At 40.8% G+C, this 144179-nt stretch overlaps 1 protein-coding gene across 11 annotated transcripts; it reads left to right on the top strand.

Annotated features, from left to right (window-relative positions):
* The first annotated feature begins 50391 nt into the window (after positions 1-50391).
* On the top strand, positions 50392-131051 carry fat1a (FAT atypical cadherin 1a). 11 transcript variants are annotated; one of them, XR_014892699.1, is made up of 32 exons: positions 52050-52444; positions 53915-57204; positions 69854-70168; positions 84083-84144; positions 89296-89625; positions 90491-90707; positions 91926-91994; positions 92574-92713; positions 101497-101772; positions 101970-102180; positions 102648-106721; positions 107315-107511; positions 107633-107786; positions 109158-109391; positions 114293-114679; positions 115604-115818; positions 117198-117335; positions 117534-117677; positions 118899-119096; positions 119704-120294; positions 121914-122136; positions 122226-122357; positions 122452-122609; positions 123309-123777; positions 124312-124465; positions 124649-124759; positions 124908-125551; positions 126278-126415; positions 126735-126797; positions 127099-127144; positions 128291-128326; positions 129483-129539. XR_014892699.1 is itself a non-coding variant. In XM_085276440.1 (30 exons), the coding sequence occupies exons 2-30, from the start codon at positions 53943-53945 to the stop codon at positions 130154-130156; spliced, it is 13953 nt and encodes a 4650-aa protein (XP_085132566.1). In that variant the 5' UTR covers positions 50392-50829; positions 53915-53942; the 3' UTR covers positions 130157-131051. The 11 variants fall into 11 exon arrangements, 6 of the variants coding, with proteins under 6 accessions (XP_085132566.1, XP_085132570.1, XP_085132565.1 ...); XR_014892698.1 differs by lacking the exon at positions 127099-127144 and adding an exon at positions 127818-127877 and having other exon boundaries at positions 129483-129501; XR_014892697.1 differs by lacking the exon at positions 127099-127144 and having other exon boundaries at positions 129483-129587.
* The last annotated feature ends 13128 nt before the right edge of the window (positions 131052-144179 follow it).

The following is a 144179-nucleotide window of genomic DNA, read 5'->3' as shown; positions in this document are numbered from 1 at the left end:
GAAAGAGCTTCTCTCTGTTCTTCTCGTGCCTGCTGTAAGGCACCTGCCTGCTCCGCAAGCCTCCCTTGTAGTTCATCAAAGCTCCTTTTCAAATCTTCTAGTTCAGACATGTTTGCCTTAACTCTATTCCTCCTCTATAACGACCCCGAGCCAATGGGTGAATCCTGTTCGTGACGCCAATTGTGAGGGGCTACTAGCCCTGCTATGTAGGGGTAGAAGGGCGCACAGGCTGCCTTGAACGACTAGCGGGTGGTGGGATCTAAGTCCGTACCCCCCTCTAGCGCGATTGACCCGGACACTTACTTCAGTAAGAATGGGGTTAGTTACCTGGCAACAGTAGGCACGAAAGGAGGACTCCAGGCCCGGACCTGCAATGATAGCAGCGCCTGCACACGGAATACTAGCACGGTCCCACTTAACTCCGTCGTCCTGTGCCTAACCAAATAACTCGGGTGCCCCTACTCCAAGGCAACCTGGGTCGGACAAAAGCATTCAACAACGACTTTTTAAACCACGTGGCTCTTTTTATTTATCTGGAGAGCCCTCAAAAAAACCAAACTTGGTTAACAATGTCCACAGGGCCCTGGAGAGCAAAGGGAAAACAGCAAGGAGCCTCTCCAGGACCAAAGAAATGAAAGAAATAAAATGAGGTAAAATAAATCAAAACAGACTGGTGAGACCCAGAGTTGGGAGTCCTCGACTCCACACAACCCACCCTAGTCACAGGAAAAACACTCACAACACAGCAGAACAGTAAAAGTTAACACAGCAAATATTCTGTCTAAAATGGTCGACACAGTCTCATCACATCATATACAATGTCCGACACACCAAAGGAACATTTTCAGTCTTTACAGTTCACTCCAGTAAATTGTCTCTGGGGTGGGACGGACAGATAGTTCTAGGGGTATGTGTCATTAACCGGAGTTGCAGTCTGTTAGGCTGTCCAGAACTTCCACAGCCGGAATAGAATGTTCATTCTCTGGTCCACATCAAAGCAAGGAAATAAAACACAGGAACTGTACCTTTGCCCCTCCTGAAATGGAGCGTAATGAACCCACGGGTAGGTGAAACTTTTACACACAGCCAGCTGAAGCAGGGTGAACAACCGGAGCGTCGTCTGGGTGGCAGGGTACTCCAAACACCGCCGACATCGGGGCCCAAGATGGCGGTCCCGCGGGCTAACGGAGCTACGGCAGTCCCCAGGCCGTGCGAAGTGAGGCCGCCCAATTCCTCTCCCGGAAACTCGCTGGTCCTTCGCCAGACAGCCAGCCGTGCTGTCTCGCTTTCTAAACGTTCTTGTCGCCAAACTCTACTGGCAACGCCGGGAAACTGAGGCCGATTGGAGGGAAGCGGCCGCTAGCCTTAGCTCTCGATTAGCCCCTCTGCTAGCGCTATCTCCGCCGACACTTCGCCCCGACGTTACACCCGTAAGGCCGCTGTAGCCGGAGTCAGAGTGCATACACGGACGGAAACCCAGCCTAGACTCGCTGCGGTACCGTATACTGTCTCGCTAACCTCCCGTTTATACTTTGTTCGGGTCTCTTCCTGACCGCGGCCCTTTCCTAGCGTCTCTTCTCATCCGGACACGTGTGCTTTTTTTTTTTGTTCCGCTCGTCTTCTCTCCCACTGCGCATGTCCGTCTTCTTCACGCTACGTCACTCCCTCTTGGCTGCTTCAGGCTGTAAACAACCCCGTGACCGTTTTCTAAGGGTTGTAAATATGTGCCCTCACACCTGCACCCCATAAATGTGTTAAAACTTGCTACTGAGCACATGAGATTACATTAGCTTATCAGGTATTTGATCACAAACCACAAGGCGAAATAAAATTTTGGGGACATGAACATTTAACTATAGTTCTTTGGTAATCCATCCAGTAGTTGAGACATTTCCTCCCAAACCACAAAACCCACTCTGCTGGTGTTGCCAGAAACTGGGAGATCATCATAATAAAATGTCCATCCTTAAAGAATCACGAGTCTGTATAAAACTGATCATCAGGCTCACTAAAACTATTTTAATTCAAAAACTGTAAAATATATTCATATATGTTGTTCCATATAGACATCAAAGGGTGTTACAATCACATCCTGCACATCCCACACAAAACTGGAGAGGCAGGTCCGGCCGTGACAGTTCTTTAAGCAGTGATCCATGATAGGCATGTAATGGTTTGCAGGTTGAGAGAGAAAGGGGGACCTTCTGGGCGCTCTGTGACCTGAACACGTCTTTCTGATAAACCATCATGGGGCACTGCTGAAAAATTCGACACAGCTGAGGGATGCTGGTGAGATGGTCTCGCTATTATCATCCATCACCAACAAGCTGTTTTGCAGTATGTATTTGTTTGACACCCATGAATTTATTCTCTGTGGATGAAAACATACACTAGTCTGCTCCACAGATATTGTGTTACAATCTCACTCGCTGTAATAACAATCATAAATGAGCCATTTCAGAAAATATAGTAAGCTTGTAGCCATATACTGTGTTCTTATAAAAACCAGCAATAACACTTGGAAATGTGTTGAGATCGAGTAAGATCAGAAAGTAATGAGCAGAAGGAAAGAAGAGGAAAAACAACCAAACTAAATGTACTCGTGTGACATTTAAACACAATTTGTGATTACATAATAAAACATAACAAGATCACCAAACTATGATGGTGTATTTCCCACAGATGTAATATTATCTACAGCTACTCTTAGTACCATTGATATTAAGTTAGACTCTTTTTCTCCAATTGATCTTTCTGAGTTAACTTCAATAATTACTTCCTCCAAACCATCAACGTGTCTTTTAGACCCCATTCCTACAAAACTGCTCAAAGAAGTCCTGCCATTAATTAATTCTTCGATCTTAAATATGATCAACCTATCTCTAATAATCGGCTATGTACCACAGGCCTTCAAGCTGGCTGTAGTTAAACCTTTACTCAAAAAGCCATCTCTAGACCCAGCAGTCTTAGCTAATTATAGGCCAATCTCCAACCTTCCTTTCATATCAAAAATCCTTGAAAGAGTAGTTGTCAAACAGCTAACAGATCATCTGCAGAGGAATGGTTTATTTGAAGAGTTTCAGTCAGGTTTCAGAGCTCAGCACAGCACAGAAACAGCTTTAGTGAAGGTTACAAATGATCTTCTTATGGCCTCTGACAGTGGACTCATCTCTGTGCTTGTCCTGCTAGACCTCAGTGCAGCGTTCGATACTGTTGATCATAATATCCTATTAGAGCGATTAGAACATGCTGTAGGTCTTACAAGTACTGCGCTGCAGTGGTTTGTATCATATCTATCTAATAGACTCCAATTCGTGCATGTAAATGGAGAGTCCTCTTCACACACTGAGGTTAATTATGGAGTTCCACAGGGTTCAGTGCTAGGACCAATTCTGTTTACATTATACATGCTTCCCTTAGGCAGTATCATTAGAAGACATAGCATACATTTTCACTGCTATGCAGATGACACCCAGCTCTATCTGTCCATGAAGCCAGATAACACACACCAATTAGTTAAACTGCAGGAATGTCTTAAAGACATAAAGACCTGGATGGCCGCTAACTTTCTGCTTCTTAATTCAGATAAAACTGAGGTTATTGTACTCGGCCCTGAAAATCTTAGAAATATGGTATCTAATCAGATTCTTACTCTGGATGGCATTACCTTGGCCTCCAGTAACGCGGTGAGGAACCTTGGAGTCATTTTTGACCAGGACATGTCCTTCAACGCACATATTAAACAAATATGTAAGACTGCTTTCTTCCATTTGCGCAACATCTCTAAAATTAGAAATATCCTGTCTCAGAGTGACGCTGAAAAACTAGTTCATGCATTTATTACTTCCAGGCTGGACTACTGTAATTCATTATTATCAGGATGTCCAAAAAACTCACTGAAAAGCCTTCAGCTAATCCAAAATGCTGCAGCAAGAGTACTGACAGGGACTAGAAAGAGAGAGCATATTTCTCCTGTTTTGGCTTCCCTTCATTGGCTTCCTGTTAAATCCAGAATTGAATTCAAAATCCTGCTCCTCACATACAAGGTCTTAAATAATCAGGCCCCATCTTATCTTAATGACCTTGTAGTACCATATCACCCTATTAGAGCGCTCCGCTCTCGCTCTGCAGGCCTACTTGTTGTTCCTAGAGTATTTAAAAGTAGAATGGGAGGGAGAGCCTTCAGTTTTCAGGCCCCTCTTCTGTGGAACCAGCTTCCAGTTTGGATTCGGGAAACAGACACTATCTCTACTTTTAAGATTAGGCTTAAAACTTTCCTTTTTTCTAAAGCATATAGTTAGGGCTGGACCAGGTGACCCTGAATCCTCCCTTTGTTATGCTGCAATAGATGTAGGCTGCCGGGGGATTCCCATGATGCATTGAGTTTTTCCTTTCCAGTCACCTTTCTCACTCACTATGTATTAATAGACCTCTCTGCATTGAATCATATCTGTTATTAACCTCTGTCTCTCTTCCACAGCATGTCTTTATCCTGTCTTCCTTCTCTCACCCCAACCGGTCGCAGCAGATGGCCGCCCCTCCCTGAGCCTGGTTCTGCCGGAGGTTTCTTCCTGTTAAAAGGGAGTTTTTCCTTCCCACTGTCGCCAAAGTGCTTGCTCATAGGGGGTCATATGATTGTTGGGTTTTTCTCTGTATCTATGAAGCGCCTTGAGGCGACTTTTGTTGTGATTTGGCGCTATATAAATAAAATTGAATTGAATTGAATTGAATATTTCCAAAAGCACTTTAAACTGAAAGTCCCTCTGATACCAGACAGCCACCGTGAGCAGTTACTTTGCAGAAAATCTTAGGAGATATTATGTTGTAAATAACTCAAGAGAAGAAAAACTGATTAAACCTGAAAATTTGCACACCTGAAGCAAAAATATCATCAAATGTCACAATGTCGCATCAAACAACAGTCTCTGTCTTTGAGGATGTTTTGCTTAAATTTTTGATTAACCATTAAAGACACACCTTTCTTTAGCTTTTTTGATTCAATATTTGCCTTGAAGCAGATGATGTATTTTACGCATCCCATAATGTTTTCCTAAATCGAACTAAACAGTTCTGGTTCCTCAAACTATTAAGACTAAAATGAAAAATATTGCTATTATCTCCTCATCCAGCAAGATACGTTTGTAGAGCGCTACCCTGAAAAATCACGATGAAATGTGGCACATACATAAAATACTTTAATACGTTACTCACTGTCGATGGGAGAAACAAGTTGTAGATAAATTGCTCGTTTGTGTAGAGTGAAAACACGTGTGCCTAATAAAGCGTCAGACATTGTCTAATACATGTGTGTTTCTGTTAATCAGACTGTAAGTTCATAATGAGAAAGAGAAAGAGAGCATGGTGAAAAAAGTGTGCCAAGCTGGATTAGATGATAAGAAACAGAGACTGTGGTTGAACTCACAACCTTCAGCTTCTGAAAGATTTAAGGAGCATGAATGAACCAAAGCCAAACAGCAACATATTAAAAACCCAAGCTTCCATGTCCCACATGAGCCAGTGGTCACTGTGCCACAGAGGGCGGCAGCTACACGATAGTGAGACACAGGCCAACCAATCCACAAATGATAGTTTCATTTAAATATCATTTGTGGATTAGTTGGCCTGTGGTTGGGAGTTGTGACGTGAGAAAACAGCCCTCTGTCATGTCTGTGAGAGAAGCACTGCACCATGAAATAGTTTGTTACTGTAGAGTGAACGAACATGTCAGTAACATTACTGTAGTCATTCCAGAATACAGCTCTATGCTGCTTGATCGTGAAAAGCATCCCATGCAGGAAGAAATGAGCAGAGACTTTAAACTACACCGCTGAAGCAGAGGTGAGGGACAACTGTCTCTCCATTCAAAGTCAGTGTCACGCTATCAACAGAACAAGTGGGATATTTCAGAAACTGTACAAAATTTCAAAAACACATTTCAAACATAGCGATTTTGATTTCCATGAATCGGACGCTCTCATGACTCAGCGAGTGACACAACTGACAGCCCCAGCCAATCGACAGCATGCAGTCTGGCAACGTCAAGTTTTAGTGCTCGCTCAGATCGCTTTGGAACCACGCCCGAGCAGGTACTATTTTAGCACCCAGTACCAGGTACTATGACCTAATGGAAAACCCTGAAAACAGTGTAGGACCCTCGTGAATCGATCCGAGCAGGTACTGGTAATGGAAACTGGCCTTAACATGTCAAAATGGCCCCTGACAATAACATACACTGGTCTAACTGATTTGCATTTAAGTCATTTTGTGCATTTTTTCCTCATGTATCTCCCACTTTGCTTTCAATTTAAGAAATGTTAGTGGTGGTGTTTTATGGCATACAAACAGAAAAAGGTGCAGATGAAAATCAGGCACAAAGGGTGAAATCTGTGTTCTGTGTTGTTCCCCAGAGCAGAACTGCTTATCTCATGCACCGAGTAACTACATAACTCTAGGGTAAAACTAATGAGACATCAAGCTAAGTCACTTTGGCTATTTTTGCAAGGTCAGAGCAACAGAGCCAATACTGAGGGGGGCCATACCTAGACGTAAGTGCAGGGATTGAGGCTGCTCAAAAAGCAAACATAACTGCTACTCTTCACTGATTGATGAATCGCTGTCATCTATCCATCCATGTAATAATGGTGATTATAGTTATTCCGGTCTGGATGTTGCTGTGTGGCTGTCTGTTGACGTACAGCGATTTTGAGATGTACTTAAAAGCTATATATTATAATTATGGCCTTGTATTGCTGTGTATCCTAAGTAAGCTAATTAGCTTTAGGCCAAAAAAAAGCCGGGACATGCCCAGGGCATATTCCAGTGATGACGTGCATTACTTATGTTTCATAATGTCTCCTGTCCTTGTACATGGACACAAAAACAGCACTCCAAAGGTCTGCCAGCCAGGATAACATGATGAATATTACATGGCTTGTAATAAGCCTTTTAGGAGTTAATTGTTCCAGGAAAAACGAATATGTCTGCTTAAATCTGAGGCTTCCAATGTCTTTTAGGATATTCAGAGCACGCACAAGCCCTTTGCTATTGTATTAATAATTATCTTACTTCACAGAGTTCTTACTGTCTCAATTTGCTGTGCAACAATGTTGACTTACTATCTCTTAAACAAAGCAAACATTAATTTTACTCTGTAAAGCTGGGGACATGTATGCTGCGGCTGATAAGTAAGCATTAATAAACAATTTTTTTTGCTTTTTTTTAAGTAACTGTTGAAGCGTACGAGCCGGGGTAACTACTTTAAATGAAAATATGTAACTAACGAGGGCTGGTGTTCATGATTTTATGAAGTGACAGTTAATGTGGATCCAAGAGAGTCCAACAAACTTACATAAAACAAGCCAACAACAGAAAGCAACTGACACAGAAAATGGAACAAATTTTTAACAGTTCAGAAGATGGCCCACTTTAACTGCAATATTTCCTCCCCAGAAGGAACATTAGATTTGTTGATATTTTATTAAACCTGACACCTCTGCAGTATTGTTACAGAGATGTACTATTTCTCCATGAAGGGTTCTCTGGGTATCAAGCATAAAAACAAACTGGAGTTGATGTGAGTCATCTGTGTTAAGTGCAATACAAATTTCTCAGAAAATGACCCACATGGGTATAAAAGAGTGGGACTGCTGCACCATGTTGGCCTACTCTCACCTCCCCTACAGAGCTCCCACTCACCAGCACTACACTTTGGGGGTCATAACACACAGGTCTTGGTGTGAGATTAACAGATGCACTACATGTCAGGGTACCTACCACAATGGTGCTTACACGGAGATGATGTACAGCTTGCAATCACCAGTTTGTTTTAAATTATTCTCATTCTGTGAACATGGATAGTAAGGACAGCTTTAAATGCACAGATCTGACACTACTCTAAAGCTTTCATTACTTCTGCATTTTTCATGATTTCATCTTAAGAAATTAGAACAAATGCTTTTGCATCAGCCTGCTAGTAACAAATTGCCTAAAGATACAGTTTAAAATTTGATTTGCCAAGTTGCATAGGTTTTCTGAAGTTGTTTGTTATGTGTAGACACAGCACTGAAATGACAACATTTTTGGCTCCTGAGAAATAAAATATGAATAAACACATCTCAGTAGCCTTTGGCGACTGTATTTTCAAATACATAAGAGAATCATCGGTGTTAGTAATCACTACTTTTGTGTCCCGGGCAATAAAAATGGTGCTTATTTAATTATGTCTCTTATTCATAGTGGGAGGTTTTCTTACTATTAAACAGCCTTCTTGCAAATATAATACCTTTCATGTATTTAGATTTTATTTATAGGGAATTCTTGGGTGAATTTTGATAACCCCTCCACTGCAGAACGCAGCCAAAAATGCATTCTTTTTGCAGTCACCTCCAGGTTAATTACACATTGAGAAGAAGCCATCTCCCCTGACTGCCACTCTCTGTACATTCTCCTGCCAAAAGCAGCTGCAGGTGGGCCAACCAATGAACAGAAACAAATCCGGCCTTTGTAGGTTACATTAATTGCATCCCACTCGAACACAACATACAAACACCAGGTGCTGCAACCAGATGGATTTGTGAATGCCGTCTCACAACCCTGACTTCACACTAAAATTCAAAAGTGCCCTCAGTCATAATCATTTGCCACTCTCTTTTTATCATGATGAATTTTCGGTTGGCCGGACACCAAGCGATTATGCTATGGTGTGGCTACTGCAGAAACAAAGGCAATTACAGCCCTATTCGGTTCTGTGGCATGCATTTGCACTAATTTGATTTTCGCTAATTATGCTTTTATAAAAAAGTTTTGTGAAGTTGTACTGCGAAATGTTTTGTTCTTTTTTTTCTTTATCTGGAAATCTACTGAACCTTGTCTGCCTCCTGTGTGTTCGACCTCCGGGTCATGTCTCATTTTTGATGTGATGCCCCCCACACTCCCATGAGCACCTCTGCTGTAAATCTTGTGCTTGGGGGGAGAGGGGTCACCATACCAGAACAGGCAGGTCTGCGGGCAGTAAGAGAGGCGTGCATGAAAAGAACTCACCGTGGAAGGTTTCTATCACTACACTGTCAGCTCTTATCGTTTCTCCCTTTGATGAGAGGAGAGTGGGGGGAGATAATGTCTGAAGGTCAGCTTTCAGCAGAGAGCGGGAGCCTGATAAGGACTGAGAGTATACGAGGTAATAGGAACCCTCCAGTACTGACTGAAAACCAATAGTCTACCCGTGTCACTCAAAGAGAAACAGAACGGCTTTTTGAAAACGCCACTAAAGAAACCTGATGTTATGATATATTTCTTAATAAGACATCGAGCGGGTCAGTGTTCATGACTCTACCATATTTCACCAGAAAATATCTTGATGATCCCCAAGACTTTTGGGAAAATACCCTGTGGACCGACAAGACAAAAGTTAAACTTTTTGCAAGGTGTGTGTCCCATCACATCTCGCATAAAAGTAACACAGCATTTCATACCAAGGAACAACATACCAACAGTGCATATGATGGATGTCCAGCCATCTGTTTGTGACCTCAGGCTGAAGCGCACTTGGGTTCTGCAGCAGGTCAATGATCCAAAACACTCCAACAAGTCCACCTTTACATTTTGTCAGAGTGGCCTCGTCAAAGTCCTGACCTGAATCTGATAGAGATGCTGTGGCATTACCTTAAAAAGGTGATCATACTTGAAAATCCTCCAACCCTGCAACATTCCTCCACAGCACATGATCTATCGTGGTACAGTACCAAGCTCAGCTTGTTATAGCCCAGCAGTCTACAAACAGTCCAACTTTTCCACCTCTCTTAGTTTCTCTGTTTTATAAGGTAAATTTGGCCAAATGACAAATCAATCCATGCAGAGGTTTTTACTTATGTCTCTTGCAATAAAACAAGCTTCTTTATTACTTATTATTAATCTCTAGCTCTCTTCCACATTATGTCTTTTGTCCTGTCTTCCTCCCCTCACCCCAACTGATCGTGACAGATGGCCGCCCCTCCCTTAGCCTGGTTCTGCTGGAGGTTTCTTCCTGTTAAACGGGAGTTTTTCCTTGCCACTGTCGCCAAAGTGCTTGTCATATAATTGTTGGGTTTTCTGTGTATGTATTATTGAAGGGTCTACCTTACAATAAAAGCACTTTGAGGTGACTGTTGTTGTGATTTGGAACTATATAAATAAAACAGATTTGCTTTTGATAGCTTTTCATTCCTTCCTTCCAAATGTATATTTCAGCCCACAAGTAGCCCCTAAAACCTGAATGGTGCCTGTTCAAGGTGATGATGGATGAAAAGTGAGATACAGCTTGGAAGGGTTTCCAGTCCATCACAGGGCTGCCAAAAAGCCAAACGTTAACTCTCACATTCATGTCACATGCTGCTGTGATTCAGATTTTGTCATTTTGCTTCTGTACAGCATCACAGTGGATTTTAAATCAAATTATCAAGATGTGATTGAAATGCAGGCGTTCGGAGTTAATTCAAGGGATATGAGAAAACTTGAGGAGCAACCCCCACTGTTTTATACATATTCCCCCATTTTCAGAGGTTCACAAGTAATTGGACAATTGACTGACAAGCAGTTTCATAACCAGGTGTTCCTTAATTATTTCATGAGAGATTAAACTGATAAAAGCCTTAGACTTCAAGTGCTGAACTTGCATTTGGTAGCTTTTCACTAAAACTCTTAATATGAGGTTCAAAGAGATCTTGATGTAAGTGAAGGAAAACCAAAGTAAAGACTTTAGGAGTGCCCGAATCAACAATCTGGTACATGCACTGGCAGCTCAGGAACCCCAAAAATCCCAAAAGGCAACAATTTTGATAAGCTAGCCATATTACTGTCAAAGTCTATGACTAACACGCATATTTATGAATAGAACAAGGTGCATACCACTGGTTACAAGCAAGAACAAGAAGACCACATTAAAATTTGCCAGGAGATATCTGAAACAGCCTGCGCAGTTCTGGAAACAGATGAAACCAAGATTAACTTGTATTAACTTGTACCAGAACGATGAGAGGAGAAAAGCATGCAGAAGCAGAGAAACAACTCATGATCCAAAGCATACCACATTATATTTCAAACATGGTGGAGGCAACGTTATGATGCAGGCATGTACAGCTGCCAGTGGAACCAGGTCACTAGTGCTTATTGATGATGTGTCTGCTGATAGAAGTAGCAGGAAGAATTCTGAAGTATACTGGGTAAATGCTGCATAACGATTGGACAGTGCAAATGGATAATGACACAAAAGTATGCATATAAATGTTATTTATACAGCACATTTAAAACCAAAGTGTTTTACAGTAAAAATAAACAAGATAAAACATAGTTCCTAATATTCCAAAATTCCACAATATACTGCAAAAACAGCCCAAGAGTTTCTTAAGGAAAAGAAATGTAATATTGTTCAATAACCAAGCCAATCGCCTGACCTCAACTCGATAGAGCAGCTTTTTAATTACTGAAGAAAACATTGAGTGTACAAAGACATACAAACAAGAAGAAACTGAAAGTGGCTGCAGTAAAAACCGAGCAGAGCATCTCAAGAAATTTATTCTGAATCCCATGAGTTCTAGACTTCGGACAGCCATTGAATACACAGGACTTTCATCCAAGTGTTAGAAGCAACTCATGTTTCAACTTACATTTCCAGTTATGCCCCTTTTTCTAATTACTTTTAGCCCTCTGAAAATGGGGGAATATATTTCAAAATATGCGTAATTCCTAAACAGGTAATGCAATACATTTATTAAAGCCCTTGATTTAGAACCAAAAGTCTGCACTTCAATCACCTCTTGATTGCTTAATTTACTCCACTGTGGTGCTGCACAGAGATAAAACGCCAAGAAGGTTTATTGTTAGGTTTAGTTTTAAGTTAGTCACGAATCGATTTTTTCTGTTAATACCCACAGAAAACATTTTTGTATCATCCTACGCCTTTGTCACTGTCAATAGTTAGGATGGACGATACCGTTACAGGTGCAGTGTATTGTCGAATAAGTAATTAAATTCCTCTCTTCTTTAAAACACGTACAGCCTACACATAATGACAAATCCACCGGAACCAATGGGTCGTTTGAAAGAAAATAAGCCACTTATTCTCTAGTTATTGTATCCATATTCAAAGATGTGGGCTGTTCTCCAGTGATAACAGATATTGGTGGAATAATATTATCTCTCCCCTTTGTATTTGAATTTAAATGTATTTGAATCACAATGGAAAGTATGAAATCCTGTTTCCAAAAGATATAAAGTGCATTTCAAAACATTCAGATTTGTGTTTGTTAGCTTCATCTAATTTATGCACGTATTTCAGTGAGTGATTGAACTTTTTTAAATGGTTGGCTTCAATTCGTCTGTCACTCACTTTTTGTATTTTCAATAACACATTTTTTTTTATCAGTCATGTCTTTTTTTTTCCTTTTACAGTGCCTCAAATTCTTTCAAGCCAAACAATTGTGAATTTAATTAAGTTCTTGTTATCATACTGCTTTTAATGTTGTCTTTGAGGTTTTGCACTATTTTTATTGGAGGAATAGCCTGCTGCGAAAGCTGATGATCACTAGGCTAAGCTTGCATAGCGTTAAACTTACCCATCAAAGCCTACTCAGTGTAAAAAGATGGGCTCTAGGGTCACTTTTAAAGCATAATAACAACTTTCTAAGAGAATCAAGCTTTAGTGTTAAGTGTATGGAGGGATATTGCATCTATAGGACAACAAAATAAATACATTGTATATTTAAAGGAAAGGTTTAGTGCACTTTCTGTTGAACTGTTTGCATTGCAGTACTTGGAAGTTCCTGGTCTCAACTCAGAATCGAGTTCAATCCAGTTCTGTCGTTCAGATCCATCCATTATCAGTGTTGACTGGTTGCTGTCCTGAACTGAGCTGCATGAGTACGAGAACAAAGGGGAAATGTTACATGCAAAATGGTGTACAGAAGTAAACAAACAGGTAGTCATTGGTTATGTGCAGAGATAATAATGAGTATAAGGATAAGGTGTAAGAGAGCCAGCCTATTCATTTATGGTCTTTTGGGAAGAAATGGCGGCTTCATATGGACGTGTGTACGGATGCAGAACAAGAGCTGTGACATAGATTGAATCCAAAATTTCAGGATGTCAAGGGCTATTTTTAGTCGCAGCTGCCAACATCACAATTCTTGTGATAAGGCACGTGAGTGACATTGACTTGACCATTCAGACTGAGGTAGCATTGCAAAAAACAAGACCTGAAGTCTTGTCTTTAAAAAAGAAAAAATCTGGGACTGTTTCACCTAGCACCATTTATGTGACTGCATCTAACACAGTCTTCAGTAAATGCATAACTTCACTCGTTTTTTATTTGTTTTCTGCTGTAAATGTTCTAAGCCTGTCTACAAAAAAGTGAACGTGGACGAGAGAAAAAGAAGCTGTCTGGAAGGGGATGTCAGCCAAATCTGCTGTAATAAAAGTCTAAACCACACAGACTGTATCTGCAAACCATTGTTCAAAAGAACACAAGACGCAATATGTAATTTCTTAACACTTACATCACTTAATCAGCTTTCAGCAAATACCGTCAAACCTTTATAGCCACTTATAAATAAAAAATACTGTTAAGTGTGAGAGATGGTGAAAAAAAAAAACTAGTTAGAAATTGCTATCTATCTACAGTTCTGGTCAAAGGTTTTCATCCACTCATCGTGGGCACGAATGTAATGGTAATTTTTGAGATTTTAATGATTTCCAGGGTGGAATTAAATGTCTCTTAGCAAGTTGCATCTCATGCTTTTGGTAGCCATCAACAAGTGTCTGGCATTATTCTGGCTGGATTTTTCAATGCTTATCTTGGCACAACTGGTAGAGTTCATTTTAAATTTGCTAGTTTTCTGCCATAAACCTAGCTTTTAAACATATTCATAAAATCCCTAAATTACCATTACGTTCATTCCATCATGACTGTATGAAAATTTCTGACCATAACTGTATCTCTGCACCAAAACTCTTCTAACAACTTTTGGCCTTCAGTCAAAGAGAATTAGAAAATATCAGCCAAACTACCAAGAGTATATTTTGTATATATAGTAGCGCTTTCTATTTTTTTAGGTGTCTACGTGCATGAACTATCTAATAAAGATCAAATATATCAAGCAATGTTAAACGCAATACTGAATTTGTGAGTGGGTACGAGGGAGTGTGGTGAACAATTCCTATTTTTTGGGGAGTTTTTTGGGTTCTGTTTTCTTATTGTTGTTTTTTAGGTATTGTTTTTGTTGGCTTGTTTGTTTGCTTATGATACAGTATAACAAGACACATCACTTATGTAAAATGTTTCTGTGGTCGCCAGCTAAGTTAGTTGAATTAAACCCAGTCACCTTTAGCTGCTGCTTGTTTGCGGTCTTTGTGCATTCAGTGTTAAATTTAATAACAAAAAATCATGCTGTGTTGAGTTGAGATCAGGTGACTGGTTTAGTTATTGAAGATTATCCCATTTATTTTCCTTGAGAAACTCTTGGGTTGCTTTTGCAGTATACTTTGGGTCAGTATTCATTTGTACTGTGAAGCACCATCAGATCAGTTATGCAGCACTGAATTTGAGGAGGGAGAATTCATCCTGCTGCTTCTATCAGACATCATATCATCAATAAACTATGGTGACCTTATTCCTCTGATAGTCATACATGCTATGACATTGCCTCCACCATGTTTGACTGATAATGTGGTATGCTTGGGATCATTGTTCACCAAGAAGATGTGCCAACATAACATATGATTGACTTAAACCTTTAAAGATGCCTTACATTATTGACACCAGCCCCCAAAATTCAGAATGTGTATGTGTATGCTTCTGTGTAGGTGTGGGCTTTAAATCCTATATGTGGACATATTTTATTCCACCCAAATAAAGTCCATACTGATGCTGCTACATGTGTTCCAGCTGTGGACAACAAAAGTGATTGCCTGCGAAGGTTACATTTAACCAACACTAAAACTTCAAAGAAAAAAGGCAGGCAGGAAACAAGCAGCTATCTGTGAGGCAGTCAGCGCAATGAGTTTCTAACTATGTAGCCAGCTTTTTTTATGAGCTGGAGTGAAAAATAGAGTAGGAAGAGGGAGGTAAAAAGCACCAGCACTTGGACAGACTGAAGGAAATAAATGAGAAAGTAGAGCAAAGAACGAAGGTACACACGAAGAAGAGAACCCGATAATGCCTTATCTCACTGCAGTCAAGGGTACTTTGACCACGAAAACACATACACTGCAAATAATCCCAGCTGGTGACTTTTAAAGTTTCAGTTCTTATCCATGAAACTTTATTTTACAGTCTATGTTATTTACATAGACATTCTTGAAACTGACCTTGCAGTTTTGGCTGTGAGCTCTGTGATGAAATTGGAATTGATTTTATCGATCTGCGGTCCATATGCATCTTGGTTTCACTCTGTTGGAGTTAATATGGACTGCGTTGCAGTTTCTGATTCAGACTGCAGAGCATTTTGCAGGTAATGATCATAATATAGATCTACTGATGAGCATGGGGCTTACAGTAAATGGCCTGTATTTGTATAGCGCTTTACTAGTCCCTAAGGACCCCAAAGTGCTTTACACAACCAGTCATCCACCCATTCACACACTGGTGATGGCAAGCTACATTGTAGCCACAGCCACCCTGGGGCGCACTGACAGAGGCGAGGCTGCCGGACACTGGCTCCACCGGGCCCTCTGACCACCACCAGTGGTCCCCAAGGACACAACGACAGAGACTGTCCAAGCCGGGGCTCAAACCAGCAACCTTCCAATTACAAGCCGAACTCCCAACTTTTGAGCCACGATCGCCCCAGTAATTGAAGACATTACCCTTTCAGTGGTTTAATATGCTGTGCAACAAAAATCTTGTTCCCCTTTTTATAAGGCGATGCTTGTAATGCGATGTGGCTTGTGCAGCAACGTTAGTCTAACAGAGAAACTTTGAAGACATTTCAGCTTGTATCCATATGTGTTATTACATAGGAGAAGCATGTTCATCATTCTCCTCGCTATTAAAAAACGCACTATTTGATCATCAGCAAGACTGACCATCTCTTCTACTTTTCTTAAAGCCTTCACCTCTTCTAAAAACAGAAGTTTGCCCAGTTTGCTGGTCTGGAGCATTCAGGTGTGTGTTAGTTAACACAACTCTACAATCTTCCCAAGAGTGGAAGCTCCAGCAAATTCATCCCAAGGTCAGGCCATGCAAAGCTCAAAGAAAGCATAAAACTGCAAGAGGAACAAACTCTAAGTGCCTCAGTTCAGTCCAGATAATACTTTCCGTGTTCGTGAGTTCGCTAGAGTCCATTCTGGTATCCTCAGGTGGGAGTGATGTAAATTTTGAATTTATCTTAGTCTAACAGGAATGTCTACTTAGCCGCCAGGTCTCCAGCTGTCTATGTCTATGTCTGCAATAGAGTATAATCTAGGCCTAGCATGTATGCGATATAGTTTTAAAAAGGCTGAATGAGTATGGCTGGTTTGGAGAAGTTGCCAGGAGACACGCAGCAACACAGCATAGATTTGCAAAGTTGTAACGTAAAAGTAAACCACAAGACTTCTTTTAGACATTCAAGACCAAACTGGAGATGTTGGCCGTAATGCACTGCACTAAATTCGGTCAAAACAAAACACAGCATATCAGCACAAACACCTCAAACCAACTGTTAACCACAGTGGTGGAGAAGTGATGATTTGGGCTTGTTTTACAGCCACAGGACCTGGCTACCTTGTAGTCATTAAGTCAAATAGGAAATCTTCTGCATATAGAAGCATTTTACGATCAAATGTCAGTTTATCTGTCCAATAGCTAAAGTTTAGCTGATACAGGGCCTTGCAACTGGACAATGACTCCAAGCACAGCAGCAGACCTGCAGCAGAATGATTGAAAAAGAAGAAAATCAAGGTGCTGCAACAGCCCAGTCAAAGTCCAAGCCTAACTGACTGAAATGATGTGAAGGAACTTTAAGAGAGCTGTGCATAAATGAATGCCTAGAAACCTCAATGAACTGAAGCAATGTTGTAAAGAAGAAAGGAACAAAATTCCTCCACAACAATGTGAGAGACTGTAAAAGTCACAAAGAAAACAATTACTTCAAGTTATTGCCCCTAAAGGTGGTTCTACAAGTCACTGAATCATGGGACGCACTTAGCTTTTCACAGGACTGCACAGAGTCCCTCTTTTTTCACAATGTGAGTCCAGGAGACATATGTATGAATGAAGGAATCACAATTGATTGTTCTCTTCACAGACCATCTATCCATCTTTAATGAGACTTAAATGAATCAGCTGTAATGAAGATCCCACTTTACTGAAGAGCCATTCTTTATCTACTTCTGTACTCCTTGAATTTAAATGAATTTACGGCCCAATATTCAGCCCAGCTAGTCTTGTACATTATTGAGGAAAACTGAGGGGGGGAATGAATGAAAAAAAGAACAAAATTTTACTCCCTAATTAAAGTCTGGTTTGTTCTGAAATCTGAGTGTTATCTATTATTAATTTTCAAAAGATCTGTAGGATTTTTATACAGTATTTTAACTGCATGTCACAGAAGAGCTTCTAAAAATAGATTTTTATTTTTTATATACATTAAAGTGAATATTTCCCATATTACCATAGCCCTCATGCCTGACTAGGTCTTTGCTTTGGTGCCCAGGAATGCTTCACAAATCAGTTGAATCTGTCTGTTCATCTGCCTGTATGCCCCTACCCAAACCGTTTGCATGTCCTCACACCCACACACTCACTTTTTTTCCATCAGCTATGAGATACCAAGATCACATATAAGAGGCTCTCTGCACCCCCTCATCCCTAATAACAGCTTGCTCTGTCTCCACTTGATTCGAGTAGTCGGTGGCTGGCAGCGAGGATATTTTCTCTCAGACTGGGCTCGTGCCAGAGAATCTTTGCGGTGGGTATACCAGGCAGCCCATTAGGTCACATATTTATTACTTATGACAGACCATGAAGAGAAGAGAGACAGAAAGAGATGAAATACTTAAAAGTTCAAATTTCAAAAGTTCAAACACAGTAAAAAAGGGAAAAAACCTCAAGCGTGCTGCATCTCTTCCCGGATAAACATTTCTGCTTTCTTACCAGGATGATCTGCGTGCGATTCAGCGACATCAAACCCAGTAAGATCAGTACAGGTCACGGCAAAGTTCTGCATCAAATGACATTTATGTTCCACATTGCACATTTTGCGCGCAGACACTCGCTTATTTATACATCCTGCGACACGCAGAGCAACATTAGCTTTTACAGGGAGCCGCGTCTCTGCCCATCTGCTGAAAACCGCTTCCAGCTGTTCAAAATACCAATGATGCAGGCAGCGAGTGTGAATTAAAAACAGTAAAGTTCTTGATCTTAAAAAATCAAGAGAAATGCTTTTTTTTAAAAATGCAAAAAGAAGTCTTCCCTAAAGCTGAGAGGATCCTCGGAGGTGGTAATCATTTTTTGAGGTTTCGTCAGTTGTAACACTATCCCATTGTTAACAGAAAAGGATTCATTTGAGCTTCTTTTAAGATGATGTTGAACTTTGGACCCGCTGCGTGCTATCAGTAGTTTACAAGGCTTCAATGGCTTCAACCCACACAACTCATTATTTTTAATTAGCCTTTCCTCTTTTGGTCATTAGAGCTGACCTTTGCCAATGCCTGTGTCAGCAACTGTTTGTGCTGCCAATAATATGACATCCATGGTTTCATAATCACAGCAGTGGCCTGTTTTGATGTAATAGGCCCAGCCTTTAACTTTTGTTATAAGATATAATGGTTCATAGTAATCTGACTGAAAACTACTGTGGACTGCTATCAGGGTAAATTTGGTTTGCCACCTATAACTTAACTTTTAATGTGTAGTCCAGGATATCCCCCAAGAGTACTTATACTAATATAAATTCTAATTTGCTCTATATGTTGCATGTTTCATGTTTTTAAAATATTAAAATGTGGTACAATGTACGTATCATTTTAACTTGTTCATCCAGCTGTCCACTCACACAAACCAAACATTACATCTACTTGTGAAGATTACATCCATGGACTACAACAATATAAACATGAATAGTAGTGATTAGAGGAATTTTGCTGTGGGTATACCAGGTATACAAGCCAAAAACTGGTTGAAGTACCATTGTTTTTAATTCCAATATATTTGGTGTCCATTACCACAAATGATATGTCAAGAGTGTCAGAGGTTGTCTGGAACAAATACGCAGCAGCAGAGATTATAGTGCAATCAGTGTAATGACAAGGTTTATTTTCCCCAAAGTTTTGTTTGGTCTGTTGTATGACATTGACTCATGCAATGGGACGATGACCCCAAGAAGAACTGTAAATCTACACTGAATAGCTGAATTAGAAAAGAGTCAAAGGTATAGGAGTAGATGTTTGAATGATAAAGCAGTACAGATAGAGGTTAGGATAAACAACCTTTGAATTTGTGAAGTTTGATTTGACCACAATAGAAAATTTGCTATGTAAGTTTGAAACATCAAAAACTTCTCAGTTGATATTTATTTTCAAAAAAAAAGAAAGAAAAATAGAGAACACAACACATAGTGAAAAATGGCATTTTGACAAATGTTTTGCTGTTCTAATTTGTCCTCAGACATGGTGCTATACAGTGGACTCGACAGCTTCCTGTCGAGCCACTTGGCCATTTGATACACCAGTGAGGAGTTCAAACATTCCTAAATGTTTATGGAGGCAGAGAGGAAATGTGAAGAACTCATTAGGTTTAAACCCAGGGCAGGGAGCAAGGGAGAGAAAAAGAAGAAAAGAACAGGAGAAAGTGGAGGAGGAATGGGGGGGCAGGGAGGGGGGACAGACTTTATAGTTTCCCTGTGACAGGAAAAAATGATCCAAGAGGGAGTGGGAATGGAGAAGCAGGCAGTGAAACTTCCTAGGGGGGAGAGAGATGATTATGGTAAATGATAGACAGCTGCAGGGGTTGGATGAGCTGAAATGATAAACGATACATAATCCGAGGCACATGAAAATCATGGGGCCAATTGATTGACAGATAGGCCAATTGGTGGCGGACGAGTGGGGAAGGCAAGCTACAAGTCATGACTAAGTCAGAGTCCATCATTACGGTTCCAGATTTATTTGTCAGAGATAAATCTGTGTGCTCAGTATGACAGACAGAGTGGGCTGTGTGCAGCTCTCAGAGTGGATAGAGATGGAGGGCACTGACTCGGAAATGTCCACACAGGAGTCTAATTCATAGGTGTAAGTGGGAATTATAGTGATAAACACTTTCCTTGGCGGCCTGTGCCTCTTTTATCAGTAAAGCGGGCCTTTAAGACACATATAATACAGCCATTTCAAATAGTGCTAAAACAAAGATTACTTGTACTAAACACAGACCTGTTTTAGAGATGAAGTGCCTTTTAAGTCATGTAATACAATAAGTGAATGTTATTACAGCCGCTGAATAAAACTAAACATATCATACTTCTAGGGATTAATGGAAGCACTTCAGGTCTGATGTTCCCGATAAAGCCTTTATTAACACAGTGACTCTAAATGTTTTTCATATTAAACTGGGCCAACAGATGCAAGGTGTGCACTTCACACTCCATTCACACGTCCCAGCGTTTTAAGCTTTTATTTTGAATCCATTCATTAAAGGTTTGCACATTAAAAAAAGAAACATTCAATTTGCAGCGGGATGCTGGGGAATTAATCACAAGCTACAGCAATGTCAGCTATATACTTACTCACCACTTTATTAGGTATGCCTGTTCAGCTGCTTGTTAACACAAATATCTAATCAGCCAATCACATGGCAGCAAACCAATTCATTTAGGCATATAGACATGGTCAAGACGATCCCTTGAAGTTCAAACTGAGCATCAGAATGGAGAAGAAAGGCGTGGTTGTTAGCATAACAATGGCTGGTCTGAGTATTTCAGAAAACTCAAAGGTCTAACCCAGTACTAGCAAGTTGTGCCTAATAGCGTTTCCAGTGAGTGTACATACACATAAACAATCCATTCATTGACAGTAGTATACTAGTGATTGTTCCAAGGATGCTTTCTTTGTCAGTATGCCTGATTACTTTGGGGTTGCTTTTTGATGTTCTTAATTTATGTATTTGGCAAGCTGGAAGTGCATTACATGCTGAATGCATCAGTGATATATTCATTAATTACATTTTACAAAATATCTTTTTCTGCCCTACAGTTATTATTGCAGCATTGCTACCATTTCAACATTAGGTTTAAGCTCACAGTGTTTGTCAGAGATCATGGTCTGATTTAAAAGTCCTCACACACAGCATGCTTATTCAAATTTAATCAAAACACAAATCTTTCCCTAACATTAACCTGGTGTGAAAGTTGTGTGCCATCCATTCCAATCACTGCCTGAAAACTCCAATTCACCTCATAAATATGAAGCTGCTTTTTGTTTAAAGGAAATGTTGCCTATGAACATTACACAGCCAGAATTTACACTGCGATCGCAGCTGTGATCAAGAGAGCAGTTTAGATATGAGTATAATTGTAATCATCAATTGTAACTGAGGCAGTGGTCATTTTATTTCTATGGTTCATTTAAACACTATTTAAAATGATTTATGCTTTTTGGTTTCGTCTCTCTAATGGGGGTTGGAATTTTTTTTTTCACATGTTGGAAATGTTTAACAGTGTGTTGCTGTGAGCTGTTAATACGGACCTTATGAAATGGATTACATGTCCAATGACAAAGTGTGCTTAAAAGGTACCTGTCGTTTACCTCTGTTTTTTCCAAGAGTAGGTCCTGGCTTCAATAGTCTGCAAATAGTGGCGCACTATTGATCAACAGATGCTCGAACACATTAACAAATGCAGTAAGGCACCAACAAAGACAGCCAAGACAAAGCAGACTGCTACTCAGTGGTTTTAAAATACTAATAACGCTTTAAAAACAGCTTTGATGTTCATAGGAATGTAGAAACAGAGCACAGGTTCATATGAGGTTCAGAAGAAAATGAAGTCTGAAGAGGCTAAAGCTCCTGCAACACTTGTTTTTTGCTTGACCGATTTTACAGATAACACTCTAATTCACATATGCGTGCTAATTATTGGCCTTATAATGCATCACCATCCAGTCATGCATTATAAAGCCAATAATTGTCCCTGGACATGAGAAATGCCCAGCAGAAAATGTGTGTGATAGTATAGTGGAATGAGGATAAGGCCTATGTGGCCCAGACGCGAACAGGGAACTGTTGGAAGGCTACTATACATGTAACCCCAGTGAAAGTGGTCACATCTAGACTAACAAACAAACAACTAGTTGCTCTGTGAGTCTATGGAATGGGAAAAACAACATCTGGGCAATCAACACCCAAGCACTGCCGGTCATCAAATACCCTGCTGGGATAATAAGCTTGCCAAAGGAGGAGATAGAAGCCACTGACTGAGGCAGAAGCACTTCAGGACAAGCTTATCATGGGTTTCACCCCAAAGCAGCAGCCTGAGACTTTATGCTATACAGAAGAAGGGAGGCCAAGGATTTGTGAGTGTTAGAACCACTGTCCAGGAAGAAACAACAAAGATCTGTGAGTACATCAGGAAGATGGCCACAACTGATCGTGTGCTTACTGAATCTCTCAGGCAGCAAAAATCCAAGAAAAACCAAGGAGCAAAAAGAGGAACTGTGCACGGCACATACCACCGGCAGATGGAAGGAGAAAAAAATCCTACCAATGGCTGGACAAAGCTGGACTGAAAAACAGCACTAATCATGGCAGCACATGAACATCAATAGACAATATCAGTAGAGACTGTGGTCTACCACACCAGGAAAGACCCAAGGTGGAGGCTGTGCAAAGATGCCCCTGAGGCAATCCAGCAGAGTGCATGATGCTAGCAAGTAGGGCATACAAGGAACACCATAGTCAAGTGGCTGGCATAGTAAACAGGAACATCAGGGCTAAATATTGCAGTATGACCAAGCTAAGATTCTTTGGGACTTCTAAATATATACGGAAAAACTGTGGTTGGAAAAGCAGAGGAAGAAGGCCATTGTATTACATGCAGCTATACCAAGTGATAGCAACAACAGAAGGAACATAAGAAGCTTAACAAATACCAAAGGCTGAGAGAGGATCTACAGAAGATGTGGAAGGTAAAGGGAACAGGGGTCGCTGTGATCCCAGCAGATCCCAGGAACGAAATCTGAGATGTCTGTCCAGAAGAGCGAAGTCCTAGGAACAGCAAAGACTTTGTGCAGAACTCTCAAGTTCCCAGGCCTCTGATAGAGGACCAGAACTTGAAGGATAAACTGTCCGCAGGATGAGTGGGGTTTTATACACAAACGATAGATAGATAGATAGATACATACATACATACATACATACATACATACATACATACATACATACATACATACATACATAGACATAAATTTAAAAAAAATGCTAAGCTCAAGGATTAACACAGTGAATAAAACTGAAAATAACTATAACTTCTTTACAAGAAAATGGGACAGAGAGCCTTTAACTTGTAATTTTTAATTAACTACCTCCTGTGAATGATGAATGTGTGTCTTGCTTTTCAACCTACGGCTTACAAAAGTTTTAATGTTGAACATATTGTGAAAACTCTGTAAGAACAAAAGAAGGATTAACAAGAAAAACATTGCTATTGTTTAATATCCTAAATATTTGTCTGCAATATAATCTTTCAATTAATCCTTATGACCTGGGATTATAAGGTGGTTATAGATCACTCCAAACCACAAAAATAAATCAATGTGCTTGCCAACTGTGCTCCAGGAAACTAATCCAGCATTGTTAGTACTTTACTCCAGAACTTAAAATAATTAAAATACTTGTTTAAAAACGTGCATATATATTAATTTTAATAAGCCTTGTTACCATAAGAATTTATATTCCTGTCCACCAACACTGGTGGTAATACAAATAAAGAGACCGGCAATGTCCTTATGTTGATAAAACCAACTACTGCTGCTCCTGCTATACTATCAGTGCTGTACTGTGGTACAGTAGTGGAAATGGGCCTTTCCTTGCTTTTTTAGGTGCTGAGTAAACCTTTAACCCTTCCCGTAGTGTGAAAGCAGCTGTGGTCACTGCTGTACAAACAAAACACCCAAAGTCATTAATCAAGCGAAGCATAGTGTAGCAGTGTGATGTCACTGATCATAAATGCGCTTCCTACTATGTTACTGGGTAACACCATAGTCATGCATAGTTAACATGCAAAAGAATAATCCATACTTGTGATGTCAGAGCATTAATTAAGCTACTGATACTGGGAAGTGTGGAATCTCTTTGAGTAAGACATCAAACATCTACACAAAAAAAAATCCATTGTACTCCTGATTTTTTTTTTTTTTTTAAAGGCTATTGCCTCTGTAAGTAATAGCCTCACCTCTTCAAATTGTCCCTGCCCAAAAGGTGAGGCCCGATTCTTATCAGAGAAGAGAAGAAACTCTAAAGCCTTTCTTACGGGTGACTTGTACTGTTATTTGATTTCTGTGGAAGACTAAATGAACTGTGAAGGTGAGGTAAGAAAAGAGAAGGATTGACACCTTTCTGACCATGGAGATGTGTTTACACTACCCCCCAGCCCCCACTCATCCAATTCCCCCTCCCCTACCTCCCCGTACATAAGTCAGCAACTGGGCAGGCCACGCAACACACACCCGAGCACGCGCACACTCCTTAGCAGATGGAGACTTCATTATTCTAGAGGAGAAGCAAGGCTTTGTTTCGAGCACAAGCACAGCAATTTCAGGCTACAGTGTAGAGCTGGCAGTCAATTTCCAACAGTAAATTAAGTCAGTACACGCCATGCAGGCTCCCTTTTGTGACATAGATGTGATCAATAGAATGCAAAATTATTATTTTATAGCGGGGGTTTTTTGTTAGTTTGTTTTGTCATTTTGGAAGAAAATGAAACATTTGCATGTGATAGAAACATATCATAGCTTTCTCTGCTTGCAGTGGTATTGTTTGCTAAAAAGAAATCACAAAACGGCTTGAAAAGCATGTGTTTGTGTATTTCCCAGCCTATCCACAGCTACACTATCACGTACAGCTGACAGTCCCTTGGCAAGTGGAGTAGCATGCAGCTCTGGGATTCTGTTGAGATGTTGTTAACTGGAAATCGGTGCCTACAAGCAAGAAACAGCAAGGAAATAGATTTGCTCCTCGTTCAGCACACCGGGATATACAGCGCTGGTGGCTGTGTGTGACCATATAGATCATATTTTAGTAGAGCCATACAGGTTCTGTTGCAGCGCCTCAGTGTAGCCAGACCTGAATTCAGACGTTCAGTATTCAGGAGCAGCTTAGAAATGCAGTGGCGCAGGTGTAAATTAGGTGTAATTATCAGTTAGTTCAGCACAACGTCAGGAATAAATTAACTACTATATAATATAAGCTTTTATCATGCAATGTAATGAGCATGGGTGCGATCAAACCTGTAATTAAGCATTAATGTGTTGTCTGTAATTCTCAAAATTAAGGGAAAAAAATCTTCAAAGTGTAGTTTGTCATTCATTTACTTTGACGTGAACAAGGAAACCTTTGGTGAGATCTAAAAAGATCTAAGCTCAAAAAGGAGAGAACTCCTCGCATTCATCACGCGCATCAGCATTGTTTACATGTTCTCACCCTCTGCATGTCGGAATCTGCACCAGCCGCCTCCACGAGCCTACAAAGGAATGAATGTGGAGGGAATAATGCATAATAATATCCCTTTCTCAGCATATTCATAATCATTCAAATACAGCCAGTCGTGGCATGGCAAGAAGAGACAAGCATATTTATGAATTACAGGCAAATTTAAACCCAAAGTGCATTAAAATACTAAACATGAAACCAAGCGTTAAAGGGATAGAGCAACAAAAAAGAAAAACAGAGCAAATTATCAAAAGCGAAGGGTTAAGAAGACAGCGAGGAGCACAAATAGATTTTATTTTTAGTTAAGATTCAAAGCTCCGTGAAGGCATCTTCATTATTTTTCCATGAACTTGGAGTAGTAAATAAAACTCCTCTTCATCTCCTTTGGTACTAAAAATGCTTATTTCAGCTTGACGTTTCGCTGGAGGCATATAAGAATATTCATTTGTTCAATTCACTTGAGATAAAAGGCAATGGGGTTGTTGACATTGCTGTAGAGCAGTTGCAAATGCAATATAAATATACTGTATGTATAGTAAGTATCATTGAAAAGCATGTGACAGTAGTTATACATCAGAGAGGAGCCCACAGGTTTTACACTCAATGACACCATACTGACCAAAATCCACCTTAAGTGAATCATACAGGGGAATGTCAATGTCTCTGTTAAACTGACTGAGATGCATAAGGGACATTTCCACATAGCGGCTGTATGACTCTGGCTCCTGTAAGTAATATAGTGGTGGTGATAAAGGCCAGAGACACCTGCCAGTAGAAACTTCCACACAACATATTTCTATCAGAGCCAAACAGCAGGAAACCTTCAGAGCTAAATGTTCCCCCTGAAAGTCTCACTTTAAGTCTGAAGTGAGGCGGTTTTTGCGCTGACGATAAGTCTGATCCATTTACCCTTGGTATATTTTTAAGATTAGATTGCCAGAGTGTGGAAGCTACGCTAAAAATAATCCTGCTTTCTAGCCCAGTGATAAAATATGAAGCTGCTTTTTACCCAGTACACAAGGAATGGTCCCTACCCTCAGTAACCCTAACTAGGTATAAGAGGGAACGCGGATTGATGGATGGATGAACAAACAAAGAACACACAGCTAAACAGATGGAGACCAGAAATAGTTATGTTGGAGTTGACAGACAGAAGGATAGATACAGGTGGATATATATGAGTGGCTGGCTGGCTGGATAGACAGATGAATAGAAGGACGGATTGATGGGCAAGTAATGGAGGCATGGATGAATAGACAGAGGAATGAAGGGACAGTTGTACAAATAGATGAATGGGTGGATGGAAGGTGAACTGATGAATGAGTTAGTGAATGGAAGGATGGACCAATATAAATGGACTGGCAGACAGATGATGGACAGATTCGTGAGAGGTGCCTGTACAGGTGAATGAATAAATTGATGCAGTAATCCAATCTCAAATATCACTGTGGCTTTTTGCAGCAGGGATGCAGTGCCACGGGTGTGTGTACTGGGTGTGTTTAGCCCTCTCGAGAACCACTGTATCTTAACAAACCTCCCTTCAGAGGCAAACAAGTGATTATGCAGCTAACTAAGCTTACAGGCAGGATGAAGAAGAAGAGTCTCTGAGGATGTGCGTCTCAACACACAGAGCAAAGCTTTTGCGGTTTCAACACGAACGACACAAATGGAAGAGGGTTTTGTTATAATAGAACAGCGTAATAAAAGCTCGCACATTTTTCTGATCACATTATTTTTAACAGATATGCTGGCGCACTTTTGTATAATACTGCCCGCTGAAGTATTTTGGATCTTCTGGGCTTTTTTTCTTATTTTTTTAAACAATTTTTGCAATGGCAATAAACAAAAAAACAACAACCGATAACTATACACCGCAGTGTTGTTATCTATTTCTTCACATTTACTAGTGCAAGATAGATGCAGTGAGCTTAATGGTTCAGTGGAAGTAGAGATTCAAAGAGGTCACCAGCAATGCCCTCTGATTGTTTTTCAACCTCCTTCGCAGCATACACATGCCAACAAGCCACGCCAGCTGCTCTCTGCCAGGACTACTCGGGGATTCTTTTGTGTGAGAGTGTGTGCGTGTGTGTATATCTATAAGTGTGTGGGCAATGTGTGTAGTTTACTACTACATTCAAGGTAAACAACTGTATTTGATCTTAGCTTGATGTTGTAATATGCAGAATCTTTCCAGAATGGGATTGGTTTTAACAGCAAAAGCCTTAAAAGTGTGTATGAGTGTGTATGTGCATAAAGAGTCTACTGTGTGTGTTGCTGAAAAGCAACAATACATAAATCTTCTCATCCTAATTGGCTCTTTTACAAAAGGAAATTGGATAGTCTTGAAAACTGTTCGCAAAAGTAGTTGTTGAAATAAATTTACTACTCATGGAAAAAAAAAAAAGTCCGTCTGAATAACTGTGGGGGTTTTTTTTTCGTTTTAATAAATTAAATGTTTCCAAGATGTGCAGCAACAAATATGTGACATATTGTTATACTAATAACAACAGCTAATAATTCCAAATGTTGCAAGGCAGCTGGCTAGTTCTGCGGATGAATAATATAAACAGACTGTCAAAGTCAACATGCATTAGGACTGTCCTTTGATGTTGTGCCCTTCAGCTGTGATTCTGTGGTCCCCGCGGCTCAGCCACAATCATAATTCATTACTTTTTTTTTTTGTAAGTTGAACATGTTTTTGATCATATGATATTTATAACTTGTGAGTTGAAAGCACTGAAAATAAATTTCACCTTGCCTCCTTTTGAGTTTAAAAAGCCAAGATGAAATAGTCCTTTTGATTTAAAAGAGAAAAACACTTTAGTAAACAAACTCTGGCTATTTAATGGCAAGATCATATTCCAATAAAATCCAGAAATAAATTGATTTTACTAAGTCAGAAGGTTTTAGTCCCCTGTGCAACAGAGTCCTCACACACTGTTTCACTGGGTGGTATATTCCTAAATTAAGCTGAAGATCAGTTTTCCACAAACAACCTACAAACACCATAAAGAACTGGTGCTGACTGGTAAGTAAGCATCTATGAATGAAAATAGTCTTCAACAAGCTTCATCTGATTTGCTAAAAAACTACTTACATGTACACTTTTTGGTCTGTTTTTAAAACTTTGTCTTTTAAGTAAAAGAATACGCTTCTTACATCTGTGCCCACAAAGCAAACTGACTGACCTGGTTGGGTTAAAAAGAGAGTGTCCTGTTTAAATGGCAGTTTTGGTCATTGCACAGGTGTCTCATGAAACAATATTTTGTATGCAAATCTGAATTTCAAATGCACATCCAAGTCTTTTTTTGGATTTAAAAAGACTGTCTTACCACAGTAATGTATTCAGAACATTGTGTAGCCTTGACAGAGATATGCAGTGTTTCACATTCTGTGCTCATAGTCTTATTGGCTTAAAGGGGACCCATTATGCTCATTCTTGGACACTACTACAGTAGCCGTGTATGATTCACAGTTCATAAAATCCTTTGTTTATCCCATCCAGGTCTTATGGAGCCGCTGACTCCAATCTCCATTTGCAAGCTCTTTTTGCTGGGGTCTCATAGATCCACCCTGCCCATCAAAAGTCCACTTTTTATTCTGATTGAATGTCTCTAATCTGGCTTCTGTAAACAGGATCTGGTGGTTGTAGGCATTAGCTGCTCTGCTTGTTCTTGATGATGTTCTAAAAGTAGATTGAAAACCTATTTAAAAACACTAAAACACAGCAACTCCAGTACATTTTCAACCTGAATGAAGGATCCTATAGGCAAAACTGGGGTGCTTGAATGTGAGTTAAGCAAATATGGCCTCATTAGCTTGTTACACTTAAATACATTTACACAATGTTGCTAATGAAATGCATTAATACAAGACAAATTTCAGAGATATGTTACCTACAGTTGACTGGCCGTTTTTAACACCTCAGTATTGCTCTTCTTATCAATGGAATATTTATTTTAGCATTAACCTAGTTAATATTGTGATCATTGATTTATTTATTTTAGGGCATTCGGAGCCTTTTTAAACTTGCATATACTGACCTTATTATTTGAAACTTGCAAAATTATGATCGAAATTAATACAGTTTTTCTTTGAAAACTGTTAGGGAGTTTTTATTGTTTTATTTGCTTATGCTTCAAAAGTTATGTTATACATATTTCACCAGACAGTTTTCTGTAGAAACAGGAAGCTGACCCTGTGACACTGACAAGAGACCAGCACAGAAATACATATCCGCAGAAGTTGACTTGCATTATATTATTCTTAGAAATTGACCCGCAACACACATACTCTGTGACACACACACACACACAGCTTGCATGCAGACAGACATCAGGACCTGCGTGACAGGAAATGTGATTATATTTGCATATTGACGATGTAACCTATAAAAATAAACGAATACTGCAGTTCGGTGTGATTTGCTCTGAGCTTTTCACCCGTGCAGCACGTTAACCTACACAAGTGTCTCATTGTTGTTTATTCACCTGACTGTTTGTTAACTGTATATCTCTGACAAAAACACAATGACAAACTACTACTGCACAATCCCATAATGGCCTTTAGCCAGAGAGCAACTCCTTGGGGAGATTAAGAATTAAGTTGCTATCAATATTCTGGCTGTGGGGTGCACTTGACAAACAAATATGATTACTGCTGCTCAGATTTAGAATCACTGTCCCACCCCTCTCATTTTTCCCATCATCCCCTGGCACCACCATCAACCCCATGCACTCAATACATATTATGTCCCTTAAGTCATAAACCACCAAGGCTAATTTAATGTCTCTGCATGGCGGTTTAAGATCAGGTCTATCAAGTCAAGTTGTAAAATAATGGCCTAAAGGAAAGTCCTGATGTGCATTCCCGTAAAAGATATGAATGTCCAGCTGATATATCTGTGGGATGTAAGATTATAGTACACGCATACACATGTAGGTAACCATGACCGGCACAATTACAGCAGCAATCAAGTGCAGTGGGGTGTAACACTGCGCTTCTCATAGTGTAATAGTGTACAGGATGCAGGATGCACCAAATGGCCAATGCTTAATTTTCTCTAATAATAACCAGCACGTGTGTGTCATAGTCCCAACCAGTCTGACTAAGCATGCATGCATGCATGCACACACATGCTCACATGCAAACACATGCACAAATACAGAACATACACTGAACAGCTGTCTTACGGTTTCACACTCCCTCCAGGCTTGTAGACTGATACATGTAAGCAGAATGTAGCCTTACTCAGAAAGCAAACACCATTATCTAGATGTGGAAAGTCTGACGTTTTCACACTCTTAACCTTAATCTTTTAATGTTTCTTTTAAGCATGATGTCAGCATCACTTTCAAGATGTATTACTAACACTGTCTAAACAATGGATATGAGGCTTGACACATTTTGTAAGAAACTGTGAGTATGTTTAGGTTAGTTTTTAGGGTTGATAAAACTAATTCTATCCTTTCATCTCACAAACCGGGTTTCACTGTGAGTTTACATTTTGGTGACAAAGAAGGATAAAATTAAAACCTTATGCTACATAAATGCTTTGCAAAAAAGAAGTGTTAAGGTTTTTTTTGGGGGGGGGGGGGGGGTTAAATTTCTGACAGAAAAGAACACAAATTAGAATTTAGCATCTTGATTTTGCTGGAAGAGAAACTCAAACCTGTCAATCAAACTAAAGTAAATCAAATCCCACATCACCACATGATGTGTGGAATCAAATTCAATCAAGCTTTACAGCACACCGAATGGATTTTTTTCCATAGATCCTTATTAATCTCCTTTAATTAAAATTTTTCTATCATGCATTTGGTTTTTTTTTACCTTTTTCTTCCATCTACTGTGTAGTCTTTTTGTGTCTGTAAGGCCAACATCCACACCAAAGGTAGGTCACTGCTGGTGAACTGTGTGAAAACTCCTTGTTTGTAGCCCATGCTTTGCTTTCCGTTTCATATCTAGGTCACTATGTAACACACTGGCATAATGCCCACGTCAAAGAACGACTGAGCAGCTGCCACAACTAAATCCAGATGCAGCCAGCTGCCTCAGAGTCGGCTTTTACTTTCCTTGCTAGCATTGACTCTAAAATGTCTCAGCTATGTGAAATGTTCTCTTATTAACTGGAAGAGCAACAAATAAAAATAAGTCAAAAGTTGATATTTTCTCGACTGAGATGTGGCCACAACAACAAATCTTTTTATGTTAAGTATTAGCACTACGCACAGCTAATGTAGCTAACATTAACTAATGTTGCTTCTTGACTACTCTCTGGGCTATTATATATATTTTTTTTTTAATACTGCTGAATTTCTAATAAAGGAGTTCTTATTAATTTAAGTTTTTGTTACTTTTGTAAGACATCAAAACAATCTTGAAAAGTGACACAAACAGGCTAAGGCTATGGTAAACTAGATACTTTAGCCTTTTAGCTAATTTTCCACTCACTGTCCCGAATTGCCAAAACCCAGTGCACTGTTGATAGTTTTTCTAATTTTTTAATAGCTTTTCACAAGCATATTATAGTTTTTCATTTCATTTTTACCAATTATAATAGATATAACTTCTCAGGCAGGCCCATATGGCGCTAAAATACTCAGTTTTAGCTCCTGTTTCAGAGCACAGACAGATGGTGATTAGATGCGGGGCTGCAATGCACAATATAACATGATATAATAATATTACTAATAGCATTAGGGATCAAGCAGGAAAAATGTGGTGTTTTGAATTCTGAAACTGTATGATTTTCTTTAATTCATCTTTTTATCTGCACCTATTCCTTCAGTATTCTTGCTAATGGTTCTGCTATTAATGATAACTAGCAAGCCCACTGAGCTGATACTGCTGTATTCTTTATAGGATAGCTTTAAAGAGCTGATCAAGGGATCAGAGCACCGAGTACACATTAGAATGAATTGATAATTAATTACGTTTGTTTGTCATTGCCATGAATGTACTTGTTGAATTTGGTAGCTGCAGCTGTGGGGGTATCCGATTTCCCCAGAGTGTCCATGTGGTGCAGCCAAGCTGAGAAAAGAGTGAGTGTCTGGTGGCTGCGGCGCAGACAGACCCGGCCTGCTGACCTTTGAGCCAGTTGCTGATTCTGCGGGTGGCGGCATGAGGCCTGTCACCTCAGGGTACAACTGCTCAGAAGTTTTGGGGGGATGAAGTTGTCATAAATCCACCAGGGGCCAGATTGGGTGGTCTGTAGGCTCAGCTAAACAGCATTTACATTTGTTTGCAGTAGAAGCTTAATGAACTGAAAGCAATGACAGGAAAAGTACAGAGCATTTTTGTTCATTAAACATAGCTGCTGCGATAGCAAATAGATTGGCAGACTAAAGTCCAGTGGCCTCCAGGGAACTCACTTGAACAAACTGCATACGTTCTCATTTCATTTTTTTCTGTCATTATCTGAAGTTCAATGAACCAATATATTTTATATCAACTCTGGATTTCATTATTAGGGGTTAGTGGTGGAAAAACAAATAACACTCAGCTGTGCAGGTTTTGGAGGTTTTGCCTTTTTCAAGCTCATTGTTTTGCTTTTAGTGCATGGTTGGGTCACAATGTTATCATCATATCCATTTTTCAGCAGCAACAGGCAGCTATTTTCAGTAAACAAGCTCCTATAAAGCCAAACTACAAGGTGGACAAGTAAGGCTGGAAGCTTGGTGCAGAAGGAGACATTAATCATATGTACAGTCATACAAATCATACAGCACACTGTGTACATCTAGAACATCTGCATTCTATCAAAGTGAAGAAAGACGGTCAGTTTGAGACCACCAAGGCAGACATTCAATATTGCAGGTTTTGCTCTATACCCTCCATAAATACCTGTTATTCGGAAAATCAATGTAGTTCATTTGTCTCGTTCTACTCTTAGAATGGTCCCAGCACCAAAATGCTACTTAGCAACTTAAGGGATCAATAGAAAATAAAAGCCTGACAAGGATTTATGGTGGAAGCACCATTTTCAGAATAAATGAGCCACAGGAAGGAAAAAAAATTAAAATGAACCGTGTGCCTTTTGTTCACAGATGTGACCAGTGTATGGGAAATATATCAGCTTCTGGTGACAATATAATTATATTGTGGCAAGCAAATAATTTATTTTTCTCATATCAGTGGAAACTCTAAGTTGTAATTTCAGATTCTTACCACTGAGATGGCTGAAGTGGTGTTTCTAATTATATGACTTTTTTATATATATATATATATATATATATATATATATATATATATATATATATATATATATACTTTAGCTGATGTAATCTTAATAAACACTGATAAGAAAAAAATCAGTTCTCAGCATCCACAGCAGTTTACGTAAAAGGCACATTACTGGTGTGGAGTACAGCAAGATTTAGTGCTACTTATTTAGGGTGAGTGGGCTACTACGGTTTATTGCTGATAGAACAGCTGATGACCTCACCTTTTAGGGTGCTATTATTTCCCACAATGGGGGCTAGTAGACAAATATGTGGCTAGAAGCCAAACCTATTAATGGTTTCTGGACATTTTAACTTTTATTGTGCATAAATACTAACCTACTGAGAGTTTTAGTGGTATATGGTTACAGTCCTTTAAAAACCTGTTAAATCAAACCCCAGGTTGCATTGATGGTCTTGATTTACAAAAAAAAAAATGTAATTCCTTGTTCTATTTGGAAGGTTTTATTGAAAGTAAAAACTTATCCAAGGAAGCTTATCTAATTCAGGGTTGCAAAAGGACGGGGAACCTACCCAGCTATCATAGAGTTAGAGTTAGAGTTGAGGTATATCCAGCACAAGTCGTTATTACGGTTTAAGTTAACGCAATAATATTCTTCTTTTCCATACTGTATGTTGCTCTTGACAGTTTAACTTTACATTAAAATATTTCTGAAGAAACAAATGGAGTTTTTATTATTCAGTATTCACTGAATAGGTTAGGTTAGTATTTCATATATATATATGAAGATGTGTCATAATTTCAGCTAATGACATATCTGCTTTGCAAAAATGGATGACCATCAGTTAGAAAGGTTATAAAAGTATGTAATCGAACTAACGTTTATGCAGGTTGTCCAACTGTCATGGCTGAGAAATGTGAACCTGAACTGTTTTATCTTAGAGGCCCTTTAAGGTGGAAAAACACAAAGAATTTGAATTAATGCTACGTCATTTATCTTCTTCAGAACTGCATTTGATGTGCAGTTATCAATTCATACTGCGTCTGCTCCTATCAAATAAAAATTAATTACCCTCCCACCATAAGTAATCTGCTGAGTTTGCGCTTCACAGTGCAAACGTGAAAATAAATAAATAAACATATCAAATTTATTGTGGCTCCGGAGGGAACCACCAGGCAAAATCTGAGAATGATTTAAGCGATGTCATTTGAGTCCGTTTAGCAATGAAAAACATCTGGGTGTGTGCAGTTGGGAATGAGTGAGATTACCAGTCCTTTATTAATGCATTTTATTAAATAGTCCCAGAGACGTGTAGCATTTAAATGTGCTGTTTTTGTATAAGGAACCCAAAGAAACATAATACCATATGGCCAAACATCGTGCCCTGATGTCATCACAGAAGCGTTCCCCTCCATTTGACTTATGGGTCACAACATCAGCATCTGCGAAATGAATAAATTTATAAATATGCTTTATGCGCAAAAGTGCGCATCATGTGACATGGCTTGGTGAATGAGACCCAGCTATGTCTGTAGTCTTTAGAAAAAACTGAAGACATTAATATGCCGGGGATGTTAAGAGGTTGAAGGCTGGAATGTATGTCTCTCTAGCCAGGGGCAGTTTTCAGGCTGGAACAAAATGATGATGATAATATTGTTCCAGGTCATCCCCGGAGTTGCGTAAAATATTTCTGTCCTATCTAATGCATTTTTGATTCTCCGGTATCAGCCATGTCCACGGGCTCGTTAGTCACTGGTGCCCGGTTTACTTTATATTGTCAGGCTGTGATGAAATGTGATGAAATGAAAGAAGGGAATATTCACTTTAATTTCACTGACTTTGAAAAGATGGAGCAATTTTCATGATTTCTTTACTGCTTATGATAAAATAGTCATATTATTCTTTATCAATATTTTACTTCCTTCTGATGATTTTCCATGCTTTTTGCAAAGAGATTAAGATTCACATGCTGCACACATTATTTTAAGATTATTATTCCTTTAGGCTGAGCACATAGACGTTATTGCATTGTGTACTAATGACCGTGTGGGTGAAATAAAATCCATTCATTAATTCTGACAGTTTAATACAACATATATAACTGCAATGATTCTGGACCGCACTACATTATGTGTGCACCCCATTATCCGAGTATAAAGATGACTTCTTGTCTCCCTCTTTTTGGTTCGGATCTCCTCAGTTTGTCTTCAGTCTCAGAGGAGTTGGGAGATAACTCGGACTGATCAAAGAATTTGAAAGAATCATTCTGTAGTCTGTGGGCCTTTAGCTCCATGGAGAGTCACAGCCTGATTGGATTTTCCACTTTCAGGAGCAATCCTATGTAATGTCACTGACACCTCACTAAAGCAACACTGTCATAGTGCGTTATCTGGTTCAATATTCTCCTATTGGCATTTTCCTGTCTGTGAAGATTGCGGAGCATACCAAGAAAATGAGACAAGTGATGGAATATTCTCCTTGTTATTTCCAGCTGGTAAGAAAGGAAGGAGAAGAAGGAGGAAAAGAAAAGTGTTTTTTAACCTTGACAGAAATACGAAGTGGCCTTTCTCTGCAGGGAACCGACTGTAACGGCATTTTGATACAGGGAACATTACTGAGAGCCATATAAAACAGTTAAATCCACAAATACAACAGCTCTTCATCAGTTATCCTCAGAGGCTAAGCATGTAGACTCACTGACTCATGGGAGAACTGCCTGTTCGGTTAGTTTGTGTATTTGTGCTTAAAGTAGAATATTATACAGTTGACTGCAGGTTCATGAGTATTTGGACAGTGGTGTAATGGCTGTAATCTTACTTTTGTATGTCTGTGGATTTTAACTTGTAACTGTAATTCAAGGGGTTTAACAAACAACTGCATGAGCTGTTTAGGAATTATAGTCATATTGCTACATAGTCCCTGTTATCAGTGGATCAAATTGGACAATTGATTGACAAGCAGTTTCGTGGCAGGTGGATTGCTCCACGACAAATTAAGCAGATAAAAGCTCTTAAGTCAGTTTGAAGTGTTGGACATGCATTGGCAGCATTTCATGGACCTCTCAATATGAGGCCCAAAGTCAAACCTATGAAAGAGATAGAAATCTCTAAGAGCAAAACACCAAAACAATAATCTAGTACATAAAAAAAAAAAATTACATTTTTTAGCACAGCAACACCAAAAGGCCAAAAAGACCACAAAAGTAAACTAAAGTGGATGATCGCAGAATTATTTCTGTGTTTAAGAAAAACTGCTTCATAACATTTAAGTCAAGGAGGTGCATATCATTTTTAAAGTTAACAATCAAGAGATGGGTTTCATCCAATTAGTAAAACCAAGCCTTAATTTTCCATAATGATCATAGCATATGCGTGTATATATTTCTGCCTTTGTTAATATATATATATATATATATATATATATATATATATATATATATATATATTCTGCATAAAGATTCTGCATAAATTTTGTATCCTTTACAGATGTGTGATGAACAATGGTTGCTAAGCAATACCTGATAATGTCCAATGATAGATAGAGAACGAGTAATTGACTGAATAGAAGCAGGCGTTTATGCTTATATTATCAGTCATAAAATTTGCTCTATTAGACATCTATATTAAGATGCTGAAATGATGTGAAAAGCACATTTAACAGCTTTATTTTTTATAATATCTTCTCAGCTTCTTGATATTACAAAGAGCAGGCTGGACTCTGGTAATTTCACAAAATGAGCATAATTTCTTATAATGTTATTTTTTTCCCCCTAAAAAAAAAGAATCACTTTTTCCAATCCTAATACGATGTCACAACAGTGCTGCATTTTGCAAAAAATCTGAAAGTGGAGCAGAGTGGTACAAAGTAAGGATAACTGATGATTTCAGTAATACATTCTATACATATAGTTGAAAGAAAAAGTTTGAAAACCCTAAGGAATTTTCCCGTCTGCCTCGATTAATCATAGTATGCAGTCTGACTTCCATCTATATACGCAACAACCTCCAGATGTTTCCTGTAGCTCTTTGTGAGACTTGAATGATGATTAGGAGAAATTGTGGACCGTTTTTTCCTACAAAACTGTATTAGCTCATCAATATTGCTGGGATGTCTTGATTGAATAGCTCTTTAGGTCATGACATTAAATCTCAATTTAAGGTCAAGGTTTAAAGCTCTTCTTCCCGTTTGCTGGTAAGAAGAGCAGTGACAATTTCACACATGCTTGGTGGAGTTAATGGACATTAAAATGTGACTTGGGTCACCAAGACTAATTGTATAGGTAATGTAAACAGTCTCTTCCAAACATTTTTTCACAGAATATTGTTTCAAAAATGCGATGGACCAATGTTTGTTTGTATGTTGTTCTGAGACCAATGGTTTCCATCATGGTATCTTCTCTTAGGACAATTCTCACAGTGAACACATGCACACAACACAAATGTTTTGCTAAGTAGAGAGATTTCTGCAGGTTTTGTGCATTTGACATGACTTTGGGTTTTTCTGTTTGTCTCTTCAAAGACTGGATGTTGTGCTCCTAGAGTGAACTCTGCAGGGTGCCAGCTCCTAGAGAGAGTAACAATACCCCTAATTTTACTACATTTGTAAACAATTTGCCATATTATGGACAAAACCCAGGCCTTTAGAAATGATTTTCAGTTTTTCTAACTTTCAGCTTCTCTATAATGCTTCACATCTGAGACAGAGTTGTGTTTCCTATTTTCAAGCATGGTGCACTTGCACAGAGCCCCACATACACGCCGAGGACAAAATTAGCAATGCTCAGACCCCTGCATATACAAAGACAGGAAGGCATGACACCTGTGGAAGTGTCCTGTGAACAAGGCATGGTTTACACCCACCTCACAGATTCATCTCTTTAACCCTCTCAGGCTCAAATTAGGTTTATGTTGCTAATGCACAAAAGAATACCTGCAGTGGTACTTCTGAGTAAAAAACTCATAAAATATGCATGTGGAGTAATCAGGTTGTTAGCTTTTAACTGTTGCAAATCTGCAACGCCTGCCTTGAGAGGGTTAATTGGCACACCTGACTCCGAGTTAAGTTTGGAAAAGTTTTTACCTCAGAGGATAGTTACTTTGTCTCGTTTGCACAGACAGTAATAACTCACCGTGTTCATTGAAGTGAAAGTGCTCAGACCACATTTTGTGGCACACATACATTATTTAAACAGTACAGAAAAACAGAAGTTACAAAGTTTCTCAAGCTGCAGATATTTTTTTTTCTTTTTAATTAATTCATGAAACTATTTTGTAATAACGGTTTCTTGTACATTTTGCAGTTTAGCTTCATTTCTCTTATTCTAATGAGACTTTGTGGACTCACAGTAGGCTACAGCTCCTGGACTCAGGAGAAACAGCACAGAACAGCCTGTTCCCAGGTGCAGTCATATCAAGGCTCACACAGGACAGCAATGTTTGAACACCCTAATCCTCAGCCTTCATTCTTCCCAAACTTCAATAGCTGCCGCTGTTGCCACTTCCCCCACAACAACTGCCTCTGTAATGTTTTGCACACAAACTCAAAGAGGGCCCCGACTGGAAGAAAAATTCGTTAGACCTTCAAAGGGGAGTCAAACCTGCTTGATGATAAAACACTGTTTTGACCTATCTCTTTGAAGAGTGTTTCAGTACATGAACTGTACCAAAATCCTGCGCACACAGACTTTGTACAAACTCTCCTGTCCATGCGCAGAAACACGCACACGGCTACATGGCCTTACATACAGAACGACAGAGAGAAGATGGATAGCAGGAGCGAGTATAGTCCATTTTGTGGGAACCCTTCAGATCAATCCAAAAAGGAAAGGGCAGGGTTCTCGCCCCATCAGAATAACAGAGTCCGTTGACCTTTTTAAATGACTGAAAGATACGCTAAGGTAAAGTAAACAGTGGTTTGCTTGCAGCATCATGGCAAGCCGTATTGATCCCGCTTCTCAGAAAAGGTCATGCACATGAGAGGTGATTGTTATTAGATAAGCAAAAAACAGACTGTGAACTTTTCAGTTTTGCACGCACAAAGACAGACAATCCATGTAATTTTGTTAGCTCGGTATTATTTCAGCGCTGGAAGTTTGTTCATGCACAGAGCTGTGTTATGTGTGGCGCAGCACTTTAGCTTGGCTTTGGTTGGACATCTGTGCTGAATCAGCAGCCGAGCCGTGTGTGGCAGGTCATTAGCTAACGAGGGCCAGTCTAATGTCTGTTAAATAGCTAATAACTGCAGTTAGAGGGAAGGCAGCCAGAAGGCTTGCCTTGGATGTACTTTCAGCAGTCTCCATGAGAACCTTTTTTAAGTCTATCATTTTTTATAGTCCCTTTGGTGATCGGGTCAGGGTTTCATAAAATAAAATAAAATAAAATAAATAGTTGAGGGGGGTCTGAAAGTTCCTTTTCAAAAAAAAAAAAAACTGTCAGCATCTTTCATCTATCTATATGGCATCTATCTACCCCCCTGCCTGCTTCTCTCTTTCATCTTGTCTTTTCTTTTCAGAAGTGGAGCTCAAAAACCATAAATAATTCATGAGTGCGAAATTGTTCAATAGACATGTTAAGGTACCCAGAGTTACGCTGTATCTTCTATTCAGCAGACGCCCTCAGGTCTTGCTCGGTCTTTGTACTAAAATGCAATTGGTGATCCTGTCTCAGGTGTATACGTCTATGCATACTTTTCAGTCATGTGACCTGCACAGTGTCCGGGACGGCAAAAAGACAGTTAAAACATATCAAACACTGGGAACTCCACATGTTGGGATTTGTGAAAAAATTCCAAGTTTGGGGACTTTCAATACACAGCTCCCACTACAGAATTTTATTTATTAAAAACTCCAAAATTCCCGCCAGAATTATATGCTTTCTTGGCAGTTCTGAACAGACTAAGCGAATGGTTCACAACTGCCTGAATAGATCTAATAAAAAAAAAACCTAGCATGCAGCAGAAGAAAGCCTCACTTCCCAGTCTGGTTAAGTGTTCTTATAATGGGAAATCAGTGTGTACAAACTCCTTGTATACAAAGCATCAAGAACTCGTATTCAATTACCTTGGGCTTCTATTACTTATTTTAACTTTAGGCGTGCTTATTATGTCAACTATTGCTCCAAAAAGAAGATAATTTGATTTCCAAGTATCTCTCTCTCTATCACACATCGGTTTGGTACTTGTCCTTATTACTAAATTTTCATTTTCAGACTTTCACTGCCAAAATGATGGCAACTGCATCCACTTGAGTGCGAAGCATCTGTTCAAAAAGATGCATTAGCTATCACAGATCCTGAGTTTTATCATGTGTTTGACATAAGACTCATTGTCACACCACATGTGAGCAGCTGTCCCCGTCAGCTGGATCTGAGCATAATCTTGATACAAGCCGTGGGAGGGCCACCGTATATCTTCATATACGATTGTGCATTTCAGCAATGTTAAGGATTTTGGTTTTCATCATCATATTATGACTCAAAGAACTTCTGCATTTGAAGAGGTCGAATTTCATTATTTTCCAGGCTTTAAAATTCTATTTGTTTTACCAACAAATCAAGAGCTTCAGATTAAAACTGGACTTTAAAAGCGACAAGTCATTTCTGCAACAGGTGTCAAAATATCAGCAAGTCTTGTATGTGAAGTCATTCTTCGAAGGACCAGAGGGTGGAAATTGATGTCTCAAAAATAACCCTGAGCACTGCAAGCAGGCACATTTTGCCCCATTATATTTAATTGAATGACAGACAGCAAAAAAAAAAAGGGCTTTCACTCACAGAGGAGCAGACAGCTGCTTCCACGGCGACAAAGACATTTATGAAAATGGATTGATTTATTCTTTGCAGGTCTTTTTATTCTTTTAAATGTTTACTACATATGGAATATTGATTTAGATGGAACGGGATGTGATAATGAGCCTCTGTGTTGGGCTTCGACTGTGCACATTTGCCTCTTCTCGATTGCTCTGTGCCGCGTGAGATCACCAAACTGCCACTAAGACAGATAGAAGCCCATCAAACATTGATGGATGCCACTCTCTGCCTCGTTCTCCACAGCTTTGCATCTCTGGTCTGGCACTGATTGTAATCTCTTGGCCTTGCAGAGGGGACTTAAACACAGAAATGTATCCCATTTAGAACAAACTGAGCAGCTGATTCATATAAAGTGTTATCCTTTTAAAGCAACCCCCCCCCCCCCCCCCCCCCACACACACACACACACACACACACACACACAGACACACAGAGGAACATATTGCCTTATTATAATAGCAGCACAGCTAGGGCTAACTCTCCGTACATATCCTAAGGGCAGAATATTTGCCACAGAAGCACTTTACAATTTTCCTCCTGTGAGTCAGTGAGGACAGGCAGAACTGATGTCAATCTCACACTGTCAGTTTCAAGCACATAATACACCGTGAGCATACATCTTTCATGTCCCCTGAATGTTTGTAATTCTGGGGAGCAGGAGAAGCGAGCATGAAATAGCATTTTGCCTCTGTGGAAATCAAAAACCAACCACAAGTTAATGTAAAAATAACTGAATAACTGTGATGGTTCGCTTAACCCTGCCCCACTTAGCTACTGCTGCCACACCTGTCTAATCCCCGATCTCGCATGCAGAATGATAACGGGAACAGATTTGCCCATGAAACATTTATCAAAAATGGCTGGTTGATTTCAGGCCAGCAGCGGGGAGAATTATTCTTTTTGGCGGGCAGATTCATGATGATTTGCTCTCTAACTCGTTCACTTCCTATCTGCATAAGCAGTGTTAAGCAGTAAGCTGAGTATCACCAGTAAGTCAAGTGAGGCGGCGGTCCCTCGTTTAGTGATGGCCACGAGCTGGAGGGCCCTTCTCTGAGTCTCTCCTTAACTCACTAACCGTACTTGGTCACTCACCAGGTGACTCCTTCAGCGCTGCTGTCTCATTAAAGTCTTGTTCAGCAGGCGTATATGCTCAATCCCAATTAGTTTCCAGCTAATCCACTTACAGCACGTCACCACATGTGCCACTGACTCACTGGCCTTCGTTGGAAAACAGCTTTTAAAGTCTGATGAGACAAAGAGACTTGAAAGACATTCAAAGCTCTTCTTTGGATGCAGGCTGCCGTTTTTGTTCTGTTCTCTGTCAAAGATGATCCCACACTGCTTCAATAATCTTGAGGTTCAAGCTCTGGGGAGGCCAATCCACAACTGATTGTGTGTTTTTTCTATCCAAGTATGCTTTTACTCCATTGGCAGTGTGTTTGGAATTATTAATGAAGTTGTTGCCACACAGATACTTCCCAAATGGTTTTACACAGTGGATCAAAGTCTGACAGTACTGACAGTACTCTATATTTATGATTTGATTAATTCTGAAAAGATCCCCAACATCACACATGACAGACCCTCCACAGTGTTTTACAGATGGCTGTACAGACTCACTGTTGTACCTCTCTCTTGATTTAATCCGGACTTACTAATGACACTTTGGAACAAAAACTTTCAAATTTGGATTCATCACTCCACCGGACCTGTTGCTGCTGATTTTCAATCCAGTTCTTGTGTAAATATGCATACCTCAGCCTTTTTCCCAGTTTCCCTTGCTTAAGAATAGTTTTTTGACAGCCAACCTTCCACTGAGACCATTTCTGATGAGGCTTGAACTGCCAGTTGATCAGGTCCAGTGTCAAGTCTGTGCTCTACAGGAGTCTTCATATTTCTTAACGACATGACTTTCAGATACTGTTTGCCACAGATCGTTTTTTAGGCCTGTCCCATTTCCTCAATGTTCTGGCTCTACGACTCCACCCTCCCATTTCTGATGAGACTTCAGCTGATGGGCTAGATGCCTCGCTCAGGTCCAGTGTCTGGTCTTTGTGGATTATTGTCTTGTTTCTTAAAGAAAGCATGGAGAACTGTTGCTCAAGGCTGGTTGAATTTAATTACACTAAAGTCTGACTCTTTGGAAGGAAAATACAAATAAATGATAAGTGGATAAATACTATTGCATTAGATTATATATAGGACAAACACAGGCTACTCCAATGTACCCTAGGAAGGTGATAATTGTTTGCTAGCTAGCTGTCTACTTTTTTTTTCATTACAATTGTAGCTGTGTTTAACAAATGCTAACACTTGCTAAGGTAACAATAGATCTTGGGTGCCGACATCACCTTCCAAAATCCCAGCAGGAGCCCGAAAGGCTTCATTCCAAACCGCATGCCACATTCCGGGCATATTTTAGGTGGATGTACCATTCCTAAAATGTCTTTCCCAACTGAATAGTTTGAAAGTGTAAAAGTGACCCACAGTTTTGGGTTATATGCAACAAGGAACTGGTGATTCACAGATTTTAGCAACAAAACCTGTAATTACACGTTTAATTTGTACCCGCTGCGAAAAAGGATACGGTCTGAACATGGTGGGTTGCCTGTTTGCCACAGATGTGATTACTCAAAATAGTGTCTGCAGGCATAGACCAGGCACAGATTTTTGGCTCTGACTGTGCCAAGGCATACACACATTATTCCAGCACTTAGTCACACAAATGTTCTCTGTTTGGTACACAAGATGGGAGAAACAAGAACGGGAGAAACTTTGGTCGTTATATTGTTAAATATGGTCCTTTTATTTGCTCCCGGTAGTGATTTGACATCCCCCAAAACGTGGGATTATAAAGCAGCATGAGGACTTTAGAGCATTTCCTAAGCTGTATAAATCTGAGACACGATATGGCTCTTATTAGATAAGCAAATGTGTATGTAAATACATAATACATGACTGCCGGTGTCTTGTGGTGCCTAAATGAGTGTAAGCAGTAAGCACTTAATGGTTTTGTTTTATTTGCAATTTTCTGTTTTATGAACACCAGCTTGTTCAAGAGAAAATGGGGGCTGAGTGACAGTAAAAGGCAGCATCATCCTCAGGGGTTCAAAGCACTCCCAATCCTCTGTATCACTGTCTGAAAGCCCTTAGCTACAAATGAACACATAACATTTGGTGTCTGTTGTTTTGAGTGGCTTGTTGACGTGTGAAACTGTCCTTGTGAAGCCGAATATTTCTGACTTGGGCATCTGCTTCTTGCTGATACATACAAACTCCCAACTTTTACAGCAATGAGAAATTATCTGGTCTCCCAGGGCAGGAGATGAGTAATGTGTGTTAACATAAAGCGGAGCCCCGCATCGTTTTAATGTGCAACAGCAACACGAAGACGGAGGTTTCTCTACCAACACGAGCCTCCATTACAAGGCCTTACTAATCCATCCATGCAAATCCATGTCCAAAATGCGCCTTTTGTGTATAATCCCGACACAATTTCTGTGGGATTAGGATTTAGCAAGGAAAGGGGGGCAAAAAAACTGACTGGTGGAATGCAGTACATCAAAAATATCAGTGAGTTGTGTTCAGTTTGTTTATCCCTCGCTGCTTTTACATGTTACACCACATCAAAGACCTGGCGCCTTGGAGGAGGACATCTGCTTCAGACGTATTTCGACCAACTTCTGTTTGTTACTGTGCGGCTTGTCTGTGTGATAAATAACGTGTGCGCCGCAGAACCCGAGTGGTGTCCTGCGTTTACAGATTATTTTACTGACTGTATCGCAAGAGTTTACCCTACTTCAGCCCCCGCTCCGCCAATTCACTGCCTTGTTTAGTACCCTTCAAAGATTTTATCTTCAAAGCCATCTGTACTATAGTCGGTCAAAAAGCACACCCAAACTCGGCCTCTCTGGAGGAGAGGAGGTGAGGGGTTTTCAATAAAAAAAAAAAAGATGTTTCTGTGCATCTAAATGCAGCTTTGTCTTCAATTCGTCACCAAACTCACTACAGCCTGTACATACTTATAGTTATAGAATATTCACAACATACTTCATACCGTGTACATTATAACATACCATAATAGACCCATTTCTGTAATATACTCACATATCTATATTATTGCTAATATATATTGTAATATATCTATATCACTAAAGCACTTCTGGATGGATGCAAACTGCATTTCGTTGCCCTGTACCTGTGCATGTGCAATGACAATAAAGTTGAATTCTATTCTATTCTATTCTAAACAGTTGATTGTTTTTTGTGATAGACTTAAAGTGACCATTTGATATGGCATTTGCACTTTTTCTTAGTTTTCTGTTATGAATAGCTTTCTTTAAAATCTGCTGTTACTGCAGCCAATTAGCTTAGCTTAGCTTAGCTTAGCATAAAGGTATGACTGTCTCTCAGCATCCAAATAGCCCCTTTAGTGAAAATTAGGTTTTTCTACTTTCCTGTGGTTTTCAAGCTGATGTTACTGATATTTACAGCTGGAGTTTGGAAGCAGACTGATAGTATGACAAAAATGTAAGAAAATATTTTTGAAAGCACTTTTATTCATTCTCTTGTGGTGAGTTGGTTAAGCATGTAAAGACTCCTAACCACCTGTAAAACCACAACAGCATTTTTGTTTTTTATACAAAAACCTAGAGCCTATTACTTAAGAAAGATGTAAAGATTCTTGCAAGCTAATTGATGTGTTTTCAGAAAGCCAGACTAGCTGTTAACATCTTTCTGAGGGGTATAATACAAACAGATTAATGGATTTGCTTTTTTGAGTATAAAGTTAGGATTAGCTTTTCATCCAGGCTAAATCATCACAGTGATTCATGCCGAATTTATAACCTAGGTGGGAGCAGGTTATGTTCAGAGTTTCCGTTTGAAGGTGGAATCACCACATTTTCACTAATTTCACGTATTATGCTTGTTTTACTGCATGGTACACTAAATCCTAAAATTGATTGTTTTCTGCAATATTGTTCGCTTGTTTTATTTGCAAAAGTGTTGCATTTTACTCTAAAAGTTTTTGGTTGTTTATGGACTTTTTAACATTTTATTATCCTTTTCTCAAATTGTCTCCAGTTGGAGTTGGTGGCACTCGTAGGGATCATTTTGTGTGGAAAAAGAGTTGTGTGATGCTTTTTGTGAGTCTGCACAGAGGCTGAAACAGAAACCCCAGCAAAGCAGAAAAAATTTGATAACTACCAGCATGAAAAGTGTTACCTCTGACTTACCACAGACAGTTTTCTCAAGCCAGCTAACGCAGTGAAAGCCCAGTTGTGCTGAATTTCATTCATAGTATACTCCTCAGGTCTTTATGCTAAGCTACGCATGATGCTCATGGAAGATTTTCACTGTACATTTCTTCAATTACAACCAAAGATATATTATAACAAACTAACATTATTAAGATGTTTAGAATTGTTCTTCATTAAAATAACACATTGTTTTGATATGAAATACAGTTATTTTAAAACTCAGTCTGAATCATAGGAGTGGTTCATTGTGTTCTGTGAGGATTTATAGCAAATCAGTCACATCAGACAGAAGGCAAGACCATCCCAACCCAACCCAACCATCAGCATCGCTCCGGCTTTCAGCTATGTTCTCAGTGCAGATGTGGCAGATAGCCTGTTTACAATACACCTAGAATATGATCCACCTGGTGACAACTCAAGGAATGACCATCTTCTTTGGATTATGACCCAGTGGATAACAAAAAGCTGCAAAGTGCAACACAGTCTGAAGTTTATAAGCAGGAAAAGCCAGCCTGTTGATTTCCCCAAGGACACGGTACAGCTCTTCCTGGTAGCCATGCATGAGGAAAGAGGCACACTAATCTATTTCACACTTTCCATTTTATTTTTCACTTGCATGTTCTCCTGAAGCAACGACGCCAATAAATAATGCAGTAATGTTAACTCCCCAAACAGGTTGCCCCAGAAATAGCACAGTGTATTCTTGTGTCATTTTAGGTTATTAAGGAAGCTTCTACAACCAGTGGGCTTTGCTGAGATAATCTCCTGCTTTGCTTGAGGCAGCAGAAGACTTTATTTTCAGACCAAAGCCGTTTGTCTCTCGCCTCAGGGGAAATGTCAATTGTTTATTATTACTATTTCCCCTCATATCTCATGTAGTACTTTTTAAACTCCTTACATCACCATGTAACACAGCAAAGCTTAATAGGGGAGTTACTGCTCTTTGTGCATTAATAATGCAGTCTCTTGTTGCACAGAGGGTCATCTTAAGTACACCGGCACCAGCTGTGGGAGGGTCAATGCCTTTACTGGAGAACACTCTGGCAGGATTGATATTGAATTATTCTAATCTGTTTTACAGTTAAGCTGCGCCTCAGGATCCAGATTCTACACCGATTGGGTGGCAAGAGAAACAGATACCTGGGTGCTCTATTGCTGCAGGCGCACTACAAATCATCTGTATCTCTTCCTGATCTCGATCCAGTTTCAAGTTGCAGGGAACCACAGCTTAGGACATTAGTCACAGGAAAAGAAGAAGTAACTCGCTCAGCAAGCTACAGTGCGCCTGCTCCTAGCTCCTCTCTGAGACACGGGGAGAATCTGCGGCAGATTAGTGTGGTTTTAAAAGGAAATGGAGCCTGCAGTGTGCTACTCTGGAGAAAATATGTGGAATTTGGTGAAATCTGTCATAGTGAGGCATTGAGACAGAAGACTGTGTCTTTCATGCCGGTAGGGCACAGGATGCAGAGGCGCGAGTCACTCATCAAGCTTTCATACTGTATGCAGAGTGGCAAAGAAAGAAAGAACAAAAGTGCAGCGTCATTCCTTTGTGTACTTTAAAGCTAGTACTGTTTTTGGTGTATTTAAACAGATTAGCTTTATTAGGCCGTGTCATTTTTAAGTACTTAAAACTTGATACGTTCACTTTTTATATTTGTGTCATATTAAAATTCTGAAAGTTGTTATAAGCCTGAATTGGAACATAAATTGGATAAAAACGAGATGGATGAATGGATGCAAACATTCTAGGACACACTATTTATGACACAGGTTAGGATACTATACTATCTAATACAACATAAATTAGTCATAAATCATAATAATGTCCTATCGTTTGCATGAACAGGAAAATTAGCTAAAGAGGATAAAACCTTTATATATACCACACTGTAAACATGTTTGTTTCTGCATTTTATCACGAAGATTGTTGGAGATTGATTCTTTGAAACTGGTTCCTCAAGTGGTCTTGAGAGGAAGTGTGGAGTTTGAGATTTCAGCAGCCCATTCCTGCATGTGTCAAACATATAGTTAGCAAAGAATAAACAGCATACCTCTGCTGTACAGAGCTTTCAGCTACAGAGATAACAACCCTTTAAAAAAACTTCAATCTATAATCTGCTCAGTTTTAAAAGTTAATCCCTTACATTAGCCTACTCATGTGCTTACTTGTGTGGGCTGCGCATAATTTTGTGTGGCTGTTTTTTCAAACATTCGTATGTTTACATTTGCATTTGTCTCATTTTTTACTTCCCAAGGCTCCTAATACCTGAACAATCGGATCAACTTCCTTGAAGCACAGGTGCGCGTGTCCTCTGCTGCATACTATCTGTACCGTCCAGTTACCCATAACGCCTCACTCTGCTTATGTTTGCAAAGATGTTTGTGTGTCTGGAGAGGCACAATCCCCTCCCTGCATGCCTACTGACTTCCAGTTTATCTAAAAGTCTCTATGTGTTTGTTATTTTGTTAGGGTTAAGGGTTAGAGAGCTCCACCAGTGCTAACACTGCATCTATAAGGTCTATAAGGCACGAATACCTGCCCCCAAGCAAGCCGGACTGCAAACAGTTTTGTGAGATCAAAGCAGAGGAACCAGGCCTGGACATCACCTGACCTGAATTCAATTAAAGCTTTACAGGCAGATGAGAGGGGAGGCTAAACGAGATGGGGCTGTTTCACAACATTGTTTCAGACAAAACCGATGGGGAGAGAGAGGAAAGACAAGCAGAAGGAAGTCAGATGACACTTGCTCTTTGGGGAGAAATCTCAATCTTTTTTCCTCCATTCTCTCTCTTTCTCTCTGTACACTGGCAGACACACACTAGGCCCATAGGTCTCATTCGTTTACTCAGCCTGTGGGCATATGCGACTTTAATGAGCCGGTGCTGAATGGACATTAGGCAGAGATTCTCATGCTGGACCGCTCTCTGCTCGGGCATTTTTTTTTTTTTTGGCAGCCACTTCACAGCATGGTGTCGAGTTCAGTTGTTAACCACATGTTCAGAGACATTTGCCTCGTTTTAAACGCGTGTTCGCGAAGGTCACGAGAACACAATTAATAAACAGGACGAGCTGAGGAGGTGGACGCTCACACTGTGGACAGAATAAACACCGCAACGCTCCGCTGTGCATGCACTGAATAGGAGAGGAGTCCATGACGTCAGAGCTGAAGGTGGCAAGGTCAGGTCCTGGGTGCCCTCGCGGAGAGCTGATGTCCTTACTGGAAAAACTCTCCAACAAATTCAGAGTGCATTTGTCGCAGAGGAAATGCTTCAAATGCTATGTTTGTTTGTTTTTTATTGTAAGGAACTGTGCTCGATCAGGAAATCTGCAACAGACAATTTGAATTAAATCATTACGCTAAGTTGGATTTATGTGCGTAACAAATAACTAGATAAGCACAGAGCCCAAAACAAACAAACTGAGAATCACACAGACATCACTTTCACCGTCAGCTGTTGTTGGTGTGTGATCCCCCCACCCCACTCTCGTCTAGCTCGTACCGCTACTTTTCCGAAGGGGAGAGCAGCAGGCAAGAAAATCGCCAGTCATTTCTCTTCTCGTGCGCTCTTCTATAAGATTGCGATTTTTCCCGATATCACCTGAAGGCATCAGCAGCATGCCGGCACCTGAACCGTTGTGGAGTGGAGCAGCGAGGCAAACCATAGCCCATAGCTTTTTTCTTTTCTTTTCTCCTGCAATAAGCCACCATGTGTGATGCCTCCGAGCATATCGGAGCTGAAGGCAATAAAACTGTGAGAATAAGCTGAAGAGGAGAAAAGTAGCGGATTGCCATCAGCAGAAGCTCCCTCCCGCCTCATCTGAGAGATCCTCGCAAACGAGATTTAGAAAGAAAAAAAGGAAAAAAAAACGAACAGATTTATGTGAAGGGAAGTTTGGGAACGACAACCAGCGCTGGTTAAGCTGGTCTGGTGAGTAGTCTCGAATCGTATTTCAAGAGCATGGCACATGGTTTGATTTGATTTTTTTTTCTTTCAAGCGACTCTTGAAACTTTGGACTGAACTCAAAGCACTTTTCTTTTAGTAAGCGCTAAAAAAGTGAGTATTTTGTCTGACTTGTGCCAAAAAAAGAACCAAACGCGCAATTACGCACGCTCACAATCGCGCGCATTGGGTAGTAGTAGTAAGTAGGTTGCATGTTGACAAGTTGTCAAGCTCCATGCAGCACAGGCTTTTTTTTCCTGCAGGCGCACCAGCTGGAGCTCTGCAGTCCGGGCAAGAGCAGTGAGACAGCGCCATCAATCGCATGGCAGCCACACTCCTCTGTGCGTAAAGTGCAGCTTTGGTCTGAGAGGAGCAACGTGTGTGATGATGAGAGGGGTGGTGGTGGCGGGGGTGGGGGTGATAGGATCAGCGCCTTCGTAGCCAGTGTACCAACACTATCAGTCACCCTGCTCTAATGCCCAAACACAGACCCCGGGACGCACTGCTGGCCACTTTATTTCCAGCCGTACCAGGGATATTAAAAAAAACAATAACACTAGTGAGAGTAATGAGAAGATCATCTCAAGAACTGATGTTTAAAATGCAATAACACACGCGAGGATTATTATTATTATTTATTTATATTTTTTGCATTTGCACGTTTTATTAGCTCATTTGTCATCATCTGGGAATACCTGAACTGAGATTTCATTACCAAAATAAGGTTTGTCCACATTCTTACGCTGACAGCTGGATTATGATATAAAGGCTAAGTCAGATTCTACAGCAGAAAGTGAATATGAAACATTTGTTTGTTAATCATTAGCCAGAAGGCCATGCACAAAATAACCTGTAACCTAATAAGGCTTGGTCCTTTATAAGGATGTCTCCCACCTCAAAAAAAAAAAAAAAAAAAAAAAGGAAAAAAAAGGGGGTGGGGGGCATTAATTTGTCTTGCTGTAAATAAAAGGAGAATACAGAAACGAGGGGGTGGGATCCATTAGGACTCACACCTCATGAGCCCAGTAGCCTTAATGCTTCCAAACAGCAATTTGGGATAAATTATATAATTATACTGGGATTTGATTTTCTACTCGTGTAGCCACAATCAGAACACCGTGGAAAGTGAACGTTTGGGGGTTGGAAAGTTTTGAATAATTTTAGCTGAAAGGAATAAGAATACTACAAAAAAGGGGGGGCAGGTTACCTTGGGGCTGAAGTGGTAGCTGCTGAATGAAAATTAAAGCGATTCCGCGGAAAGGACCAGGGTTCAGCCTTTCTGGAAATATTTCATATGAGAATACAAGGCGAACCGCATTAAATCAAATCAAATCAAAAGGGTCGCGGGTTCAGAGCGGAAAAGGTCCTATCCTGCTGCCAGCCCGGTAAGTAGATCCGGACGTGCGCAGCGCGGAGAGATACCAGGCAAGTGGAGTGTGGGAGAGAAAGGAAAGGAAAGCAGTGAGGGAAAAGAGTGAGCTTGCCTGCTGGTGGCAGATGGGGTAACGGAGAGGAGAAAAGTCCACGTAATACCATGCCGAGATTTGGACTACATAAACTACATGCAAAACCTCCAAATCTCCGAATTTAATATTAAAAGAGGTACGTAAGTTGTTGTGTTTTTACTCAGTGGGCTTTTTTTGATGGTCAGCGATGTTTAAGCGTCTGCATCTCTGTAACGTGGAAAAAAAAAGTTAGGTCTGCTATTGTGAGGTGCGAAAGAAAAGCAACCGCTGGCTACTTTGGGTGATTCTTTGGAGAACTTTTCGATACAAAGTGAATGTCGAACGTCGTTTTTGATGACGTACGCACACACTTTGTGCTGTTTTGTGTTGGGAATACGTATCTTTTTTCCTACTAACCCCCCAGCAAATCTCTGCTAAGTGCACGTCTGCCATCGTTTCGAAGTGAATGGCTGTAGTTGGGGGATGGGGTTAGACGTGAAATAGTCTCGAGGCACCTAACTCATTTTTTTTGAAACATTTGAACTTTTTTTTTTTTTTCAAAATGAAAAACGGCTCGCTGCCGAGAGCATTCAGAGAAACGGAATTTAAACAAATGGATACTCTTCTGTATCGTAAAGAAAAAGGGGAAAAAAGAGCCAGAATTTTAAGTTTTAGTTACAGTTTCTTTTTTTTTTGCAGCAGTTGTCTGCAAGCAGATGGTTCTTTTGTACCTGCGGGTTATAGTTTTAGATTAAAGGTGATTGGGGCTCAAACCCTGTCATTTATTAACCCCGCATAAAACATTAATAATTAAACTAGTGGGGCTGTTTTGTCACGCCAAAAGTAAATATATATATATATATATATTTGTTTTTTTACAACGTGCGCACACATAGCAGCGTCTTGCTTTTTATTTGTCTTTGTGGACTCCCACACGGAGCCGGGGACGTTGTAAAGCAGTTGTAAACGAATGAATGCGCAATTTGAAAGCACTTTCTCAGTCATCTGGCCTTCGAGTTTAATTCTGATTGTACTTCGACGAGATTATACAGAGATTATTTTATTTACCACACACCTTTGCCATCATCATCTTTTTTTTGCTGCATTTCTGCACGAGTGAAAGTCCAGCATCATTTTGTAGTTACGAGATTGTTCGTAGTGCTCGTGTAGTAATATGTTAATGAGTATAATCAGATTTCTATATGTCTAATGTGCAACCCAAAAATGTAAATTATAGCACTGCAGTTTTCAAAGAAGCCCGAGCTTTTTTCTTTTTTCTTTAGCTCATTATGAGGAGGTTTTGTGACATTTGCGTGTTCAGAAGGGGACCCATGGAAGGCATCTGGCATTGTCACCTGACTGACTGATCTGCTTCATCTTATTTCCACATGAAACCTGTTTAGTCTTTGTCACACTTATCATCACTTGTCATGATATTTAAAGGAGTCTGGGAAAAAAATTGTGCCACAAATAATGTTGTTTTCAGCATTATAGCGGTTTTCCAGCCTACTTAGATGAAGACTGATGGTTGAAAATAAAAACTTCCCCTTAAATGTTATTGTAGGATCCCAATGAAATGTTTCTGCAGGATTATCGGTCTAAAATCCTTTTTTTCTCTCCCTCTCAGGTGGTTCGGTGAAGATCACGGTACGATAATGGGGAAGCACTGGGTTCCACTGCTTGTGCTGCTCCAGCAGCTCCTCTGTGGCTGTGCAGGGAACCAAAGGATGGCGAGGGCCACCTCCATGCAGTTCACACATTCTCTTTACAATGCCACCATATATGAGAACTCTGCTGCTAAGACTTACTTAGAAAGTCACACCAAAATGGGAATCTTTATCACAGACCCAGAGTGGGACATACGGTACAAAATCATCTCTGGAGACAATGAGAACCTATTCAAAGCAGAGGACTATCTGCTGGGAGATTTCAGTTTTTTGCGAATAAGGACCAAAGGAGGCAGCACTGCCATTCTGAACCGGGAGGTTAAAGACCACTACGTGCTGACTATTAAAGCTTCTGAGAGAAACACCAATTTGGAGTGTCGCACTCGAGTGAAGGTACAGGTACTGGACACCAATGACCTCAGGCCTCTCTTCTCACCCACGTCCTATAGCATCGCTCTGCCAGAGAACACGGCAATCCGCACAAGCGTGGCCAAAGTCACGGCAACTGATGCAGACATCGGTACAAATGGAGAATACTACTATAGTTTCCGGGAATGGACAGACATGTTTGCAGTACATCCAACCAGCGGTGTGGTGACACTGACGGGCAAACTAGATTACTCTGAGACGAAGCTGTACGAGTTGGAGATCCTTGCCGTGGACAGAGGGATGAAGCTGTACGGGAGCAGTGGTTTCAGTAGCATGGCCAGACTTACAGTCAGGGTGGAGCAGGCCAATGAGCACGCACCTGTAATTACTGCAGTAACCTTGGCCCCCTCTGATGCAGACCATGACCCCACTTATGCCATTGTGACAGTGGAGGACAAAGATCAAGGACCAAATGGAGAAATAGCATCACTGAGCATTGTGGCTGGTGACCCTCTTCAACAGTTCAAGGCTGTAAGAACCAACCCCGGGAGCAGGGAGTATAAAATAAAAGCAGTCAAAGATGTCGACTGGGATAGCCAACCTTTTGGATACAACCTCACTTTACAGGCAAAGGACAAAGGCAGCCCCCCTCAATTTTCATCAGCTAAATTGGTACATGTCACTTCTCCACAGTTCAAAGTGGGCCCTGCTGTATTTGAAAAGGCCATTTACAGAGTCAATCTGAGTGAATTCGCCCCCCTTCACACACCTGTCACTATGGTAACAGCTGTGCCAAAGTATCCACAACTAAAATATGCTTTTAGGCACAAATCTGACAAGAACAGATTCACCATCAATCCAGATACTGGCTTAATCAGCACCGCAGGGCCAATCAATGCTGATATTTCCTCACAATTTCAGTTGGATGTGATTACAAGTGACAAAAAAGCAACAACCAAAGTGATTGTTGATGTGATTGATGTAAATAACAATGCACCTGAATTCCAGCAGACATCTTACAAAGCCAGTGTTGATGAGAATGTACCCATAGGGACTAGTGTGGTGACTGTTAAAGCCACTGATCTAGACAAAGGGGAGAATGGCTATGTGACCTACAGCATTACCAATGTGAATCCTCAGCCGTTTGTCATTGACTACTTCTCTGGTGTCATCAGTACCTCGGAGGTCCTAGATTATGAGCTCATGCCCAGGATTTACAATCTTAAAGTCAGAGCATCAGACTGGGGATCCCCATTCCGGAGAGAGGTGGAAGCATCAGTCATTATAACGTTAAACAACCTGAATGACAATAAGCCTTTGTTTGAAAATGTGGACTGTGAAGTGACTGTGCCGAGAGATCATGGCGTGGGAGAGCAGATAACAACAGCATCTGCCATTGATGCTGATGAACTGCAGCTAGTACGGTACAATATTAAAGCTGGGAATGATCTTGACCTGTTTGAGCTGAACCCAAACTCTGGCATGCTTTCACTGAAGCACTCACTGAGCGAGGGAGAGGCAGCTAAGGTCTCGTTTCATAGTTTACAAATCGTTGCATCTGATGGCGAACATGAGACTCAGCCAATGATTATGAACATAACTGTCATCACGGCGCGCAAGCCCGTCCAGTTAAAGTGCGTGGAAACCGGAGTCGCTACTATGCTGGCTGAAAAGCTGCTTCAGGGCAGCAAAATCCACACGCAGAATGAGCCGGATGACAACTTCATGGACTTTCACTCAGTCAACCGGTACACTCCTCAGTTCTCAGAGTCTTTTCCAAGTGTTATTGAAGTCAAAGAAGATCTCCCTGTCGGGGCCCGGATTGTCCATTTAAATGCCACAGACTCAGATAGTGGCTTTAATGGGAAGCTAGTGTATGTTATTTCAGGAGGAGATGCAGAAAGCCACTTCATAGTAGATATGGAAACTGGTTGGCTTTTGGTTTACTCTCCTCTTGACCGGGAAACAGCAGATCACTACACCCTCAACATTACAGTTTATGATCTCGGGATACCACAGAAATCCTCATCGCGTCTCTTGGATGTTAAAATCTTAGACACCAATGACAATAGCCCCCAGTTTTTGCAAGAATCTTATTCTGTTGAAATAACTGAGAGTACACCTGTTGGGACTGAAATCATCCAGGTGGATTCAACAGATAAGGATCGAGGTGACAATGGAATCGTCAAGTACTCAATTTTGGGAGGCACAGATCATTTTGCAATCAATGAAAATACCGGTGTGGTGACAGTGACAAAGCCACTGGATCGCGAGCTCCATCCATTTTATGTCTTGAAGATTGCGGCACGTGACCAGGCAGGAAATGAGCCTCAGCTGGTGTCCACAGTTCCCCTCAAAATCACCTTGGAAGATGTGAATGATAATCCACCCAAATTCTTCCCTCCTAATTACCGTGTAAAAGTGAGGGAGGACCTTCCAATCGGTACAGTAATCATGTGGCTGGAGGCTCATGACCCCGATATTGGGCCTTCCAGTCAGGTACGATACAGCCTTATTGATAATGGAGACGGGAATTTCGAAGTAGACAAACTCAGCGGTGCGCTGCGAATTGTTCAGAATCTAGATTATGAGACAAAACAGGTGTATAATCTTACTGCAAAAGCTAAAGACAAAGGGAAGCCCATATCTTTGTCATCAACCTGCTTTATCGAGGTGGACGTGGTGGACGTGAATGAGAATCTTTACAGGCCTATGTTCCGATCGTTTGTGGAAAAGGGATTTATAAAAGAGGATGCGGTCATTGGGACTTCAGTGATGAGTGTAACAGCTGAAGATGAAGACAGAGGCCGAGATGGAGAGATTCGATACTCCATCCGAGATGGGTCTGGCCTGGGGGTATTCTCCATTGATGAGGAAACTGGTGAGTCTCTTTATTCGCTAGATCTATGTGAAGCTTGTGTTGAAAGACCTGCATAAGGAAAGTATTATGCAGCTACGGTTTATTCAGTCATGTTCCACTGTGTGGAATAATGAACTAAGGGAGTCTTCTAAGAGACGGGTGAAGTTCCCTTTTTCAGTCATTTTTCTTCTTTTGGAGATTTTATGGCAGGAACAGATGGACTAGCTCTCTCTTAGACCTGTGTGGACATTCAGAAGTAGGTGCTGGTGTACAAGGAACACACATGGATTCATAATAAAATGGGTTGCATTTGGAAAACGGTCAAATCTGTTTGACCCAAATCTAAAATGTTAAGCATATATATTTTCAGTATAGTACCAATGGCACGGATTTGCTTGTGGATTTCCTATCATGCTGCAGAAAATATGTTAATACACTCTCAGCTGCCCAGAATGAGTCCAACAGCTGACTCAAATTAGCACAAAATAAGCAGTCTGGGATTCTTGGAGTTCCTACCCCAAACACAGCAATCACCTGGGTTGGATGTTTGTGCCTGGCTTCTCTGCATTCCTTTTAAAAGTTAGTAACAACATTTTTGACTTGCTTAATGTGACTTAAATCCCCATTTGAAATTACATTTCTCTCTGCACTTTACATATTTAATGATTAAATGAGGCAGTGAAACGTAATGCATAATTCAGCGATTTTCCTTGGCACATGTAACCTCAAAAGTTTATAGGTTTCTTAAGAAAGCTGGAAACGTGATCTATCAGTCTGCTGCTGACTTTTACTGTTGAGAAAGAGGTTTATATCTTTAGGTTAATGTTTAGTAAGAATTAGATATATGTGAAGTATTCAGTGAGCTGACAGGAAGTCTCCACAGTGAACCTGTTGGGAAATACCTTCGTCTGCCTCGTAAATTTAGCATGAGAAGATGAGCCGTTATGAAGGATGCAACCTTCAGGGCAGTTTGTCAGTTGCTGTGTTTGCGATTGTTTCTGAGGTAGTGGTTGGATGTCTCATTTTAATAAGATTTTTGCTTTATGAAGACAGATGCTGGGATATTTAAAGCTTGAACTAGTGACTGTGCACTTTCATGGATGCATGAAGGAGTTTTCATTGAGTTACTTCCTGTTTTGGTACTTCTATATTAAATGAATCTGGATGCATATCATGGATTTTAAATGGGTTAATGCCTTACCAGCTTTTCACCAGAGTGTACGGTCTGTGAGAATATTTAACAAATATAGCAAGAAAAGTCATTCATGAGCATGCATACATTCTCTAATACCAATTACTTGGACATTTGTTTAGTGATTTCATGCTGTAAGAAAAAACATTGCACAATGATCAGGCCATCAGTCATTAGTACATCCAAATTACTCCTCTCCTATTGTAATAATGGTCATATAAAGGCAGTTTTGTGGGAATTTTGCAGGATCGTTTATATGATTTAAACTTTTTTTAGGTGTAAAATGTCATCACTTTATCATTATTCAGTTCGACATATGCATTGAATTTCATCACATTTATTGTATGAATTTTCTGAATATAGCAAAAAAAGTTTTTGTGAAGTTACGGTAACATCAACTTTTAACCACCAGCTTTTAATCATTTCAGTACATTGAATTTAAATCTAAAACTGTGCGTCCATGAGTTGAGTCATGTTCTGAAACTTCAGAGATCACAGTGACCTTGACCTTTAACTGCTGGCATCTAATCTGTTCATTGCTGAGTCCAAGGCAGTTTTTGTGCCAAATCTGAAAGAAATCCCTCCATCCATCCCACCGAAAAGGCCCTACACCTTAGTACTGTGATACTACTAATATTACTGTTGATGGCGCCGCATGCAGACCTGTGACTGGCGTCTACGTCTGCCTTTAAAATCCCATGTAGGGCACAGATTCTGGGAGCCTGGTTTGATCTTCTACTTAATCCCTGAGGCCTATATTAAGTGATTATCAGGAGGTGCAATGATAGGATTGTCCTGGGCTGGGTCCTGTTATTATGGATTACATCTGAGGTCAGTAGACAACTAAATAGAGCCAAGGTGGTAATGCCGCTCCTATGATTTCACTAGATGAAGGGTGTGGTGTGCTAAAGCTACCATATGCGTTTAAAATATTGTGCCTCCAAAAGGAAAATATAAGCACGGGTGCGTCCCCACTATATACTCTTCTGCAGCTGCATGTTGTGAATTTTAACCAGGCTGTTTTAAAATCGTTTAAAATTAGAAAACAAGTGAAAAAGTGGTGTGGGGAAAACTGCCAGGAGCCGCACACCTCTAGTTTTGAAATTTGTTTTTCTCAGTGGGAAGTAGTGAAGGCAGAAGTGTTTTTGCGTTTTACTTGATGCTTGTGTTGCTGAACTTGGGCATGTGTTTGTTAAGAGTACATCAATCACAGTCTTGATCTGCATTGCATTGTTTTGCTCGTTCCATCACCACATGTGTAAAACCCAATGATTTTTTCTTATAGTAACATCCACAGGAAGACTGTTATGTGGGTCACATAGTGTTGCTGTGTAAAGCATAGCACTCTGTAGTGGTTGAGCTAGTCGACAGTGAGTGACTCTTGAAGAGTAGGAGTATCTAACAAATCCAAACAAAGGATGTATTGAGACTTTGAGAGTGACATTCATAAACCATCCAAGGAACAAACAAATTATTTGTTTCAGGCACAGATAAAGTAAAAAAAAAAAAGCTGTCCATTGTTGCTGTTTATTGAACACCATCTTGTCCTCATTTACATCAACTCAAAGTAGGAGGAAACCTCCCATGCAAGCCACGTCGTCTTCTTCTATTATGGTTGCTTTCCGTTGGACTGAGGGAGTCCATGGCAACTGTTTGTCCAGACATTCTCTGTGTTATTAAAAGCTCTGTGGTCACTGGATGAGTGCCATCTTAATTTAAACATACCCTCATGAAGGCTCATTCCTGGGTCTTTTCCCATTCTGCACAACAAATCCATTGCTCATCAGTTTAACTGGAAACTTTGCTGATAGTGACGTGATTTTTAACTAGAAAGGACTAAGAGCAAAATAACTCAGCTTTAGGGCTGTGGGATATGACCAAAATCTCATATACATATAGACATTTATCGTCCTGACAACGGTATCACAAAAATTTTACATTTTCTGTAAATTCTGTGAATCTCGGGCAGCTTGACTTGCGTGAAGTGTTTTCAGCTGTTGGAGTTTTCTTGAAAAAGGTGGCTAGCTACTGTTTTACATGTTGTGGCTCCAGAGGCCAGCTGGTATTACAATTTTGTGGCAAATGGCTCATGCAGTGACTTAGTTTTTTATGTATTTTACAGGTTTGTCTTTAAAAAGGCTTTGCAGTTAGTACTCTAAAAAGACTGAAAGCAATTTGAAGAGAGGCTGCCACTCCTGAGCTTTAATTCCTCAGCTGATAATATGGCTGTGGAGAAATCCACTGGGGAAGTGCGTGTGTGTCATAGGAATTTGTTAGGATTATACCTCTTCAAATTTCACACTCATCACAAATTGATGAGTTTCCAAATAAGCCTGTGCCTTTTATAGAGCAAACCTAGATGGCACTTCTGTCCTTAAGAAAGGCTAACAATCATTATAATCTTCATACAAGCAGCTGTAGAAACAGTTACATACTGTTGAGGTGAAAAGACATATAAATTCATATGAGGTCAACTTCCAGTCCTAGTTCAAACAGACTAGCAATAAAGCTATGCTTATCTTGATGAACCTGTGCAAGTCTCCACTCCTCCAAGCACACCTGACTCAACCTGACACACCTAGGCAAGGGTTTTTTTTTTATTGCCAGTGAGTAATCGTCTTATTTTTCCTCTGTCTGCAACAATCGAAGAAGAAGGCAGTTTCAGAAAAGACAGAGGTAAATGAGTAATGAGCAATCTTCACAGGAGTCCTTTTCCAGCACCTTTAATGAACCACTGTGTAACTGAGTCTCATGCTGTGGGATTCAGTATTTATTGGTGAAAGTCTTTATGATGGTTTGAATGTAAGAGTTTGGAAGAAGTGACTAGCACAACTTTGGAATCTGCAGTCACTTCTGTGAGCGCTAAGTCGACATCTGTGACATTTGTGCTATTTTGAAAACTCAGGGTTATGGTAGGCGTTTTGACTTCTGATAACTTAGGCCCTGGAGGGTAAAGGTTACCAAACAGGGTGAATAAAGTAGCCTGAGACAATTGAATTGAGTTAGTCTAATACGGAGAAAATTGTAACCTTTCAGAATAGATCTACTGATTCTGGCATTGGGAGCGACAGGCTACCTGTGGAAAACAGGGGGTTTTAAAAACACCCCTGCATTTTCATAACTTTGGCATTGCCCGGCTTAATGATGACTGCTAGCTTAATTAATGTTTACATTTACTGAACTCTTACTCAGAGCCGGCTCCAGACTGATTGACAGTATGCCGAAGAAGTTGTTCTTGTGCCTGCTTTTTGTTAAAACGGAGGCAATGACTTTAGTTCAGCAAAGTTTTCTGTTTTTTAATAGCTTATGCAGCAGGGAGGGATTATGTACCAGGTCAAGTCTAAATAATTGAAAAGGAACATGCTTGCAACAGGCTAAGACGGCTATAGTTAAAGCTATACTAAGAACCCTATATAATAATCACTATTTATCTCCTGTAGATAGCCAGTGTCTTTAGTGGTAGTATGTATTTTGGGCCATGTATTTTGGGAATATAGATGGAAGATGGAAGTGAACATTTTGATAGGGTAATATAGTTAATAATAACAAAAATTTAAATATTTTACTCCTTTCATTTAAAGTGGACTCTGTCACTGTATGCAGGCATGTAAGAGTTAAACTTTCTTTAAACATAACGCCTTTTTTTGTGCATTGTCAATGTGTTAGTAAACCAAACCATAACCCAAAAGGAACTGTGATTGAAGAGTGTGTCTTTGGTGGCTTTGATGAAGCTCTAGACAGGCCTTACCTTGAAAATCTACTCCAAGGAAGATGTGTCTCTGCTTGAAGTTAAATTGTGCAATGTACAAGTTAACCGAAGCAGTGTGTTGAGTCTACATGAGGCGCAGATGCTGATTGTATAATGTATGCATTGCCCTTTCTTGTTGGATAAAATATGCATTGCCCTTTCACTTGAAGCTGTTTGCAGCCTGTACTGTGAAAGGGTTCTTTGTGAAGGCAAATGAAACAGTTTGATGCATAATGACAAAGTCCTGTTCCATTAGCACAAAAAGTTGCCAGCGCTTCACTTCTTTTTCCATCATGATAAAATAAACAGGTCCTTAACCAGAATAAAAAGATCTACTCTTGTACGTGTTTATGCTCTGGATTTTGGCTTCTAGTTTAGTTTTAAAAGTGCAAACTGTTACCCTCTCACACCTTTAAAAAAAAAACTTTTTAAAGCCTATATGTTTGAGATAAAAGTTAGACTGCTAAGTGGCACATGATCCCAAATAGTCTTTGCTTGAGTGCTGTTACTCTGGAGATGGGACCAAGAATGTGCAGCGGGACAAAGTTGATTGTAGGTTACTAAATGAAAAACACACTTTCCCTCGTTAAAAGTATGTTGTTCTCTCAGTCCATTAAATCTTTTTAAAGAAACCTTGAGCTGCCTTGCGCACAGGACATGCTTCATTGTGTGTTTATTCATGTCACGCTAAGACTCGTGAATTAGATCTTTACTTTAGACCTTTTGATGTATTTTAGTTTTCACATTTTTCACTTTGTCTTTAAATAGTGGCCCCCATGGTATACTTTGAAGTCCAGCACAACACCAGTATTGCATTTGTTCAATTTAATAAAAAGTAATGGATTTCCTTGTATGGGTATAGCTACTTTAAAGTCACAGATGCTGAACACAACCACTGTTCCAAAGATCAGTGTAAAGCATAAAGGACTACGAAAACGAGCGATATTTTGAAGCCGTTTGCATCCTTCCTGCAGACACATGTGAACATTTTCAGCATCAGGCTTGCTGTGCTAAATTATTCAAATGCTCTTAGACTTTTTTAAGTTTTAGTATCTGTTTTAGGCCTTTATAGCCAATTTGATTCTACCTGACAAGACCGACCATTAGGGCTGCACGATTAATCGTTAGAAAATTGCGATCTCGATTCATACTTATGTGCGATCTCATTTCCAAATGACAACGATTTTTAAAAAAAGGAAAAAAAAGATGACGATTGTACCGCATTTTGATCCGGGACGTGATCTGCATGAAAACAAGCTCTCACTCTTCCTGCTCAACAAATGACAAGGGCGGAGCCTTATACCACGTGATACAGAAGCTGTGCCGTGTGATGCTAAAATTAGCAGGGAAAAAACAACGGAGAGCACGTCAGGGATGACGAGAAAGTGACAGGAGAAAATCCGTCCCGGTCTCCACCCAAACATCAATAACGGGAACCTTATACAGCGCTTCCCTAGACCCGTCGAACTCCCGCAGGCACAAAGAAATTACGGAGGCTATCACTTATCACCTGACCAAAGATATGGCTCCCATCAACACTGAGCAAAACGAGGGATTTAGGAAAATGATCAACAACCTAGATAAACGCTACACAGTGCCGTCCCGCAACTATTTTTCTATTGTTGCACTACCTGCTCTATACACGCAGTGTCAAGCAACGGTGGAGACAGAATTTCAAGCAGTACAACATTTTGCGGCAACAACAAAACGTGAGACATTTGTTGTTTTTATGTTTATTTATTGTTTTTATGTTCAGTCTCAACTCTTACGAAGTTGATGTGCAGTTAATAAGTGCAATAAATATTTATACTGGAAAAGAAAATCGTGAGAGAATCGTGATCTCAATTCTAAGCAAGAAAATCGTGATTCTCATTTTATGCAAAATCGTGCAGCCCTACCGACCATTGATATACTTGAGTTTAGGGAATTGGGGCTTACAACAGGACTTTAACATTCTCAATAAAGTTTGTAAGGTCATTTTTTGGTCTGACAATTTATTTGACTATTACATATAATTATAGTGCTGACTATCATTTTTGTATTGATTGCCAGCACAGAAATGAGAAGAAATATATAACTGTAGGAGCTGCAGGCGTGAATCATCAGTCATTCTTTGAGGTGTAGTTACCAACACACAGATGCAGCCTTGTGAAGGGCGGCTGTTAAAAGGTATATGGATAGGAGGATGTGCTCATGTTTCACTCTAACAGCTATCCAAATAGGGCAGGGAGCCTTGTAGGAAAGGAAATAAAGGCTTGGTTCATGCAGTATTAGTACATTGTCTCTCTCAGATTTCCCATTATCACTGCAGAGTTGTTCCAAGCTAAAGATCCAGACATTTAGAAGGAAATGCAAGGAGACAGTGGCATAACTTTGTTGTTGTTAAAACCATAAGAAGGCACTGATTTTTCTTTTTAGGTTAGGTTATGTAAAATGAAAATATGGGAAACTAGTTGCTGTGATAGCATATACAATGATAATCTGGGTAGAAATAGATAAATACACCTCCACAGATGTAGATGTAGAGCCTCGTGATGTATAGAAATGAATGGAGATGGTGTCATTGTTATCAGAGGAACAGGCAGATAGCTAGTAGGTATAGTAGCTGATCCTAAACAATACTGTGATATTGAATCAAGGAATATTGCTCTGAGGTCTTTTTGAAAGGCCTTTGAAATAACAATGTTCCCACTAACAATGAAAGCTTTATATCATCTGCTACATCCCAAAAGCTATCTCAGCTGGAATTAATAGACATTTTTTTTAAATGGGAAGAGAAAAATCAATTCAGGTACATATTGCAGATATATAACAAAAGTATCAAAAGATTTTCCCCATCTTAAACATACAACTGAATGATTTTCATGTTTTCTTGATGATTTTTCTTTAGACAATGTTTTCTTTTTTTCTATTTTTACGTCTAAAGAAGTTCTGAAGTCATACCGTCTCCTATATAAAACCATATCCGTCTAACAAACTTCTCCTTAAGCCAGCTGTGGGCAGGAATTTTTCGAGTTCTACAAGTAATTGCACCTTCAGTGATGCATGAAGTAAAATGAATCGGTTCCTCAATAGGTTGTATTAGTTTGTCTGGTATGTTGAATGAGATAAAAAGCATATATTATTTATGTGATGATGTGACACCCTGATAAGCTGTGAGACCTTTCGCAATTATGATGACTGAGAATCTTTGTGAGTCATGTCTGCTTATAACAATGTTATGTAAATGTATTTTATGTGTGCAATTATTGGAAAGATTAGCATGTCAAAGTTTTAACCACAGTCGCTTATTTCTTATTGAATTTAACTATGAACTGCAAGAAAAGTTAGTATTATTATAGTATACATGATAAAATTGTGATAAAATAGTTTAGTAGGTAATAGGTTACATCTTACTATGCAGTAATAATAGAATAGGTAATTTTAGTAAACCACAACTATGAACTATAAGTCAAACTAAACTCTGACTTACAGAACTTTGACGTTTTTCATATTTCAGGCATTTTTAGCATTAAGGCTTAGCATCCTTAAAACAGATCTTGACTACAGATGTCTGGGAACTTTGGGATGATCTGATATCAAGAGAAAGCTTAGTTTGGGACTCTTTTATTACTCTAGACCCAACAAGGAGGTAGTGGAATTTGAAGCATTTTGCCAGGACTGTGGAAAGAGAAGGGATGGTGGGGGTAGGGGGCACTGTGAAAGTTTATGTAAGCTTGGGAGCTCAAGGCCTGAGAAGGCTGAGGAATGTGGGGTAGAGGTGAGACAAATTAATGTATCTAGTTCAAAGCAAACCCCGACTTTTCAGCTGCAGAATAAACGAGGAAGTGGTTCCTGTTTGCTGTTCACAACAAACATTTCAGGTCGTTGATGGTCAAATGCAAACTACAAGAGTCAGGTCAAACATGTGCGAAGAAATCAGCAGTTTCCAACAGCTTTTCCAAAGCAGATTACTCCCCTCTTCATTCAGTGGCTAACTCTGTCTTTTCAGAGAATTCTTATTGAATAGATTCATCGGGTATCTGCACAGGATGTTGATTTAACAGTGATTTCGATACACAAAATACCCGCTGGTCTCGATAGCTGAAAGTCTTTTGGCTGTCTCAACACTCGACCACACTGCCACTGTGCTCAGATAGCTTTGAAGAACAAAGCCAGAGGGAAGAGAAAAGAGCAAGGGGAAAAAAAGCGGAAAGCAAATCTGGCAGAGGCTGTTGCACAGTCTGTTTTCTTTCTTGTGGCCCAAGGGCAGGTTTTACTTCTGCCTTACTGGGTATGTCAGGTATATGGAATGGGTGTGGCGACTAAATTCTTCAGATTCATTTTTCATGTGCTTTGTTTGAAGCTTTTCACCCAAGGCCATAGCAGAGAACTTTCTTTATCTGCTGTTTCAGAAATTAAAGGTCAAGCCTAGTCAGTTTTCTTTTTAAATAAATACGAAGAAAAACTGTTTACTGTTGCAGTAACTGTAAAAGTGTGGCCTCTAACCCTTGCAGGATCCTCTTTAAAGTTTGTTTATCTTCTAAATATGATGTTAGATTGTGTTTGCTGGTAACTACAAGGTGAAGATCTGGGAGCAAAATGTATGACCCGGGTGAAAGTGGAATTGCTCTGTTACTTTTTTGTCTGCCACTTGTATAGATAGGCAATCACCCATGGGCATCTCTTTGGCTCAAGTACAAAAGATGGCTCATACTTTCCCAATTGTCTGTTCTTTTCTCTGCTGCTTTGTCTTTTGATGTTCATGTGCATGTGCAAACATGACCTTTCCTCTGCCACACCTCCTCTCCTCACACCAACCTCTTTTTCATTTTACTCTTTAACATTTGCTTTGTAATGTTTTCCTTTCTATTACTGTCCTTAGCAGATGTCTAAAGCATGCATCCCACTATGCTTTGGCGTTTCTGCTCAGGATGCCTCACATAAGTGTTCGCATTTCTTATTTATGGCAAACATTTGCAATTTCCTGCATGTTTTCTTCAAGTAGCGGTGCATTGACATTTCTGAGCTTTAGTGCTCTTATAAATTAGTCATTCATGGTATTTTAATAAATTATGTACTAATTTATTATAATCATTTTACATCTGTTTTTAGGGTATTGTTTAATTTTTCAAAAAGTTTCCCTCCTCTGTGTTGTCAGCTTTAAGTCATTATATATGCTACAATGGGCTCATCTACTTTGCATTCTAGATTTGCTGCCCAAAGTTGTCTTTGCCTGGATTCTCAGCTTTGGGAGCTACCTATTTTCCCTTGCCTGAATACCCCTTCTTATTACAAGCCTTAAGCTGAGAGAGCTGTAATGATGACTAATGACAAGAGAGGATCCCAGAAGGAAAAGGCAGGGAAGCTAAAGTAAAGCGGGGCGTGAGAATAAATTAGCTGTACACCCCCAAACTCCCCGCCCATGGTAAATTTGAGAGTTTTTGTGACAAGTCATTTTGGGTATTATCTCTATTTGGAGGTATCTTATATTACCCAAGGTAAGAAATATGTCTGCTCTCAGTAACACTTACTTCACCAGCACATTGTGTGTGAAGAAAGGCAACAGCAGCACAGAGAGAGCCTATTTAAACTACTTCATAGCGCTGGGTGATGTTTACTTTAAGTTATAATGTGTACATTGAAGGCTTTCAGTAGAAAGCAACATTAGTGTGGTGTTAGTGAGATGTGGGAGGGGATTAATGATCAAGGCTCTGGCCTCAACATCTTGATGGGCATCCGGCAACGACCAAACCGTTTGAACCTTTGAAATTTGCATTTATGATTATATGGAGGCTTCTTATCGGGAGCACCAGGAAGTGTAGTCCAAAATGAGTAACCAACCTGATAATGATACAGCCATGATTCACTTTTATTAGCTTCATATAACTGAATCAGAGAAGAACGATAAATCCTCATTGACGTTATCAAGGTTATTGCAAATAATACAGAGACTTAAATAGCTGCTGGTATAAAGGTTTCCATTGTTTGAAAAACATTCTGGTATTCTTTTGCCCTTCAAATATGGTGCTTGTTGATAATAATGGGAGTTCACATGTGCAAGATATCCAGATAATTTACTGTTGCAACATTATTGGCAGGCAGTGATTCATTCCCTGTGCTCTTTGTTTTGGATTTACGGTTCTTAAGAATGTTTGATGTTGATGAAGGAACAGAAAGGTGAACAAATATCACAATGTAGCCTCAGGATGCATTTACATTGTGTGACTAACCAAAGTGTCTGCTATTAAATGGAATTCACAATGTTTGGAGTAAAGTGATTTGTTTGATTATAAGCGAGTAATCTAAAAAGATGCATTATGCTCACAAAGAACTGCATTACAAAAAACTAATGGTGAAAACTAATGGAAAATAAATTGAAAGCAAAAGCAGTAAGAAAATGGAAAAATTAGTTACACAATCGTTATTTGTAAATGCGGTCATGTTGCACTCGAGAGTCCGGTCATATGTTGGTGTATTAAGCAGGTGTTGTCAAAGATGCATTTAGATCCAGTCTCTGAGGCCACTTTCGGAGGTGCTATTGGCCACGCTTGGCTGCATTCTTCCAGGGGCATTATGTGTCCTGGGTCACACTTAGGACCACCTACTCACCTCGCTACCCTGATGTGCCCACCGCTGGCAAAAAAAAGTTGGATACCATTCATTGTATTAATTGCACAAGTCATTTTAAAGCACTTTTAAATGACTGTAGACTACCTGTGTGTTTTATTTTGTTCAGGTCGTGAGAATTATATGAACAGATTGAGTCGGTGTAGATTTAAATTTGAGGTTATTGTGGAAAACAGGTCAGTTCTGTTAGCCTGCTCAGCTATGTGGGCCTCTGGCATATGGGGCTGGCAAACAGAAATAATGTGGGCTACGTGTTTAATTGCGTATAATCCTAGGAAGTCAGATCTCACAAGGAGTTGACATATTTACAGCTAACTACTTGAGATAACCCAGGACATATGTTAATGCCAGGTGGAAACAGGGTCCATAATCTGTATTTCTTTTCACCAGTAAACTAACACTTAGTCACAAGCACATGTCCTCTCCCCCAAACTGAGACACCTGCCCATACTGAAAGGCTCACACAATAACTTATCCTTTGTTACGGTACATACTGAGAACTTGTGAAGTCAGATGGGGATGAAAAGCTCTGAAGTATATTCACTCATTTAAATGTTGCTGCTAGCATTTTCAGCAAGAACTTTCACACTGCCACTCTGTTTCAGGCATGTTAACATATTAAAACACATGAGGATTTATTGAGTCAAGCAGTTCATTGTTCAAAACATAAGAGATGCACTGTTTATGAACCCAGTGTCACGAAACTAGCTACATAGCATATACACTGTTAGCGTTTTCACAGTGCAGAATCTGTCGATCTGCCATTCTTCAATTAACAGTTGTAAACATGTATAACTCATACATGTCTCAAAGCTCTTTTGTGTTTGCTCAGCTGAAGGTTACAGCCTCCACATGGCAATGAAATGTAAACAGGAGAGCGCTGACTGTTGTAAATATGCCATCCTGACATGTGTCAGGCAGAGTCCTTTCAATCAGCCCTTACATTTGGCTGTTCAGGGGCAGCTGGTGTTTACGCTCCTGTTCTGTTCATCACCCCAAATCGCTTTCAGAGATCACTGATAGCGCCGACAGCAATGTGAGATTCAGGGTCATGTGTTGCATATAAAAATGTTCTGCAACATAATGAAGACTTACCAGTTTCCGTCTTTTTATTTTTGCAGGTATTATCCGAACGCAGGAACTGCTGGATCGTGAGACAACATCGCACTACTGGTTAACAGTCTACGCGATGGATCGCGGTGTGGTGCCCCTCTCTGCTTTTGTGGAGATCTACATTGAGGTGCAGGATGTCAACGACAACGCACCTCAAACCTCTGAGCCTGTCTACTACCCCTCTGTTATGGAGAACTCCGCTAAAGATGTGTCAATCATCCAGATCAATGCAGTCGATCCGGACGCCAAAGCCAGTGATAAACTCACCTACAAGATCACCAGCGGGAATCCCCAGGGTTTCTTTGCTATTAACACCAAGACAGGTAAGATTGCTTTTGCTGGGATAGAAATTCGAGCCACTACAGATTGCATTATTAGAGCAGGAGATCCCTGCTGTTGAGTCATGAGCTTATATTGTGTTTCAGAACAAATTATAACCCTGAATTACAGCTGCTAGCAGACTACTACAAGCGCATCAGCTCATAGGGTAAAAAATATAGACAGCAGCACTGTCTTACCTGGATTACAGTGAGATGATTTTCCTGTAAACGGTGGAGACCCTGAATGATAAGTGATGAACAGGAAATAGCCTAAAACGCCACGTGCATTTTCCTCATCTAAACACGTCTGCTTTAAAGGCCAACTATAAATGTAGCAAACACAAAGTATTAACTTATCCTTTGATTTTGAGACATACTGTGGTGTACTGCCGACAAGGTGGCGAGCTTCTTTGAGGTGTCCTGTTTCCTTTCTTGTGAAAAGGAAGAGCAGTGTGAACACACTCACCCAGAACAGGAGTGGGTTGAGCCTACTGGGGTTTTTCCACTCTAACACTCTAAAGTGTGTACTCATATGGCACTCTGGAAATGGTGTGATGATTAATATTTCATTGGGCTCTTTTAAAGTTGCCCGAGCAGGCTATGTTTAGTTGAATAGCACAAAATATACTTGTAATAGGTGCAAAGTGAAGCTCATGTACAGACAGGGCTCTTCTCTAAATCTGCATTTTTATTGATATCAATCAGACTCTGAATTCAAACACTCAGAAAGTGCGATCTAGGTTTGTGCTAATATGTTGATGCTGCCTTTAAAAAATGTCAAATTAATCAACTGACATCAGTGTAAAGTTTTAGTAATGGGATGGTTACTTCTGGATGTCTTGGAGAAAATGCTTTTTCTTTCTTGCTTAGTCTGCACACAAGTGTGCTATTGATCATTGCATGCTAATGATCATTAGACTGAAAGAGGAACGGATAGGGCAGCAGTTGCTCCAGTTTGTCCTCACTGACGTGTGTGGTCTTGTTTCCCAAGGTAGCCACATCAACAAACTGGAGGTATTTTTGTTGGAAGTGGCAATGTGAGTTTTCTGACCAAATAAGGATTCATCATGTAGCGTGCCTCCCAAACAAGCCTCACAGCAATATGCCGGGCACTCCCCGCTGCACAGGAAGAGAATGAAAAAATAAATGATGCAACAAAAGGATAACTTACGAACATATGGTCAGTGTTTTGTCTGCATGCATGACAGAAATCAGCTTACACCCGCTGATAAAAAGTCTGGGACGGTGAAATAGAAGTGCTGGGAGGCTGAATATTTATCTTGCAACAAAGTCTAACACTGTTTTTATAGTAGATTTTTTTTTAAAATCTGTTATGCCTTTGATATATTTTAACAAGGCAGCATGTTTTATTTATTTATTTCTTCCTCACTGAAGATGACCTTTCTTGATTCAAGCTTCGATATATTTTGGTTTCTGGATTTGTATAAATGCTCATGGTAAAACTTGCAGTGCATCACTTATTTAGCAGTTGAAAAAAGTGTTCTTAGCCCACATATCTGAACTAAATATTTCCTGCTCCGAGGATTACAGCGTGTTTATGAAGCTTATGGCCAAATCCACTGTGGACTAGGGCTGCCACAAACGATTATTTTGATAGTCGACTAGTCACCGATTATTTTTGCGATTAGTCGACTAATCAGATCATCATCCATTGGACGTAAAACTACAGCTTATTGCACCAGCAGCATCTGCTCTTATATAACTATCATTAGCTTACAGCTTTAAGCTTTTAAGGTCTGTGCTAACTAAAAATAAAGACAAGATGATAGTTTATTAAATTTTAATGAAATTTGCAGATTGTTTCGGTGAAGTTTAATAAACTCCTTGCTATCTAAAATATAACAGGACACTGGAGTATATTCTGGAGCATCTCACACTTCTGATAATCAGTTGTCTGCTTGACGTTTATTCAGCTGTGTAAAAACTATAACTTTAATCTCAGACAAACTGATTTACTCAGGAACAAATAAAATACAAAAAAAAAAAGCCAAACAATAACATTTTAAGTTATCTAAGTGACTCATATATATTTAACCTGAGTAGCGAAAGACGGCGGTGGGTTTGAAAACGATTTGCGGGGAGTCCGGTGTTCTCACGGCGCTAGTGAGCCTAGCCCCCGGCTCGCTAACGAGCTAGTGGGTAACAGACGTCTCCGAAAACGTCGGAGCACTTTTGAAAATATGTGGTGTCCTGATAAACTGAGCAGATATTTGAGGTTTACACAGCTACATTCTCGCCTGAAAATATGTTAAACGTTTAATTTGTGACCCAGAAAGAATAATAAGAGTAATATTAAAACTAACTAGCTGCCGCCATTGTTGGAAACTGCGCTGGGCCGCGCTATGAATTCTGGGACACAGCTGCTCCTTCTTCTTCTTCTTCTTCTTCTTCTTCGGGGTTTAGCGGTAGCTGACATCCTTGTACATGCAATGCTGCCATCTTCTGTTTCAGTCCGTTATTACACTCTTAAATCCTGCCACTTATTCCTGCGTCTTTTGTGATCTTACAAAGCTTCAAACGACGCGTCGACTATTAAATCAGTCGTCGACGATTTTGATAGTCGACGTAATCGTGACTAGTCGACAAATCGTGGCAGCCCTACTGTGGACACAACGTTTTTTACAGTATAATTTGCAGTATCATTTTGTGGTTCGTTCTTGTGACTGTCAGAAGAGCTCCTGAAGAAGAAAAAAATGGTTACACTGAAGCAAAAGGATGAGACCCGTTCATGCATATCAAAGCATGTTAAAACTTTTATCAGTGGGACACCAGAGCTCTGTGCGTCAGGTTCAACACAGAGTGGTTTGGACACGGAAAACCTTGAATCACTGCTCTGTGTCTCTGATTTACTTCGTCCTCTCTGTATTTGAAGATGGCAGCACTCAGTGGAAGTGGCGCGGTAGGTGGGCAGTGAGAACATGAGAAAACAGGGAGCCCAGTATAGCTGAGTACTAGAGAGGAAAGCCGTTTTCCCACATGAATCGGATTTTTGTGACATTGTTCAGAGTTGCTTGTTCTCACATGTAGAAACAGGAGGCTGTCTGCATCAGGCGTGCTCTTGCTACTAGAAATCCTCCGTGGTTTAGGCTGAGGTGGCACCCGGTCAGAGTCTGCAAGAGGCAGGACACGTGATGCACACTCAGTTGCCATGAATTCTCCCGAGAATTACCTGCACTATTTATACATTTATACATTATCCAGACATTGCACTAGGGAGCTTGTGATGTGAGGTCCTTTCTTTGTCCGGTTTAACTGATTTGGACATTTGCATTCTCACTTGCAACTGCTCCAAGTAATGTCAGAAAAGCTCAGAGCTGTAGTGCATGTGTGAAAATGACTTGACTCATATAGAGTGCAATTTTAAGTGAAAGACTAGAATAACCGGGCATTCTTTGTAGAAAACCTGGAGCTGTTTTATTTATTTATGCCTGTGGTATTAAACAAAGATCCAAAATAGCCTGATATCGCTCTATATTATCAACTCAGTATGACATTCTAACCGCATATTACAGGTTTTTGAAAATGTTTAAATTTATGCATGCACGTCTCTGTAATTACATGTTCTAAACTTGCATTGGAAGCATAGGCCCTGTCTTGGCACATCTACAAAGCTCTACAAAGGGGAGGGAGAAAGGAAAAGACGTTAAGGCCTGTGTTTTTTGTGTGGGTTTCCAAACTTCATAGGCATGTGTTCCAAGCTAACTATCTAGCCTTCTATCATGGGCTAGGCCTTACGCTGCTTCCAAGCAGCCCTGTCGGATTCAAGCAAATATGATGGCCTCACTTGACGCCTTGTATGGCGTTGGTTGTCCTTTTTTCACGCAGACCCACACTGGCTCAGCAAAGCTCAGGATGAAAGGCTTAGGTCTACTTTATTTCTGCCAAGTAAACAAGTCCTGCTGTTTTGGACAATCCCTGACTTTAGTTTGTCATTAAAGTGCAAGGCCAGCTCTTCTCTATAGCAGACAGTATTGCAGTCCCAACATCTGAAAGCTAAGAACTTAACCGCCTGACACAGGCTCACTTTTGAAAGGATTGAAAAAGAGAGAAAGCAGAAACGAGGCAGATCTGCATGGGGAGAAAATTGTGTCAGTCAGCTGGTTGTGAATTATGTCTTCTGTCTATGTCTAAATCAGTATGAGATCAGTGAATTTAAATAATGCTGTGCGGGTCTAAAATATTGAAAAGACGAACCAGCGCTCAGTTGTGTGGTGGCACAGATCTCATCCCTCCCACGGACATGACCACAGTTGTTCCAGGCTCTCCAGGCTTTATTTGGCAGCTAAGAAGAATTGAATTTCCAGGATGAAGACTGTGGGCTTGGAGTGCGCAGATCGCAGCAGAACGTGAGACACATACGTGTGCGCACACATGTTGTTTGTGTAGAATTCCACTTGGTTGTATTACACAGTCAAGCTGTTTATTACGTGGTTGTACATCTAGCATCGTGATAGTTTGTCTACGTATACTGCACTTGAGACAGCCAGCCCACTTGCTGTCTACTTTTATTTTCTCTGCTCAAAGGATTTGTCAGTACTGTGAGCTAGTTCATCAGAGGTTGTTGACACGAGTTGCCCACCTATTCTGTGGGAGAGTAAGCAGCGTTCATTACCTGGTGAATCACTCTCTCTCTTCTCTGAAATGCTGCTGCTGTGCTCTGACTTAGTGGACTTTGAACGAGGGTCTTATGCCAGAACATGCATTTGTTAGAAAAGGGCAGCCAAGCAGAACTTGTAGTCAGAACACACACTGCATGCTCATAAACACACACACAGGAAGATTTACATGTCTAAGCAGAGGAAAGAGTGCCGGAGTAAAGATTGCTATGATAGCCATCTTATCTTGCTGAATGCTCATTACTCCACTTCCTGTTGTACCCATGCAGCCTTTCTTTGTGTAGCCTTGGTACTTTCTAACACGTCCTTAATTGCCCTAGTGTTTTCATCGACATTTTAGAGTAGATTATTATCGGTGTGTGCTAACAGATAGAAAGGCTGCTATCTTGATATTTCTGGTTAATGTTGTAATTTCGATTAGTTAACACAAAGATTTTCTGACTGGGAGCCGAAAAATAAATGCGATTAAGAGGTGAGGGGTGTGTGGGACATAGGAGTTTTAACCTCAAACTAAGTGTGTGAGTGCAGACGGGTGAGAAGAGAGTCCCGGGAAGCAGGACTCTCACATGCCTTTGGGAGGCCTGCTTGGTAGGCACAGGGAGTGTGACAGAGAGCTGAAGCCAGCAGCCAGAGATCACGCGCTGCAAAAAGCTGACCGCATGAAAGAGCGCGCTGGAGAAAAAGGCAGCTTGCAGGCAGCCCTTAAAAATCCTTCCACGGGGTGACCGACAGAAGCTTTGTGAGTTTTACTGCTCTTGTTGACCAAAGACTGCCTTTGAGTTATCAGCTGCACTAAACAAGTTGAAACCTTTAAAGAAAGTACACTGGTGTAAAGAAATGAACGAGATTTATGACACATGAAAAACAGAGAGCTTTGTAGTGAAAATGAAGGGAAAAAGTTTTAACCTTATGATTTTGTTTTCATAATCATTTGAAGTCAAAAAATTAATATATATGAGATTTATGGTCATCACGCTTAAACTTCAATCTATGATAATGGCATCTTATGCCTTGATTATACTCCGTTGCGGACACGGACAGCTGGAGACCCGCTGGCCAAATAGCGATTCCTGTTGTAATTCTTTGAAGTCCGCTTGAAGTCTGCTGCCTGGGGCACATGCATAGTTGGTGCATTGTAATGTAAATTCTCCATGGACAAGTCTGCACAGTCACAAAAAACAGGCAGGCACATGGATGTACACATGAACCCCTGCACTCACCGTCTGATGATGAAATTCACATCACTTGGACCTGAGTGGCCTCGTGGATGCAGAAAGTAGAATTGAGGCTTAACAAAATTTGCCACCAGACGGTGGAAGCAACAGCTGACTGACAGCTAATATAATATGGCTACCTATGCATGACTGTTTTTACCCTTCATCCCAGTTGTTAAACCCCAATGAAGAGCGATACGCCCAGGTGAATTCTCATTATTGAAATTGTATTGAACAGTTCCAGCCCTTTTCTTCTTCTGAAGCTAGAAGCTCATTGCTAACAACTGAAAGATATACTATAGGTGATGCTTTGGCAAGCTCGGATGCCATGGACCCAGGGGATGAACTTAAAGGTCAGGGAAACAGTCGCTGAGATTTGCTGCTGTGTATCACTCACTTTTTGTGCCACTCATGTCAACTTTCAATAACGCCTGGGATGAGAAGAGAAAACACACATGATGTTATCTATTGTACTTTTTATATTTTACATTTATATTTATTATTTATCTTGCACCAAGGGAGTGGCACTCCAATTTCGTTGTACTCTGTACAATGATAATAAAGGCTATTCTATTCTTTTCTATTCTATTCTATTCTATTCTATTCTATTCTGTGGTTTACCAAAGGCCCAACCACTATCAGGGGAAGTGAGATAGGAAATGGTTACTTCCAACAACTTCCTGATTATTTCCTGCGATTCGAGGTCAAACAATTGTCACTGCTTTCAAAGGACAATATGAGAAACAAATCGTGAAAAAGGAGATTTTCCACCTAAAGTGTTTTGGTGAGCTAAGATTTAGATATTTAAAATAAATCCAATCTGGAACCTTTGTGGTATATCTCTGTTCTCACTGTGAAAGTCATTGTCTTTTTTTTTTGCAAATAGTATCAAATGCCATAACCTTGGATTTTCAGAGAAAACAGATTTGAAAATGAAATTGGAAGAAAATTGACTTTGTATGGAAATTTTTGTGAAAGTAGAGCAGGAATGGATGGATGAAAACACCCGAAGAGAACTGCGATTGACTCGGTGCAAAGTGAATAAACAAACTAATGAATGCCAGATGAGCAACCCCATGACCTAAATGCAAGGGAAAAAAAACATGTCGCTGTAAAATGAAGCACACTAACTATGACAACCACCCGTGTCATTAACACAGATCAGGTGATATCTTTGATTTAATCTTTGAGTGATTTGGGTTTGCAGAAGGCAGCTGAGTAGATAAAATGCTATTCCTGACATTACAGTCGCACAGTCAGCTTAATGTGCATTGTTTTGGTTTGTTGAGTTTGCTTCATTTATATCACATATTTCTTAAGTTAACTGTATAGATGTGGAAGTAAACTTGTAAAAAGCTTAGACATGTGTTACCTCGGGAAGCTCCTGTCCTGTCATAAGGTGATGTGATATAGGACTGCTTTACTTTCTCCCTACATGCATTCACTATCTCAGCTGTGATGTTAAACTGTACCAGCATCATCTTCACTGTTGGTGTGTTATCAGTGTTTTTGTTCAGAAAAACTGAACCTGGTCAGGCTGAATCTGGCTATACTTTATATTCGAACATGTTCTGCTGAACACAGTGTGCGTGTGTCTGTTGTTTGGTCGTAAATGTGAATAAAATGGTCGAGCTGTTAAGTCCTGTACTGCTAGCATCACCTTTATCCTGCTGCCGTCCTCTTTCCTCCTGTGACCTGTGTTTTCTATGCCGAAAACAGTCTTAAGAATCTTTTCATGACAGCAACCTCAGATGCTTCCTTTACTTAAAAGCATTCCTCCAAAGGCAGGGAAAAAATATTTGCCGGTGAGGTTTACCTCAGCCAGTTTGCTTTACAGGTTAAGTCATTGTGATTGGTGGCTACCGGCCCGAGCGGTTACCTGTATGTGTTCTGCCTTGCAGATCTAATTCTTATTAGCCTGAACATTGATTATGTCTATACATTTCACAATTGACCTGTCTTAGTTTCTCTGTTGCATCCTTGACAAAAATTTGGAAACCTTAACCGCCAAATTTTACACAATATGTTTTCAGATTAGAACTACGCCCTGCTGCTAAAAGGTGCTGAGAAATCGCAATCCACACCCTCTTAATCAATTTGACTAAATTAAACAAAGCTCTTATGTTTGTGTCAGTGTGCTTTCATTAGCTTACGTGGCTTCTCTTGGTTGTATTTGTTAAATTGTATCTGGTGAGGAGATTTGTTGAACTATAGCTGCTTTTAAGGAGCATGCCTCGAGAAGAGACTTTTCAAGATATCTTATTCGGCAGCATTTTCCAGACTTTTCTATTAAAAGTGAACAAGGAGTTCCTGTTTTGATGTAACCTTCCTTTATAAACTCACAGTCTGGTTTTGGTTTTTAGTATCAGTGTACCCGAGTTTTCTGTCACGGGCTGCATGGCAGACCGTGGGGATGAGGAAAATAGGACCTAAAATGCAGGACTCTTCACTGCAAACAGTGTGTTTATTTACAGTGCGAAAACAGACAATAAATCCACATGCTCTCCCTTCACTCCCGTGTCGTGTCTTCTCTGAAAAGTCCGTGTCTTTGTGCTCTCGGCTCCCGTGTCTCAGCACTCCCCGTGCTGGCTGCTGTCTGGCGCTCCACACGTCTCCTGGGGAAACAACAGAAGCAGCCGTCAGGACACTTTACAACTGCGGGCATACACACACTAACTTAACTGAGCTGAAGACTAACGTGGAGTCTCACGCAATGATGCCACACCATTAAGTAACTCCCTCCGCCGACGCTGATCCGCTGCAGGTGTGTGGCATCCTCCTCGGGCGTGGCCCGTCATCCACAGGCCTGACGGTGCCGGTAGCCTCCTGGTTACAGCCACAACCACGCACACACATACACACACACACCTCCCTATACATAGACACGTGGAACAAAACCCCAGACAGCGAAACAGTGCACACCCATACACCAAATAATAATAATAATGATAGTAATAATAATAACAACAACGACAGTCCACACTGCTCACGGACCCCGAGTCCTCCAGAGCTGGGTCTGTGACATTTACACTGTTTTTCTTTTTTAGTAGTACTGATTGCCACATGAGTAGTGGAAACAGATGTGAAGTTTTAGGCTTAAATGACACACACTTAAATCTTAATGAAGTTGAGAATATTGATACGCTTGTCTGGGTTCTTACATTGAGTTTGTAGATAACCAATAATGCAGTCTCTGTTTGTTATTTTCTTCACAAGAGAAAAATTGTAAGCATTTAATTGAGGAAGCAGGCAGCTCGCAAGTTTTTTTTCCCATCTCTTCATATCCAGATATGAAAACTTTTTTGGGGGGGGTGGTAGGGGTAACAGATCAATCTTCTTAACAACAACTTCTGGAGTGTATTTCTGTCACGCAAGAGAAACTAGTGCAACCCTAAATGAAAGAAAAACACGGTACACACACCAACAGTGAGCTAAAATGAAATAAGTGAGCATAAATTAGGCAAAAAGCACACAATGTTTTGTTTTTAAAATTAGTTTTTTCCCCTTTGCTTTGTTGGAAAGATGAGGGTCTCGTTAGGGAGGCAGCCACTGTGATGGTAAGGGAAACAATAATGTGCTACATGCCTTATGTGCACAAACGAAATTAGTAATGGCAGCAGGGGCGTGCATGCCTCATTGGCACACTGTCAGTCAGACATCGACAAACAAAAGGAGACCAAAATCATAACAACAAAAAGTTTATTAATAGAACTTCTAGGCATTTGTGACATGGCGGTGTCATATTACGCTCTTACCCTTTTTTATCCTTGGCTAGCTCTTTTTTTTCTCTTTCGGCCAGAGCTCAGCGTCAGTTCATCAGCGATACTAAATGTCTCCAGCCACTGCAGACACCCAGCACATTCCTGATTGTCTGGAGTCACGGCTAAATGGATGTCACATAAATATGTGTGTCACTCTCAAGACTGCTAATCTCAACAGCAATTAACCACCCTAACAATGCCCTGGACTCCTTTACTCCCTTCAGGCCACCATTTTGGAGCAGTGGTTGTAGAGCTCAAGGCCATGGTTGAGAGTGCCACTGCTGCCTTTCTGTTGTTTTTCTACCCCTCTCAAAACAGCATGGCTATAATTACTGTCGGCCCAGCTCAGCCCACGCCTGAGGATGGCTTTTCTGTGTGTAAGTGTGTATGAGAGTGTGTGTGTGTTGTGACAAAGGCTGCGGGTTGAACGTGCAGACGTCGTTGGTCAGCTCTGGCTTACTAACTAACCATTTTACAGTTCTTTAACATTTAAGTAGTGACAGAGTGGAGGTTTGTGGAGGTAAGGCCTGCATACAGGGACCACTCCTGGCAAACAGGTTGAGATTTACTGAACATTCAAAGTTTTTAGGGGGAAAAAGTTAGAATTATTTTCTGCAAGTGATATCAGCAGCAGAGTATTAGAGTGGGCGGCAAGTCCCTCGGTCAGAGATCTGCCGGCACGCTGGCAGCATGTCAGACATAAATGGAACAGAAGCAAACAAAAGCTTTTTAAACCACAACACAACTTGCATCAAACAGCTTTTCTCGTCCGCACCAGATGCTACATATTTTTCACATTTAATGTTTGATTCCACTCTCAGACCTCAGAAAGAGCGCTGGTTTCACGCTCCATCAAAATTCTAAAATACTTAGACCTTAAACATTTGAGAAAGACCTGAAGTTTTTGGCTTAACCCAAAGCTTCAAGTCTGTCCACTTCATTGATTTACCAGATTTGTCTGGTATTGTGACACGGGAAAGTGGTTTCTAAACTGGTCCAGTGAACCGTGGAAGGATGAACAATTAGCCATTTAGCTTCCCGGGCGGGGCTAGCATTGTTGTTGAGCTGTTTTCAAGCTGTGTGCTAGAACTAAGGAGGAGTAATACAATAGAAGAAGACAAAGTAAAAGAAACAATGCTGACTGTATGCACCAACGGCACTGTAGTTTGGTTTTTGTGCTTTGCTTTGCTCTTAAACCCTGCTTCGCCAGCTCCTCTGCATGGCTACACATTATCGACTTAAAGTTAGATATAGCTAGTCCACTGTGATCGATCAGGAAAACCAAACACCCTCACACACAGAAATCTGTTACATTTAAGACCAAGTATTGACAGCTCAGGAAACTCGAGATGAGCTTGTAGTTTAAACACTTTCATTAAGATGCATTGCCCTGAAACCGCCTTTGTATTGGAGAGCTGAATTCACTGATTACTCCATTAGCATTAAAAGTAAAGCATCTGCTTTGAGAGCAAATAGTTTCTTTAAAGTCATTTTACTGAAGAAAAAAAATGTAAAAGCATCTTTTCAATGTGACAGTTTTCTGATTTGCCTTTTGTTGACACTAAATTGAATGACTTTGAATTTGTGGCTCACACTGAGGTCTGAAAAACACGAGCATTTAATCAATTAACTGAAAAAAGATTGAATGTTAATAAAAATAATCATTAGGTAAAATCCTACGCACCAGAAAATCTTTGTAAAAGGGCACGAGGTCATACTAAATGATTAAGGGGATTTGTTTACTGTGTGAAAAGGCTTTTTCAATGCAACCTGCTACTGAATGTGTCACCCTGCAGTTCCAGCTTAGTTCAGAAAAGATTGACATTACAGATCATATAAGTTCTTTGTTTTATGTTGAGGTCGACAGAGTCTTTACCACGTGAACCATTTTAGCTCATTTTTTAAACAAAACTTCCATCCCCTCTTATTTTTTCAAAGCAGATTTGGCAGTGCTGCCGGAAAAAAAAGGAAGGGATTATAATAGAACAAAAATATGCACCATTTTTGAAAATGCGCTCGTACAAAAAAGGAAACCAGCAACGGTGCTAAATTTGTGTCATTAAGTTATCATCTTGTGTGCCCGCTGCTGCTGAGTCAATGTTTGTGAGACGGTAGCTCTGGACGGTCTCTACAAAGCAGGACTGAAAGTCGGAGCGGGATTGGGATGAAGGCCAGGTCCTTGTTCTTTTCATTGTATTTGGTTTTGCTTTGTTTGTTGCGGCACCGACACATACGTTTACATCACAGGCTGGATTTTTTTTGATACCTTGCTCTGGTTCGATCAGGCAGCTGATTTGCAGAGAAATTATAACTTACACATCCAGACGTAATGTGGTTAATGATGCCATCTGTATTCAGCGGTACAATACATACTTAGAGAGAATAGTTACCTAACTCAAGCACGCAGGGGAGCTTAAAAACATTACCATCCATCATCTCTGGCCTCGCCGAAGCACATGAATAATTAGTCAGCGTGGCCTGCTTTGCAAACCCATCTAACCCATGCTGATTCTGTGCTCTTTTGCAGAAGTCATGCAAGAGTAATCCCAGCAGCTCATATAAATTTACCAAACTTAATTTGTTTTGTCAGTGCTAGTGATGTCATATCTTACACTGGTGAGCAGAGGGGGGGGGGGGGGGGGGGGTTAAAAGAGGTGTTAATTTAGAGCCCTCATTCATATGTGCATGTTCAAGATTTTGCTTTAAAGTAAAATCTAAATTGGTTGCCCATTAATATGTATCCACTCCCTGACCAGATATCAGTAGACGTATATCTCTACAGCTCACTGTGAAGATTAAATAAAGCCTAAGAAGAAGAGGATAAAAAGAGGGAGCAGGAGCAGCACTCACTTATATCCACGAATCGCAGAGCTAGGGAGGGCTATTTCAGGAGCTGTAAGTTGTGGCCTGCTATTCTTGTTGCAGGCATATGTGCCATTGATGGGTTTGGGTTTCGGAAATCCTTTGCTTTATGCTAATCAGGCGCAGTGTGGCAAGCAGGCAGCTATGGTGCGGTCGAAGTTGGCATGTCTACTCTATACTCAGTGTCCTTACAAAGTTGCAATTACATTGGGAGTGAGAACAGAATGCTGCCTATAATGTAGCAATACCCTTCCCCCCTTCTTCCTCTTCTCTTTGCTTCTCTTGTTTGTGAACTTGATTGAAAATTGGATTCGTCAGGAACTCAAGATTCCAGCTTGTTTTATTTTTACTTTTGTCAAAGCTCGGCGTAACAAGGTTTCCCTCGTGTGATTGATGTCACACATCATCAATCGTCCTACTTAAACTGAGTGATAGTGCTCGACAAAACTGTTGAAAGGCTTTAAATAGCAGTAGGATCTCACTTTTGCCTCTTGTATAAAAGTGCTCAGACCTGCGGGTGATGTCTTACTGGCTGTCTATTATTCAGCTTGTGGAAAAACTAAAAGTAGGGTGTCAAGCCTGTGCTGCTGTTGGGGTACTATTTTCAGGTCAATGTGATATTTCCCATACACAAGACAGTATACTGGGCTGTCTGGCAACAGGATAGGCCAGGAACAAGGAAGACCACAGGGAAAGCACTTATCCAGACGCAGTCTTTACTCACGGGTGACTGATGACATATCACCAGGGTTCAGAGTATGTCACCCAACAATGAGTGGCAGGATTGTTTTTTTCTTTGGTCAGTCAAACATTTGCTTTGCTGAGAACTTTGGCGTGTTTATAATTTAAAAAGCAGACATTGAGACCAATCTGGCTGATTAGCATGCGGCACATTTTGGACACGGCTCTGTTCATGGTTATTGGTTAAGAATATATATATATATATATATATATATATATATATATATATATAAATATATATATATATATATATAACTAAACACTTGCAATAACAGTAGTGATAATGATATTATCCTGACAGAATTTGAAGGGTTTTTTTTGTCTTTTTCTGACAAATGAATTAAACTCAATATGTTATCATAACTCCAAACAATATGAAGTTACACTCAGATCACAATGAAAAGTCCGCCAGATCAACTGGTTAACTTTACTTACTTTACTTCTGCTGTCATCATTAAGTTCCAGTGTTGAGCGCCAACCAAATAATTGCAGGTGTTCGATTATTTGTGTGCACACTGCCATGCTGCTTTTTAAATGTCACAGTTGTGGTCTTATCTTATCTATGGCATAATCTTTAATTTTGTATTTAAAAAAAAAAGTGGCAAAATCTGAGCAATGCTTGTTTTCCCTTAATTTTATCGTTATGTCGTTTATGTATTTTTATGTATAATTAATGCTGTTTTTGCTGATTGTCTTTTCCAGGTTTGGTTACAACAACTTCCAGGAAACTCGACAGAGAGCAGCAGGACGAGCACATCCTCGAGGTGAGCACTGCATTTCAGCTCATTTTCAATTCTAAAGAAACCGTCTTTAATTCATGTGAAAATGAATGAGCAGCATGATAATTAGAAACCTTTAAGGTCAACGTGCTCCAGTTTAAAGAAAAAAAAATCACACTAGAGAGCTGGGCATTTTCCCTTCTCTGTGGTTTGGCATTTGCAGTCAACTTTGGCTGCCTGCCACATGTTGCCAACAAAAACGATCTTCTTGGATATGCAAGAGAGCTCTTTCAGAATAATTTCTCCTTGTAGTGATTTCCGGACGGGGTAGGAGGGAGAGGTAGGAGGCGTGTGGGAGATCCTGGTGACTGTTGCTTTGTTCCTTCCCACTGTTCCATCTCGTGGATGGAGCGAGCTGGAACAGGAAGCTGCTGTCAGACCAACAGGCCGACGTCTAAACTTGCGGGTTTTAATTGAGCGCGGCTCCATGCGCTCCCTCCCTCGCGCTCCCTCCCTCGCGCTCTCTCACCACAGAGCCGAGGCTGATAATAGCTCTTTTAATTGTGTTTCCGGTGGTGGCAGGGAGCAGATCTGACGCCTTTTAATTATTGTTAGAAGTTACACAATTCAGTGAGCTCTGGGTGACATTTAATGTGCTGGTGTATCTGGTGCCTAAGCAGTGTCGTATTTCATACTCCGATTGTACACTACACTGCACTAATTGCATTACATGACTGAGAGTAAATGATAGGGATAAAAGTGGGGGAATAAGGGAGGACTGTATTCCTTTAGGGAGCTGGCGAGTGAACTGAATGTAAGAGAAAAAAAATGCTTTGCACTATATTTGTTGAATGTGGGTGGACTATATGTTATCAAGGTCGAAAACACACAACTCCTGCAGCCATTGTTTTCCGGTAAAAGCTAAATTGCTGCTTCCAACATTTGGGTTTTGGAATTAGGAAGTTCGAGAACCTGTCTGGTGCAAAAAACAAACAAACCCAGAGCCGTGTAACTATAGCAACTTAAGAAGTTTGTGCATGTTGGTTGCAGGTTATTATGAATTCAGCAGGAAGCTCTTTATTGGTGCAGCAGCACAAACCCTTAAACCCTACAATTTGGCATCCGGGCGCAAGCAGAGCAAATCAAATTGAAGTCCTAACTAGTGAAGTTTTTTTGTGCTAGCCTGTTGTAGGAGAAGAAACCAAACATGTGGGACCATGTGGAACATGTGGAGCAATTAGGGTGGGGGCTGTGTCAGCATTGTTTGCTCCAAATGCCAAGAAGAGTTGGAGGGAGCACAGGGGGCCTTCAGCTTTTATGATGAGATGGATGGGGGTTGGTTGTTGTCGTGTGCCTGTGTGTGAAAGAGAGACAGAGAGAGAGAGAGAACTAAAAGCAGAAAGGCAGTGGGGGAATTTGAGAAAAGGCAAAGCTGCTCTTGATAGATCTGAGTGTGGGCTCTAGCGGCAGGATCACAGGCCTTCATCCTAGAAAGGAGGGGGTGGGTAAATAGCAAAAGTGGGACATGCCAGGACATGCCGAGGATTTAGGCCTGGGACTGTAGAGAGCACATTATAATGTAAAAGCAGAGGTGAATGGACTGCTTTCATCAGTTGTTTGTGGCATGTTTAACAAAGTTGTCAAACATGCCACAAACAACTGATGCAAAAAAACTTGTCCTGATTAATCTGTAAATGTATTAAATGTCAATGAAAGAACAAAAACAAAATTCACATCATATATTTTCAAAATACATTATTTATAAATAACCAGCTATTGTGGTGTTAAAATAGGTAATTTAAAGCTTAAATCCATCTTAAAGCAACAATGTGTAACATTAGTTGAGCAGTGGCAGTCACTGGGGTTCCATCTTCAAGGTGGCAAACTTACTAATACAGGACACGTCAGTGGCTCATCTCCATACAAAACATTAATCGTGGTACGTGTGGGTCAGCCAATTAGAACCTTAATCGTTTACATATGATCGCTTCACTTTTTGCCGTTTACTCTCTTCAGGAAATTGAATCCAGGCCACAAACTGTCAAAATGGACTGCCTTGGTCTATGATAAAAGTCACTAAGCTGTTTTCACATATGAGCTCCAGAAACCGTCGGGAGAATCAGCTCCAGACATTTTCTTAAGTTATGTTTTCTCAGATGTAGCACACAGCAGGAGATGGTTTTGTTCATTCCCATTCTCACTAATGGAACCATTTGGTTTTGGTGATGGTGGTGCCTGAGCAAAGAGTGCACAAAGGAGGTCAGATGACAGCCACTCACCAGCTGTGGATAGCTGGTACCTGCTTTATTCTCAAATCAGAGATCACACAAAATCCGAGAACACACAGCCTTGGGGGAAGAATAGGCAGATATGTAAAAAACTGTTTAATGTCAGATGTCTCCTCTCCTTTTTTGGCTCCATCTAAGCTAGAGCAGAGTTCTTTTCTATCCACCAACACAACTTGGAAAAGGAATAGCTGACCCGGTTGTAATAACCTTTAACTTAGCAGCCCGGCTCGCTTGCCCCTCGTGTGCTTTCTTGCACAGTGCTTACTCATGACTTTCTGCAAGATGGAGCTTGTTACACCAGATTCGTGCTGCAGCAGCTTGTGCCCCCTATAGCTGTAATCTGCTGAAGTCTGCTCTGAGTGTCTTTGGCAATTAGGTTTTCTCAGAAGATTGTATCACCCAAGTTACAAACTGTCAGAAGAGGCGTTAATGGGGTCGGGAGTGAGAATTTAAGGAAATGCTGATCTTTCTGCGATTTAAAGGATTTATTTAAATACTTCTAAGATGAAGACAATATACATCTTGTTTTCTACTTACTTTATTTTTATTTATGTAGCGCCAAAACGATGTGACCCTACTACAATACATAAAGAACCCCAAGAATCAAACAACCCTTTATGAGCGAGCATTTGGCAACAGTGGGGAGGAAGAACTTGCTTTTAACAGGAAGAAAGCTCCAGTAGCACCAGTCTCAGGGAGGGCAGATATCTGCTGCGATCGGTTGGGGGCGACGGGAGGAAGACAGGACAAAAGACACAGTAAAAGAGTGAGATTTAGAGAGAAGAGAGAACTTTAACTCATTGTGTACCGGTACATTGTCTTCTATGAATGCTTCAGTTTTTCAAGTTGCAGCTTCACAGCAGTGCTGGATTTGTGCTGTGAACAGACTGCCCCCGGTCTAACGTCTCAGTCTTTTGTCTGCTCGCCTAATTATCAGACAAAGGCTTTTCATGTAAATTTCCCAAAGAGATGCACATTGTGATGGATAGCTGGGTAGCTATAGCTATAGGGTAGCACTTCATTTGACTATTTGAAATGGCACTTAACATAAACAAAGCGCCTTGTTTATGTTTATCCATCACACTCTGGTATTCACGCTCTGGTATCTTGTCATCCACTTTCATAAATTCTGCTCATTTCAGTAGCACGGACAGCTGCAGACAGTGAGGGGAAAACAAAAACACATTTCTTTAGTAATTGAGTCTATGGTACCAAATGGTATGTCTCTGACCCTGGACTCCTGACTGCTCTTAGTAAAGTACTTAGCAGATGGTTTTAAATGACTGTGACATTTGTTCTGCCCTTCTACAGCGTTTTGCAGCTTGAAGACAGAAATGGTCACTTCTCCTCCAGTGCTCAGATGCAAAGCTCTCAAGCCCATTTTCTGGGACTTCCTAAAAATTGTGCTTGTTTAGGTCAGCCTGTTGCTGTTTGTTTTCGATTAAGCTCCTCAGACTGTGCGCATTAACGTCCAAAGTCATACTGATGTGTTAAGTCACGGCAGAAGTGACAAAGCCTTAGTGTGCCACCAGTAACACTTGATGCAGGGACTTAAATTAGAGCCATGTTAATGATGTAGTTGTTTAACACTGACTTTTATACTGAATGCTTCTGGGGTTTAATAAAACCTCCTGCCTTTAGTTGAGAGTATTTAGACTTAATGTTTATTAGCAGTTCAGAATCTTTGTGTGCATACTTGACACACAGCAGCAGAGTTGGTGCGGCGGGTGCTACCAGACTGAATAGGTGCAGCTAATTAAAAATAATTTTTATCTCACAAGCCAATCTTACCATGATTACAAGGACACATATGAATTTTTTTTTTTTTTAAGAAATCATGTTTATCTAAACCTAGTAACTCCACACAATAATTTCAAAAATGTTTCTCTGAAGTAATTTACGACCGGAGTGTTGGACTAACCCATCTCCAGCAATAGAAGAATGCCAAACAACTTGTTCCTGCTGGATAATTGGTTTCCTTTTTAGAATAGACTTTCTGACAGCGAATCACAGGGGGAATCGGTTTTAAAAGAATAGTTTGGTTTCTTTGAAATGTGGTTGTATGGGGGTATGTATTGGTAGTCAGCAGATGGTTGTCGCTACACCCACCCTAGTTTGGAGAAACAGACAGGAGTCCATGCACTCAGGCTGTACTGCTGTAGGCGAGGTTAGCAGAAACATATTTTAGCCACTTAGCCACAAATCAGTATGCATTTATCTTGTTTTTCACATTACTACTTTGCTGTCAACTGTCCTTTCCAGCTGGAAACTAAAGCGGCTGTAATCAGAGCCACCAGACTCAGCAGAACATGCGTATTTGTGATGCGCTGTGGTATGACTGAGGTATTTCAATACGCCACTTTGGGTCTAAAATAACCTTTTAAAGCACCGAAATCACAGAAAAACTCAAACATAACGGCTCAAGACAGGAGCAGACCAGCAACTGATTGTTTTGATTGTATTTGATCATAATAATATTTATTTTCTAGTGGTGAAAATTTGAAAACTATTTTTTAGGTCACTGCTGTTTGCTTCTCTAAACTGCAGGCTACTTTAGACGATTCACTGACTATAAGTACCTCATAAAAGTCCACCTCAAAGAAACCAAAGTATCCCTTTAGTTCTGCTTGCCAGTTCACTCACTAAAAAGGAAGTGGAAGAAAAGGATAATAAAGTGAAAAAGCATGCCTCTTTCTTTTTTCTTTGTTAATTATTTGGGGCTGCAGTATGATTGTTTTGTAACAGAGTGTCTTAATCTTTACAAATTCCCAGGATACTTACTGTTCTGTTATTGATGCTGATATAATTCACTGCCTTCAGTTTGGGCTGTTGTGACTTGAAGAGATAAGCTCTGTTGAGGGTGATTTAAAGTTCACCTCATCAAATTATACTTTTTCTTTCCTTTCAGGTAACCATCACCGACCACGGCGTTCCTCCAAAATCCACCACTGTTCGCATCATCGTGCAGGTCCTCGACGAGAATGACAACAGGCCGTTGTTCCTGGAGAAAATCTACAAGATCCAACTCCCTGAGCGGGAGAGGCCTGAGAATGAGAGAGCCATGAAGAGGTACCCGGTGTATCGGGTGATTGCGTCAGACCGTGATGACGGACCTAATGCTGAGATCTCATACAGCATCGAGGATGGAGATGAACATGGAAAATTCTTCATCGAGCCCAAGACGGGCCTGGTGTCGTCCAAGAAGTTCTCCTCTGCAGGAGAATACGACATACTTACAGTGAGTATCTATAATCGCAGGCTACCTCTCCGTCCTCAGCTTCAGAGTCTCTCAGCGAGCACTGCGCTTTTACAACAGATGCTTGTTTGTTGCTTTATTGTTGTGCTCTCCTCATCCCCTCAAGTTTTATTTGTCTCCACGGTTCTTTAGTTGTTGTTTTGCGTCTTTGTGTTTAAAGCTGCAGTGTAGTATCTGTAAGAGACACTGAATGCTAATTGGTGCACACACTGCTGGATTTAACTCTTCTTAAAGAAAAAATAATTTATATATGCAATTTTTGGGAGCTTGTTCCATACACTAGCAATAACAGTGAGAAGATATTCTTAGGATTTATGTTTTCTTTTCTTTTTTTTGCTGTGATTCAACAGCTGTGTTTGTAAAGATCCAAATTTTTCAGCCACTGATGTGACATCGAACTTTGGCTGTTGACAGTTTTATCAGTGTCAGAGCATTATGACAGTTGTTTTGTTGAAGAGTATCTTAAGATTTGGTTGAAAAAAAGTGTTATGTGTTTGAAAATGAACGCTGCCTGTCAATCTTCCGCCTGCAAGGTAAACAAAAAAAACCCAAAACAGGATCTTCATGAACACTGTTAGCTGTAAACATTTCATTTGGTAGTGATACTAATTTTCTAATATGCAGACTCAAGTCTCCAAAAGTTGCTCACTGTAGCTTTATAGTACAAAACACAGAATCACCAAAGAAGTCCAGACACAAGGCGTTGCTTATCCTGATGCAGACATCTCAGTGAACTTTGAAGGGTTTCAGGGAGATGAACTCCTCTGGAGCTACACAGAAAGTAATTTGGAGGAAAACCATCACATAACAGTTTGTAACACAGACTTCGATTGTCTGCCTCTCTTAGATTAAAGCTGTCGACAATGGACGACCTCAGAAATCCTCCACTTGTCGTCTGCACATTGAGTGGATTCCCAAACCACAACTGCCAGCCGACGCAGCTTACCTGGCTTTTGAGGAGTCCCCCTTCACCTTTTCTGTCATGGAAAGCGATCCTGTGGCACACATGGTGGGCGTCGTGGCCACTGAATCCTCCGATGTTCCCGTGTGGTTTGAAATCACAGGTAGGGTCTCCTTTACATTCATATTTCATGTTGAGTGCATGCATGCTGTATAAATGCTCAATTACTGCTTTATAGATAGAGAAACACTTTAGTACTAACACAGTGTATGTGTGTAGTGTGGCTGAGCGGATGATTAGAAACAGTAACTTTAAATAGAGATATTTTATAGTGCATTAAGGCTTTAAGTTGTTTCTTATATAAGATTGCATTTGATAACTCATTTGAGCAGCCGGCATTAATCCTTTCGTAGCGATGTTAGCTGTCTTACACACCCAAAATGCAAATAAATAAACTTTTTAAAAATCTTTCTCTATATTTTTCTCCATATTAAAGACACTTTTCCATTAAATGTACACCATATAAAGATGCAAACATCAGGTACATTATGACAGAGAATTCCGGTGTAAATGGTCAGTCATAATAGCGAATAATGCCCGATGTCCTCTTTGATTGCTACTTTGTCTTAGCAACGTAGCAGTGACTGACATTTTGGCTTTCAGCACAAGTTCTGTCTGCCCACTTTTTAACATATGGAAAATGATGTTAGTAGGCATGCAGAAATGAGCAAAACAAGCACATAAACCCCCCCATTTGGACTGTAAATAATCTCAAACAAACAAGCAAAAAGAAAGGTGAATACAAATGTTTCAGCTGAAGATTAGAGATCTTATGTAAGCTCCGTGGCAGCTGTGGTTTCTTAATCAGCCTAAATATGCCTAAAAGGTGTTAGAGCCTGTATTTCTTTAAAGCAGTTTACTCGCCAGTGTGAAAACTTGAGGCCATTTTTCTCCGTTTTATTGCTCGTGCAGTTACAGCTCCCTGTCTTTTGTAAAGCTGTTGGTTGAAATAACCGAATTGCATCATGAATCAGTCGGCCATAATCGATAAATATTGATACTCCTCCTAGCTTCTTTTGTGTGAGGCGGCTGACATGTAGTATATTTCCTTACAGTTTTAATTAGCAGCTGTGTTTTGAAGTGTTAAAACATGATTCATCTTTGTTTGCTTTTGTTTTTTGTATTGTAGGCACTGTGTGCATGAGAAGATTTAAAAAGGCTGTGTTTGGAAATGCCTGCCTCTTCTCCCTTCCTCCCAGCCTGTCTTTCCTCTAATCAATGTCTGACTGACACATCTCTTTTTCTTCTCTTCTTTCTCCGTGCTCTTTCACTGCTTTCCCTTTTTTCTCTGGAATGTTCTGTTTGGTTGGATATTTGCAAGACGGCATAGAGGATACTGAGATGTTTTACATCCTTCAGATGGCTTGTGACCACAACTGTACAGCAGAAGGTATCTGCTGAGATCTCCTAATAGGCTGTGCTATATTAAGAGATCATCCTGCATTGTCTGTTGGTGCTGCCCGTTGGCTGTGGTTGACTTGTGTTGTGTTATGGGATTCATGTTGTGCCACATTTTTCCACTAAAACCTGTGACCTGATTAAACGTCTCACAGGGGTTAGGAAACCCTCCTCCTCATTCTGTGTGTGAATTAGAGCTTCAATTTGTAGCAAGGTTCACCATTACAGTTCAGAAGTCTTTTTTATAAATGTCTGTCGTGTTGTTATCCAATCATCACTTTGCCTTTTTGTACCCATACTTTCAGCGTTTTGGTTAATTGCATGAAATGGCTATTATGTGGGGAATGTTTAGCTAGAACAGGAAATCTGCATCGATCGCTAATGACATCAGCGTAAGCGTATCTGTTCATTATCTTCGACTCCAGCAGAGCAGAAAATTGATGTTTATGTGTCCATCTCTGTGCCCCCATCTAGTGTTTATATAACCTTGCTACATGCACAGAACTAAGCAGTGATATGTCTCTAATCTTCAGTCTTTCCATGTTTGTGCAAAAAACATGTTCTTCCACAGGTGGTAATTATGACAGCCGCTTTGACGTGGGCAAGGCCAGCGGAACCTTGATTGTAGCGCGGCCCCTGGACGCAGAGCAGAAATCAAATTACAACCTGACAGTGGAAGCCACGGATGGGACACGAACTGTCAGCACCCAGGTAATTGAAACACTAATGAAGCGGTTGGAGGCTGATGAGGCAGTTGTCATGATTCTGTTTTCCTCATGGGAAATTGCACGAGTAAAGAGGAGGGTAATGAGTGAAGGGGGCGCTAAACTGTCTTGTTTGTTGGGATATGTTGATGTCCTCTCATTGCATTCAGCTGAGCAGGAAAAATGGCGTTTTGTATGTGTGAACCTCATTATATACCTAAATGACTTGAGACACAAAACCAATGAGACGATATGGGATGTGTTGTGGCGAAGCTGTGAGGTTTTTCCGTTATATGGCGCTGCCTGTGTTTATGCATGAGGATTTTTTACTTTTTTGTTTATCAGATATGAAGACAGATGTTTCAACAACAGCAAGAACAAACATTTTAGTAAAGTGGGCTTTAGTCACTTAGCAAGAGTTGAATAAAGGGGATCGATACCCTTCTGGTAACTGCTTACTTAGGGTCTTATGTGGGAATATTATATTTGCTCAGTGAATTTTTAATTTTCTTTTGTTGGCAACTAGTAACTCTGTGACTCCCTTTAATACAGAGGTGAGTGTAGGTGAACTTTTAACCTTTTGCCCGAGCAGCCAGATGTTTTTGTTGCTTCTTTGCTGCTGAAAAGCTTCTGCTAACCATATCCTGGTTGTAAATTTGTATTTCCTGGGGGTTATCTTTTTGGGTTATATATATATATGTACATCCCAAAAAGACAAAAAAAAACTTGAGAAAGAAAGTTTTTGGAATCCACTTTAAAGTCGTCATAGGGGTAGGCGGCATTCCTCTTCTTCCTCTGTTCTCCCCCTTCACAGTTGCGCACTGAGCACCAGGAATCTTCCATTGTCTCATTCCTGATGCGGAGCTGCTGTGATGATGGTGCTGTCTAGCCAAAGTCTTTTTTTTTGTCTTTATTTTTTTTCAAGTGTGCATTCTTGAGCCCGCTCAACTCCTCCCCTCTGCTGTGTCTCTCCCTGAACCTGTGGACCTTCTCTTTCTTTTTTCCGAGAGGAACAAATTGCCTCGGCCTTTTCTGAATGGAATGAATAACTAAATATGCAACAGATACAGTATGCTGCTCCCTGGCTGATACCAAAGCTGAGCTGCCATGATAAAAGCTTTTGAGCATGCAAGTTGTCTTTGTGCAGACGGTCATGCCTTGTCCATGAGATTTTGAACATTTTTACATGGTAGTTTGGGTCATGTGTGATGGCAGCATTCACGATGTTTTGTCCTTTGTCCTCAAAGGGGAGCATCAGAGGACTGTAGCTGGAAAAGAATCTATTTGTTGTCACTCTGTATGAATAAAGCCTTTCATCATCTGGCTACTGTGCTCCACTGAGCCTTGGATGAAGCGCTTCTTTCACTGGCATTTTGCAGCTCATCCACGGAAGCAGCACGTCCTTTAGTTTAGTGCAAAACCTTAAAAAACACTCACAAAGTTGCTGTTTTCTGCATCCGCCTGCAAAGCACTTTCTTAAAAGCCCTGGCAACAGACACTTATTTAAAAGCCTCTCAGTGATATTGTATGCAGTGACATTTTAAGTCAATTAATCACATTCAAAGGTTAACCTATTCAAAAGGTCTAATTCTCAGTGTAGCCTGATTTTCAGCAGGACCTTCTGTACTTGCAGCCCTTTTACAAGTGTAGGGGATGGATTCATTTATGCTTTATATAGAAAACCTCACAAAATCTCAGTTTTTGTATATAATTGTACGAATTCCAAGCATCTAGACTTTTGCTAATGCCATGACATTTTTTAAAAGCATATTGCATAAAAGTATATCAGAAAAATATTGTATTCATCAGCTTTTAGTGTTTTTAAGTCGTGCAGTAAAAACTGAACTCTTGGAATGGAAGTCCAGTATATAGTCTCATTTTAATGTGCCGTCCTTCACAAAATCTGAAAAATTTCATGTGCAGCTCGCAGAATATTGAGTGATGATGACTTTGAAGGATGCTCAGCTGTATGATTTATTCCATATTAGCCATGAGTTTCTTTATTTGAAACAGGTTAAAGGAGCATCACTTGTATATCAGAACACACATTTTCTCATTGGCTGCAGGTTTTAAATGTGTTTATTTATGTAAATGCTATTGAAGATGTGACTTATTTGCTCTCTTGCATATGAGTGTTGTGTATGATATTGTATACCCAGCTGGCCACTGTACGTCAGCTGTTTTCTGTTGAGGGATAGGATTTACAGAATGTGTGCGCTCCATAAACCACATTTGTAGGTGGGTCAGCTGCTTTAGATATGCTGACAGGCAAACGGTGACTGAAAGAGGTATACAGACTGTCTGTAAAGAATATTGTTACCAGAGTTTGGCTGTATACTAAAAATAGTTGGATCCATATATGTTTCCAGACTGATGCTTTTTAAAAAAAATGTGTATAGAGACATATTAAGTTACAGTGATATTATGAATATGAGAGTAAAGTGGAGACTCTCTTTTTTAATTTGAGAGATTGAACAAAAGTACTGCATTAACTGCATTAACTGCCATTTTTTGCACAGTTTATCAGGGATTTGTGTTTTTAGAAATGTAATTTCAAAGATGTGGGCTACTCGATTATGTAGGGTCAGAATTTGACCCTATGAATTTGGAAGCTGTTGCAGTAAAACATCAACATGTGGTTAAAGGAGCACTGCTTGAGCTGCAGAATCCAAGCAAATTTATCTTAGAGAGAGCAGAAACATTACAAATTGCTAAATCATCAGAATACGGTGGTAGAGTGGAGTTGGCTAAATCAAAAGATCCTGGACATTCATAAAGACAACAGTGGTGGATGATCGTAGGATACTTTTGCATGATAAAGAAAAATTCATTCACACTTCCACCAACAGCAGAACACACTCCATATGGTAGCTATGTTTTTATTTGAGTCCACGATAACGAGGTAGTGTAAGCTTAAGAATAGGCAGCAGCTGTACTTTCTGCCCATTCATTTATTTTTTCAAATGCAGCAAAGTGGTTTAATGGTTTAACCTGATCTCAATCTCATCAAACCAGATTTACTTGCTGAAAACTAAACTAAAGGCAGGAATAGCAAAGAACAAACAATTCATTTGATATCTTAAAAAGCAGGGAAAATATCGAAAATTGAACCAACAGTCCAAAAATATAGATCACAGTGAAAACGAGCAATTATTTTTACTGAATGTTTCTCACACAAAAAGAAGAACAAAAAAAACCCCAAATCATTATAAACAAGACTTGTGTTTGCCTCCGTGTTTTTTTTTTTAAATATTATTGCTATTAAAAAGAACCGCAGGTCCTTGGGATAGGATCAAGTTTTGACATGAGTTAATGAATGAATGCCGGTTGACTGTCCCGTATTATTGGGAATGTTGTAAAGGCCCTGAAGATTTGGAACACTGTGTGATCTGAGTGTTTTGGCTACCACCTTGTTTTGTCATGGCATTCACGCCATTTGCTCTGGCGTCAGGGGATAGTTCTCTTTCACTGTCAGCTCTACTCTTACTGGGAAGTGAATGGTTTTTGTAGCTGTTTTATATAATCGTGTTCGATTTTTAAAATAATGTATCAGGCTACAGTGAAATGTATTAATTTACGCCTGAAGGCAGGTTTGCTTGCTTTTGATGGCCTAGTAATGTAAATCCCCCGGCTAATCATCCCGATTGTACAATGTTGGGATTAAACAGTAATGAATTTGCTCACCTCTGTGCTCGCAACAGTAAAATCAGTCCAAGAAGACAGGATTTCAGCAGGAAAACGTGCAAATGAGTTGTTAATTGTTGAGTATGACTTTGTTTTCTTTGGGGATAATATGTTGCTTATTTCCAAAACAACTCCCACAGAATTTCACTGCAAATTAGATCTGCTCACACACACACACACACACACACACACACACACACACACACACACACACACACACAGCACCTTATGAAACCTCAAAAGTTGGACTTACCGGTATATATTCCTCAAATCAAAGTCATGTGGAAGCTGTGCTGCCAGACGTGCTGGCCTATTTTCTTTCTCCTAGGAATGTTTTTTTCCTTTTCTTTTTGTTCTCCATCTTTTTCTAGCCCCCTTTTGTCTTTCTTTCTGTTTTTTTCAGTTTTTTTTTTCCAGAAATCTTTATCTTTCTTGGCTATGCCTTCAGAGATGATGATAATTCTGTTTGGGTAGAATAAAGTGCAAACAGGAGTGCTGGACCTGTGTGGATAGTGGCCTCTGTTAATCCTGTTTTGGGAACATGTTTGAGTACTCGGTGCCAGCGGCCCCCCTTTGCCCAGAACCTGCCACCTGGCAGGGGGGCTTCCTCTCCTACGCATGGCACAGGAGGACAATGAGCACAATGAAAAGCCCCCCCGTGTCCTGTTCTGAATACCTCACAAAAAAGGTGTTTTGTAATTCAGGAGGCACTGTTTTAAATACGCTTTTGTTCTTGTACATCTTTTTTTTTCAAATTAAAATGACATGATGAAAATTGAAAATGATTTTTAATCCAGCCCACTGGGGACTCCAGTGGTAATATCAGTATGAGGGCCTCTGGTTTGTGGGAGGTCTTTGGAAAACAGTGGGCCAGTCTGTCGTTCTTTCCGTATGACCGTTGTAGATCTATGAAGGCGTCGCTGAAGTATCAGCTGATGTAGACGAGGGGTGCCGCATTCCAGCTCGGGCACCTCATAGCCAGGAGCTGCGCCAACAAGGCAGCCTCGGCATGCAGCCCAGTCCCCCCACCCCGTCTCCAGCTATATGGCATCCTCCTTTGGCTGTGCAGAAGTACCTCAAGCTGTTCTGCTCACAATCTGTTCCTGGTCTCCTGTTTCTTCTGTTATCTCAGTCCACATTACAAAGACTCTCTTTATGTCTCACTCGACTGTTGAGTTTATTTACTCATGCTTTTTTTTCTCATAGATTTTTTTTTACCTTATTAAGTATCAAAGCTCATTATTGTATCACTTTTTTCACTCATTTTTTTTCAGTCACATCTTTTATTTGTATTTTTCCCCCCTTCCGCAACCTGGTTTCTAAATTTGACCATTTCCCTTAGCCGCCTTTAGATTTTCACTGTCACTTATCTTCTTTACCATCATCTTACTTAGAGCAGGGCGATATGGCCAAAAATATTTATCACGATATATATTTGAAAATTTGCGATAACGATATAACCGACGATATAATTGATGCGAGACAAAATACAACTCCACAACATTACTAGCGCAAAAAGACAACCTTCCATTTATTTTCACTTAAACAAGAAGCTGGTTTTTATGTACATTAAAAGCTTTATAAAAATGTAACAGTGCAAATGCAAATTCCTTGCTGAAAGTTTAACCAAAAGGCATTTCCAGTAGAAATGTGCTGACATATCCTGAGCATAACCATGTATAATATCCACTGAAGTTAAAAAGAGGTGCTTTGCAACATTAAACTGCAGTGTGCAGTACGCATTTTTCGGACCATAAGGTGCACGGGATTATAAGGCACATTAAGCGAAACAAAGCAGTCAGATAAATCAAACTTTATTAAACTCATTCTTCTTGCTTCCTCCATTTCTGTACCATTGATTCATTAATGTTGAATTCTCTGGCAGCTGCTCTATTCCCATGTTGTTGCAGTATATTAATGACTAACCTCGCATTGTGGATGGATTATCTCAGTTGTTCTCCTGACTGAAGTTTGGTCCGTTTACAGCATCCTGCCATGCGATTGCATTTGTCTCTAACCATGAAGAACCTTCACGTTAACTTTTATAAGTGGAAAAGTGTTAGCGTTCGTCCTCCAGCTTCACTGTTTATGTTATGCTAACATAGCTGTGTCGCTAGCGATCACGTAGCACATCATTATATACCAGCTAGCCCAACTTCAGTAACCCTACAAACGTCACTGCTGTTTAGTTTCCTGTCTTCATTTATGTTGGAAGTGATAGCAGAGCTGTACGTTTGATTTTTTTCAGAAATCTCTCAGTCAGAACATGCAATATCATGCTTAGGTAACTAGCGAAACTAGCGAGCTAACTTCCGCTAGCTTCCTGCTAACTTCTAACTCCGTTAAATGTAATAACTTTTGTTTTCATGGATGCCTGGAAGTTAAACTTTATAGTTACACCTGGTAAAGCAGCAATGCTGATCGTTTTATTAAAGATGAAAGAATTTAGACAGTTTTTAACTCTAAGTGATGCTGCAGTGTTGTTTGACCTGAAGCATACGGAGTTTAGGACCCAGATTACTCCCAGATTTAAGAGCATCTTAGTCCGACAAATACGACAATAACAACGGCCGCTTGCATGTTCTGCAAAAAAATGTGCTTTGTCGTGTATCTGACGGACAAACACCAAACCAGTTCCACATCACGGAAGTTGCACCATTTTTACAAACCAATTCTGGTTCATCTGTTTCACTCAACAATCGGCCATGTGCGTATGAAAACAAAGGCACCGCGCATGCGCGTTTTACTCCCATTCTATCGCGATATTTCATTTTCCTATCGTTGCCTAACATTATACCGGTATTACCGTGAACGGTATAATATGGCCCAGCCCTAATCTTACTGTCACAGCACTTTTTCCTCTTTAGTATCTCCATCTATCACGCCTGTGTCTCAGTCCCAATCGTGTTCCTTCTCAGCTTTCCCAGGGGAAGCCATATACAAAGACTACAGAGTTCCCTTGTACACCAGCGTTTCTGCTGCAGTCAGGCTGTATCGTGCTACGTTTGTGATGTTTGGGGGCAAAGTCCCTTTGAAGTGCTGTGGCGCTTTCTTGCAAAGGGAGAAGGAGAGGGAAGTTTGTGCGCATATAGGGGTGTGAGGTGGGTGTGAATAGCTTTTTGTGGGCATTTTAAATGGTATAGATTTGTACACTGTGTATAGATGCAGATACCACTGACCAGATTCCATCCTTTCTCCTTCTCGACGGCGCTATCAGTTCTCGCCACCTTACTCACTCTTCACAAGGCGTGTTATCTGACGCTGGCCAGATTGAGACACATTGGGCAGCCTCTTTGTGTGCATGTACGTGTGGAAGTGTGCAACTTAGGAACCTCTCCTGGTGTGTGTGCGTGAGTACGTGCAAGCGTTTGCGTCAGAGTATGTAAAAGGTGGATTAGAAGGCATCTGCAATCTTATTCTATATGATGTCTGTGTTTACATGAGAACACATGTTTACAGTGAGATAGTTTGTCATGTTGCTGAGCATGCAACATGCACCACAGGCCTAGATTGATACGTTTTTTTTTTAGATTTGATGTCGCATTAAAAATGATTTTTATTTATTTTTTACCTTCGTTTTTATTAACAGTGTGATATGGATTGCCTATGACACATGACTTGTGGCAAGATTACTGCACTAACAAACAGCAAGCAGCCCAATGCTCCCCCTGCAAGATGACATCTGTGAGCCTCAGCAGCATTGCCAGCATCACAGCACAGAGCAGATTGTAAATGTTATCAGTCCTGTCAGGTTGAGTCTATATTTGTCTCTGATATAGGCTCACAGTGCTTAGCAAACAGTATTATGACAACAGACAACAGCGGGCAGTTGTTTTGACCAGAGATCTGACAAACCCCAGTCAGTTGTGAGCCGTTACCTGGTCAGAGCTTTTGTGATTTAAGCCCCCTTCAGTCTTCCTGCACCAAACAGGTCAGCATCGACTGCTTTCCTTACGGGACATCACCCCCTGGTGTCTGGTATGCAGGTGTCTAATCTGGGCTGATCCCTTTGTTCACCATGTTTGGCAACGGTAGAAGTCCCTCGCTGGTCTGGGAAACAGAGATCGCATTCCAGCAGCTCTCCATAATCCTCTGTCGGAAGTCCAGTAGACGAGTGGCTGGTGTTGATAAAACACGCTCCCAGTGGAATTTTACAGTTTGGGATGTTAGATTCTTTGTTGTTTGTGCGTGTGTTGGGGGAAAAGCACAGTAAACTACACTTTGCACATTATCCAAAGAAAGAAGCGTGCATGTGCAAAAATTAGTTTCATAAAGCGTAGCCTTTGAAAATATTAGGAGGGGTAGCAATATTAGCACAAAAGTAACACTCAGCATATCCTCAAAGTTATATTTGTTTCAGACTTTCTAATACGGAAGCATAGTGGGATCACTGGACTTACTTCAGCACTCCCCGATCATTTGATTTCTCACACATGCACTCTCTCTTTCATGAACTGCTCATGTGTGTAGCTCAGAATTCATTTAGATTCATTGCGGTTATTCAGCATTGATTGACTGTTAGCAGTATCAAGTGGCCATTCAGATAAATTATTGCTTTTGCCATCGCATGGATCGATCGAGTCTGTGTCAACACACTACTGCTTATTTTTGCAGAGATCAGGAAAGTGATTTGAAAATAATATAGTGTATATGTGTGAATGTGTGCAGACCAAAGTGAGAGAAATGGTTAAAATAAAGATAAAAGTGTTACTTGCATATCTTTGGACCATAGTACTGAGCAGTGTTGAAGCATGCACCAGAGCTGTGATATCTAATCATTTACCAGAAGCTTTATTGTTTGGAAATCATTATTTGGTTCTAGACAATCAAATACATTTACAAGCACACAATCGTTTCACCACTGATCAGTTGGTTATTGAAATATAATTTTGAATATGTAAACTTATCCCTGACCCTTGTCATTTGGTTGCTTTAGAAATATCCTCTTGGTGCTTTTTATTGAGTAATGGCTCACAGCACTTTTTGACAAAACCTAAAAAGCCTTACATAACAGCCACTAAAATATTTTTGCATGTATCCTTTGTGATATGAATTAAGTCAAGTGTATAAATGTAACTTTGCATGCAATTTATTTTTCTCCTGTAGGTGCTTATCCGTGTCATTGACACCAACAACCACCGGCCGGAGTTTTCTGAGAATGTTTATGTCGTGAATGTCCCTGAAGACAAACCAGCGGGGAGTGAGGTCCTGCAGATCAGTGCTGTGGACAGGGACGAGAAGAACAAACTGACCTTTACTCTCCTGAGCAGCACTGATCCGTTCAGCCTGAGGAAGTTCCGACTAGACCCAGGAACCGGCACCCTGTATACCACTGAGCGACTGGATCATGAGACCATGCATCGTCACATCCTGACTGTCATGGTATGAATTGGTAGAAACAGACTGAACTTTGTTGAATTCCGAGAAGTTCTAGCATATTGTTTAACAGAGTTCATGTTCAAATTGATTTCACTGTTTTAAAGTTAAACATTCAAGAAATTAGTGTAAGGTTGAACACTAATCGCTGCTCTTTCTCCTCCCCCTGTGTGTCCTCTTTCATAAAAAAATGACCTTTATAGGTTCGAGATCAGGACATTCCTGTTAAGAGGAACCTTGTGCGCGTTATTGTCAATGTGGACGACACCAATGACAATGCACCCTGGTTCATAGGCACACCATACTCCGGTCGAGTGTTTGAATCTGCTGCCGTAGGCACGGCGGTGCTCCAGGTTACAGCTCTTGACAAAGACAAGGGCTCTAATGCAGAGGTTGTCTACCACATTGAATCAGGTGAATGCACGCTAAGTTACAATGCTACTCTTTTTAACCCCCATTTTTTTCCCCTCATAGCAAAAATCTTTCATTGCAAAACATTGCAAATGAAATCATCTCATAAAAATGTATGAGTCATCAGTACAGCTGCCCTCTGGATATGAATGAAATACTCTGAGAATATTGAATATTTTGTTTAGGGGATCTTCAAATATGTGCGAGATGGGCACATCCCACTGATAATCTCTCCTACAATAATCTGTTATGTGAAAACAAGAAACGTGCTTCAGTTAGACTTTGCGTTTGTATATGTGCATATTTGAAGTAGCTGAGATGGGAATATGATGCATTGTTGCTCCTTCTGTTTTCAGCCAGTTTTATGACTTAGATTGATAAACTGCTAGTACAATCCAGTGCTCATTAAACACATCTTTCCAGTACAACATACAGAAAAATCTATTCTTCTTTTGTCTTTTCTCTCACAGGAAATGTTGCCAACTCATTTGCTATTGACCCTGTCCTCGGGACAATTACAGTAGCCAAAGAGCTTGATCGCAACAGCAAGACAACATTTGAACTCACTGTTAAGGCATCAGATAACGGAGTACCTCCGCTGTCAAATACAACCACCGTACACGTTCTGGTAACGGTTTCTGACAATGCAGTCCCCAGATTTACCGGAGAGGCGTTTTCTGCAGAAGTGAGCGAATCAGCCCTTCCTGGAAGTTTCGTGACCTCGGTCACAGCCGTCAGCCAGTCGTCTGTTTTCTATCAAATAAAAGGGGGCAACATCAACAATGCGTTTGATATAAATCCAAACTCGGGAGTGGTTGTAACACAAAAATCTTTAGATTATGAAACCATCGCTGAATACAAGCTTATCATACAGGGCACCAACATGGCTGGACTTGCCAGCAACACAACACTTACGATTCATCTAAAGGATGAAAACGACAACGCTCCAGTCTTTGACCAGAGGGAATTTCAGGGTGTAATCAGCGAGTCGGCCCTCATCAATAGTGTTGTACTGACCCGTGAAAACACACCTTTTGTCATTCACGCCACTGATGCCGATTCTGACCAGAATGCTATGCTCATCTATCAAATTGTTGAACCATTTGCACATAACTATTTCGCCATTGACTCGAGCACTGGAGCCATCCGAATTACATCACCTTTGGATTACGAACAGAGGAGTGTTTTCCGCTTCACAGTCCAGGTCCATGATCTAGGAATGCCACGGCTGTTTGCAGAGACCACAGCCAATGTGACCATTGAAGTAATTGATGTTAATGATTGCGCACCAGTTTTAAGCCAAGAGCAGTATGAGGCAACTGTTGTAGTGCCAACATACAAAGGGGTAGAAGTCATTCAAGTCAGTGCTACAGATGCAGACTCTGGGCCTAACTCCAAACTTCTCTTCTCCATCTCTGAGGGAAATATTGGTGATAAATTTAAAATGGATCCCATCACTGGAATAATCTCCATTCAGAATGTCACACAGCTTCGGAGCAGATATGAGTTAAAGGTCAGGGTTTCTGATGGTAGATTTGCCAGTGTTGCTGTAGTGAAGATCAGTGTACAGGAAAACAAGGAGAGCAAGCTGAAGTTCACCCGGGAATCTTACAAAGCCTACATCCGAGAAAATTCCTCTGAGAAGAAGACTCTAGCGGTCATTGCTGCTGTTGGGAATCAGGTGAATGAGCCTTTGTTCTATAAAATATTAAACCCTGACAGCAGATTTGAAATCAGCCGCACATCTGGAGTCGTTTCAACCACTGGAATCCCATTTGATCGTGAAGTACAGGACACATTTGATGTAGTTGTTGAGGTCACAAGAGAAGACAAATCTGAAGATAAGGCTCATGTTTTAGTAACTGTGACTGTGGAGGACGAAAATGACAACACACCTATGTTCATGAACCTTCCCTATCACGCCCTGGTTCAGATGGATGCAGAGGAAGGCCAGGTCATTCGGCAGGTGACGGCAGTGGATAAAGACTTCGGCCCGAATGCAAACATCCAGTATCAGCTGAAGGAGCAGCATGATCACTTTCAAATTAGCCCATCTGGTGAAATCTCACTTAAAAAGAAATTTGAGAAAGAAGCCCTTAACACAAACTTTGTTATTGTTGTTATGGCAAAGGACAGTGGACAACCAGCTCTGTCAGCAGAAATAGAAGTGCCAGTAAGAGTTGTGAACAAAGCAATGCCTGTGTTTGAGAAACCGTTTTACAGCATTGAAGTCCCTGAGAACATTCAGTTGCGCTCCCCTGTGCTTCACGTACAGGCCAACGATTCTGAAGGCCCTCGTATTGTGTACACCATCTCTGAGGGAGATCCTTTCAAACAGTTCTCAATTGATTTCAACACAGGCGTCATTCATGTGATTCAGCCTTTGGACTTTGAGATGCATCCTGCCTATAAATTAAATGTAAGAGCCACAGACTCTCTAACTGGAGCACACTCCGAGGTCTTTGTTGATATCATTCTGGAAGATGTCAATGACAACGCTCCTGTGTTCCTGTCAAAGACCTACTATGCCAATATTTCGGAAGCCTCTGTTATCGGCACATCTGTTTTGCAAGTTGATGCCAAAGATTCCGATACTGGTAATAACCAAGAAGTATTTTTTCAGTTGGTTGAGGAACGGGGGAAGAGTTCTGATTATTTTACCATTGACCGCAACACAGGAATCATTTCTACAGCTCAAGTTCTCGATCATGAAGAGATCCAGCAACACAAGCTGAGAGTGCGTGTGGTTGATGGAGGAGTTCCAGCACTTTCTAGTGACATCATCGTGACAATAGATGTTACTGATCTGAATGACAACGCTCCAGTTTTTACCGAGCATACTTACAGAACTACCATCAGCGAACTGGCGCCACGTGGGCACTTTGTCAGTCAAGTCCAAGCATCTGATCCTGACAGCTCAGACACAAATAAGTTGGAGTTTTCGATAATATCTGGAAATGAAGATCAGAACTTTGCCATTAACAAACACACCGGTGACATCACCATTTCCAACCACCGCAGGCCACATATGCAACCTCTTTACAATCTTAATGTATCGGTGTCGGATGGTGTATTCAGAAGCTCAGCCCTAGTCACCGTAAAAGTTATTGGTGCCAACTTCCACAGCCCCACCTTTTCTCAGGTGGACTATTTGGCAGAGCTTGTTGAGAATTCCCCTGTTGGTACCTTGGTAGCAGAGGCAAAGGCAACCGATGACGATGAAGGCATTTATGGGCAAATAACATATCAGATTATCAATGACTTTGCAAAGGACAAGTTTTCTATTAATGAAAATGGAGAGATTTTCACTTTGGAGAGCCTCGATCGTGAAAATACAGAAGAGAAGGTTATTCCTATTTCTCTCATGGCTAGAGATGGTGGTGCAAAAGTAGGCTTCAGTGTTGTCAATGTAATTCTTACTGATGCCAATGATAATGCCCCACAATTCAGGGCAGGTGAGTACAAAGCCACCATTGCATCAGACGTCCCAAGAGGAACCTCTGTGGTTAAAGTTGCTGCTTCAGACACGGATGAAGGAAGCAATGCTGACATCGAATATTCAATTGAGGCAGATGCTGAAAATGTTGAGGAAAACTTTGAAATCCACCCAACCTCTGGGATCATTGTAACCAAAGAAAGCCTCATTGGCCTTGAAAATGATATGTATGCGTTTTTTGTGAGGGCAAAGGATACCGGAAACCCACCCAAATATTCTGTTGTACAGGTTTACATCAAGATTGTTGCACCAGAGACGCCAATTCCCAAATTTGCCGAACCACATTATCGTTACACAATATCTGAAGACCTTCCTATTGGCACAGAGATAGATGTGATTCAGGCTGTGAGTGAGCAACCAGTTCTTTACAGCCTAGTAAAGGGCAACAATCCTGAGAGCAATGAAGGTGAAATGTTTGTTGTAGATCGAGATAGTGGAGCGCTGAAGCTTCAGAAGAACCTCGATCATGAGACAACCAAATGGTACCAGCTCACTCTGGTTGCCCAAACCAACTATGAAAATTATGAGATAGTTACATCTGTAAATGTAAACATCCAGGTGAAGGATGTGAATGATAACACACCAGTCTTTGAGGCAAACCCTTATGAGGCTGTCGTTGTGGAAAACCTTCCAAGTGGGACCCAGGTTATCCAGGTCAAAGCCATCGACCAAGACTCTGGAACCAACGGCCGGATCATTTACAGCCTTGACCCCAAACAGAACTCGCCCGAGATCCCTGAGCTGTTTGCAGTCAATAGTGAGACTGGATGGGTGACCACCTTAAAAGAGCTTGACCGTGAAAAGACTGACAAATACAAAATTTCCATCTTAGCAACGGACCAAGGGGAGAAAGTCCAACTAATTACTGGAACCACAGTGGAGGTAACAGTTGGTGATGTGAATGACAACCCACCCCGCTTCACTGCGGAGATCTACAAAGGCACAGTCAGCGAAGACGACCCTCCTCCGAGTGGAGTGATCGCTATCCTCAGCACCACAGATGATGATTCTGAAGACATTAATAAACAAGTCGACTTCTTCATCACAGGTGGGCATTTATTATTTTGTGAAACTGATAATTAGTAAGCCAGGAGTTTACTCTCTACTCTTTTGTGTAGCAGTTTTTCATAAACAGAGCTTAGGGGGGGATTATGGATTCACGCCACTTAATATCATGATAATATCTCATCTTTGAGACATTACACAGTCCCGTTATCTGTTAGGAGTTATTGCTAATCTGCTCAAGCTCTAAACAAATATTTAGGTCATTATACTACAGAAATGTATAATTATCTGAATAGTGCTTTGAAATAGACTGGGCAAAAGTACTTCCTGTGGTACTAATTAGAAACTGTGAATATGTATGTGAAGTCAAGAGGAATCAGAAACCAGCATGATAATTAGCCAATGTATATTTTCCTCTCCTTAGTTTGCAGATTGCTTGCCTACCAATAATAATATTTGGTGTAAAAATTGGAAATTATTCTGTGAAAGAGCAGAGAATATTCCGATTATGATTGCAGGAATAATTAACTGAGGATAAATCACGTAGCCATGTTTCTTTTTAACAAGTTAGGTTGCTTTCTGCTTCTTGGTTGCTGTTCATGCTAAAGTGGAATATTTGTCTTTAACCCCAAATAGGAGGAGACCCACTAGGCCAATTTGCCATTGAACATATTCAGAATGAATGGAAGGTCTCTGTCAGGAAGCCCCTGGACCGTGAAGAAAAGGACAATTACCTCCTTAACATTACTGCCAGTGATGGCATCTTCACTGCCAAAGCTGTTGTAGAGGTCAAGGTGCTGGATGCCAATGACAACAGCCCAGTATGCGAAAAGGTAAAGTCCTCTTTGCTCTGGTTCTGCTCTTAATTTCAGTTTGCTGTCTTGTGAGTTTTCTTGGTTTTCACTTTGATTTCTTCCCCTCTTCCGTTTTCCTCCTCCTGTACCTGCCTTCCAGTCTGTGTACAGTGAAAGCGTCCCAGAGGACTCCCCTGCAGGCAGGCTTATTTTGCAGGTTTCTGCCACAGACGCTGACATCCGCTCAAACGCCCAAATCTCTTATGAGCTCCAGGGAGTTGGATCGGAATTGTTCATCATTGACTTTGTCACAGGTGTGTATCTGTGGGGTAAAAGACATTTGCTTAACTACTGCTCTGTGGAAAAAAAGAGAGCGTTGATCGTGCGGTGTTCTAAACTCGGTGGAAAAGCATGTGCTCTGTTTATATTTTATGTGAGTAATTTGTCTCGTCTTTCTTTATGAGTCCATCTGTGTCCGCAGTCATTGAGTTAGATTGCTTTCCAGCTGTGTTGAATGCATTTATGATTATTATGGGAACAGTATGCAGGACACTCATGCTAAAGCCACTCATGAAACACGCTTAGCCCTCTGCTTGGAACAACACGATCTGAAAGACAGCTCAGCGTGACAGCAGTTTTATGTTTTACATGAGAGTTGTCGGGGAAAAAAGTTATTGTTTGTGTGTCTGCGTGTGCGAGTTTCAGTGGATGCAAATTACTGTATTGTCAGCATTGGAAGAAGCAAGATGGTTTTCTTGTGCCCTGTTGTTATTTACTTATTCAAGAGCCAAGAACATTTCCCTGCAGGGCAACTGATAGACCCACAGTGGCACTAAAGCACACAGTTGCAATACTTAAGATTGAATTTATGGCCACTATACTTCTTTCCTGCAAATAATTTCTTCTGGGAGACCCTCTAAATCAGAGATTCACTCTGACTGCTGTGTTGAAAAAAGAAACCACAAAAGAGGAAAAAAGAAAAACCACAGTGCAGGTTAACCAAAGAAGTATGCAAACAAAACCACTTGGTTTGAACAGCTATACAGCACATCTGCTGTTTCACAGAATCCTTGAGTATTCTGCCTTAACATGCGGAGGCTGACACCAGAGCAGACAATAAGGCAACAATGTCATCCCGCTGTCTTTTGGCAGCCCTCAATTTCGAGTTTTCCAGCAGCAGGGCTACTGTTATGCAGCGGGAGTGTGATTTTTTTTTTTTTTTTTCAGTGCAGACAAGTAGGATTATTGCTGATGAGACCCGCCAAGAGGCTCTGGAGTTTTCCAGAGCAGTTGTGGTAATGTTGGCTGCTTGGTATCCCAAGACACTTCCAGGCTGCTTTTAGCTGCCAACTCTGATGTTTTCCTTCATCATCCCGCTCCCTTCGCTATCCTCTTCGTCCTCTCTTGCTTCAATTACTTATTTATTCTCCTCTCTACGCGCTTGAAAGCCTTCAGTTATTCGGATGGTTTTCACTTGGTTAGTAAACAGTAGACAAGAGGGTTACATTTCTTTAAAATGCCTCAGGTTTGTCCACTCATACATAAACTTAGCATTTTGATTGATTTTTTTCTCTTTTTTTCTTGTACACATTTGACTTTTATGTTGTTCTGACACCGACTCTTCCCCAAGAGCCCGTGTCTGCACTTTTGCATTTCTTCTCAAAACCTTCCTGTCTTACCTTCAGGGGAGCTGAAGACCTCGCAGCCCCTGGACCGAGAAGAGAAAGACGAGTACAGGTTTAAAGTGCGTGTGGTGGACGGAGGAGGGCGATACTGTGAATCTGACATTCATATTATTGTGGAAGACGTCAATGACAACCCACCGCAGTTCTCAACTGACCCCTACAGCATCACCGTCTTTGAAAACACAGAGACGGGCACTTTTGTGGCAAAGCTGTCAGCGAACGATTTGGATACTGGTGAGTTTTATTCTCTGGCACATTCTAGGTAGAGGGCAGCTGTTATTTACAGTGAGGTGGAAAATCATAAGAACGATCTTGCGCAACTGTAAAATTGATGCAAGTCTTTATTGATAGAGATGTGCAGCAATAAAGCGATAATTACCCATAGACAAATTTCATTTGAACACAGCAACTATCAGACACTGCTGCTGTAAGTGCCGAACTTTATTGCACATATGAAAGCCATAATTTGACAGATTTAACACTGAAACAGCAGGTCCTTAAGTTTAGACCGTGATTAGTTTGTCATTACACCACTTTGCTGGACCAAAGGATGACGTATAAAAACCCAGCAACTCATGAAGCTAATTTTAGCATCCTGTATTGGTTGATATTTTAAAACTAAAACCCCTGAAAAGGCTGTTTGATATGAAAAAAGTCCCAAGCCAAAAAAATTCACCATTTTCATTTCTACTGATCTATGAAGAAGACGCGGGTCATCACTTCCTGTCGCTTCACACTTGGAGAGATTTAAAAAAATAATTGAAAAAAAAAGAAAAGAAAAGAGAAGCAGCCTTTAAACTCCGAGTTGCTGAGTATCAGTCTTTTCACACTCCTTGCCTCACACACGTTCATGCAAGACTTCAGATCCTTCTATTCTTTCTCATACAGAATTAAGGGAAGAATACATTATATTGAGAATGCTTTAAAAAAAACCTTCATAACAAATCTCTCTGATTAAACCAGCCTATTGGACCAGAACTCAGTAATAAAATGTGTTTTAGGCAAACATTTAAGCTTCCAAAAATGCAATAATCTCAGGAAGCTGGTAAAATGTGCTTAAAATGCAATTAATGGCAACATATTGCATTGCTCACGATCACAATAAAAAAGCATATGCACATGTGATACGGGACTGTGCTTCTGAAATACCCTTTAATGGGTTGGAATAAGCAGTGCTGACTTGCTATGAACAGGTTATTATCTCACCATTGTGGAACAGCATCGCACTAAATGGCAAGAGGGAGGGATAACAAATGTGAATTTTCATGAATGATCAACCCCTCAAATTAAAAGCTCTATTACACTCTAATGAAATTCTTCTCTCTTCAAGTCGAATTCTCAAAAGAGATGATTGCAATTTTCCATTCGCCTGGTGCAAAGCCACGGGGCCACATATTTATCTCAGGCGTCTCCTCCTTTCAGCAAACATTGCCAATCACTAAGAGGCTCACACTCGGGTAGGCCGGAGAGCTTGAAGCGTGCAGTTTAAGTCTTTTTTTCTTTCTCAGGAAACTAGTGGACCTTCCATTCCAGATTGCACCTTGGGTTTAATGAAGCAGAACACTCTAACTTGAAAAACCATTTCAGCCTGTTAGCTGACTATCGACACCGTCTCTTTTTGTTTCCCTCCCCTTTTTTTGGTGGGGGGCCGGAGTGACAGCTTGACAGAATGAAAAGGATGCTAAAACTGACTCCCTCAAGGAGAAATGTTAAATGAAAGAAAAGAGAGGGGAAAAAAGCTGCCATTAAGACATTTTTCCCTGGAGGCTTTGATGGCAAAAAATTTACTTTGCATTTGGTACATCTGGGCTAAGGGTACTTGAAGGAAGGGTGGAGGAAAGAACAGTGCTCCCTGCAGTTTAGCCGGGAGCAATAATTATTTAGACATACACTGCATGAGCACAGAGAGGCATTTGATCAGTATTTCTCCTGCATATGGGTGTTTCACACATTTCTTTCCTCTCTGTGTGTCGGCCTAGTATATTTGATTTAGTTGCAAGCTTGAAGCACAGCTGGCAAATCCCAACCAGACACACAGGGTGTACAAAAAAAATAGGCTTCATAGCTGACCCAATTCACTCCAGCTTCAGTCAACTGTCTTTGTGGCCGACGCTTAAAATGCAAAGCCTAATGTAACCCTCTTCCCACGAGGAAAGAGTTGCTTTATCTTTTTATATTTTTCACTGAGTGGACTCATTCTTGGCATTTGCTGCTATGTGCCATGGCCTTCGTGATCGCTGTGCGATGTTTGATATTTACCCACATTGCCAAGCCACTATTCGACCCACTGTTACAATCTCTGAGAGGCCGCACTTATCAGTGTGGGATGATTATGAAGCAGACAAAGATTAAGACCCAGACTGATGCCCTTGATCTGTGATAAACTTTGGAATTTCTTCTCTGATTTTGCTTTGTCCTTTTATCACTCTACCTTGGTCAGAGTGTGTCTCTCTCTTTGCTCTCTGCATTGCCCCGTCAGTTGTTTCAGTGTGGGGGCATCTAATTATATTCTGCTTTGCCCACCTTGTTGCTGTGTAAGATTCATACACGTTCTTCAAGTTTGTTACTAAAATCATTTAGAAAAATAAGAAAATTCCAGGGCAAAGCTAAGGAAACACACAAACACACACAAAACAGCTCAAGTTGAGTCAGATGATTTGTATTTATTAAGCACATTTAAAAACAAGAGTTGACCCAAAGTGCTTTCTAGTCAAGACAGATGAATTTAACAGTCCCGTTGTATGTGAATACAAATAGATGAATACAAGATTTTAAAAAAGATAAATAAAACATGGCACATAAATGAATAAAAGCACATTAAAATGAAGCAAATAGACAAAATTAAGTGCAAATCACACTAAATGGTTGTCTTTCTGACTATATTAGTTCTGAATGTCTGGACCTGTTCAGCATGTGACAGCTGTGATGCTGCAAAATGGCAGGATTGCTCAGCAACCTTGATTTTATATAGGAATATAGCCAGAACACAGCTAGATGACAAACAGAACTGAAATCCTTGTTGTAAAAGAAAATAAGTCGTGGTCATCAGCACAGAGTCACTCAGACTGATTGTAACATGTTGGCACATGTTTGCGTTTCTAAATTAGATACAAATTATTTGCAAGCCTTCACTAGCTTATCTGAGAGTGACTGCATTTGTTTGGAGACAGGTTGCTTACCTGTAAGATCAAATGTGGTCACCTGGAGCTGACCTCCTTCCAACTGGTTGCTGAACATGAAAAAAATCAGTGTAATCACCAGGCAAACACGGATTTCTTTCCGAGTTGCACAGAAGTCTATTTCGCTCTGCCACGACTGAGCCGTAAAACAGATTTATGTGGGTAAAAGTCAGCATTAATGATAACACAAGAAGCAAAATAAAGTCTAAAAATAGAAAGGTAGTGCATGTAATATAAGAAAGTTCACCCGTGATTTAATATACAAATTATACATTTGGTTTGGTTTGGCTTTGGTCAGTGAGCTATATCCAAGCTGCTGTGCAACACATAAACATGCACATCTGTTTAACTGGCCTCAGTAAACAAAACACAGAAAGCACAAACTTCTTGGTCTCTCTGTAAAACAGAGCGGTCATAATACTTGTTAGATCGTCAGCGGTTGGGTGGAGGCGAGGAAGAAGGAACCCAAACGCAGGACTCGCAGGTAGGTGACGATTTATTATAAGGAGTGGATTAACAGAACAAAGGGAGAAAATGGCTGGCTGGACGACTGACTGAAGCACTGACTGACTAACTGAACATACAGACGGAGAGACAACATCACAATAACATCAATGACACGACATTGGACTGGTTGAACTGAGGGACATAAATACACAGGCTGAGTGATGAGAGATTAGAACCTGGTGAGTACACAGCTGAACATAATGAACTAATGATAAACGGGAAGAGGACGGAACATAATGCACATGGACCAAGGCTAACACAATAAAACAGGAAGTGGAACAGGCAGAAGATAAACAGTGAACGTGAACTGAAAATACTGGGTCACCGACCCAGGAACCCTGACATAGATATTTACTTTCAAATGCTTGAAATAGCACCAACAGCTCAAACCCCAATCGCGAGCTCCAGCTTTCTGACTCGAGTTAGCAACAATGAGGCCTGTTGCACAGCAGTCAGCCACAGCTGCCTGTTAGCACACCTTGAACCTGCATGTGCTAACCATTTGAAAACAGGTTAGCAGTATAAAGAGCAAACTCCAACCGTACAGTTATTATGAAGGCTTAGTGACCACACCAGCTTTTTGCTCTGGGCTATAAGCATGTTTGTTGGCTCACTTTTGGAGCCAGACTCATGAGACCATTCAAGGAACGTTTCAGTTTTTACCATTGAAGTGTTGCCTCTCTTTTCACCCTGCTTGTTGCTACTTGTTCACGAGGCCACTAATTAATAAGTTCCACTTCGGGTTTCATATGAAACATTTCTGCTGTGTGACCCACATAAACCCACGATCATAAACATCGGCGGATACAACAAGATAGCCAATAATAATTTAACACAGTTCACTTAACCACTGTAAAGCAATTGTCCTAAAGATGATCAGAGCAGATGAAGGTGATGAGAAATTATATAAGCAGGGTTCCCCTTGGCACTCGCTCCAGCATGGTAATGAGATCTACAGAGGATGGGGGCACTTACCTGATAAATGGGAATATAATAGCATATTCAAAATGGGGGCCACCTGCAGTAAAGCATTACGATTATTATTGTGATCCGTCTCTGTCTTGTTTCTGGGACCGTCTTGCTTGTGGGAGGACATGAGTTATGACTACTGCATGGATTAGAGATTCAGAGCTCCTGTTTATCAGAGGCTGTGTGAAAGATGGATGTTTTAGAAGGGCATAAGAACGTGACATTTAACTATTCAACAATCAATACGTCTATGTAGAAATCAATATGCTTGTTTATGTCCTCCATTTAAGAGTGTTTCTCTTTATGTGACCATCAGTTTTATGGTGCGTAGCATTTGGCTCATCAGCTCAGATGTGTGGAAGTGAAAGCAGCATGAGCTCAAAGGAGTTGTAACTGAGAAGTGTTGTATGATGACTAATAGGAGTGATTGCCATTGTAATGCAATTTTTAAAAAAAGCATCATCTTTTTTGTCACCCCAGGCCTGAATAGCAACATCCTCTACTCACTGGTTGAGTCCGCTGATGGATTTTTCTCAGTTGACGAGTCCACTGGTGTAATAACCCTGGAGCGTCCCTTGGACCGCGAAGTGCAGTCAGTATATGAGCTGAAGGCCCGTGCCAGTGACCAGGGCTCGCCGCGTCTGTCCTCGCTCTGCCAGGTGGTGATCTCCGTCCTGGACATCAACGACAATCCGCCGGTGTTTGAGCACCGTGAATACACAGCCACTATGTCTGAGGATGTGGCCGTGGGTACTCAGGCGCTCAGAGTGCACGCAGCCAGCCGAGACGCCGACGCCAATGGCGAGATCACTTACAGCATCATCAGCGGGAACGAGCATGGCATGTTCAGCGTGGACCCAAAGACTGGTATGTGGTAGTTTTTTTTTATATTTGTTTTTTGAATTCCTGCACCGGCGTTGTAGGCTTGAAAATGAAATCATCTTTGTTGCAACGTGACAGATGTTGTTGCATTTAACCCTTTAATTCAGTCCCAAACCCCTGGGCTGGTCCATGAGTCGTTTGGTACCGGGCTGCCAGAGTTGAGGCTCGGCTGTGAAATTTATGGTTTTTGGGGTTTTTATTGTTTTTAGCATTAACTTGGTTTTCCTGGGTCTTTCCTGTGTGTTGTGAATAAATCTTCTGTTTACTGGTTTTATTTTGTTGTATTTATCCACGACACCTTAAAGACCGGTCCGTGAAAATGTTGTTGGACATAAACCGGTCTGTGGTGCAAAAAAGGTTGGGGACCGCTGCTTTAATTGTCCTGGGATTGCAATGGCCCATTTGCCAAATGGGTCATTTTGACCATAGGACAGAAGAGTTAAATAGATTTTGCATTTTCTTCCTAACCTTTGTAAATAATTTTGCTGTGGATTTAATATACAAAAAAACCCTTGGTTTGTTTCCAAATGGGCTGTGATTGGCTAGTTTCATGATTACAGTGAAACACCAAAGTAAGAAAATCCCTGGTTATGTTTTAACTCAGTGTAGCTGAACAGGATTTAGTTTTTGAATGCCAACTCAGTGCCAGTGATGGATGATGTTTTGACTTAAGGTGTATTTAAGCTGAAAATGTTTGCATGTGAAAGTATAAACCCACTTTAAAAAATGACAACATGCAACAAAAAAAAGAACTTACCTGCTAGATCCTCTCTACATGTGCAATATTAAACATTAAAACACTGTGGTTGCTGCGAGACAAATATGTGTTTTGTAATATTTAGATGATAAACAAAAATACATTTCGGAGTCTTTTTAACAGCTAGATACATTTCTGGTTTTGTGCCTCAGGTGACGTCTTCGTGATTGAGCCGCTGGACTATGAGGCCTCTCATGAATACTACATTACAATAGAGGCTACAGATGGCGGTTCGCCACCGCTCAGCGACATGGCTACTGTGAACATCAACCTGACAGATGTCAACGACAACAGACCCGTCTTTAGCCAGGACGTCTATACGGCCGTCATCAGCGAGGACGCCGAGCTGGGAAAGACTGTGATGGCGGTAAGAGCGCACGCACTGTCTTTGGTATACAGCAGGTGCTCGTTGTGGGGAAACAACTGTAAAGGTACACACAGGGTGAGAGACATTTTTCATCTCTCGCTCTGGACTTTCCTCCAGCAAAATCTGTCATCTTGTTCACCTTCTCACTCTGTTGCTCATTTTCTCCCTCGCAGCCTTTCTCTTCTCTGCCCATTACTCACTGAATACTATCATATATCTGCACCTGTGGCAAATCACCATCTGGTGGAACGGCTAAATTAGGACCAATGCTCTTCATGCTCACTGCATCCCTGTTCTCGTGCACTATCTGACACACATGCTCGGCGAGTTTAATTAAAAGCATTTGACTCATTAAGCCCTTATCCTAGATAAGCCATTTGCTGCCTTTTGCAAGTTAAATTCTCACTCCCATCGATTTCTGTCTACCTCTGCTGCTCACCCATTCTTTCTCCCCTCATAAAAGATCTCTGCTTGTGGCCATTTATCTGTGTGTAATGTACCTGAATATAAATTATCCATCAGAGAATTTTAATGCCTGCCATTGTCTCATTCTTGTAAATATTTACTGTCTGCTGATTTCCCCGGAGATGTGACGCTTGGTCGGTTTTAAGACTTAAGCATGTGTTGATCTTTTTGTGTGTGCGAGTGTAGCAGTGGTGTGAATGGAAGATGTGTAAGTTTGTATGCCCTAGTGTTACATCAGTGGAGACTACAGCTAGCTTCTGTTTTTTAGATTACACAGCACTCTCCCATTAAATATGCTAAAACATGAATGAAAATCACAGCAACTAATCGAATCATTTCAGTGATTTGCTTGAAAGCCCCTTATTTTAAATGTAAACAATGTAAACTCTTTAACAATAAATAAACTAATATAATGTTTACTAAACAGGTTAGCACACCGGTTAATTGTTCATTAGGAGTATCTAATCTTTAGATTTTATTCAAATATTGATAAAACCTGATCATTGGACACCTTTTTTCTACATGTAGACTTGGCCTTTCTGAACTCCCAGGCCAGCGATTGAAACAACTGCAATTGAGTGCAGAGGACACCGCTGATTGACATTTGACCCTGTAGTACATGCATTAGAGTTTTATCTGATTATTCTCATCTGATTATTGCTGATCATTCTTTGAAAATGAGTTTTATTTCACCTCTTTCTGCCACTTTCAACCACTTCAAGACACTGTAGTGTTTGAGCACAGAAAGAAATGCAAATATAATTATCATGTTTTTTTAATGCAGCGGGTAATTGTTTAAAGCTGATTGAGAAACAAGGTTTTCAGAGGTCATGTTAGAATATCATGTACAAGCAGCCTCTTTTCAAGGGCTGTTGATTGATCGATTGTGGTGTTCATGTTTGATTGATTCAAAGGTGATGGCTGAGGATTTTGACGGACCTTCATACAACCACGTGCGGTACTCCATTGTGGCCGGTAACCAAGGCAGCCCATTCACCATTGATCCGGTCAGAGGGGAGCTTAAAGTTGCTCGCCAGCTGGACAGAGAGAGAGTAAGAGAAACCGCAGATACAATGCTGACTGTTCATACACAGTTTAATCCACCTAGGAACTAATTGCAGTCTATGCAGAATCCAATCAAAAGTCATGTCAGGTCTAATAAGGAAGCTTGTTTACCGATTTCTGCTTTATTGCATGCAAAAGCAGCTTCGTCTGTCTATGGTAATTCTCCCTCTCTTTCTTTCTCTCAGACATCGGGGTATACTCTAACAGTGGTAGCCTCAGACAACGGGGCACCCCCTCTTTCCAGCAGCGCCATGATCAACATTGACATCTCCGACATCAACGATAACCCTCCCCTTTTCTCCCAGGCCAACTACAGCCTCATCATCCAGGTGAGAGGGGGAAAGGGGTCAATGCGGATAACTGATTAGAGTTGGAAAGGAAGAAAAAGAGGAGGCGGCGTGGTGGGAGGGGAAGAGGGGTGCAGTGGACACAGAGAGAGGGATTAACAGGGGTAATAATAGAAGACTGCACGACTAGAATGTCAAGAAGCAAGTTGGAGGATGGAGCAAGAACAGAGGTGAGGAGGGGGATAAAGAGGAGGGTGGGGGAATTGAAAGACACAGGCTGCATTTTAAGTATAAACTGGCAGATGGGGATGGAAGAAAGGGAGGAGTGATGGACAGTGGGAATATGGAAGATACTAAGCTAATAAAGCACGACTGACTGAACTGAGGGAGGTGCCTTTAATTCAGTTTTTGAGATTAAAAAGGAGAAGATTCAAAAGACAGGGGAAAAGAAGACTCATTTCTAGTTTTTCTCTCTATTTAGAAGCCTAAAAAAGATAAATTTGGGAGATATCATGAAGAGGCAAAATATATATTCCAAACAGATCAAGCACTTCAGGATAGGATCTTTATTTTACTTATACCGGAGCCTTGATCAAAGTATGGTACAAAATCCCACAAAAACAGAACAAGAAAAAAAAACCTAGTGTGCAGGTACTGTACGAACAATAAAAAGATCCGTAGTTTTTTGCCTATTTTTTTCCCTCAAAAAGAAAAAGTCTAGTTTTCACTCAGGGCTTGAAAGAGTCAACAGAAAGACAGATTTGAAGCTCATTCAAGGACAGAAAACAAGAATTCTGCCTATAAAACTGTCATCTTCCTTTTTATTGTTACTCATGAGAAGCCTACCCGCAAGTTTGTGGACAGGCTCTTAGACCGGGACGATTGCCAGATAAATAAAAATAGAGCTAAGCGTCTACAGCCTCAAATCTTTAGTTAAGCCCAGCAGTACTTGGAGCTAAACGCTAGCATGTATAGTGTAATGTTTAAAATGTTTATCGCCACAGCTGCGAAAGTTAGCTGGTGGCTTTGGAGCTGAGGTTGGTGGGAACTGTTTGGCTGTAAACCAAAAGCATTTTTCAGATACAAGTTTTGGCTTTGTGAAGGCGGTCAGAAGGATTTATGGACGCCGAGTCAGCTTCAGTGTTGCAGCACAGTTGCGTTTTCTGAGCAAATATCTAACACGTTTGAAGTTAAACATCACAGCTTCGCCATAACCACGTCTTCTCAGCACAGTGTTAAACACACCTCTGCTGCTTCCCACAGGAGAACCGTCCAACAGGCACGAGTGTTCTTCAGCTCACTGTAACCGATCGGGACGCTTCTCACAACGGGCCACCTTTCACGTTTGCCATCGTCGCTGGGAACGACGGCGACGTTTTCCACATCAATCAGCAGGGAGCTCTAGTGGCCATGGGGGTGCTGAATAGAAAACATAAAGAAAACTACCTACTGCAAGCACAGGTGAGTCGAGGAGTCCAAGGAGAAACCGGAGTTGAGAGGTTGTATCGATTTAACCATCGAGCCACAACAATCTGATCTATCTGTCTTCTCTCTTTTTCCTCTCTGTACCTTTACTGTCACGCTCCCACATTTTGCCAACTACTCAGTGTTCCACCCTGCATCTCCTTCCTTTAAAGCTTTTAAATGTATTCTAAATTCAGCTTTTATAGGGTGGTGTAAGGTGCATAAGGCAGCAGCATCAGAGTGCATCTCACAGGAGAATAGATTTTTTTTTGATTTAGCTCGATCACGTGTCACGTCAGAGGAAGGAACAGAGAAGAAATGTGTGGGCAGAAAGGACATGAAATGTGTGATGTCTTGTTACACACAAGATGCACACTCAGATGTGAGTCATCGTTGTTTTTCTCTCACAGAGCTGATGACCATCTCTGTGAAAGTGTGAATGCTAAAATGTATGATGTTGATGGCTTTAAAATGGGTTACACCTACAGTATGGAGATGCAGTGAGATTAGGGATGTGAGCAGCACAAGAGCTTGATTGCCCTCTGCTGTTGGAATAAAGATTAAACTCGGATGCTCTCTCTGTTTTTTTCTTTCTCATACTCAGGTGTCAGACAGTGGCAAGCCACAGCTCTTGTCCACCACCTTCATCAGCGTGCGTATAATTGAAGAAAGCGTCTACCCTCCCGCCGTTCTTCCTCTCGACATTTTTGTGTCGACCACCGGCGATGAATACCCCGGAGGAGTCCTGGGCAAGATTCACGCCACCGACCAAGACATCTACGACACTCTCACCTACAGCCTCGCTCCTTCATCCTCCTCGGATGAGAGCAGCGGCTTGTTTTCTGTGTCACCCTCTGACGGCAAAATTATCGCCCTGGGTCCTCTCGATGTGGGGCACTACCCTCTTAACGTGACGGTGACTGACGGACGCTTCACCACGCCGGCTGACGTCACCGTGCATGTCAGACAAGCAGCTCGTCAGGCCTTGGATAACTCCATCGATGTGCGCTTTGCGAATATCGCGCCCGAGGAGTTTATTGGGGACTACTGGCGCAACTTCCAGCGAGCGTTGAGAAACATTGCCGGAGTTAGGAGGAGCGAGGTTCAGTTAGTCAGCCTGCAGCCTTCTGAGCAAGGAGATCTGGATGTTCTGTTGACTCTAGAGAGAGCTGGCAGTCCCTATCAATCTCAGGAGGTAAGACTAGGAAGTAGTCTAACATATTTGCACCGATAACAGTTAATCTGTCATATATGCCCTCGGCTCGATAGATTTTTTTTCCATTGCGGCCATGTTGACACAGAATGGGAGGTAAACACAGGTGATACCATTAATGAGGTACAAGTGACAGGTAACACCTGTGTTTACATACTGTTTCGTGTCAAAATGGTTACTCTAAAAAGGCGCTACTACTTGAAACCGAATCCAAATGATATTAAAAAAAGGGACTTCTAGATCGATACATTAGATCTTGATGAATGCAATATGCTCAAGTTTAAACACTGTGTAAGTTACTGGGATCAAAAGGGCTGATTGAGCTTTCAAGAATGTTGTGCTACTTTTGAAAGACTGACTCAAGAATCCAGAAATTCAGTATTTCGTCAGGTCAAGTCCGTTGTACTCGAAGCTTTTGGGTTCTTCTTTTACAGTGAGAATTAATGATCAAACACGCCTTTCTTTCAAACAGCTCCTTGAGAAGTTTGAACTAACTGTGACTTGTTTTAAAAATGACTAACATGTATCCAATTTTTTTGCTAATTAATGTTGCCAGTTAGGCAGGTGATAGTCACAAGTTCAGCCCCGGCCTTTAACCCTTTAAAACCGGGCAAGCTCCGTTTTGCGTAACTATGTTTAAATCCCGGTAGCTCTGCAACCACGTAAGCTAGCGCAATCATTTTTTTTGCATATGAAACCGTCAGCTTGTTCTCGGTCACGGTTTCCTTCCACATATAGCTTTGCAAAAACTGCATAAAAAGCGCTTGCAGCAACAAAAACATAATATTCCAGAAACACGCTTTGCCGATCCGATCAGCTGATCTTAACACTTCCTACGTTGGAATAGACGTCAGCGCGAACCATCACATGTCCGCCATGACCTGCCCGAAACCGGAAGTGACGTCATTTTTGCGAAAATGTAGTTTTTTACCTTCAGGGCCTATACAAGCATATACTGGTGTTTTTAAAGGTTATGTTTGACTTTATGACTTTATGTGTCGTTTCTGAGATGCTTAGGACTCATATTGCACTGCTGGAAATAGTTTATTTTGATGCATATGCTGTTTTTTTTGGAAATTTGCACTATAAGATTTATTTTCGTTTTTCCTGCAGTGTATAAAAATTGGTGTATTTAAAAAAATAAAACTATGAAGACACTGAAAATAAATTTCCTGTGGTGGGAAACTAGTTTTTGCAACTTTTTTGTATTTACAGTTTTGAGGGATAAGCCTCTTAAATTTCTCTAACTAGAAATATATGTTAAAAAAGCAAAAACATTTTCAATTTTTTTGTAGTTTATTGCACTTTTTTGCAATTTATGTAATTACTATGCACTTAATGCAGACATATTATTAAAATTTGGGCTATAATGGTTGTATTGATGTATATCAACTTGAAATGCTCCCAAAAATGGCACTACAACATGTAAAAATATAATATAAGCTCTGGTGGACTTGGTTCTATGGTAGGTCTTAAAGGGTTAAATGACTTCAGCTATTAATCACATATCAGAACTGATTAATTTTCCATTGACTAGTGAATAATTAGAGCACTCATTTGAACCGTTTATCGAGTGTTTTGTTTTTTCCAATTTTCCTCAGGTTGTCTTCCGGAAGCTGAACTCCTCTGCGGCTGTGATTGAGGAGATGACGGGCATCCGCATCGTGCGGGTGGCGCAGAAGCTGTGCGCGGGCCTGGACTGTCCATTACACTTCTGTGATGAGGTCATCTCCCTGGATAAAAACGCCATGTCCACTTACAGCACGGCCCGCCTCAGCTTCGTCACCCCACGATACCAGAGAACCGCGACCTGCCAGTGCGAAGGTTCCTGATTACACCTCATGCACCTACGTATTTGCTCATATATGGTTTGGTAGATTTCCTAATCTTACCTGCGCTATTTTGGCATTTAGGTGGCAGATGCCCCGTGTTGAACAACCTGTGTGAGAACAACCCCTGTCCTGAGGGTATGGAGTGTGTGGCAGATCCCAGAGACACTGAGTACAGTTGTGTGTGTCCTGAAGGCAAAAAAAGCAAATGCTCCGGTAAGACTATCTGTGATTTGGATATTCTGTCTAACATTTTCTGCATTTACACTGCTGTTATGTCTTACTTGTACATTTGTTCATCCTGTGCCAGATGGCCACTCGCTCACATTCAGTGGAAATGGTTATGTGAAATACCATCTGATGGAGAATGAGAACAAGGAGCTGATGAAGCTATCCTTGCGACTCCGAACTTTCTCCAGCCACGCTACCGTCATGTATGCTAAAGGCACAGACTACAGCATCCTTGAGGTGTGTGCAAACCTATTTTCCAGCCCCATATTTCACTCATGGGTGTTTTTCCCCCTTCTGTCATTTTTAAAACTGAATGGAAAACCTTGCTAATCTTGAATAAGCCTTTGCATTTCTTAGCCCATCTCTGTATTACTGCTCAGCATTTCCATATCAGAAGGGTCTAAAAAACCCATGACTGACCCGACTTCTCTCGAGACCAGCCAGCCATGTGTACCAACCAAGTATGCTGAAGGGTTCAAGAAAGCCATTTTAAACCTTCTTTCACATGAGGGACTATGGGAATGTGGTGGTGGGTTGAAAAACACACACACAAGAGCTATTTTAGTAGTGGGAGGGAAACAGAAAGCAGTTTTCCACACATTCCTTTTTCGAGTCTGTCTGGTATAGCCGTCAACATGCCAGACTTCAGAGGAAGAACTGGGCTGGCTTAGACACAGATTTAGTTTAACAGGCTGCGAGCTGTTTTTTTTGGGGTTTTTTTCAGAGGCTTGAGCAGAAGTTTAATTGTTTTATAAAGCTGTTGTTTTTCTGTAAAGCTCTTCGAAAGCCAGTAAAGTGGAAGTGTCCTGTGTGAAAAACTGATTTAAAACAGTGACTCAGTGGCTTTTGAGTCTCAGTGTTGAGATGAATGACCTGGTGTGATATGTGCAGGATGTGTAGCATATTCTAAAGCTATATTTTCTGTCCATGAAACAGATTGTGAACGGCCGTCTGCAATACAAGTTTGACTGTGGCAGCGGCCCCGGGCTGGTGTCGGTCCACAGCGCTCAGGTTAGCGATGGCGAGTGGCACTCCGTTTCCCTGGAGGTGGACGGTAATTATGCTAAACTCGTGCTGGACCGGGTGCACGCTGCCTCCGGCACAGCCCCGGGCACTCTGCGGACCCTCAATCTTGACAACAGCATTTACTTTGGGGGTCACGTACGCCAGCACGCCTCCCCTCGCCACGGACGCAGCCTGCCTGTCACCAACGGGCTGCGTGGCTGCATGGAGGCCATCACCCTGAATGGCCAGGAGCTGCCTCTGAACACAAGGGCTCGCTGGGCCCACGCTGTGCTGGAGGACATCGTGGACGTGGCTCCAGGCTGCGCGCTCACACCTGCCGAGAGCTGTTCTAGCAACCCCTGCACTAATGGAGGGAGCTGCACCTCGCTGCCTAATGGAGGTAGGTGGAGTCCTGCTTGGCTCATTGCACTCACTTATTTTCCAGTCCTTGTGCATTTCCTTGAGTCTGGTTTTCATTGAGAAGTTTATCTGATTATGTATCGCTGCCTTTCAGACATATTAAATTCCATTTACCGGCATCCAAGGAATAGCACAGATTTTCAAATTAAGACGCGAACCGTGATTTTAATCTGGAGCAGCTGTTAGGTCTGTTACCTGTCCTAATTCAGATGTTCTCTGCTTAATAAGGAAAAATCTACTAAATACTAAAATCATGTTTTAGTGTAAACGCTTCATTCTGATGTACGCCTGTTGATGTGGATTCAACACTTCTGCATCTGTTTCACAATAAAAACCTGCCAGTGGTTCAGGGGCATAATTACAGTCTTGCCATTACTAGAAGGCTTTTGGTAAAACATCTGCAGGATGTTTTAAAATCACACCAGCCTATTTTAGAAAAAAGAAATAGATTTATGATGACAAAAAACGTCAGTTTGTTATTTTGCTCATTGACCTGTTTTTCTAAACTCTTCAGGCTACTTCTGCAAATGCCCCACTTCGTTCATGGGCACACACTGTGAGATCCCCATAAGTCCTTGTGCCTCCAACCCCTGCCTGTATGGTGGCACCTGTGTGACCCGAGGAGGTGAATTCTACTGCCAGTGCAGAGGGCAGTACTCAGGACCGAGGTACTGCACTGTTTTATGTTTAATCTTGATAATATGAATATTGTGCGCAACATACGGGATGATGTTACTGGCTTGCTTCACATCAGCTAATGCAATTTTAATATTAGTTGTTACTGTAGGATTTGTGCACATCTAATTTGGAATTTGAGGCTTCATGCTGGAGTAATCTTGTTGTGAATGCAGGTGCCAGTTGGGGCCGTACTGCAGAGACAACCCTTGTAAAAACAGCGGAAAGTGTATCGACAGCTTGGACGGTCCCGTATGTGAGTGTGAAGCAGGCTTCCAGGGAGACAGGTATGTCAGTGTGGAGCTCAAATAAGCAGTAACACCAGTTATTTGAATTCTCCTAGTAGGTAGATCTTGTGTTTTGCAACAACTGTTAGAAAAAGCGTCTTTTTTGCCCACAAACAAACCTCAGTTGAAATTCATACATGTTGTCCAGGTGCCTGAGTGATGTTGATGAGTGCATCAAGAACCCGTGTGCCAACGGAGGACAGTGCCAGAATACGTACGGCTCATATAAGTGCAACTGCTCGCAGGGTTTCAGTGGAGCAGTGTGTGAACTCCAGGACGTTCACAGCAATAATTTGGTCTCCAACTCCTGGAACATCGGTTTGGAGGAGGTGATAGGCATTGTTGTCTTTGTGTCTAGTATCTTCATACTGGTCCTCCTCTTTATTATCATCCGCAAGAAGGCCTGCCGCAGAAGGTCAAAGAGCGAAGATGACGACAAACATCCTGGAGGTTCGAACGTGCCTCACTCCTTCCTCCAGAGACCTTACTTTGATGCCAAATTCAACAAAAACATCTACTCAGACATCCCTCCTCAGGTGCCCGTGCGGCCTATCTCCTACACTCCCAGTATTCCAAGCGACTCAAGAAATAACTTGGATAGGAATTCATTCGAGGGCTCCACCATACCAGAGCATCCCGAATTCAGCACCTTCAACCCAGATTCTGTGCACGGGCACCGCAAAACCGTGGCCGTGTGCAGCGTAGCGCCCAATCTCCCTCCTCCCCCTCCATCCAACTCTGTCTCAGACAGCGACTCCATCCAGAAGCCAAACTGGGATTATGATTACGATGGTAAGTTTGATTCCAGCTGTTTTTTCCCAGGAGTTGCACTGAGCTTCAAATGAGTATGATTAGTGTCTCATTATGCTTAAAACATGGGTTATTTAGCAAGTTTCGGATTCCTTAAGTCTCCAGAGTTGTTGAGTAGTAAAAGTAAACTAGACTTGGTCACTTAACGTCTAAATGGTGATATTTGACTTTGTATAAAGCTGCCGCACATGTTCCAGTCAGCACTGGCTATTTTCACTCCTGTGAATGCATCGCTGACTGTCTGTAGATGCATGTGAAACTGGACGTCTGTGGAAAAAAACCCGATATCTGGATTCTCATGAATTCATCAGCTTGTGTTAAATACACTAGCAGAGCATTCAGCACTGGTGCACTGCCAAGTAAACAATTTTTATCAAATATCTGTAAAACTATAAAAATCCTTCTGGCAAAAAGCATAAAGGCCAGCGTATATGAGCACAAAGTTATTTTGGAAATCCAAACTACTTATTATAAAGTATAAAGTATAAATATTATAAAGTCATTAGTTTGATTCTTTTAAAACTACACTTACTACATTCAGTGTAAAACTTGAGCGAGAAGGAAAAACTCTCTTTTCACAGTAAGAAACCTCCAGCAGGTCCAGACTCAAACACACAACAAGAACAACAAACGACAACAAAAATCTGCCAGGGGCATGTTCTATATTTAAAATGTGTGACTAAGATCATACTTCGCCTTCTGTTCCAGCTAAAGTTGTGGATTTGGATCCGTGCCTGACCAAGAAGCCTGTGGAGGACAGTGCCTGTCACCCCTACAACACCAGAGGCAGCATGTCTGAGGTCCAGTCCCTCAGCTCCTTCCAGTCTGAGTCTTGTGATGATAACGGTATGCTGCCATGTTTAATTTGCTCCTCTGTAGCATTTAGAAAAAAAAAGAAAAACTAACAAGACAGCGCAGTTTGAACGTTTCTGGCACATGAATCTATGAGATGCATTGTTTTGGTTTTCTGTTTGTTGCTTTTTGTTCCTTTTCTCTGATCGGCCTGCAGGATTTTGCAACATTTGCCTTTGTCTTGTTGATTTGAGCGCTAACACTTTTCTCTCTGCATGTACAGAATGGATGACCCAGTAGTGGCTCTAAGGGTCATTTGTCCTGTTTCTTTTGTTTTTGTTTTTTCTCTTTCTTTTTTGCTGCGGGGCTTCAGCTCCCATATGGATCAAATCAGTCCACAGATCCAGAACAAGGTTTTAAATAGGGGTTCCGGCCTGTAAGTCCTCGATCACTACCGGTACAGACAGAAGTAATCACTGCAACTCGTGTTGTGCTATTCTCTGGGGATTATTCACACACACAAAAATAAATACAAATTTGACCTTGTTTCCTGTTCTTCTGGCCCCAAGTTCACCTGTGTTTAGCTTCAAAAGGAGTTTGATGACTTACTTAAACGGCAGTTATATTCTGTTTGTTCACACATCTGCGCTTTGTTTTATTTTATTTTTTATTTACAAGCATGCCTTTTTCTTCCTTTTGTCCCTCCTTTTTTGTTTCCTCATATTTTCAAAAAATAGCTCCAAACGGATGTTTCAAGCAAACATCAAGGAACATATCAAAAGGGTATACAAGCACATTTTATGTTCTCCCATTTCTTTCCCATGTCATACTTAATTACTTTTCATCATCGCTTAGATATCACGCCGGGCACTGTGCTGCTCATAAGTCATCAAACCCTTCATCCGCGCCTTCGAAAGTGACAGCAAATCCAAATTTGAATTAGAAACGGAGCGTGTGCAAAATAGGTAATTTCTGCTTTCCTGCTGAATGTGTGTGAGTGTTTTCCACACGCACACACATTCAGCTTTTCTCTTAGCTGGAAATGGGTTTCGATCTCTGGGGAATTTCACTGATTCTTCCATCTGTACTGTCAGTGGCACCCAGTAGCATCTCAGTTTGTTGTTGTTGTTGTGTGTTATCCTGCACAAACAAAACTAGACCCTCCTATCCTCTCCCCCACTACACACAAACACCACCGCTACCATCGCTCTATTCCCACCATTGTGCTGTGCCGAACCATTAACACCGCCCTCATTCCCCCAAACATTCAGCATCAATGCATAAAAAAGCAAACGAGGACGACGTTTGTGGGACATGTTGCTTGTGTTGGCCTCTCTCCCACCCCTGTGCATTCCATATGTGTTTTTATTTGTCTTTGATAAATGATAAAGAGCGTTTGTACTAATGCTAAGATCTCTTCCACCCACTCTCCCCCCTGTCCCCTGCCTCTCACAAGCCTCCATTGTGACAGTTATCCACCTTGTCAACTCTGCTGTTGACACGGTGGAAGGAGAAGGTACTCTTCCAGCTTCCATCTGCCGCTGGTTTTTGTCCTCTGTGTTGGGATGTGAAGTGTAGGCTGTTAGAGCTGCCATTATCTTCCACTGACAAAACCTCACCGACTAGAACGTCTCCTTTTTTTGTGATTCAGAAGCTAATTAAAAAGATATGCACAAATCAAATTAAACAAGCAGCTCAAGTGTTGCGTCCTCGATTCAGCGCTGAGCTCTTGTGCACCTCGAGAAGTCGGTCTAAGAAAATGGCAGAGCTGTTGTGCACTCACTGAACTGTCGCTGCCTCAGTCATTATTTGCCCTTCAGTGTTCGCTGTCCTCATTTCATTCATGTTCCAAGGCCGATGTTCTTTCCACGTAGATTTTAATGCGACTTGTTCTTTCTCTTTTTCTCCCCCTTCTCGCCTCATGTAAAGAGTCTTTTTTGGCTCATGATCTCAAGAACCCAAGAGGTGACTTGTGTTTTTTTTCTTCTTTGCTTGCCTGGTGTTGCCCTGATCCCATCCTCTGCAGTTTAACCACTAACCCTGAACCCTAATGAGGAGAGTTTAACCTCCTCTCTAACGTGGCTCTGGAGCTTTGTGGCCTGATAAGGTGTTATTGTTTGCATTGTAAGGTTATATATATGTTTCTACTCCTTCAACCCCCCTGAAAAAATCCTTTGCATGACATACATGAGTATATGTTATATGATCAAAAGTGTTGCTCAGTAACTAACTGGAAGTATTCACAGTTTTTTATGTTTGTCTGTCTGTGTTACTGTTGTGTGAGCTTTCTGAAAGCCATGGCATCTGTTTTAAAACAGGTTTTTTTTTAGCTTTGAAATAAGAGGAAAATCACACAGTCGGACTTGAGACTTGGGGCTGTAATGTACACGTGGGTGAGCCGTAATAATTAGGATTATTTAAATCATATCTTTTAATTTAATTACAAGATTTAATAGAAACGCTCAGAAGCAGGGCTGACTCTTTGGGAATCGCTCCCATAGACAGGCGAAAAGATGGCTGTACCCTCGGTGATGTCATCCAGATTCAACTGAAAACAAATAATGGAGTCAGAACACCATCCTCCCGTACACTTCAGACAGCCTTCAGAGGGGATGCAGGTTTTTAGGCACTTCCACATTGGCTTCATTTTTATGTTCAGCTCTGTATTTTGCTGCTTTCAGCTATACACCCATGACACAGTGATAATGCCCTCCTGGCCACTTGGAGTTAGTTCATTGCCCTCAGTGATCTTTGATTAGATAAATGTATGCATGCATCCCTGAGATCAGGATGACTCACCAGCAACAGTTTAAAGTTGTAAAGGAAGAAAAAGAAATCACATTATAATCTTATAACAAAAGATAACTAAACAAAAACACAGGGAGACAGACTATTTTTGTTGTGTATTTTATTGTGTGTGTTAACTTGTGAATCATGTCTGCTGAGTGTGTCTGATCACAGAGCGTTGTGCAGTTTGTTTAAGCTCATTGTGGTGCGTGACTTTGACCTGTGTTCCTCCTGCATGGTGTGGGTTTTTAACATTAACCTGAGAGCATCTGTGCAGCTTTTGCGAGAGAGCAGTGATATAATGTGTGTGCTGTGGTCTCTCCTCCTCAAACAGGATATCACTGGGACACATCTGATTGGATGCCAAGTGTTCAACTTCCTGGAATCCAGGAGTTTCCACAGTATGAGGTTGTGGAGTCACCCGCCCCTCTGTACAGCGACCCGAGTGCCATCGACACCGACTATTATCCCGGCGGCTTTGACATTGAGAGCGATTTCCCTCCGCCGCCAGAGGACTTCCCTGTAAACGACGACCTCCCGCCGCCACCATTGCCAGAGTACAGCGACCGCTGCGACACCCTGCGGCCCCTCGGCAGAGACTTGGACCCGCCTATGACCGGTCCGGGCAGCTCAGGCGCCATCCGCCAGCGCCCAGCCCTGCCCGAGCTTTACAGCCTTAACCAGTACCTGCCGCAGCACTCCTTCCCAAGTGACGGCGGCGATACCGAGGGCCTGGGCACCACTTCAGCCTCCGCCACCCCAGCCTCCACCTTGGGTAACAGCGGTTACAGAGGAGGCTACCCTTTAGGTTGCAGTCGGGACTTTGACTCCTCTGCTCTGGACAACATGTCCATGTCTCTGTACACGTCCACAGCCTCTTGCTCGGACATGTCGGCGTGCTGCGAGGAGTCCGAGGTGATGATAAGCGACTACGAGAGCGGTGACGAGGGCCACTTTGAGCGGCTGTCCATCCCGGCGCTGGACTCCCAGCAGCACACTGAAGTCTGACACTGGATCCAAACAAAAGTGCCTAAACCCACAGCTACACCTTATGTTCGCCCCTGACCACCACAGACACTAAACACGCACAGAATCTGGACCCACACACACACAGACACACACTGACACATAAACACAGGGGTTTGTTGAGACCGGCTGAGAAGGCCGTTCAGCTGAGAAGATCTGAAGAAGTTATAGGAAACTCTCTGTAGCCGCTTTGCATCTGCTCAGCCCAGCCCCCCCCCCCCCCTCGCTTTAAGTAGCTGCCATCATACACAGGAAGTGGATTGTGCTAAGGATCGACATCTCAACGTGCAACAGGAAAAACATCACGACAAAAAAAAAGAAAGTAAATGTCTTTGTTTCTATAAACAAAACCAAGCAAGATGTTTTTATACAAGTCTTCATTTTCAGTGTAAATTTAAATGTACAGTTTTGATTTCAAAGTTTACTAGGTTTTGTAGATATTCTATGCTTTTATTTTCAACAAAAAAAGTTAAATGGTGTGACATTATCAGCCTTACTGTGCGTACATTCATTAAGAAAAAAAAGAAGTGTTTAAAAAGAGAGATAAAGAGAAGAGCGTGACTTTTCTGAACACAGTGTACTCGTAAAGTTTGTTGTCTCTTGCTCATTTCAAAAAGGGTCTTCAATGAACGACTGCATATTCTTGTGTTGTTTATTTTTTATTTGTTTGTTTGTACATTTTGACTTTGGAACCTCTTTATTTTTCCACCAAGAAAATGGGACCCAATATATTTATAGTGCAGAGTTATCCATGGACACGTGACTTTTTCAGGTGTCTGTGTGTGTCTGAGCAATGCTATGGTCTTGTTAAGGTTTTTATTGAATACTGCCACAAGCTCACGCTTTCCTACTGGCAATAAATTATTCCTAAAAAATACTCTGATGTCTGCGTCTGCCTTATTTTCTCAGCGTGTTTACAAGGTAACTACGATGCATCACTCTGTTACAGTACTGGGGATATAAATGTATTTAGAAAGGGGAACTCTTACAAACCGCTCTACACTTTATATCTTAGTTGTTTGGATGGATGATTTCAAACAAAACTTAAACGATCACTCAGCAGAAAAATTAATCTGAAACAGTTCAATCATTCAAATCAATTTTTTTGCAACTTTTTTTTGGCAAACATGATTACATTTGTGTGCCGTGGCAACCCTGCAACCCGTGCACACTTGATGATTTTCTTGGTCTCGTGAGAGCTAGTACAGCTAGCGGAGCGTTTACCCCGGTGATGCTGGGTTGGATTAGTGAAATTTTAAATGGGTAATATATAAATATATATATATATATATATATATGTGTATATACAGACACAAGGAGGAGATAAGAAGTACAAAAATACAAGTTACAGATGTCTTAAGAAACTATACAAATTATAGCTACAAATGGGCCTGAATGATAGATATAAATAGGCTGAACATGGTACAAACTGAATGAACCTTAGATATTAGGATGGATTGTTCCTCCTTCATCCAATAAATATCTCCTTGAGTATTTGTTAAACTCTTCACAGACTAATGATGAATTAAACTGATCTTATAATCACAGGCAGTTCAGCTCTTTCCCAGAACTGAACTGGGAAAGAAGGCTTTTACTTATGCTGCCCCTTTTACATGGAACATGATGCAAAAAGACTGGAAGATAGCAGATCTTATTTCATTAAATGCTTTTAAGTCCAAATTGAGAGAGCCAGAGAAAAATGTTTTTTAAAATGTAATTGTTACTTATAACATGTATGTAACTTTGTCATTTTAACATGTTGTCGCCTCTTGGCCAGGACTCCCTTGAAAAAGAGGTTTTTAATCTCAATGGGACTTTTCCTGGTAAAATAAAGGTTAATAATACAGGCAGTCCAACACTAAAACTTAAAAGCTGGCTTTAGGCCTTAAACTCTTGTCTGCGTTGCGTCACCTCCCTCCTCCTGTCTCCCAGCAGCTGTTTGTATCAATAAACCCCAGCTGCCTCGCATGAGGCTGATAAAATAACATGACCCTGATACCTCCAGCGCTGGCCGGTCACTGCAGGCAGCCTGTGCTTTGTGAGGGCTTTTTTCCCCACTGTTTGGCTTTCTCTGCAAAGTGCTGACCTGGTCACAACTTCACACAGGATTGACTGTGCTCCCTCCTGGGCCCTGTGGTGGAAGAATGACCTTTTAACCTTCGGTGAGGACAGCAGAGCGACGCCACATCGGCTGTAATGGGCTGACTCCTGTCAAGACACATCCTCTTCTCTGCCATCGCTTTATGAATCACATCGTGCCACCAGAATCAGACTGTTTGTATGAGAGCAATGTGACACTGCGCAGCCCCTGCCCGATTGTAGAAAAACTTCACTTTTTGCTTTATTCTCAGGACCACAGCAAACACCACACTTATACTGAGATTCATTATACAGTCTAAAAACAAAACTAATCAAAGTGCACCCTCTATCAGCTGTAAGGCTTTACAAGACGTAAGAAAAGGTTTGTGGGTTTCCACTTGTGCGCAACTTTGAGCATGTAGTATCAGCTGACAACCACAAGATGGCAGCATATGGTAATTGATGAAAGCTACAGGAAGCAAAGAAGATGGTTTGTACGCCAAAAAGCAGTGAAGCAGTCCACAGGCAGAGCTCAGTGGTTCCTTCTTGCTGGATGAAGGAACACAAACCAGCCAAACTGGCATCAGCTGGTATGAAAACTTTCACCCTGCGTGATTTCCCCTTCACAGCTCAGTTTGCCATTGATAACTCTCCACCATCCTTGAAGGACATGTTTAGACTTTTACAAGTCTGATGAGCGCACTTGTGCATGAGAGTACTGTACGTATTCATTGTGCAGAATTAGACTAAAAATGCTCTTCAAACCTCAGTCGAGGCCTCTTGAGACATAAAGATGTTGGAATACAGTTACATTAAGTTGTGATTTTATCCAAAATGAAGAAAAAACATCATATAATTATAAATAAAGTGACAAAAGCAGTTCATTTACAGCAGTGCCATTTTCACTCGGTCCACAGAAGTATTTAACCTTGTGCTGTGTTCTTGATTAGCTTTGTAATAAGCTGGACCTGGCATTTTTAGGATTATACATCATTATAATCCTGTTCCATATGTCATGACATTCATAATGTAGGGGGAATTAAACAGTTTAAAATCGTGTAATCAAAGTTTATGAAAGCAAGAGCAGATTTCCATCAATCACAAGTCAAATTACAGTTCAGTTTTTGCACAGGAAGCGATTGTGGAAGAAAGGGATTGACATTTACTCGTGTGGTGTGTAAACATGTCGCACAGTCCTGAAACTCTGGGGGGAAAAACAGCCCCCAAGTGGGCCTGAAAATCTGCCCAGTCATTCGTGAGAAATGAAATCAAAGTCTGAGACCGTGTCCTTTTCTCAGACACAAAATTGCCTGATCTACTCAGAGACTCAGTCCCTATCATTCTACTGTTGGGTTCTAATTGCCAATATTTCTTATTGAACCATTCATCGGCTAGACAGAAACGTGAATGAGCTGTAAATGTGTCTGACAGTGTTCCTACGACCCGAATCCTTGCTGTTAGTTTAGGAGGTGCACTCAGCTTTGCTTTCATTAAAAAGATTTGTATGAATTACTGCTGTTTTATCCCCCACCCCACTGTACTAAAAACGACACCCTATATGAGAGTGAGATGCATTCTAGTGAAAAAATTAAAAAATCCAGTTAAAACCACTGTGCAGTCACTGGAGAGCAACCAGGAAACTGGATTTAGAGCTTTGTTATGGTGCTGAGAAAATACCACTACCACTCAGCTATGTAAACGCTTTAGAAGCATGTTATATGGCGGTCTTATCACAACCAGTTCACAAGTAAACAAGTCTTGACTCACTTCTGTTTTTTGCCAGGAAAATAAGAAGTAGATGCAGGAAATACAGTATATGAGGCAAAAACAGAGTTTGCACAACTATGACAAACCTCTTATTCTTCAACACAGCCTCAACTCTCCTAGTCAAGCTTTCTTCTCATTTCTTTAAGTAGGCTTAAGTAGGCTTTCTCCAGGAAGAACTTTCAAAGCTCTTCTTTCGATGTTGGCTGCCTTTTCCTTTATTCTCTGCCAAGATGATGATTGTTAATCAGACACTTTCCGAATGGTAATGCATGACGGATCGAATGCATCAGTGCCATTTGTTGGATTACGGGAAATGTAGGATTTAGCTGTGCTAAAACCTGACCCATACAGAAAAGTAACAAACATAATGATGATGGGAGCCTCTCTCATCAGCTTCCATTCTGTTCCTTATTTTTTTTCTTTACTTTATAGAAGTGCAACACTTAATCACCCTGACCTCGAGTTTATTACAGAACATTAAAAAGTTCCACAAAAACAGCTCCCATAAATGTTTCAATAACAATGCTAATCACAAAAACAACATAATGACTAACCCATAAAACTTTGCTCCAGGGGGCTGATTAATTAAATAAACAACAGACAACAAAAACGCTAATTGTCTGGCTTCATTCCTGTTAAATACTCAGTCACTGTATTGTTATGTGTAAGTGCACAATCGCACTCTGTGAGAAAGCTTGCGTGTGAATGTGCGTGAGAGGGAGAGAGAGAGAGAGACAAACACACACACACACACTCGCAGAGACCACTGACCCCAATAATCCTCTTTCTCCCAGCATACACATCTCTTTCCTGGGTGGAGCTCCGCAGTTGTCATGGCAACTGGCTGAGAGGAGGAGGAGGAGGGGGGAACGAGAGCAGATAAAAGCAAACACTCTTGTTTCTCTGTGGGATGTAGTCATGACCAGTGAAGCGGCAGAGACATGCCGGGCCTGTGTCGAGACCGCGCTCATTACATTACTTATGTCTCCTCTCCTTCATTTTGCTGACAGCTCTCTCAAATGAGTGACTCGGGCAGCAGTGTGTGTGTGTGTTTGTCTGTGTGTGTCTGTGCACGCCTGTCTGTACAGAGGGGGGGTCCTCTTGGCACCCTCCTGTCCTCATCACGGGTGCATCTGCCCTATCCCTCCCCCACACGTGGTACTTCTCTCCCACTCTCATCTTTCTCCTTTCACCCTTCCCCATCTCTCCCAACCAACTCACGACAGCTCTCTCGAACCTGTTTCTCTGTTTTGGGACGATGAGACCACGCCACTGATCACCTTCCCGTTCCCTCGCTGTTTTTACTCCCTTTTAAAAACTTCTTTAATTGTGCTGTTAAAGTTAAAAAGCTCCCCAGACATTGCATTTTAAGAACATTGCAATAATTCCTTTTTTTTCTTGCTTCAGTTCATTTGATCATTTAAAACTCAAAGGTGCTCCTTTGGCACCGAATACAACCAGTGCCTCTGAGTCATCTTCATACCCCTGATGATCTCTGAAGACTAATCAAATGTTCAAACAGTAGGTACACACGATAGAACGATCCCACTGACTCATCTTAAAGGCCATTTTAATAAAAGTAAATGTGTTTCCTAAAACAAATTCCCTGCCTAAACAAAACACAGTTCCCCTGCAGATATGTCCTCCTCCCTTCTAAATGTCTGCTCATTATTTGCCTTGGGTGGGCTTGCTCCTCAGCCACCAATATTACTTATTTGTACACCACTTCAATTATACATTAGATAAAAGTCTCCTTGCTCTGGATAATTACTGGTTCGCAGTGGGAGACAGTGATTCAGGGGCTCGAACAAAATAGAGGGAGATAAACACAAAAGCGCTTAGCAGCTGATTTGTAGGAAGAAACTGATTTATAGGCATGAATTATTTCTTTAGAATCTCTATAAGTAGAAATGATCATGTTTGGCATCACCTTTTGTGATCTCTACATTTGTTTTCTTCTGAAAATGATGTATCTTTAGTTTTTACTACTGACTCATTCCTGTTAATACTAATTTGAGTACCTGTAGTATGATTGACAGTATATGTCGCTTCACTCCAGTAGAAAGGCAGAACTAGGCTGTTTGTATAGTAACGCTAGGGGTTGAATCTTTGGACCTATTTTATACAGAAGCTACATAAATACCTTTATCCTACCAAAACTCTAGATCAGTGTGCACATACTCCACTATGCCACCCCACACACAACATGCTGTGATGCTGTGTCATTATACCAACTCTGCACCCTGGACAGGCAAACCTGTCACACAATAAAGAAAGACTCACACAGGTGCCAGTTGCCCTGAACTTCAGTGTGCAAATTCTATTCATCACTATAACCACACCAGAGACTGATAAAAAGCTAATAAATATATTAAAGGACCATGTTCAGTTTGAAATCCGTGTTTTTATGCGTGGCCTCTGCTTGAAGCAACTGTTGTTGGGATTTGGAAAGTATTTAAGTAAAAGTGAATTGAAATGAACTGAATCACTAGATTATAATTTGGCTATTGTTGTGAGACTGAACATAAATAGTTTGCCCGTCTCTCTGCGTTGGCCCTGTATCCTGTTTCTCTGTTCATTATTCTTCTGATTGGCTGTTGCTTGTGAAAAGAAAGTTTGAAAAGCAGATGTGCGGGGATTCTGTGCCAGATGTGTCTGCCTGAAATAACCACATGGTTTCATTCTTTTAAACTTTGGGTGTACTCTATGTGATACCCCTGAGTTTAGATCAGAGGACTGAAGCTGCTGTGGGATCAATGTAAAATTTTGTTTTTATTGTAAGTTACTTTGATTTTAACATACAGTTTATTTAGGACTACAGCAAGTTGACACAAACACTCCTGGGATGGGAAAAGACCCTGGTTAGTACTAACCATCACATGTCACAAATCTCCAGTCTCTAAATGTGCAGGTTGCTGAGTTCCACCCTTTACCCAGATTATGACACCAATGCACATTATAAAGGTTTTTAGATCTCTACAGAGATGCTTATTTGGGTTCAAGTCTTGACTTGCATACACAGAGTGGACCTGAAGCCACTCCTTTGTTGTCTCAGCTCTGTGCTTAGGATTGTTATCCTGTTGGAAGATGACCCTTCGCTGCAGTCCGATGTCCACAGTGCTCTGGAGCAGGTTATCATCAAGGACTGTAGATTCAGCTTTCCTTTGACCTTGACTAGTTTCCTAGATCCTGCTGCTGAAAAACACCCTCACAGCATGATGCTGCCACCACCATGCTTCACTGTAGGGATGGTATTGGCATTCAAGCCAAAGAGTTCAATCTTTTTTTTGTTTCCTATGGTCTGAAACTCTTTCAGGTGCCTTTTGGCAAAGTCCATTTGGGCTGTCATGCACCTTTTACTGGGGAATGGCTCGAGCTTGGCCACTCTACCATACAGGCCTGATTGGTGGAGTGCTTCAAAAATGGTTGTCCTTCTAGAAGTGAAGTGAAGCTCAGTCAGAGTGACCATCAGGTTCTTGGACACATCCATGACTATGGCCCTTCTACTCCAACTGCTCAGATTGGCCGGGTGGCCAACTCTAAGAAGAGTCCTGGTGATTCCAAACTTGGATGATGGAGGCCATTATGTTCACTCAAACCTTCAATGTAATAGACGTTTTTTTCTGTACAATTTCCCAGATCGATTCCTCAATACAATCAAGTCTTTGGGGTCTACAGACAATTCCTTGGACTTCATGGCTTGGTTTGTGCTCTGACATGCTGACTGAATTTACCACAGGTGGACTCCAATCAAGTTCTAGAAACATCTGACAGATGATCACAGGATGTACCGGAGCCCAGTCTCGAGTGTCTCAGTAAAGGCTGTGAAATCATGTTATATTTTTGTTTTTTATGTCTAATAAATTTGCAAGAGTTTCAAGCACATATTTTTAAATTGTTTTTATGGGCCACTGTGTGTAGAATTTTGAGATAAAAAAATGAATTGAATCCATTTGATTAAATGCTGTAAGATGATAAACGGGGAACAAGTTAAACAGTGAGAATACTTTGTGGATGCACTGTATTTTTACCTGCTCCCTTATTTCCCAAGGTAAATAAATCGCTGCAGTGGATGGCTCAGCATGGTTGCCATAGATTTTATGCCAGCTGCCATTCCTGAAACAAACCTCCCATTTTCACTGGCCTTGGTGCCAGCCTGTTCAGAGAGGTCATTCTGTTATGTTAGTAGAAAAACAAATACTTTGTGAGATTATAAGTAAAAATTCTAGAAATTTAACAAGTCAAAGTGTGAAATTACTTTTAGTGTGCTAAGCTAGGTTAATAATAATAATAATAATAATGGATTGGATTTATATAGCGCTTTTCAAGGCACCCAAAGCGCTTTACAATGCCGCTATTCATTCACTCTCGCATTCACACACTGGTGGATTAGGTTAGCCAGTTTCTTTATTTAAATTCTAAATTGAAAGAGCAATTGGTTCCTGCTAAGGGTGGGTTATAGCAGACTTAGGTTGTGTGATGTCCTACATAACCAAAAATATGCCTCCTATTTCTTCTTCTTCTTCTTCATAGAAAAAAAAAGTGTATTAGTATCATATTCTGCAGTCAGTGTATGAGGTAGGTGGCAGTGTGCCTGAAAGACCCACCCAAAACCCAGAAACTTGTGCTGTTTCAACAAAAAAGTCCAAAAAACGAGGCTTTATCTTCTTTTGAAAAGGGATTAATGTATGCACAATCACAGCAGTGTCCTTGTGGATTTGTCCTTAGAGAAAAAAGTTTGGAGAAGATAAAAAAATAATTGTGTAAAGCCGAGATTGCTGTAAGCCTGCTCAATGAGATCATCACATAAAATAAGAGGGTGGTTAAGGACTCCCAAAACTCCTGACTTGCATTGAGTGGAAATGAGTCTAACTTTAGAGACTAACAGATCAGACTTAACCCTCTGGGCTTGTTGATACCCTTTCAGCTTGTTCGTGGCCAAAAGTGGCCACCAAAAGATTAGGTCTGCAATTTTTCATTATTTTTATGGGTTTTTTTGCCATTTTTTCTGCATAAAGCTTTTAACTAACTTCAGTTCTTTTCATAAATATAAAATAGTTATTACTTTTTACATTTTAACCCTTTAAACACCAGTTTGTTTGTCCATTGCACTAGCTGGAAGACAACCTCAAAATCTCGCAATTTTATATAATTGCATTGCTACTGAAATTTCTTGTATTATTAATAGTAGAGTCTGGGGCATGTAATTGATTCACATCAACGTTGATTATAATGCATTGTTATTTTTGTGCAGAGAGAGCAAAAACATAAAAACTCCCTCTCAGCTTGTTCGTGTCCAAAAATGGCCACCCGTTGTTTACGTTTACGAAATGCTATCAAATATTAAATATGCTATATTAAGAAAATATTCCACTTTTTTTGACTTGATTTTTTTAGATTAGCATCAGTGCTGTTCATGAAAATCAAAATTTCATTCAAATTCAGAATTTTAACCCTTTAAATACCAGTTAGATCACATAATCCTAGGAACTCGTAAATGGAAAAAATCATAAAACCTCAATTTTTTTCCAAATAAAACATGCCATCTGATTTATTTTCTAACCATGGTGGAGGTTAGATGTATAGCAATAATTAACAGTATCAATGAGTTTTATGCATCTGTGTTCTTTTGTGCAGTAACAGAAAAACAAAAAAACTCCCTCTCAGCTTGTTCGTGGCCAAAAATGGCCACCCCCTCTTTATGTTTACAAAATACTATAAAATTAATATATATTAAAACATTTTTCTACTTTCATTGACTTGATTTTTTAAATTAGCACTGCTCCTAGTCATGAAAGCCAAAATATAATTCAAATTCAGATATCAAAACTCTTGAATACCAGTCAGATTATGTATTATTATAGTAAAAATAGTAATAAAGTATAGTAATAGTAATAAAGTTCACATTTTTAGCATATGAATGATGAAACCTAATATTTCTTTTTATCATCATTGCAGGTCAGTAACTGTAACAATGATTTATTTATTTTTTTATTTTTACTTTTTTTGGGGGGGGGGGGGGCGCTGGCTTTTGCACCTTCTTCTCATTTTGTTGGTGGGGTGTGGGTCACACTCTGGTTCAGACTACTGTATCTTGAGATCAGTGGCAGAAGTGGCTGAGAATAAGGGACATGGGTGTCTTGCAGTTGTTGAGGTCACCAGCATGTGTCCCAGCTCTCCCAGGATCACTCTTCATCTGTAGGTTGTAGAGGACTCCCCCACTTCAGTGAGGTTGTTCCGGCCGGACAAAGACATCGTTTCCCAAGACATCCAGGAGATTGGAGAAAAGAGCCAGCAGCCATCAGTTAGTTTTCCTTCTACAACTCGAGGTGCCAACATCCTCTCTAAGTTATCCAAGCAATATTTGTGCCTATTGTAGTCCAGGATTGCTTCTTGCTTTCACGCATCCTTTATTCCCCATCACTGACTGCTGGTTCCTTGTGTGTTGCTGTCAAAAGAAGCACATTCCTCCGTTGCTTTGGCATGTGGGATATCGCCGTGGTAGTTTTGGTGAAGCCAAAGACAGACAACAAAATCTTCCTCTGTTGCAACTGGAGGAGCTGGGGAGGAAGCTCTGGGTTGTTTCCCCTGTGCCAGTTTTCATCTGAGGCGTTCCTCTGCCAAGGTGCCCGAAGGAAAGACGTTGTCCTCGGAGCTCCTCCGTCAGTTGGAGTCTGAACCCCATGCCTTTTTTTACTTCCTGAGAACTTCCAGTGTTGTCATCCAACGTGCTATGTATTGCTTTATTCTGGTTTAGGCTCACATCTCCACTTCATCCTCTAATCCTCACACCTTCGCCTCCCGTGCAGGTTTGTAAGGGTGCACAGCAGCTAAAAGATCTCCTTTGTTATAAAAAAGTCACTCTGTATGCAGGGAACTGCATACAGGGTGACCCCTGGTATGATACCAGTGGGTACTGGATTGTAGAGCAGTCTCTCTTCAGTGGTGGGACCCACATGGTTTTCCTTTCATGAGGGATCCAATCAGTCGCCGGCTCCTCGGTCTCAGAAAATGCTCCTTTGTTCTTTTCCATCAGCTGCTCGGCCTCCACCTCCATGCCCCCCCCAACCCCAATCCTCCCCCAAAGAAGAGGATTCAGGCCCTGGCTAGTACTCATCATCAGTGGTGATGCAGTCAGCCTCTTTGGAGATTGTCCCCTCATCTTCTGGAGAGGAAGTTTCTTCATCTTGGGCAGATGTATTTTCTTCAAGGGCAGAGGACTGCTTGCTGTCTTTGCTCTCTGACCAGATCATATAGACAGTGCTTGAAGCAGTGATGACCTTCTTGCCATATAGTCAGAATAAATGATCTGGAAGCTGTTAGGCTGACTTACAGCAGTAGCACTGTCTGCACCTGCAGAAACTCCAGGACACGTTTACAAACAGTGTTTGTTGTTGTTTGTGCTGCAGCTGCAGGTTTGAACTCTGCAAAATGTCCTGTGATTGGGTTTTTTTGTTTTGTTTTTGTTTTTGTTTCTAGAGTTAATATTTTGGGCATGGTATCTTTTTATGAAAAATACAAGAGTAAAAGTGCTTTTAACATGTGCTTCAAAGCTACGTTTGACTGGGAACCTCAAAGCTCAATAACCTGCATCCACAGAAATTCACTGCAGCCTATGTAATGTTTGATGCGTCATTATTTATTCCAGTCCATCTTGCAAATACATGTTTGTGCTGCAATGCCATGCACAAACACAAACTATTAGATCCTTAAGATCAAACCTATGTCAAAATTGTTTCATTATTTTGGTCCATTGGAGTGTGGTAAGCCATCAAAGGCTGCTACTAGAAACTCGGAATATTACATGAAATCGCTTGCTTGGCCAAAAATGGGTAAATGATGTAATTTGGTAAAAAACATTAAAAACTACAATTTTCATGTGTTGAGTTTAGAATGAAAGCAATTTTACCTAAATCGCATGATATAGTACTGTCAATAACAAGGAATCAAAAAGGTGGTTATAATGGGTTACAATTGGCCAAAAATGGCCATGATAGAGTCAAGAGGAACAATTTGGTGTATAGTGAATATTATTGACATTATTAAGGAGCTGATTTGAAAATTAAAAAATCTGAAAAAAATACACACCTTAGGGAAGTTTCATTCCATTTGCATTAACAGAACGAAAATGGTTGAAAAAAGAAAAGTGAAGTGGCCACAAATGGCCAGGATAGAGCAAATCAAAAAAAAACTTTGGTAACTTTCAGCAAAACAGAGCAATACTTTCTCCAGCTATGAAGCAGTCAGTTCAAAGTAAGAGCTTTCATGCTGTTTTCACTTGTTCTACTAATGCATTTGAAGCTTCTTTTATCATCAGCAAAGTGACACACAAAGAGCCAGTCCTTCATCTCCCCCCACCTCCCCGTTCCCCTTTTCCCCTTTACTGTTTCTTACTGTATGCTTCTTTATCTCACTAACTGCTCTAATTATTCAAAATCACTCTTTGCCGCTTCTTTTCTTCCTCCCTTCGCTCTGTTCTGATGTACAACAGGGATTTCTGTAATGTTGCTCGGCATGAAGAATAAGCTGACCTAAAATGTAATATTGAGACAAATGGGGAGAGATAATGAATGGGTTCTGAATGAACACCAATCACAAATAATTGATAATAATGAGTTGTTTGTATTTTAGAATGATAAATGAGGATGGAGGATAAAGGAAGAGTGCAAAAGCCAGTGCAGTATTATGATGGGGCATAATCTTGTCGAGTCGTGGTATATTTATGATGGGTGGATAGTGAAGAATAACTTTGGCCTTGTCAACATAAAAGCAAACCTGAGGCCACAATGAACCGACTGATTTAAAATGATGCAAAGATGGGGATTAAAAAAAAAATGCATTGAGCTGACTGTTTCGTGATGACAGCAGGATGCACACATGGTTTTGTAAAGCCAAATAGGTCAGAGCTTTGTAGAATCTCAACAGGCCCACTTTGCAAATACTTTACAGTGGGATTTTTTTTCCTTTTGAAAATCCAAAAACTATAATCCCTCAACTATAAAAGCTATGGTCAAGTTTTCTTTGTGTCTCCTGTCACCCTGTTTGCCCGTGTGTGAGCTTCTCTATGGTAGCTTCCTGTTTTATTTTGGTAATAACGTCATCTATGCTTCTCTTTTTGCTTTGTGTCCTTTTACCTCCATGATCAACTGCCCCACCTTGTTTTCAGTTACTTTTCTGTGTATTTCCAGTCCTCCCTTTTCCCATCATGTTGGTCAGCCTGTCCCTCAACATCACTGTGGTGGGAGCACACAGCTGCTGTGTGTCTTTATTATTGCTTTGGTGGGATTCCTGTTTTTAAAAAAAATATTGTTTTTGTTAATAAAGTTACCTTTTGTTGATCACTATGACCGTACCAGACGACAGATGAATTCAGACACTTTGCTGTGGTAGTCCGGATTGAGTACAAGTTCAGGTTGTTTGCTTCATTTATCCTGCAGACGTCTAAAACTGATTGAAATCTACCCGTGACAAACTCAAGGGAGAGAGATACAGTCTAGACAAAAGTAGGGAAAAAAGTTGTTCAGCAGCACAGTGAATCAATTTATTGTGAAATGGAAGGCCCATTCCAGAAAGTGAAAACTTTTATTTTGTTAACTCTTACAAGATAGGGAACTCAGAAAGAGAGTTAACTTAAAGTCTGAGACAGTTACCCGGGTAACCTAACCTATTTCATTGTCAGGTTTTCTTCACCAAACCCTGAGTTTCCCTCTGATTCCATCAGTCAGCTGCTCATTCACAGTTGATATCAAAGCACAAGCAGGACCACTAATTCGCACAAATAGGTCTTTAAAAAACAGGAAATCCTGGTTATTAGCATGTTCTCAGTTGCCAATATAAGGACGGAGACAGTGAGAAGTGTGCATTATGGGCTTTTTATCAGTTTAGATAAAAACCTAAATGCTACATTGTTCTAAATCTGTGACTCTGTGGGCATTAGGGTAGCTGTCAGGTTGTCAGACAGTTCCTCTCCACTCAAACATTCATTATGCATTACTGAACTACTGTACTCTCCATGCTGTAGTCAGTCACGGTTGGTAAAGCCATATTAAATGCAGTTTGATGTAAAGTTTGGAATCCAGGCTGCAGATGTCACGGATGCATCTGGACCGCATTTTTGTGCTAAAATATGTTCCCGTGTTAATTACAGTTAATATTCAAA

The sequence above is a fragment of the Mchenga conophoros genome, linkage group LG6, assembly GCF_057382185.1.
Source record: "Mchenga conophoros isolate Kocher_MC1m ecotype Shallow Benthic linkage group LG6, M_conophoros_male_GT1.1, whole genome shotgun sequence".
NCBI classification, from domain to species: domain Eukaryota; kingdom Metazoa; phylum Chordata; class Actinopteri; order Cichliformes; family Cichlidae; genus Mchenga; species Mchenga conophoros.
The sequence above is the reverse complement of the archived record's forward strand: the minus strand, read 5'-3'. Positions and strand labels throughout refer to the sequence as shown.

What these genes read in the sequence shown, in the direction of transcription:
- fat1a (XM_085276440.1), top strand. Translation starts at nt 53,943, where the DNA reads ATGGGGAAGCACTGGGTTCCACTGCTTGTGCTGCTCCAGCAGCTCCTC. An exon ending in CAGACTACAGCATCCTTGAG is followed by an intron (nt 122,610 to 123,308) that starts GTGTGTGCAAAC and finishes TCCATGAAACAG; the next exon opens with ATTGTGAACGGCCGTCTGCA. An exon ending in TGAGTCTTGTGATGATAACG is followed by an intron (nt 126,416 to 128,290) that starts GTATGCTGCCAT and finishes CCTCATGTAAAG; the next exon opens with AGTCTTTTTTGGCTCATGAT.